The sequence below is a fragment of the Salvelinus fontinalis genome, chromosome 2 (assembly GCF_029448725.1).
Source record: "Salvelinus fontinalis isolate EN_2023a chromosome 2, ASM2944872v1, whole genome shotgun sequence".
NCBI lineage: Eukaryota > Metazoa > Chordata > Actinopteri > Salmoniformes > Salmonidae > Salvelinus > Salvelinus fontinalis.
The window spans coordinates 75,092,231-75,206,736 of NC_074666.1; the positions used below are offsets into that span (position 1 = coordinate 75,092,231).

The 114,506-nt window shown below is 44.5% G+C and overlaps 1 protein-coding gene and 1 long non-coding RNA gene across 2 annotated transcripts; one reads left to right on the plus strand and one right to left on the minus strand.

The window, feature by feature from the left end:
* Positions 1–720: 720 nt before the first annotated feature.
* Positions 721–108,492, minus strand: LOC129825938 (ubiquitin carboxyl-terminal hydrolase 43-like). The gene is made up of 15 exons (XM_055886080.1): positions 107,517–108,492; positions 92,567–92,716; positions 64,679–64,782; positions 55,108–55,200; positions 48,200–48,335; positions 47,920–48,064; positions 40,025–40,187; positions 24,950–25,061; positions 18,813–18,916; positions 12,970–13,047; positions 12,635–12,764; positions 9,118–9,484; positions 6,037–6,195; positions 5,183–5,341; positions 721–4,944 (listed from the first exon to the last, which is right to left on the minus strand). The coding sequence occupies exons 1-15, from the start codon at positions 108,129–108,131 to the stop codon at positions 3,803–3,805; spliced, it is 3,657 nt and encodes a 1,218-aa protein (XP_055742055.1). The 5' UTR covers positions 108,132–108,492; the 3' UTR covers positions 721–3,802.
* On the plus strand, positions 104,076–106,362 carry LOC129825943 (uncharacterized). The gene is made up of 2 exons (XR_008754963.1): positions 104,076–104,362; positions 105,654–106,362. It is a non-coding gene; the product is annotated as an uncharacterized LOC129825943 (long non-coding RNA).
* Positions 108,493–114,506: the final 6,014 nt, after the last annotated feature.

A 114,506-nucleotide genomic window follows, 5' to 3' on the forward strand; every position in this document is an offset into this window, starting at 1 on the left:
AAAAATCTGAAATATTGTTTGGATTCACCAGATGTTGGGCTTTCAATGTCTGTACGCTGTGTATTTTTTCTGAAATGTTTTAAGACAAGTAATTAGTTATATAACGTTGGTCTCTGTAATTGTTCTAGCTGCATCAGCACTATATCAGATTGCAGCTGCAATGTAGAACTGTGATTTATACCTGAAAAATGCACATTTACAAAAAAAAAAACTATGCTATACCATAAATATGTTATCAGACTGTCATCTTATGAATTTGTTTGTTGGTTAGTGGCTATCAATATCTTAGTTTAGCCGAATTGGTGATAGCACCTGATGGAGTAAGAAACTGTTGGAGTAAGAAAATGGTGTCTTTTGCTAACGTGTTTAGCTAATAGATTTACATATTGTGTCTTCCCTGTAAAACATTTAAAAAATCTGAAATGGTGGTTTTATTCACAAGATCTGTGTCTTTCATTGGGTGTCTTGGACTTGTGATTTAATGATATTTAGATGCTACTATTTAATTGTGACGCTATGCTAGCGATGCTAATCAGTGTGGGGGAGGTGGGGGGTGCTCCCGGATCCGGGTTAGGTACTCTGTAGAGGTTTTTAAGCTGGTATGATGTGGTATGGAAATGAGCAGAACCTGAGGCAGTTCAAAGTCCAAGTTAGACAGATACAATGACACATGCAATTGAATATCTCCTCGTTTGTATTATGATATGATAAAGAGAGTAGTTGTGAGAAAAGCTGTGTTTAATTTGCAATTCAAATAAATTCCAGTATGGTAATAAGCAGATATTAGAGGCAGATACAATATATATGTTAAGTTCACAATTAAAGTCCACTTGTGCTTTATCCTGACGTTGCTCTCTGATCAGAAGCATACATGATCTGATTTGATCATCTGCAGCCTTCATTTACATAATTACAAATCAGGTATAAAATGTAGACTTTTACAAAAGTTGCATATAAAATATACTCAACCCATGCCCTCCCAAGGAAAGCATCCTTCATTTAGGGTCCCTTCCAAAACAAGTGCTCGTTATGGTAAACAAAGTGATACAGAAATTTTTTTGATGAGAACAAGTGAAAAAAAAAAAAAAGGCATAACATTTGAGCTAGTGTCATCAGCCAATGTTGATGGTGTAGTGTCATCAACCAATTTGTCATGATGGTTGATGGTGTAGTGTCATCAACCAATTTGTCATGATGGTTGATGGTGTAGTGTCATCAACCAATTTGTCATGATGGTTGATGGTGTAGTGTCATCAACCAATTTGTCATGATGGTTGATGGTGTAGTGTCATCAACCAATTTGTCATGATGGTTGATGGTGTAGTGTCATCAACCAATTTGTCATGATGGTTGATGGTGTAGTGTCATCAACCAATTTGTCATGATGGTTGATGGTGTAGTGTCATCAACCAATTTGTCATGATGGTTGATGGTGTAGTGTCATCAACCAATTTGTCATGATGGTTGATGGTGTAGTGTCATCAATCAATTTGTCATGATGGTTGATGGTGTAGTGTCATCAATCAATTTGTCATGATGGTTGATGGTGTAGTGTCATCAATCAATTTGTCATGATGGTTGATGGTGTAGTGTCATCAACCAATTTGTCATGATGGTTGATGGTGTAGTGTCATCAACCAATTTGTCATGATGGTTGATGGTGTAGTGTCATCAACCAATTTGTCATGATGGTTGATGGTGTAGTGTCATCAACCAATTTGTCATGATGGTTGATGGTGTAGTGTCATCAACCAATTTGTCATGATGGTTGATGGTGTAGTGTCATCAACCAATCCCCATTAGAAGAAGTTATGATGATGCATATGGGGCATCCCATATGGTCCATTATATTGCATAGCTACTACTGTATGTCTGCTAACACAATCATACAGTATATATCCTACATATTAACATTATATTTTAGGAGAATAGTAAATGATTCTAGATTCTAGATCATTTCAGATACATGAAGTCAACTCAGTTGATGGCCTATGCTTCTCATGGGGCGATGGGCCTAAGTAATTAAGTAACTCAGAAATCTAATAGATCAATACATTTAATCTACTAGTGTTTTTCCCTTTACAGAAGCACTGTATGCTATTATGTTGGTAATATCTGTATTACTACTTCATATGTTCATATACAGTTGATGTAAGCTCAAACACATTTGCTCTACACCCTCCTAACATAAAACACACATCATACGTTTCCAACCATTGTTTCTGGGAAATCTGCACTGACTAGAACATATACAGAACGTGCATATATCTGAATTGGCATGTACCCTATGGCTAACGAATAAATTGCATTACAGCACTCTATAGGAAAAATTACAAAATTATCTTCATGTAATGTAATAGATCGTCATGTATTGTATATTGGAACCTAAGGCAAGAGATGTTTTAGGTTGAAAATGAATGAAAACCAAGAAATCCCTGCCCCTCTGCAGAGTACAACAGACAGCAGCACCTTCACAGTTGGTATCTTTAAGGGAGTTTGCCATGGCAACAGGGGAGCAGGTTTAATGCCCCCTGGTGAGTTATTGTGAAACACAGGCAGTAACTTTCTCTGTAGCTCAGCAGTGGGGAGATACAGGGAGTGACATTAAAAGCCTTGAAATGGGCTGTCAGTCTGTCCCTGCTGCTCTATAAGGGGCCTAAACCACCTAAACCACCGGTGTGAGGAGGTTCCACAACAGTTCACCATCACATAATAGCACCCATCTAAGTTCACACAAGTCAATGTACAAAACTCTCAAGTGACTCTTTCTGATTATTTTACGAGATTATTTACTAGATTATCTAGACCTTTATCAGGGTCCTGATGAATGTTCTGATTGGCACAAACTTTGGTTCAAGATCCATTAAATCTATTGTGGATTATACAAGACCATCACTGTGCTGGAGTACATGGTGTGCCAACTACCCTCTTTTCAACCCAGTATTTCAATCATGTTAGTTCCGAAAAATAAATCGGCATTTCATTCCTCTACCCTTACTTCTCCTCCAATCACACACCGTCGTTACAGTACGGTAGTCAGTAACAGGTGTGTAACAACCAGGTTATTACAGTACTTGTTTCGTTCAGTTGCCACTGACAGTGGATGATACATGATGAATATTAGCAATAACATAAGTGTGTGAGGTCCCAGCAAACAGTTTGCAGTGGAAGCACAGACAGACAATCATTTAATTGAATCCTTTCGTGCAGGATATTCCTCCACGGCTACATCAATAGAAAATCAAGGACAGCATACAACCAAGAAAGATGCTTGACATGTCTGTGGAATAAATATGATCACAATACAGCAGTTGTACCTCTCCATTGTACACAGTCTGCATAGATTCATTTACACACAAAGACAATACGTCAATAAACATCAGTGTTAACAGAGGGTACATGATGCCCTTCAGAAACAACAGCTCTGCTGGCTATACTACAGAGACCTGGTGACCGTCTGGATGTGATGTGTGTCAATCAATAGCGTGGTTCCAGTGTTCAACAAACAATCATTCTGAACTGTCACAGAGGCACTTACATTAACAGAAGACTATGACAGACAGTTAACTGTTACGCACTGCATTACTGATTTCAGCTGTTGGCAAAGCCTCCCCTAAGAACCTGTCTTATAGTAACACCGTGACTATTCCGCTGCTCTAGCAGTGGTGGCCAGACTGCTCAGCTCACACTAACATGCTAACCCTGGCAGTAGGATTGGCACAAACTCTAAATAAAGAGACACACACTCCAGATAACTCTACTGCTGTGGCAGCAGCCAGTTAGCCTAGCTGTGCGGAGGGAGTCAGAAGCAGGACTCGGGGACGGGTCTCTGCTGCCTGCCCAGGGAAGTGGTGCTGTAGCGTGCCCGCTGCAGGGTGGCATAGCTGGGCTTGTCTGTGGCCAGGCTGCTGCGGGAGGCCGGCGGAGCTACCTGCCCGTTCCTCTGCAGAGAAGCACACCTGCGCAGGGTCAAGTCCAATTTGGTCTGGATGTTACTGGAGCTGTGGGCACGCTTGATGTCCGCAGCAGAGCTGTGACTACCTGCCCTCCCGTTGACAAGCTCCCCTTTGCTGTGACGGCAGTCACTTCTAGGGGTGCCGTTGGCCCTCTTTTCCTCCAGCGCTACACCGTTCAGAGTCCCATTGGAGAGGGAGAGTTTAGACGAACTACCGTTTGCCACCTTGCTGGCTCGTCCGTGGCCATTGGCCCGGACCACCTCCCCCTTGCTAGGTGTACTCTGAGTGTCTTTCTTCAGGAAGCCTGATTTGAAAAAGGACAAGAGGCTGTCGTGGCTCCTTACCTCCTGACCCCTCATCCCCTTCCTCTCCTCAGGCTGTAGACCAGCCTGCAGCACCCCTACTCTGGAGGTCAGCCCTGCTTGGGCCTTGGGCCTCTTCAGTGTAGAGTCCCTACTTGGGGGGGCACTGTGGCTGATGTGGACCCCATCAGTGGAGCCTCTATGGGTGTGAGGGTCCAGGGTCCTGCCCTGGTCCTGCCTGAACCTCTTGGAGGACCTCCGGCCCAGTGAGCTGTCATCCCTGGCTTTAGTGATAATATTGAGGCCCAGGCTGGAGCTCCTCTCTACGGCAGGCCTGCTCTGGCCCTCTGGTACTCTTGGGGAGTCGCAGGCCTCAGAGTTGGACCTGTCCATGCAGCTCAGGCTGCTCCCACTGGGGGAGCTGCCCAGCTCCCTGTGCCCGCCCTGGAGCGGGGTGGCCACTAGGGTGATGATGGGGTCCTTGGTGCACCGCGGCCTGCGCCCTGACTCCAGGTACTCCACCAGCTCCCCTCGCCTGGGGGCGGAGGGTTTGGGGCGGTCCTTGGAACCAAAGGACCAGCGCAGGGGCAGCACTTTGCTCAGGGTGTCCTTGGTCTTAGTGGGTGACCTCATGCTCACGCTCCTGCCCTGAATGCCTCGGACAAATGGCTTATTCTCAAACCTATCTGGACACAGAAGAAAAACAAACAGTTAGGATTTTTCCTCATATTCCTCCTCTTTTTTAATGGTTCATTGATTGACTTATCTACATAATCATCTGCTTTTTAATGATGTAATTATCTCAAAGAGATAATCCTCTTTGAGTAACAACCAGAACTTCAGACCAATCAGACACAGCGAACCATAGTGGTTTTATTTATTTAGAGACAGACTGGGGAAATGGTGTCCAAATGGGCTACTCACCTGTCTCTGTTTTGAGAGGCTCGTCCACGAACACAGGGAGCTCTGGGGATTCGGGGGTTGGTGTGGGGCCAGGAGGGCCAGAGGTGGACCCCCCAGAGAACAGACTGTCCCGCGTCAGACGGATCAGCCAGTGGTCTGACTTGGAGGAGCTGGTGGAGCCTGTAGAAGTAGAAGAACACTGTTATACAGAGCAAAGTTCCTTCTACTGGACTCTCAACACAGCTAATACATACAAACCTGTCTCTTTTTCCTAGAGGGGGACAGTAGGCGTCCGCATGCTTCCCAGCCGAAACATTTCGGAAAGAGTTTGTGCATATATTATGACAACATTTTGTTAGTTGTTGAGTTATCTTAGATTAATTCTGACTATTTTGAGGAAGTATATACTGGCTACAGCGTCTCAAGAGGGACAATTGCAGCTTTTTTCTCGTTTTTAAGTAAAAGTCTTTTAAGGAAGTATGCAATGCACAGACGTTCACTTTGCCTATCCGAGTTCTGCTAGGACCAAGCCAAACCTAGTATGCAGATGCCTTTACTGTACCTCAATCCTATGATGGACAAGGTTATTACACACTGCCAATCATATACTCTTTTGATTTCAACATTAATGCTTTAAATTAGAAAAATGTCTGGATACTGTCAGTGAAGTACCATTCATTATTGGGTGATGAAAGCCATCATTTCACCAATAATGGATTTCAGAAGCCTTATTTCCATTACATGGACTTACTTTCAACTGAGGACCTCTAAAGGTCAGGATTCTTCCAGAACCATCTGGTATATATCATCTATTGAAATGACACAATAGAACTGCAGACTGTGGCTTAATTAAAGGACTTGTCAACACGGCTCACCTCTGAGAGAGGAGCTGGCTGACCATGGAGGGATGGTGTTGCGTCTCTGGTAGAAGAGGATGTAGGCTCCCCGTGTGCACACCTCCCCCTCTGTGACTGGCTCTGCACTGCTGTCATCATACCCATACCACTGGGCGTCCAATGAGTTCCTGCAGAACGCTGCACAGAGACACAGACACCTGTTCAGACATGCACAACAGTGTGTACTTACATTCATACTGAATAAACCACCACCATATCTTTATTATCATCATCAAACACATTTTTGGACTGGATCTCACTTCAAGACACCTTGCTGATTTCAATGAGATTGATATTTCATAGACCATTTACAGGATGTGAATATGACAGTGTCATGACGTGGCCCTCTTTGGGGATAGCGAGTACCAGCCCTCTCTCTCTGCACCACCCCTCTCTCTCTCTCTCAACACCTCTCTCTTCCCCCTACACCCAGGCTCTGTTATCGCAGGTCATAAATTCCTAGAGGAGTCTCTCCTCATGGCCATGCAGTATATATAGAGAGGGTTTCATAGGAGAACAAAGGGACCTCTTCCACATCACAGAACTTGAGAACTGAACAATGTCCATGTTTTGGGGAATGTGTACACGGTCAGGGGAGAATCCAGCTACGACCGGTCCATTTCGTTTAATGTTTGTGAAACTCATGAGAGACAATACAGCCACATTACCATAACTCTGTTTATACAAGAGTCTCAGTTGTGAGGCTTGCATCTAATTGTTGTATAAAATGAATGAGTAAAGATGAAACTATTTCTGAAATTGTGTAATGTGATTTTAAACTGTTTAATGAAGGAAACTCCAATTCCCTTTGGTGTTTAACTAAGTCATAGGCCCGCCCCGTGAGCACAGACATTCATCTGGCGTCATAGGACAGCCCTTTTCTACTGTTCTGGATATAACCCCCACCTTGGGAATTTCCTAGCCAGACCAGCTTACCTCGATTAACGAGAGGACTAACACGGAACCCAAACCGGCTGCGCGCGTGCCCCATCGTGCGCTATCGTGCATAAATGTATTTTGTCCCTTACACCAAACGCAATCACGACACGCAGGTTAAAATATCAAAACATACTCTGAACCAATGACATTAATTTGGGGACAGGTCGAAAAGCATTAAACATGAATGGCAATTTAGCTAGATAGCTTGCACTTGCTAGCTAATTTGTACTATTGAGCTAGCTTGCTATTGCTAGCTAATTTGTCCTGGGATATAAACATTGAGTTGTTATTTTACCTGAAATGCACAAGGTCCTCTACTCCGACAATTAATGCAATAAAATGCAAATGAATTACTTAAAAATCATACAATGTGATTTTCTGGATATTTGTTTTAGATTCCGTTTCTCACAGTTGACGTGTACCTATGATAAAAATGACAGACCTCTACATGCTTTGTAAGTAGGAAAACCTGCAAAATCGGCAGTGTATCAAATACTTGTTCTCCCCACTGTATATATTTATTGCAATTATTCCCGAATGAGTGATCGTTCATGTGCAAAGGAGTAGTATTTCAATGGTTATAATTATCAACTGTGTAATGTCTTTTGTCTTTCTCGCCCTTCTTAGTCCCTTTGTCTACCAAGCCGCCATACCAGTTAAGCCCACTAGGGTACGTCCCCTATCATTTCCTAGTAACCATATCCACTTGGTGTGTTTGTTGATGCATTTCTGTGATTATTTAGTTAGTTAAAACTTCTCTAGGATAGGGGGCAGCATTTTCACGTTTGGATGAAAAGCATACCCAAATTCAACTGCCAGCTACTCATCCCCAGAAGATAAGATATGCATATTATTAGTATATTTGGATAGAAAACACTCTGAAGTTTCTACATGTCTGTGAGTACAACAGAACTTATTTAACAGGCGAAACCCCGAGGACAAACCATTCAGATTTTTCTTTTTTTGAGGTCACTCTCTTTTCAATGGATTTTCATTGGGAATCCAGATTTCTAATTGACCTTCTTACAGTTCCTACCGCTTCCACTGGATGTCAGTTGGTCGAGGGTTTACTTTGTGTAATGAAGAAGTACGGCCATCTTCAATGAGGGTCACTTGTTGTGTACTGTTTGTTAGAGGCGCGTGACCAGAAAGCTAGCTACAGTTTGTTTTAATCCTGTATTGAACACAGATCATCCCGTCTTCAATTTTATCGATTATTTACGTAAAAAAATACCTAAATACCTACAAAAGTAGTTTGAAATGTTTTGGCAAAGTTTACAGGTAACCTTTGAGATATTTTGTAGTCACGTTGCTCAAGTTGGAACCGGTGTTTTTCTGGATCAAACGCGCCAAATAAATGGACATTTTGGATATATATGACGGAATTAATCGAACAAAAGGACCATTTGTGATGTTTATGGGACATATTGGAGTGCCAACAACAGAAGCTCGTCAAAGGTAAGGCATGAATAATATTTTTATTTCTGCGTTTTGTGTCGTGCCTGCAGCGTTGAAATATGCTTCTCTCTCCTTTGTTTACTATGGTGCTAACTCAGATAATAGCATCGTTTGCTTTCGCCGAAACGCCTATTTGAATTCTGACATGTTGGCTGGATTCACAACCAGTGTAGCTTAATTTGGTATCTTTCATGTGTGATTTAATGAATGTTTGATTTTTATAGTAATTTATTTGAATTTGGCGCTCTGCATTTTTACTGGCTTTTGGCCAAGTGGGACGTTAGCGTCTCACATATCCCAGAGAAATTAATAAATAAATGATTGAGACAATTGATGTATGGATGATTCATAGTGAAGACTGGGTTCGTGCAGATAACCAACAATTTACGACGTTTGGGACGATACTAACGTGAGGTAAAGAATAATTCATTAATTAGACGACTAATTGATCAGATATTAAAATATCTGAAAAGTTGTATTAGGAAAATTATAACTTTGTAATCTGAATATTTTCCTTGGTGCCCGACTTCCTAGTTAATTACATTTACATGATTAGAATAATCACATAATAATAATTACAGAGAATTGATTTGATAAAATAACAGTCTTAATTTTAATGATGCCAAAGACACGACAACAGCCAGACAGTCCCTCCATACAAACCTGTGTAATGTCCCCCGTGCATGCCTCCGTGGTGGTTACACACGGCATAGAGGTCATATAGGAAGTCTGGAGGGGCCACGTCGGGTGGGCAGGGCTGTTTCCAGGCCGGGTGCAGGGGGCCGGGGAGCAGAGGACCGTGGGGGGGCAGCCGGGTGCTCTGACTCCTCTTCACCACATGGGGCGCCATGTCTAGGCCGTCCAGGGGGAAGCGCACCAGCGTGGCCAGCTTGTTGCGGCGCTCGCCCACCTGCCGGAAGCGCTTGAGGTGGAGGATGAGGATGTCAGGCAGCGTCCACAGGCTCATCTTCACCATGCCCTGCTGCATCTGCTTACAGTGGGGACATTTCCATGCATCGTCTGGGGCCAGCTGGCAGAGAGAGAGAGAGAGAGAAAGATAGAGATAAACAGAGAAACAGAGAGAGGGCGAGAAGGACAGAGTATTCATCCATGTAAAAAAAATATGAAATCTTGTCCCTCATTCAACCCACTGAAATCATTTCATAACACTCTCTAAAGGTGCTACATTGGATTGTTTTTAATTTTTGTATTGTAATTTCAGAAAATGTCCATAATATATCTGCCGCTAATTGTGGAATGATAATGTTTCACAGTATTACTTACTCGCCAGTCTTGTGATTGGCTGTGTGCTTTTCCTATTGATTTCTCCTGCCGGAGCGGCAGCTGTTCTGACTTTGTTGCTGTGTTATCTAGCGAAAATCGCTAAATTCCTGGTTGCAAAAATTCTACACTGTTCGCTCAATTTCAGTTTATGTGAGAAAGCAAGCACTAAATAGTGTAGGGAATCATACCATCTAAATCGCTGGGAAATGTATTTTCAATAACCAAAAATATTGTTTTTCCAGCAGTTTGAAGCTGGTGGACAATGTTTTAGACATGAAATATGGTCTGGTACAGGTCCCGGTGGTCTTCAGTGATAGCTCTGTGCATGAGACCGTGTCTGTTTCATCAGAACAGTAGGTGAAGCCTAATTTATCAGTCACTTTCACAACCTGTTGCTGGGGCGACCGCCTCTGGCACTCTAATCCCTCTGATTAGTGTGCATGAAGAAGAGTGGAGGAAGGAGATGGAGGCAGCTGCATCCAATAACCTTCATGTTCAGTCGAGGATACTAATCTGGTCACGAATGGAGCAAAAGAAAGCTTAGTGATTTTCCTCATGAATGGCAATGGGAATTTATTCACTCCTATCAGAAGCAGACATAGGCCTCAAACAATGCTCAGGAAGAAACTAAGAGAAGGCTCTTGAGGAGGACATGTTTTAGACATCTATCGCACATGTCAACTTCATAAGCGTATTACATAAACCAAATTATAGGCTTTGAAGTTCCCGTACACCTCTATTACCTAACTAACATGGTCCAAGCACACCAAGAGAGTCATGAAGAGGGCACGACAAAACCTATTCCCTCTCAGGAGACTGAAAAGATTTTGCATGAGTCCTCAGATCCTCAAAAGGTTCTACAGCTGCACCATCGAGAGCATCCTGACGGGTTGCATCACTATATCAACTGCACGGCCTCCGACCGCAAGTGGGTAGTGCGTACGGCCCAGTACATCACCGGGGCCAAGCTTCCTACCATCCAGGACCTCTATACCAGGCGGTGTCAGAGGAAGGCCCTAAAAAGACACCCTAGTCATAGACTGTTCTCTCTGCTACCGCACGGCAAGCAGTACCGGAGCTCCAAGTCTAGGTCCAAGAGGCTTCTAAACAGCTTCTACCCCCAAGCCATAAGACTCCTGAACATCTAATCAAATGGCTACCCAAACTATTTGCATTCCCCCCCCCCCCTCTCTTTTACGCTGCTGCTATTCTCTGTTATTATCTATGCATAGTCACTTTAATAACTGTACCTACATGTACAGTTGAAGTCGGAAGTTTACATACACTTAGGTTGGTGTCTTTAAAACTCGTTATTCAACCACTCCACAAATTTCTTATTAACAAACTATAGTTTTGGCAAGTCGTTTAGGACATCTACTTTGTGTACGACACAAGTCATTTTCCCAACAATTGTTTACAAAGAGATTATTTCACTTATAATTCACTGTATCACAATTCCAGTGGGTCAAAAGTTTACATACACTAAGTTGACTGTGCCTTTAAACAGCTTGGAAAATTGCAGAAAAGGATGTCATGGCTTTAGAAGCCTCTCTTTTTCTCGTCCTCCTGGTTTTTGACCCTTGCCTGTCCTGACCCTGTACCCGCCCACCTGACCATTCTGCCTGTCCCTGACCCTGAGCCTGCCTGCAGTCCAGTACCTTTTCTCCTACTCTGGATTATCGACCCCTGCCTGCCTTGACCTGTCGTTTGCCTGCCCCTTCACACAGTCTGCACTTGGGTCTTACCTTGATACCTGATAGTACCAGTACCCCCTGTATATAGCCTTGCTATTGTTATTTTACTGCTGCGCTTTAATTATTTGTTACTATTATTTCTTACTTTTTGAAGGTATTTTTCTTAACTGCATGGTTGGTTAAGGGCTTGTAAGTAAGCATTTTACTGTACACCTGTTGTATTCGGTGCATGTGACAAATAAAATTGGATTTGATTTTGGATATTCAGAACGTTCCCTGAAACAACCTCTTCATATAACGAGGTGTGGAGGGGCATGGAGATGGGCATAACTGTAAACAATATATTGTGGTACAGTATAACTGGGAGCAGGAAGATCAATCAAACATTTGAAGGGAAAGAAGTATTCTGATTCATAAGTCGTTTAGACACCGATCTGGGTGTAGGTACAGTTAAGCGAGAGCATACAGTTCCCAGCAGAAGCACAGTTCATTCACAGCTCTAATAGAATATCAACACTCCACGGATGGGAAAATAAGAGCACAATTGGCAAGATTAATTCCACCTCAGGTCATCTTGATTGATTTGACTGAAGGCAGATTTTGTTCTTGGCATCATACCACAGCATTCATATCCTTTGATGTTACTGTTGACATTGCATCTAATAACACATGGGTGGTATGTAAGAAGCATTATGGATTCCATAATGATGTCGTTAAAGGGATTGTTCACCCAAATAACAAATGTGCATCTTATTTTTAAGGTAGCATAAGAATCATGAATGAGTCATTTGGATGAATTTCCCTTAAAGGACTGTTTCAAATTAGAAGCAGTCTTCCCTATAAACAAAAATACAGTATATAATGAAAATTACAGGTAGGAAGGATTTCCTTGCTCTTCGTCAGTCATTCAGTCAGTGGGTTCGGTACATAAGGTTCTATGACACATGTCAAACTCATTCCACGGAGGGCCGAGTGTCTGGGGGTTTACGCTGCTCCCTTGGACTTGATTGATGAATTAAGGTCACTAATTAGTAAGGGACTCAACTCACTTGGTTGTCTAGGGCTTAATTGAAAGGAAAAAACATAAACCAGCAGACACAAGGCCCTCCGTGGAATGAGTTTGACACCCTTGTAATCTATAGTGAGACAACATAGTGTACTCAGCAGTGGTTGTTGCATGCCTGTAGGAGGAGATGATGTACCTGTTCCTCTTTAGTGTAGAGCTGAAAGCACTCGTCCAGGGTACAACTGTGCTGCTGGACGTGCTGCTGATGCTGGCCTCTCACACTCTCAGCATCCTTCACCACCTCCTCCTGGATGTTCCCAAACAGGCTGCAGGAGACCGACCACACACGCACACACGCACGCAAACAGACAGACAGACAGAGTAGGGAACATGCACACAGAGAGAGAAAGAGGCTGCCAGGCATTAATAAAATAAGGCATGTGCAGCAGCATACATACTGTTTTATGATTACAGTTGGTCTACAATAATTCAGGGCTAGAAAGTTATAGACTGTCACTGAGATTGACTGACCAGTCTTTGATTCTGTGTTCCCACTCGATGATGAGCTTCACATGGGGCGGTCCTCCTGAGCCACAGAGATTAAGAGCTCTGGGAACAAAGGGGTCAAAGGTCATCAGATTAGCGAGGTAAAACTTCAGCATAATCCCCTTTACATACTGTCCACCTATTATTCAGGTGGTATGTACATTTTGTTATGGTGTTTTTCCATTGAGTCCTACCCTCCTCACCAGTGGGCCACCAGTGTTTTATGTTAATGTAGGCCAGAGTTTCCCAAACTAGGGGTCGCAACCCCATGTGGGGTCCCCAGATTTGAAAATGGGGTCACAAGAGGAACTCTAGAAAAAAATCATGCTTGGTTCATAGAACTGGGGTTATGTCAGTAACCTCCGGTAGCCGCTAGATGTGGTTGTAATCAACAGTCAGGTTTCTGTTTTCTTCCTACAAATGTGCTCTATCCTTTGAACGGTTTAAGATACAAAACATTATGATCCCATCACTGAAAGATAAGACTCTCAGGAACACGTGTGTCTGTTTCCCTCTACAATGCCCACAAGCCTTATTAGAACAGAGTGGACAAGATCAGGCACTAAATCAGGGAAAAAGAGCATCATCAATGATTGTTATTTTCTGTACAGAAGATCATAGAAAATTATTACTGTCAAAAGTATTATCAGACTGATTTGTAATAGATTGTCGTAGCCCCAATTAAATAGTAAACATTGGCTGTTGATTTCATCACCTTTTTTTTTTACAATGGTGTTCAAAAAATATATCAAAATAGGGTTGCGGGCCAAACCAGTTTGGGAACCCCTGGTGTAGACTCTAGCGTTATTGTGTTTCCATTAGGAGTGTGGCACTAAAGACTTATGGCGAGCAGAATCATCAAGCTCTGCATCATTCAAGAATACTGTACTTTTGTGAGAAGGTGTTAAAGTTAAGAATTAGCCATCATGTAAATGCCAGCTGAAAAGTACCCAGGGCTTTGCCATGGCTCCAAGTCAGAGCAGAGCCATGGCCTCGTGAGACATAGGTGCCAGCCCACGAAGATGGAAACAGAAAAGTCTGAGCCTTTTGGGTAAAACACTGTGGTAAATCCTCATTGGAAATGCGGCATCGAGACCTTTTCAGAGAGGGCCTTTGTGCAGCAGCATGTCTTTATAGACTCTGTACAGCCACTAGGTGTCAGCATGACCTTACAATTAAAGATCCACTACATGCTGGGATTCAAAAAAAGTAGCAGATCATGGATTTCTAGATAGTGCTTTCAGAAGTGCGTTTTCAGAGGCTGAATAAACAGAATATCCACAAACTATTCACACAACAACATGTGTTTAAAGCACAATCGATGGTAAGAAAGTAGTTGAAGAAAAAAGGAATGCCCGCAACTCTGGTATGCTCCCATGGTGATTTAATCAGACGCACAATAAAGATGATCTTTTGATCCGAGTTGGATCTTCGTCAGGTCAACAAAGTAGTTAAACATTAGCTTTTCATTCAGAGTCTGTGTTAACGTTACTGTAGGCCCCTTGAAACCTGGACAGCATTGAATATCATCGTGTTTGTAACGGTAGTCGTCATATTCCTCCTCCTCGGACGAGGAGAGGCGAGAAGGATCGGACCAATACGCGGAGTGGTTAGTGTTCATGATGAATGATTTATTATAACGGAAAAACTGAACACTGAAAATACAAAACAAATAAACTAAGTGCAGAAAACAGATACAGTACCGTGTGGTGAAAAACACAAACACGGAAACAAACACCCACAAAACACACGTGAAACCCAGGCTGCCTAAGTATGATTCTCAATCAGGGACAACGATTGACAGCTGCCTCTGATTGAGAATCATACTAGGCCGAACACAAAAATCCCAACATAGAAAATCAACCAAAGACAAACCCACCCAACTCACGCCCTGACCAACTAAAATAAATACAAGACAAAGGAAAACAGGTCAGGAACGTGACAGAACCCCCCCCTTAAGGTGCGAACTCCGGGCGCACCACCATAAATTCTAGGGGAGGGTCTGGGTGGGCGTCTGTCCACGGTGGCGGCTCTGGCGCGGGACGTGGACCCCACCTTAACAATGTCTTTGTCCGCCTCCTTACTCGCCCCCGTGGCCTCCTCCTAACAACCACCCTCCATGTACGCAGCTCCGGACTGAGGGGCAGCTCCGGACTGAGGGGCAGCTCCGGACTGAGGGGCAGCTCCGGACTGAGGGGCAGCTCCGGACTGAGGGGCAGCTCCGGACTGAGGGGCGGATCCTGGCTGGCCGGCTCTGGCGGATCCTGGCTGGCCGGCTCTGGCGGATCCTGGCTGGACGGCTCTGGCTGGTCCTGGCTGGACGGCTCTGGCTGGTCCTGGCTGGACGGCTCTGGCTGGTCCTGGCTGGACGGCTCTGGCTGGTCCTGGCTGGACGGCTCTGGCTGGTCCTGGCTGGACGGCTCTGGCTGATCCTGGCTGGACGGCTCTGGCGGACCCTGGCTGGACGGCTCTGGCGGACCCTGGCTGGACGGCTCTGGCGGATCCTGGCTGGACGGCTCTGGCGGATCCTGGCTGGACGGCTCTGGCGGATCCTGGCTGGACGGCTCTGGCGGATCCTGGCTGGACGGCTCTGGCTGGTCCTGGCTGGCTGACGGCTCTGTCTGCTCATGGCTGGCGGAAGGCTCTGACTGCTCCTGTCTGGCGGAAGGCTCTGGCTGCTCCTGTCTGGCGGAAGGCTCTGGCTGCTCCTGTCTGGCGGAAGGCTCTGGCTGCTCCTGTCTGGCGGAAGGCTCTGGCTGCTCCTGTCTGGCGGAAGGCTCTGGCTGCTCCTGTCTGGCGGACGGCTCTGATGGCTCGGGACAGACGGGCAGCTCTGACGGCTCGGGACAGACGGACAGCTCTGATGGTGCTGTGCAGGCAGGCAGCTCAGACAGTGCTGGGCAGATGAGAGACTCTGGCTGCGCTGGAGAAAAGGAATGCTCTGACAGCGCTGGACAGGTGGGAGCAACTGGGGAGAGAACCCGGAGAGACAGCCTGGTGCGGGGGACTGCCACCGGAGGTCTGGTACGTGGAGGTGGCACCGGGTATACCGGACCGTGAAGGAGGACACGCGCTCTTGAGCACCGAGCCTGCCCAACCTTACCAGGTTGAATGATCCCCGTAGCCCTGCCAGTGCGGCGAGGTGGAATAGCCCGCACTGAGCTATGCTGGCGAACCGTGGACACCATTTGTAAGGCTGGTGCCATGTACGCCGGTCCGAGGAGACGCACTGGAGGCCAGATGCGTTGGGCCGGCTTCATGACACCCGGCTCGATGCCCAACCTAGCCCTACCAGTGCGGCGAGGTGGAATAGCCCGCACTGGACTAAGCCCGCGTACTGGGGACACCGTGCGCTTTACCGCATAACATGGTGTCTGACCAGTACGACGCCCTCTCACTCCACGGTAAACACGGGGAGTTGGCTCAGGTATCCTACCCGGCTTTGCCACACCCCGCGGTTGCCCCCCCCCCTGACTCTCGGGCTCCCAACCGCGTCGCCGCGCTGCCTCCTCATACCAGCGCCTCTCTGCCTTCGCTGCCTCCAACTCCGCCTTGGGACGGCGATATTCCCCTGGCTGAACCCAGGGTCCTTTGCCGTCCAGGATCTCTTCCCAGGTCCACGAGTCCTGTGTCTTCTGTTGCTGCTGTCGCTGCCCTTCTCCACTCCGCTTGGTCCTTTGTTGGTTGGTGTTTCTGTAACGGTAGTCGTTATATTCCTCCTCCTCGGACAAGGAGAGGCGAGAAGGATCGGACCAATACGCGGAGTGGTTAGTGTTCATGATGAATGATTTATTATAACAGAAAAACTGAACACTGAAAATACAAAACAAATAAACTAAGTGCAGAAAACAGATACAGTACCGTGTGGTGAGTACCGTGTGGTGAGTACCGTGTGGTGAGAAGTATGATTCTCAATCAGGGACAACGATTGACAGCTGCCTCTGATTGAGAATCATACCAGGCCGAACACAAAAATCCCAATATAGAAAATCAACCATAGACAAACCCACCCAACTCACGCCCTGACCAACTAAAATAAATACAAGACAAAGGAAAACAGGTCAGGAACGTGACAATGTTGGGGGTCCTTTCCCTTTCCTTTCCTAAAGCATGTTATGAATCAGATTGATTTCATGTAAAAGTAGAGTTTTATGTGCCTTAACAAACCCTAACAGCTGAAGCAATGAATGAGGCTATTCTTGGTGTGATAGAGCCCCACCAGAAACCCAGCTCCACTAATTGGGTCAGTTATAAATATGACTTAAATGGTAGGTGGGATGTATTTTTAATTATTAAATTTGACCCCCTTTTCTCCCCAATTTTCGTGGAATCCACTTGCTAGTAATTACTATCTGCTGCGACAGAGCCTGGGCGCAAACCCAGCTAGCGCTGCGATGCAGTGCCCTAGACCACTGCGCCACCCGGGAGGCCTCGGTAGGTGGGATTTTAAACAATTTGTGTCAGATTAATTGGGGATTTTCCTTAACGCTAGTTCTTCATGAGCAGTAGAAGAGGTGGAATGGGGACAATACAGAGAAACAATTTATTTTTCAGTTTCTACTACAATGAAGCGTGTTTTCTTGACTCAAGTCTTCTGTGACAGTTGTGCTTTTATAATGGCCTCGAGAGAATCATCCAATCTCAAAACGACTCAATTATACAGTATTTGAATTCAGAAATATCTCTCAGAGCATTTGGCAAGATTGTCTACAGTTTTCTTGGCAGAGAGTAGAATAGTAAGTTCACTATCACAATGTCTATGACTGTTTGTATAAATCTTGTGCTCTGGGGGTCCCTCAGGTAAACTACATTATATTCTGGGCTGAGAGTCAATCAAAGCCAGCTGAACACTTCAAGCGAACACTTCAAACAGAATTTCATTACACAGTGATCTTCATGGCTATGGGGTGCCTCTCAGTATGAGCCCCGGAGATTTCAGATCTGTAGAGACAGTACATGTATCTCTCCACAGGCTATAGCTGCTTTCATTTACCACCATCACAGCTACTATTATGATTCTACACAGCCCTGCCCGTGATGAAGGCTGGCTATGGACACCCACAAAATAGCAACAGAATAAATGCATCTATACTGGTCAAAGGAGCGCAGTGGGATAGCAGACAAACTATATGCTAGAAGAAGAATTTTCCTTCCTATCACTTTATTTTCCAAAGTAAGGGAAAGCTATTGATTGAAATGCTAAATGCTTTTACTGATTAAAAAGGTTAAAAAAGTTTTTAAAAAAATCACATAAACCTTTGAGGGGCACTCGTGCAGCAATTTAGTAGTATTACTGAAATATCAATACATTAATGGGTCTTGTAGCACCATCATCAAATATAAATTCTGAATACTGTGCACACATGCACTTCAAAAGTACCACGCCCCCCAGCAACCATTCAAATGGATGAATGGACATTTCTAAGCAACTGGAGGAATTCTGCCTTGATAAAGTGCCCTTTAAAATGGCAATTAGCTTCCACAGTTCGTAAACCATTAGACACCCTCTCCTAAAAAATAACCTTACAAAATGGCTGCATATTTCACTGCTGTAAGAAATGAGAATTACCTAATCCACTACACCGTATATGCTGCCTCTTAGTAAAGAACTACCAATACAAAATATAGCGGGAAGAAACTGTGGTTTTGACACATTACTCTTGAAATGCTTAGAAGACTTGCTTGAACACCTCTACTGCTTCACTTTAGCTTGATGACCCGCCTGTTCACGGCCTTACCTTCTTACCTTCTTACCTTCTACCTTCTTACATTACCTGCAGACGCTTAGCTAGCTACAGTATGTGGCCTGCAGAGGCTGTCTGTCTCACCTGTTCACTGCTGGGTGGTAAAGCGGCCGTCCATCCTGGGGGGAGAGGTAGCTGTAGGACGCTGATCCTCCCACCACACAGATCTTAAACAGCACTCTGGCATTCTGAAAGACGACCACAGGTGAAAAATTATGATTATTGAATGAATCAATATTAGCATGGGACTAGAGTAATGTACAACTATGAGTGTACAGTATAATCAGGGATCCCACTGGTCTTGGTGGACTTGCATATGGTGATGGATAGCACAGTTCTTTGAATCATAATTTGAATCCTGTCTGCACAGGACAGATCAAGGTTTGTAGTCAGTAAAAAGTGCCCTATCATCTGATGTGGAGGTTGAATAATGATTTGTAAAGGCAACATCCCCCAGCAATAACATCCTTTGAATTGGCACTGTTTGTTACGGTCATAACAGTAATAATAGCAGGTCTAGGTCCAAAAGGCTTCTTAACAGCTTCTACCCCAAGCCATAAGACTCCTGAACAGCTAATCAAATGGCTACCCAGACTATTTGCATTGTCCCTCCCCCTTTTACGTTGCTGCTACTCTCTGTTTATTTACTCTCTGTTTATATCTATGCATAGTTACTTTAAATCTACCTACATGTACATATTACCTCGACTAACCTGTGCCCCCACACTGACTCTGTACCGGTACCCCCTGTATATAGCCTTGCTACTGTTATTTTACTGCTGCTCTATTTTTTACGTAACATTTATTTTTCTTAAAACTGCATTGTTGGTTAAGGTCTTGTAAATAAGCATTACACCTGTTGTATTCGGCACATGTGACAAATAACATTTGATTTGATTTAATTGGCTTGAGAAAACACAAAAAGAGATTACTAAAACGTTGTATGACTTAGACAGAAAAATAGAGAAAATAACCAACTTCTAATGGGTCCGTTTGAAATACTGCCACCAGAGAGAAGATGAGCAGCCAAGCATTCAAATCAATACATTGGAGAGTTAATAGTTCCAAACCACATTTTTCCTGGCCAAAGCCTCTGAATCTTTTTGATAGGCTCGGGGCCCTGCACCAAACTTGGAGGATGCTAGGAAAGGGTGGGTCTTTCCAAATGAATAATCATTAAGATTTCTGTTGGTTTTCGCCTCATCTCTGCGAGATATACAGGAGAGACTGTTTACTGAGAACTGTTCTAGTTTGGGAGGTACTACCAGGAACACAATCAATAAAAATATATATATTTTGTCTAGTTCCAAAGTTTCACGGGTTAATTTCGATGTGAAACACCCAATAATCCCAAAGATAATCACCCTCCTTATGCCTGTTTTGATTGCATCTGAAAAATCGAGATGAGAAGAGAAGAAAAAATGTGTTTATATTACTCAGAGACCTGCTGGGATTGGATGTTCTGGAGTGCTTTGCAGAAAATGAAATTGATTTCCTCTCCTTCAAATGAATTCCTGTGAGTTGCTGGCCAGATTCCAGGATAAACAACAACACTGATTCTTGTGAAGAGGAGAGAACCAAAAATAGGTGGTGAAGGCATTATGTAAGTAGGAGAACACTGAACCGACTCGTTCTGAAAGGATTGAAACACTACAGTCCTGAAAATACTGTAAATATTGCAAAGATGTGCAAGGTATTTCCTATTTCTATGATGGATGTTGCTACGAGTGTGAAAATGTTGACTTTCCATGTCAGAAACAAACTAAAGTAAATTAATCAGTTAATAACATAATAGCATGGCTTTGAAATTCATTAGGCGTAAATCATATGAGATTGACTAAACGCTTCCATTATTATAGCAGGATAATAATGGGATGGTTCCTGTTTCTCCAGTCATCCTGATGGGGGCAGCTCCCATCTGTCTAACAGCCCTCTCAGGGTTTGTTGAACACTTAAAAGAAAAAAAATCACTCAAAAACAATATTTTGTTATTATTTTCATTAGTCCACTGTTAATACAGTCCCAGAATATTTTGCATTTCAGCAGTCAAGTTTTAAAGAAGCAAAGTGTGGCACATCACCACTTGGCACAATCACCATGATGATGTGGAACATGGTTATTCTGACTTTCAGGGGTGGTCAGAAGGTTTACAAACTCATGCCACCTGTTTAACTGTCCCACATTTTCAGATATTGTACTGTTGCTGGTGGTCTGAAGGGCCGTGTTCCCACCCAAACAGGACATTTACTTGAAACGGTGCCTGAGGAAGTCCAGCAGCATCGTCAAGGATCCGACACACCCCAGACATGAGCTGTTCACTCCCTTACCATCCGTCAGACGGTATCAAAGCATAAGGTCTGACCCGCCAAACCGCGCTTCTTAACACTCGCCCGCTTAACCTCACACACACACACACACACACACACACACACACACACACACACACACACACACACGCACATCCCAATTGCTGCTACCAGACTCTTATTTACTATTGCTATACTGCACAATTTCAACACTTCCCCCCTAATCCCCCCTTTCTCTGATACATGTGTAAATATTGGACTATAAATTGTGCTTTCCTATATTATACTTATGCTAAAATGTTTATTCTATTTTCCTGAGCCAATTACGTTTTGTTCTTATTGTTATCTTTTATTATTTATTATTGTTGTTGTATTGTCGAGAAGGAACCTTCAAGTAAGCATTTTATTGGTCGCTGTACACCATGTGTATCCTGTACATATGACTAATAAAACTTAAGGGAACGGGAAAATGGATGTCCTTAAATGGATGTCCTTAAATGGATGTCCTTAAATGAATTGTCAAAAGGGGGATCCACTACTCCTCTTGATGCATTTGGATTGTGTCACGTTCTGACCTTTATTTCCTTTGTTTTGTCTTTATTTAATATGGTCAGGGCGTGAGTTGGGGTGGGCAGTCTGTGTGTTTTTCTATGTTGGGATTTCTGTGTTTGGCCTGATATGGTTCTCAATCAGAGGCAGCTGTCAATCGTTGTCCCTGATTGGGAACCATATTTAGGTAGCCTGTTTTCTGTTGGGTTTTGTGGGTGTTTGTTTCCGTGTCAGTGTTTGTCGCCACACGGTACTGTTTCGTTTGATCATCGTTTACTGTTTTTGTTCCTGTGTTCAGTTTTGGATTTATATTAAAGACATGAACACTTACCACGCTGCGCTTTGGTCCGATCCTTCTACCACCACAGACGATCGTTACAGATTGACATTATATTATGAACAAAATTGAAACGATGAAAAAAGACAAATCTTTGCAAAGGTATACAGAATGACAATACTAATGAGGAATTATATGTAGAAAGATGCTATGGGACTGTACATTAGGGTGCCGTGTGGGCATACAGCTCGACACCGACCTGTCATGGGATAACCTAGAATAAAGATAGTAGATCTAAATTCTAGGATGTCGGGGGAATAACCAGACCTCATAAAGGAATCTGTGAGGCCTGCAGTTTGTCTAAATACCCTAGAGAGTCTTGAAGAGGGTTTTTCTATATTTGTGCTCAACCTGAGATAGCGAACACAGAACACATTAAGTGCTCTTATGACTGCTCCAACTGAAATGCCAGAATGGTTTAAAATGGAAGAAGAATGGATTTCCCATTGGGTCATACTGTCCTCTATAAATGCACGTGTAAAGCAGCATTGCCCTCTGGCAGCTTTCCATGCCGTCTCTGGGATGTTTTTTGTGAACGCCTTCACTGACAATACCTCAACCTTCCCAAAGTCTTCAAAGTGAATTACCTGTCAAAAGCTTGAAACGAAAGATGACAAAAGTGGACCTGAAATGAGTTTTCCTCTCATCTAGTACTTAGCCACTTTGTTTAAGCCCTGTTTTCTGCTTAGCATGATAGACTTGTGTCTACATGCAAAGACCACCCATGCCACACACAGATACAGTATATACCCGCGTGTGTGTGCATCCCACCCACTGCAGGCTGCAGTCTAAGAATGTGTAAAAAGCACTGGTGTGTGTGTGTGAAGCAGAAAGAAGCTCAGCTCAGGTGTGTGTGACAGGTGTGTGTGTGTATGTGTGTGTGTGACAGATGTGTGAGAAGGTATGAGTAAGTGAGAGGGAAAATAAACAAATAAGCACCTAGGTTTGGTCCGGCTCTGAGTAATGTCATACCCTGTCAGAATGACTGCTGGGTAGATAGGAAGAAAAACACAGCTAAAACTCAACACCACACAACACTACACCTCTGGGCTTCTACCTGTCTCAGACAGAACACTGCATGAGGCAAGAGGAGACCAAACAATACTGGATTAGACACGAGAGTTGTTATAGTAGCACATGCATTCCAAGAGAAAATCATTGCTTTCAGTTTCTTTCAGTCTTAAATCTACCTGGGTTAATTACTGCTTGTGTTAAGAGAACATTATGATTTGGTAGATAGCAACACTATTTACACGTGAGAATAATGTTCTAATGCTTTCCCATTACAATCTAAGCACTGGCGGATTTCTGCTTAATCCCTCACATATTACCATAACATCATCTGTCTGTGACTGTGTAACATGGTCTGTCTCTGTGTGACAAATATCCCTTCTCCATTCCACATTTACAAATCTCCTCATCTCCCGTATTGAATCTTCAATTAAATCTCATCAGTTCCCCATCCTCACAGAGTGTGTCACTGTGAGGACATCATGTAGTGTCATGAATTACAGCTGTGAGTCTGAGCCACAGCCTGCTCAAGGAGGGGTGCTGTTATTCTCTAATTATACACAGTCACCAGCACCATGTCATCTGAATGGTTAGCGTAGCATACGTAGCATGTCATCCTGTCTGCCCTAGTGAGCAGCTCCATGCTGACTGAGATGTCAGGCAACGGAGAGGCAACATCAGGATCCAATGAGGCAGACTGACTGGCTTACTGCCACTTTGCTGCTATTGGACTCCATTGCTGTGGTCTAAATTTAGACGGGGGTAGAAAATCCACTTTTGAAAGTAAGTGATTGCTGCCATAAAACGCAGGTTGACGCATATCTGTCCATTCAAGCTCTAGAGAATTGTATTTTTTTGGCAAGATATCCATTTGAAGTCTCTCTCTCTTGGCTGAGGTAGGCTCCTTACACTGATTTTGTAAGCTAGGCTTTAATTAAATAGCCAACTGGAGGTTTAAAAAAGGACAGGATAAATCCAATACAGAGAATTACTGAGAGTTTAACACGCTCACTCTTCCTTCATGGCATCTCTGTCTCCTTCTCTCTTCACAGAATGCTAACCTATCTTATTTTTTTCTCCCTAAAACATCAGGAGTCTTTAGCAAACAGACAGACAGACATACATGCAGTCTGGTGGCCATGCAGCCGTCTGACAGTCAGACACTAACTGGAAAGCTGTTTGGCGACATGATTAACATCATGTTATGCTGCGCTGAACCGCAATCAGAGGTCACACAGCTGGGCGCATCTAAGCAGACTGTTTTGTTTGCATTTGTATCATTACATGTTTGTCCAATGTTCTGCGGTTGCCCCAACAAAAGGTGGAGACAGTGCAAACAAGCCACTTGGTTTGGATCTTCCAGCAAGACAATAACCCCAAGCACACATCAAAATCCACAAAGAAATTAATTGGCCACAAAATCAATATTTTGTAATGAAACCCATTGAAAACTAGTGGTTTGAATTCATGAGGGAAGTCCATAAGCGCAGACAAAGGTTATTAAGGATCCAAATGAATTATGTATGGAGAAATGGTCTAATATCCCTCCTAATGTGTTCTCCAACTCATAAAAGGCTCAGTGCCGTTATCCTCGCATGGTGAGGAATTGAAAGGTATTGAAAACAGGGGTGTCAATAATTTTGACACCTAACTTTTTGATAAAAAAATAATTTACTTGTTAGACAAAATATATATTTTTTAAGAGCAATTGTATTAGTATAAAATAATGTAATAAAAAAAATGTAGCACAGTATTTGAATTATTTATTTTACACAGTATTTTTTAAAATCTTTATGAAGGGGGTCAATAATTTCGAACCTGACTGTATATGCACATACCGTAATGTAGTTTTGGTTAGGTGTTTTTTTTATACTCAAGAGGTAGCCCATACTGTACTAGAAGACAAGACATAGAGAGATATGACAGGCAGAAAACACACTAGCCCAGGTTTAAAGGTTAGCGTTGGAGAGTCGCTGAGCCATTAACTGTGTGTCAGCTATGGTCTTCCAGTGTTGTACCTGGGCCTGTGCTCCGTTGATCATCAGGTAGTAGAGCTTGCTGAGGATGCTCTGCTGCAGCTGGTCCCAGGAGATGGAGCGGTCCTCCCTCATCAGGAACGGAGGTCCAAACCTGAGGAGCAGATGGGAACACATGATGACCATTCAGTCAGAAGAGATAGGATCTTAGACAGTTATCAATGGGATACCTGAAGTGAACTGATCCAAAAACGTAATTTCATTGATGAGCATGTCTGTGGTCAACTAACATTTCATTGACCCAAATGACTGTTTAATCGATGTACAATGAGTGAAGGAGTAGAGTAGAGTACACATCCTGCATTCACTTCTCACACTGTCATATAGGCAGAACCACACTAGCCCTGCTTAGGTTGCTGGTTTCTTACTAGTCTTCAGGCCCCCTTCACCTATTGTCACGGATGACGCTCCACCTATATAATCACCATTATACCAGAGCTCTCATTACAGTGTATCTATATGAGACACACAGAGATAATTATACATTATAACAACAGCACAGGTATGGCCCTGCATCAGAGCTGGATCACATGATGCCTTCATTAAACGGCACCTCAGATTGAGGCCATGTCTCTGTCATAAACTCCTCTTCTTTAACTGGGAGAGGCTGAGGCTTACACACATAATTGAGAGATAACACCACGGTGAGGATTCGTCACAGGGTTAATCAAGTTTCATCTCAATGATCTATCAAATTAAGATGAAATGTTTTCCTCAGTGTACGTCGATCTGGCAGGTAACACGACCCAGAGCTGAATATTTTGTGAATATTTCGCAAATATTTCTCTGGCCTTCACTACAAAATTTTGCTTGATTAGGTCTATGTGAAAGTGCACGAACCCTATCAAAATGTATTTCTCATCTGAGTCTTAAAGTAAAATATTGATTCTGTTTTAATTCAATACTCATCATAGTTTCATGAAGGGTTGTCCCATTAACTCATGGAAACCATGTAGATACTCAAGGTACATTAAGTTATCGCAAACACTGTTCAACATTGTTACCATTAATGTCATTGTCCTCCATTCAACATACCGTACTTTCCACCGATTGTTGTGTAATTGCAGACCCACATTCCATGGTCACTATGAGCAACAGCTGAAACATCCAGGAAATAAAGAGAGACAGCACAAAAAAAGCCTTCATTTTCTGTGCTTTGAGGTGTTTGTTCCTTTATTTCCAGGACATGGTATGCTGTTCAGATCATCGGCACATAGGCTTGTCAAGCCATCTCTCTATGGCAGGCCCTGGTACACAGTACTACCCCTCTCTCTTCACCTGAGAATGATGCAAGATTGGAAGTATGTTAAATTGGCTTACAGACGTGTCCATGTTCATCCCACAATAATCCCCACACAGTCTGTGGTGCCTCCAAGGCACCGTTTTAGCAGTAGCCTTGTAAAGTCTTGAGCTACTACAGCAGTCTTGTGAGTTGTCTCTGAAGCACCATTGTGCTTTATTTTTCTTAGTGTACACAGAGAAGACAGCAAGGAACAGATTGTCCACTGGGCTGCTGGTGGGCATCACTCAGACTGATGGATTTAAGATGTGAGTGTTGATCGTCAGATGATCGCTCTGATAGTTTTGTGTGGGATCATCCATCTAGAACAAAGGCAGCTGTGAGGACTAGTGCATGGCCAAGCCTGCCAACGTCATAACCAAGGCAGCAGAATGGAGTGTAGCTGGGGTAGTGGTGCGATAACAATCCAAAGACATACTACAGAAATACACAGAATTAGCTCCATTGAGACAGACTTTTTCAGAGGACAATTTCACAAATATTTTCTGAAGAAATGAATCGTCATGATAACTAACCCCTGACTAACTAAGAGTATCCCAAACAGCTTTAAGAGGGTGCATAAATTATAAAGACTACACAGGTCAAAATGGAATGATTTGGGTTCATCTCAGGGCAAAAACCTAAAACAGACCCCAACCAGCTAGCACATAATGTTCTGAGAACGATATGTTTCATAAGAGCATGGTGAGAGCCAGGATGTTCTATGGTTATTTTGTATACAACCTTCTGTCACGCCCTGACCTTAGAGAGCATTTTTATTTCTCTATCTGGTTAGGTCGGGGTGTGATTAGGGTGGGCATTCTAGTGTTTCTATTTCTTTGTTGGCCGGGTATGGTTCCCAATCAGAGGCAGCTGTCTATCGTTGTCTCTGATTGGGGATCATACTTAGTCAGCCTTTTTCCACCTTTAGTTTGTGGGATCTTGTTTTTGTGTAGTGCTTGTGAGCATTCCAGTCGTTAGGTCTCGTTAGCTGTTTATTGTTTTTGTTGGTGAGTTTCATTTAAATAAACATGTAGAACTCTATGCACGCTGCGCCTTGGTCCGCTCATTTCAACGAACGTGACAGAAGATCCTACCACCAAAGGACCAAGCGGCGTGGCCAGGAGGAGCAGGGATCCTGAGCCCGGGAGAAAAGGGAGTGGAGGACATCATGGACATGGGAGGAGGTTATGGCAGGGGATAAGACCCTGCCATGGAAGCAGGCGGAGGCAGCGAAGGAGGATCAACGACGACTCCGGTGTTCGCAACCACGACGCAGGCACGAGAGGCAGCCCCCCCAATTTTTGTTTTGGGGGGGGGGGGGGGGGGGGGCACACAGGGTGGTTGGCGGAGCCAGGTTTCAGACCAAAGCCAACTCCCTGCACTCGCTTTAAGGAGCGTGTGACCGTTCAGGCACCATGTTATGCGGTGATACGCACTGTGTCTCCAGTGTGCATTCACAGCCTGGTGCGCTCGGTGCCAGCTCCCCGCACGTGCCGGCTCAGCGCGCCTGGTCTCCAGTACGCCTCCTCGGACCAGGATATCCTGCGCTGGCTCTACGCACTGTGTTTCCAGTGCGCCTTCACAGCCCAGTGCGTCCTGTGCCAGCGCCCCGCACTTGCCGGGCTAAAGTGAGCATCCAGCCAGGACGGGTTGTGCCAGCTCTACGCTCCAGACCTCCAGTGCGCCCCCACGGCCCAGTATATAATGTGCCAGCTCCACGCACCCGGCCTCCAGTGCGTCTCTCCAGCCTGGTACGCCCTGTGGCTGCTCCACGCACCCGGCTTCCAGTGCGTCTCTCCAGCCTGGTACGCTCTGTGCCTGCTCCACGCACCAGGCCTCCAGTGTGCCTCCATAGTCCGGGATCCCCCTGTGAGGGTTCCCAGTCCGGAGTCTCCGGCGACGATCCACGGCCCGGTTCCACGGAAGCGGAGGGATCAGCGAGCGGAGCGGGGTCTACGTCCCGAACCGGAGCCACCACCGAGGCTAGATGCCCACCCGGACCCTCCCCCATAGAGTCAGGTTTTGCGGCCGGAGTCCGCACCTTTGGGAGGGGGGTACTGTCATGCCCTGACCTTAGAGAGCCTTTTTTTTCTCTATTTGGTTATGTCGGGATGCGATTAGGGTGAGCATTCTAGTTTTTCTATTTCTTTGTTGGCCGGGTATGGTTCCCAATCAGACTATCGTTGTCTCTGATTGGGGATCATACTTAGGCAGCTTTTTTCCACCTTTAGTTTGTGGGATCTTGTTTGTGTGTAGTTGCGTTCTGCACTGCCTGTAGCTTCACGTTCGGTTGTAGTTTATTGTTTTTTTCGTGTTCATCAAATAAAATGATGTACGCTTACCACGCTGCACCTTAGTCTGATTCTTCCGTCAACGAACGTGACACCTTCCCACAACTTTCTGGGAACGGTACAGAATTGTTGCTTGGCTTTGGAACATTCTCAGCACATTTAAGGAACCTGACAAAACCTTATTTTCTTGGTATTTCTTGGTATTTCATTACTTAAACAGAAAGTTTCTTAAAACTTCAAACATGTTAACATTTCATTTCAATTTTGGTAATGTTCTACTGTAGGAACATTGTCCAACTGGTTTGACATTGGGAATATTCTCAAATAGTTCAGAGAACGTTAAAAAACAAAGTACTTCAGCATAATGTTTCACCATGGTTCTATCTAAAGTCATGTTCTCTAATTGTTCCAAGAATGTTAAGAAACAATGTTCTTCTGTGGGAATTGCAGTACTTTAGCATAACGTTTCCTACAGGTTTCATCATGGTTCTATTTAAAGTCATGTTCTCATTTTTCAGAGGGAGGGTTACGAAAACTTTCCATAAAAATCACAAGAAGACTTTAGTAACATTCAGAGAACTTTCTAAGTACGTTATTTAAAAACATATACATTCTGTTCTCAGTATTAACAAAACTCTACCCTCTATCTTGTTAAGTATGTTCAGGTCCATTGGCCGCGCCCACTAATTGGCCTGATCATAATGAGTGCTTGTTTCATATGAAATGGGGTATGTTTGAATAGACTAAAATTAAAAGCTTTATTTTGTATGCGTAAAAAAACATGGCATGTTAGCTCAATCCTGGTGGCGCAGTGGACTAATTCCATGGAGAGAGAAAAGAAGATTCTATACTGAACAAAAATATAAACACAACATGTAAAGTGTTGGTCCCATGTTTCATGAGCTGAAATAAAAATCATAGAATCTTTGCATACGGACAAAAAGCTTATTTCTCTCAAATTTTGTGAACACGTTTATTTACATCCCTGTTAGTGAACATTTCTCCTTTTCTAAAATAATCCATTCACCTGACAGGTGTGGCATATCAAGAACCTGATTAAACAGCATGATCATTACACAGCTGCACCTTGTGCTGGGGACAATTAAAAGCCACTCTAAAATGTGCAATTGTGTCACACAACACAATGCCACAGATATCTCAAGCTTTGAGGGAGTGTGAAATTGGCATGCTGACTGCAGGAATGTCCACCAGAGTTGTTGCCAGAGAATTGAATGTTAATTTCTCCACCATAAGCCACCTCCAACGTCATTTTAGAGAATTTGACAGTATGTCCAACCAGCCTCACAACCGCAGACCACGTGTAACCACGTGTAACCACGCCACCACCTGTGGTATTGTCTGAGAACAGAAACCCGGACAGCTGATGAAACTGAGGAGTATTTCTGAAAGTTTGAAAGGAAGTTATTCAAAAACCTCAAAATAACATATAATTTCTGTTCTCAGAGTGTTAATAAAACCTCTCAGGAAAACTTTCAAGGAACCAGAGTAAAACATTCTCAGAACCTCCCTGCAACCTAAAAATAAACGTTCCCAGAACAGGCGAAATGTTCCCTTCTTTTCTCAGAACGTTGAAAAAACATTCCTTTTTACCAGTCACAAAACGTATGGCTTTGTTCCCACAACCGTTGTGAAACCAAAAACATACGTTCACTAACCCACAACTTCCAAGGAACCACATTTTCTAGCTGTGCAGTCTTTGGAATAAATTGCAAAAATAATGCAGAGCTCATATCTCTTAATAATAATTTCACGCTTATGGCAGAGTCAGATTTATTTTCATCTGTCAGACCAAAACAAATGAGAAAGTTATTTGATCCAAAAAACATCTGACACTTGTGATAAGATTATCCAATGGAGACTATGAAATGTGTCAGAATTCCCACTGATCCGCATCGCATCTCTCTCCTCAACAGGCAGTTTGTCTGCATGGAAATAAGACTCAGCATCAATATGGGTCACATTATGATTTGTTTGTCCTGTTCCACACTGTGCATAATGATGGGATCACTAGGAAAGAAACATCTAAGCAAATGCAAAATAAATCAAATCAATATGGGTGAGGTGGCCTGCTACAAACAGGAATGGATTTCAGACTATAACTAGCAGTCTGGCTTTGAACGTTCTCAGCTAGGAACTCACTTCTAAAGCATGCCGTGTCCAGAGATGATACAGATTAGACAGCAAGCTCTTAGCTCTTTTACTAGGTTATATGGAATTGTTTTAAGAAGGTCATACCAAGGATAATTTAGCTATTTGATTTAGAATTTTATTTGGTCTTACTGCTATTAGCACATACAAACACTTTGAATAACAGATTCCCTACTTGGAACAACAGATAGTGCCCCAAAAGAGTCCAAAGGAAGTTTGTTCAGAAATGTCTGTCCTACATATTTGATAGGCATTTAACCCCTTATTTTGGTACTAAACAGTCTCCATATATACTGTAATTCCATATTTTTTTTCCAACTGGTACCGGGAGACCTTCAGACCACTCTTGTTGTGGGCAACTGACACGTACGTGAGAGTCTCAGCTCTTGAAAGGGGGGTCATATTAGTGTGTAGACCACCAAATTGCTCGGAAGCTACAGACAGAAGTTGGCAAATCGGCTGTACTGACTTCAGATGACTTCCAAGACACGTGTAGGGGTCGTAGAGCAAAGCGGACAACACCATCGTGTTCGTGAAAGTCTCATGCTTTGTTCGGACTCTACAGATGATTTTGTGAGAAGACCGATTTTCGCTCTAGAGCTGTTACCTTTCACTGCAGATGCAGAAGTGCGACACCAGCGGATGCAGTGGATTGAGACGTATCCAATGCAAAATGACTGATATCTCTAGTTTCAACTCATTTTTTATTATACTAATTAGATTCATCAAGAAGGTCTTGGAGTTGACGGTTAAACAAAGCAATGACACTGAAATGGAAATTTCACACTGTGCTGGTTAGAGGAATGTACCTGCAAAACCTATTTCCTGTAGGACAATAAGAGAAAGACAAAGAGTGCAATCCACATGTCATTTTCTCTGCACACAAATATCTTCATCCTTCACCTGATGAGACAGAGACACGTCTGAGCCCACTTGGGCACACACTAGTTGAATCAACATTGTTTCAAGGTAATTTTTCAACGTGTTGTGACGTGGAATAAACATGAAAATACATTGAATTTAAAAAAAGTAATCAACCAGTACTGTTTTCATCTCATTTCAACCAGCGTTAAACATTGAAATTAGGGTAAGAGAAATTAGGGTTTACATTTCATTATAGTACAACGGTTTAATTTGTCTAACCTTAGCAATTTCTTCTTAGCTAGCTACTTAGCCGTCTGTGTATAAAAGATAATTGCGTAATTATCGTATTCCGTCGTCTATCGTAGTCCACACTTATCTGCCCAGCAGCTAGCAAACGTCCACCGTCTACCGAATAGTAGTATAAACTTTTCATTACATTTCATTATAGTACAACGGTCTGATTTTCATTTTCACTACAGTACAACGGTTTGATTTGTTTGATCTTAGCTAGCTACATAGCCGTCTTTGCATCAAACATAATTGTGTAGTTATTGAGGTTCGCCAGCCAGCTATTTTCGCCCTAACGTAACGCAACGTAGCCAACACTGCTAGCTAGCCAGCTTGCCACCGAATAGCAGCATTGTAGAAACGAGTGCATTACAACGGAACGACTTGATCAGTGTAGTGTTGGCTGACTACACAGTTGTCTTTGCTATCTTTGATTTGTATTTGTTCGATCTTAGCTAGCTACTTAGCTGGCTCCATAGCCGTCTTTGTATCGGTGATAATTGTGTAGTTATCAAGGTTCGCTGAGGTTCGCTAGCCAGGTATTCTCGCCCTAACGTAACGTAACGTAGTCAACCCTGCTAACTAGCCAGCTAGCCACCGATTAGCAGCACGGTAGAAACGATTACATTACAACGGAACGACTTGACTTGTGTAGTGTTAGCTAGCTACATAGTTTTCTTTGCTATCTTTTTATCTAAGATAATTGTGTAGCTTTGAGTAATTATCGGTTAGCTAGCCAGCTATTTTTCGCCTGCCGCGCTGCCGTCCTCCTACCTAGCCAACACTGCTAGCTAGCCAACTTCTACCGAATAGCAGCACTGTAGAAACTTACATTACAACGGGACGACTTGATTAGCGTAGTGTTAGCTAGTTGTCTTTGCTGTCCTTGTATCCATGATAATTGTGTAGTTTAGAGAAATTTAGTGAAATTGTCGAGGTTACCTAGCCAGCTTCACTTTCAACAACGTAGCCACTGCTAGCCAGGCTACTTCACCAGCCAGCAGTACTATATCATTTTAGTCAATAAGATCTTGTATTTTATTTTTATTTTTTTGCAACGTAAGCTTAACTTTCTGAACATTCGAGACGTGTAGCCCACTTGTCATTCTAATCTCCATTGCATTAGCGTAGCCTCTTCTGTAGCCTGTCAACCATGTGTCTGTCTATCCCTGTTCTCTCCTCTCTGCACAGACCATACAAACGCTTCACACCGCGTGGCCGCGCCCACCCTAACCTGGTGGTCCCAGCCCGCACGACCCACGTGGAGTTCCAGGTCTCCGGTGGCCTCTGGAACTGCCGATCTGCGGCCAACAAGGCAGAGCTCATCTCAGCCTATGCGTCCCTCCAGTCCCTCGACTTCCTGGCACTGACGGAAACATGGCTCACCACAGATAACACTGCTACTCCTACTGCTCTCTCTTCGTCTGCCCACGTGTTCTCGCACACCCCGAGACCTTCTGGTCAGCGGGGTGGTGGCACCGGGATCCTCATCTCTCCCAAGTGGTCATTCTCTCTTTCTCCCCTTACCCATCTGTCTATCGCCTCCTTTGAATTCCATGCTGTCACAGTTACCAGCCCTTTCAAGCTTAACATCCTTATCATTTATCGCCCTCCAGGTTCCCTTGGAGAGTTCATCAATGAGCTTGATGCCTTGATAAGCTCCTTTCCTGAGGACGGCTCACCTCTCACAGTTCTGGGTGACTTTAACCTCCCCATGTCTACCTTTGACTCATTCCTCTCTGCCTCCTTCTTCCCACTCCTCTCCTCTTTTGACCTCACCCTCTCACCTTCCCCCCCTACTCACAAGGCTGGCAATACGCTTTACCTCATCTTTACTAGATGCTGTTCTTCCACTAACCTCATTGCAACTCCCCTCCAAGTCTCCGACCACTACCTTGTATCCTTTTCCCTCTCGCTCTCATCCAACACTTCCCACACTGCCCCTACTCGGATGGTATCGCGCCGTCCCAACCTCCGCTCTCTCTCCCCCGCTACTCTCTCCTCTTCCATCCTATCATCTCTTCCCTCTGCCCAAACCTTCTCCAACCTATCTCCTGATTCTGCCTCCTCAACCCTCCTCTCCTCCCTTTCTGCATCCTTTGACTCTCTATGTCCCCTATCCTCCAGGCCGGCTCGGTCCTCCCCTCCCGCTCCGTGGCTCGACGACTCATTGCGAGCTCACAGAACAGGGCTCCGGGCAGCCGAGCGGAAATGGAGGAAAACTCGCCTCCCTGCGGACCTGGCATCCTTTCACTCCCTCCTCTCTACATTTTCCTCTTCTGTCTCTGCTGCTAAAGCCACTTTCTACCACTCTAAATTCCAAGCATCTGCCTCTAACCCTAGGAAGCTCTTTGCCACCTTCTCCTCCCTCCTGAATCCTCCTCCCCCTCCCCCCCCTCCTCCCTCTCTGCAGACGACTTCGTCAACCATTTTGAAAAGAAGGTCGACGACATCCGATCCTCGTTTGCTAAGTCAAACGACACCGCTGGTTCTGCTCACACTGCCCAACCCTGTGCTTTGACCTCTTTCTCCCCTCTCTCTCCAGATGAAATCTCGCGTCTTGTGACGGCCGGCCGCCCAACAACCTGCCCGCTTGACCCTATCCCCTCCTCTCTCCTCCAGACCATTTCCGGAGACCTTCTACCTTACCTCACCTCGCTCATCAACTCATCCTTGACCGCTGGCTACGTCCCTTCCGTCTTCAAGAGAGCGAGAGTTGCACCCCTTCTGAAAAAACCTACACTCGATCCCTCCGATGTCAACAACTACAGACCAGTATCCCTTCTTTCTTTTCTCTCCAAAACTCTTGAACGTGCCGTCCTTGGCCAGCTCTCCTGCTATCTCTCTCAGAATGACCTTCTTGATCCAAATCAGTCAGGTTTCAAGACTAGTCACTCAACTGAGACTGCTCTTCTCTGTATCACGGAGGCGCTCCGCACTGCTAAAGCTAACTCTCTCTCCTCTGCTCTCATCCTTCTAGACCTATCGGCTGCCTTCGATACTGTGAACCATCAGATCCTCCTCTCCACCCTCTCCGAGTTGGGCATCTCCGGCGCGGCCCACGCTTGGATTGCGTCCTACCTGACAGGTCGCTCCTACCAGGTGGCGTGGCGAGAATCTGTCTCCTCACCACGCGCTCTCACCACTGGTGTCCCCCAGGGCTCTGTTCTAGGCCCTCTCCTATTCTCGCTATACACCAAGTCACTTGGCTCTGTCATAACCTCACATGGTCTCTCCTATCATTGCTATGCAGACGACACACAATTAATCTTCTCCTTTCCCCCTTCTGATGACCAGGTGGCGAATCGCATCTCTGCATGTCTGGCAGACATATCAGTGTGGATGACGGATCACCACCTCAAGCTGAACCTCGGCAAGACGGAGCTGCTCTTCCTCCCGGGGAAGGACTGTCCGTTCCATGATCTCGCCATCACGGTTGACAACTCCATTGTGTCCTCCTCCCAGAGCGCTAAGAACCTTGGCGTGATCCTGGACAACACCCTGTCGTTCTCCACCAACATCAAGGCGGTGGCCCGTTCCTGTAGGTTCATGCTCTACAACATCCGCAGAGTACGACCCTGCCTCACACAGGAAGCGGCGCAGGTCCTAATCCAGGCACTTGTCATCTCCCGTCTGGATTACTGCAACTCGCTGTTGGCTGGGCTCCCTGCCTGTGCCATTAAACCCCTACAACTCATCCAGAACGCCGCAGCCCGGCTGGTGTTCAACCTTCCCAAGTTCTCTCACGTCACCCCGCTCCTCCGCTCTCTCCACTGGCTTCCAGTTGAAGCTCGCATCCGCTACAAGACCATGGTGCTTGCCTACGGAGCTGTGAGGGGAACGGCACCTCAGTACCTTCAGGCTCTGATCAGGCCCTACACCCAAACAAGGGCACTGCGTTCATCCACCTCTGGCCTGCTCGCCTCCCTACCACTGAGGAAGTACAGTTCCCGCTCAGCCCAGTCAAAACTGTTCGCTGCTCTGGCACCCCAATGGTGGAACAAACTCCCTCACGATGCCAGGACAGCGGAGTCAATCACCACCTTCCGGAGACACCTGAAACCCCACCTCTTCAAGGAATACCTAGGATAAAGCAATCCTTCTGCCCCCCCCCCCCCCCCCCCTTAAAAGATCTAGATGCACTATTGTAAAGTGGCTGTTCCACTGGATGTCATAAGGTGAATGCACCAATTTGTAAGTCGCTCTGGATAAGAGCGTCTGCTAAATGACTTAAATGTAAATGTAAATGTAAGACTAACTTAAATACATTGACTTAACTTGACTAACAGGTGCTTACATCAATCTAAATTCAACATAATCAGCAGAACTATGTATACGTTAAAATTGCGTTGAAACTTCTAGTTTTTTTCTTCCTATATTGAAATTATGTTGAATTTTAGATTTTATTAGACATATTTTATTTTGTTTCAATATCAGTGAGATCAAGTCCACCATCCAGATGCCTACCTCTATGTACCCTGCTAAGCTTGGGAAACAGGCTGTGTTTGTTTCAGCTGAGCTATCATGTCAACACATTTAGACATTGATCAGCTTCCATACTCCTTTGTGTAGACTACCTAAATAACATTAGCCCTGTGAATAGGATTCCAAATTCATGATAACAATAAAACACTTTTACCTTTGGATATTGTTTTGTATATGAAGGATTTAAAAAATGTTTGTTATTAAAATGTTGGATTCACGTCTCCATCTCAATCAAAATTCTATGTTGAAGAATATGACTAAATCAGCCCACATATACAAGTAAGAGTCAATGTTCAGGCACGAATTGTTGAACTGTGGCTTCACATTTTATTTCAATATACCTCTTTATTTAGGTCGATAACATGAAGTTGAAACAATGACGTTGATTCAAACATACCATTTTACTATCAACATTGAAACAAGGTCAAATAAAATATGTCTAATCAAACATGAAAGTCAACATAATTTCAACCACCCAAGTGTACAAAACATTAGGAACACCTTCCCAATATTGAGTTGCACACCCTTTTGTCTCCAGAACAGGCTCAATTCGTCAGAGCATAGACTCTACAAGGTGTAGAAAGCGTTCCACGGGGATGCTGGCCCATGTTGACTTCAATGCTTCCCACAGTTGGATGGACCATTCTTGATACAAACGGGAAACTGTTTAGCGTGAAAAACCCAGCAGCATTGAAGTTCTTGAATCACTCAAACCAGTACACCTGGCACCTACTACCATACTCCGTTCAAAGACAATAAAATATTTTGTCTTGCCACATACACAATCCATGTCTCAATTGTCTCAAGGCTTAAAAATCCTTCTTTAACCTGTCTCCTCCCCTTCATTTACACTGATTGAATTTGATTTAACAGGTGACATCAATAAGGGATCATAGCTTTCACCTGGATTCACCTGGTCAGTCTATAGCCCTATTTGCACGGGACTAGTATTATTATAGAATGTCGGTTATGTAATAATTACCCCAGCATGTCCCTTTTTCTAGTGGACGATTCTGACCGGATTAGTTTTACCAAACTGCCCCTGTAATACTTTTTTCCCTCATTCACAATTGACCATTATGACAGAAGCCTGGAGGCTCTTCTAGGCATGAAGATATTTAAAATGTCTTGGGGTAGCCTAATATTGGCCTAATGAATGGCCTTCAGTTCAGAGAAAGTCAAAATAATAATGCATACGTATTTGGCAATTTATCAATTAATTTGCACAATATCGTCCATTCATCTTTTAAAAGAGAAGTATTGGCGCTAGGAAAGTTGATAAATGAAAAAACAGATCATTCATCTGTAGGTTACGTGTATAGCACATTGTTTTAAGCATCAATTTGTTCCCATGTTCTTACCCAAAATGGCTGCAACACCTGCTAAATGGGTGCAGCACATGCTAAACACGATTAGCACGGGATAAGTATTATCAGAGGACCTTATTATCCCTGCCCTAAAAACAGTAGGTTTTTAGGGCAGGGATAATAACCTTCCTGACAAGTAAAAATTACTGACATGGCAGATTCGGACGAGACTAAAATTACAGAAGTGGTGATTTGTGCTTGTGCACATAATTACATTACCTAAGCTCCTCCAGTAAAACGTATCCCGTCAAATAGGGCTTTAGTCATGGAAAGAGCAGGGGTTCCTAATGTTTTGTACACTCAGTCGTTATTGAATAAGGGATCATTTATTTTACGTTTCTATGTGGAATTAATGCAATTTAAAAGTATACATAGTTCTGATGATTATTTTGAAATTAGATCAATGTAACAACCTATTAGACAAGCTATTTAAAGGAAAAATCCACCCAAAACCATTCATTCTTTTAATTTACAGTGTTAATTAACACTATGTGAGAATAATATTTTTTTGTGAACGAATGTTTCATTTTGGCGTTATAATAAGGTTGGCAACAAAATGGAAAATCGTTGTGGAAATCTGTTGCAGCTCAAATCGACTACAAAATCCACATGCAATGCTCTCTTTATGGGCTGGCTGGCTAGCAAGCAAGCAAACATAGCTACACACAATAATACCAAAGACAATATCAGCATGTGAAGTAACTTTTAGGCTAAAATTGCCTAAGAAAACGGCGCTATCAATTTAGGAGTCTACAATCTCAGCATGATCAACCTGTAGATCGACGTGCCTCAGAGAGCGGAATCTGACATTCTCAACGGCAGATATACTTTTGAGGAGATGGGAAACGTTGCCCATGCTATGTCTACGGTACAGGCTGGTGCATTCTGGGCGATTCTGGGACAAGGACCGCTGTCCTTCAAGGAGTGAATGGGAGTCTATTGGGCGCTAGCTCAAAAACCAACACTAGCACGAATTTCGTCAACAAGAAGTACAACATTTCATATATTTTCCGAGATGTGAGATAATTAACTTGCTAACTGTAATAACGTATAGCATTGGAATCGTGACATTACGTACTTTAGATGGAAATAGGCACGTTTCTCGACATATACACTGACTCTGAGAAGGGATTGCGTGACGATTATCTTAGCAACCGTGTGACACAGCATGACAACGTGAGGCGTAATACGTTCCATTATTCATTGGATTCCTATCTCCTTTCTTTCATATCTCTGGCAACGGCACCATGTAATGCACCCTGGATAAAAGAGGCAGACAAATAGGAAAAAAGGATCCTCTGTTAAATAAAACATTTCTCGAGGTAGGAATATAACCAATGGCTCATTTAAGAGAAGACATCATCCCGTGTTATGACATCGGCCAGTATTGAAATCTAACATGTATGATAGACGTTTTCACGATCTAAAAGACCTATTCCAGTGTAGTGAGAGTGACTTTACCACAGTGCTACGTCATAGCGGACAGATTTCTGCCTGCTTGAAAGCCAATAACTCAGATAAACATGAAAACATGAAAGGACCCAGGGAATTGATAGAACATCCCTCAGGGATGCACAAAAACAATATAACATTCAAAATGGGGGAACCTTTCCTTTATATTGAAGTTTTAAACACGTTTTTATGTTTACAACTCTGGTTGAAATTAGATGAAAACAGTACTGGTTGATTACTTTTTTCAAATCCAATGTATTTTCCAAGTTGATTCCACATCACAATACGTTGACAAATTCCGTTGAAACAACGTTGATTGGTTGTGAAGTTTCACATCTGACACCAGTGTGTGCCCAGTGGGAGGGTTAATTAGCAATGTTGAAGCATGGGAGAATGCTGAGAGACACTAAGCCTTCTGGATGGGATTGGATTTCTCATGGCCGACTCTGTGAGGTCTCCTGAGCGAGTATTGATCCCTCCACTGCTGTCGGGCTGGATGTCTGATGGATTATGCCATCGTGTTAGATCGTGTCAAACTTCACAACCAGTTCAGTTGGAGACTCGCCTCAATTAGATTGACAAGAAACTCTCAGAAACTGTGACTCATTGACTGTGGCTCATTCAACTGTCACATGAGATAGTAGAGGCCTTTCTGTGCTGCATATTTCCCCATCGACATAAAGTCGTGAGGTCTTTTCCTGCTGGCCCAAAGTCGAATGAAAAGTCTATATGTAGAAATTACTCATGACCTTATGTTGTAACTGTAACTTTCTCTTTCACTTCTGAGTGACAGTATGAAGAGGTGAACAACACCAACCGCCCCTTAGATCCCAGAGTGTGTTTGAAACAGTCACCTAACCTGACAGCCTGCTGGGCATTCCAGGCGGCGTTGCACACCAGCAACAGGATCTTCACCGGCACACCATGGTTCAGGAACTCAGATGACAAAGTTCCGGATGGAGGTAACCTTTGACCTTCGGGCCCGGAGGAGTATGGCGAGGACGGCAGGCTGTGGTGGTACCCTGCAGGAGAGGAGGAAAGAGGGAGGAGACAAGAGGGGGGGGTGGGGAAGTGAAGGAAAGTTAAATATAAGACTTGGCGAGACATTCTATTTGGGGAGGAAGGGAGAACAGATGGGAGCGGGCGCTGCAGACTCTCCCAGCAGGAGGTCTTATCTGATGCAGCTTTTCACTCCTGGTGGGTGCCAGCACTTCTCACCAGCTAACTTTTCTTCCCTCACACTGTGGAGTGTGACTGAGCAAAAGCCTGCTGAAATTACAGCACTCACAGACGTGACATTAGCAGATGCTGTGTTACCAACCTACTAACCTCATCACCAGGCTATTGCGCACAGCGCATATAAGCCTGGGATATCAACCACTCACAGTTGGCTTTAGTGAGTGACCATAGAATTATATGCTAGTGATTCTATGGCAAAGTATTTGTCATCATTTCATTTTAGTGAATCACATGTGCTTGTGGTGTGGTGTGTTTGTGTTGCTCTGTGCTTATGGTGTACTAGCGTACGGGGGAAGATGTTGTGGGAGATGATTGGTTGGTAGATTAGGTAGATTAAGCCAATGCCTTGTGCCGGGAGTTTCTCCCAGCTCTATGTTTTGGCCAAGTTTGACGCACTGGTCCACCAGACTCTACTCACATTTGTGCGGGAATGTCTGGGAACGAGATTACCAACCTACAGATAATGCCAACCCATCCCAAAAATACTTGGTGATAAATCACATGGTAAATAGGTCTGTAGACAGAAACGAGCAGCTATTGATTGGCCCGGCGACAGTGTTCTCCCAAAACCACAGCTTTGTATTAAACACCGCTGTTTACACCCATCCAGTTCACAATTAATCATCGCCAACGATGAATGTCACGCTTGAAGGCCCCAAAGCCGCCAAGATCCTGAGTGTGCAAATATCCCACCATTCAACCCAGCCACACCACAGATCTAATACCAGGATATAGGAGAGTGAAGGAATGCATGGAAACAAAGACCTATTCAATATCAATCAGACACTTCATGTAAACAGCTCTGATATGATATGATAGAGCCCTGACCCGAGAGTGTACATAATGAGGAAAAGTATTACTGCCCTTCATTTATTCATGTTCAACTAATGAAGCAGCTGATCAAACTCTCTTCAATCATGCTCTGCAATTGTTGACCACTGATCGCTGTGAGGATGATTTATGTAAAGAATCCCTTCTTTAATGACTGGTGAAATGTTCTAGAATTCAGCAGTAAAATGCAGAGGTCACCTCATGGACTGTCCCCATGTGATTGATGCTGGGAGGAGGTCTCTCATTGGTCATTAAATCAAAGTGTATTTCTTTATGTTTGGGCATCACAAATGTATTGTTTCTAGACATCTCTCCCAAGGTCTTTTCACTGGTCTTTAAATTACAACCAGTTTCCTACCTTTAGGTTGATGTCAGCTTTTCAGAATGACAGATGGAGTGTCAAAATAGCCCACGGCAGATTCCTGTAGATACACAGAAACTTCAACTTGTACACACACGCACGCACACAAATGTAATTTAATATGCCTGTTGATTGTAGTCTCCTGTGATGAGTGATATGACTCACTATAAGATCATGGAATAGTTGTGTATTCACTCCTGTAGTCTAGGGTCTGAGAAACACTTTAATTTTCAATTCCCTGACAGATGTGAAGGACAGGATGAGCCAGCCTGAACACTGTGAAAGCCAGTAATTAAACACCTCTGCCCCCAAAGAGATCCAGTTCAATGACTGGATTAACAGGGTCAGGTATTGACTGGTTTCGAGAAAGCCGTGAAGCCCTATAGTGAAGACAGACACCAAACTGACCACATACCGAGACTGAGACGTCAGTGATTACTAGGGTGGTGGCGATCATGAAATTTTGTCAGCCGTTGATTGTCAAGCAAATAACTACCGGTCTCACGGAAATGGACCGTTAATTAACATAAACACATTCAGCATCTCCTGGCTTCCACACATAGCCTATAAGCCACTGATGCAGACATTTGGAACATCTATATTTTAAAAAGTCTAATAAATCCATAGCCTACACCATCACAATAAATCCATTATGTATTTTAGACAGGTCTAAAGAAACAGGATATGAAGAAAATGTAGTCTATTTCAGAAGAACAGAATAGCATACTCTTTGTCCTTCTGTTATGTCCTGATCTGGCTATGCCATATGGCTGTGGGCTACACTAGTTCATTTAGCAGACAAGATTCGCTTAGAATTTCGTGGCATTATTTTATAGTTTGAATAAAATCGAAAATATATTTTCTCTAAAGGATTTCTGAGGGAGTGCGCACATCCGGCTATTCTGTGTTGAGCGGTTAACAAAGAAACAGGTCCTCCTATATGCTTAATTTAGAGTTATTTATGCAACTTTAGTTGTGATCAAAACGTATAGAACAACGTTTGTATTTTTAATACAAGGCTGCATGATGCCACTAATGATGATTTGAAAAAAGTCACATGAAAGGCATGAGCTCTGCTTTGTCATTTGCGCAAGGCTGTACACATTTAATCAAATCAAATGTTATTAGTCACATGCGCCGAATACAACAGGTGTAGACCTTACAGTGAAATGTTTACTTACGAGCCCCTAACCAACGATGCAGTTAAAAAAAATACGGATAAGAATAAGAAACAAAAGTAACAAGTAATTAAAGAACAGCAGTAAAATAACAATACTGAGACTATATCCATCGGGGTACCGGTAGAGAGTCAATGTACATGTAGGTAGAGTTATTAAAGTGATGATAGATGAAAACAACAGAGAGTAGCAGTGGTGTAAAAGAGTGGTTGGGGGGGGGGGGGGGGGGGGGTGCAAATAGTCTGGGTAGCCATTCGATTAGATGTTCAGGAGTCTTATGGCTTGGGGGTAGAAGCTGTTTAGAAGCCTCTTGGACCTAGACTTGGAGCTCCGGTACCGCTTGCCGTGTGGTAGCAGAGAGAACAGTCTATGACTCGGGTGACTGGAGTCTTTGACAATTTTTAGGGCCTTCCTCTGACACCGCCTGGTATAGAGGTCCTGGATGGCAGGAAGCTTGGCCCGGTGATGTACTGGGCCATACGCACTACCCACTGTAGTGCCTTGCGGTCGGAGGCCGAGCAGTTGATATACCATGCAGTGATGCAACCCGTCAGGATGCTCTCGATGGTGCAGCTGTAGAACCTTTAGAGGATCTGAGGACCCATGCCAAATATTTTCAGTCTCCTGAGGCTGAATAGGTTTTGTCGTGCCCTCTTCACGACTGCCTTGGTGTGCTTGGACCATGTTAGTTTGTTGGTGATGTGGACACCAAGGACCTTGAAGCTCTCAACCTGTTCCACTGCAGCCCCGTCAATGAGAATGGGGGTGTGCTCGGTCCTCTTTTTCCTGTAGTTCACAATCATCTCCTTTGTCTTGATCACATTGAGGGAGAGGTTGTTGTCCTGGCACCACACAGCCAGGTCTCTGACAAGCACTTGATAATGCCTCGAATTTCTTGGCGGCATACCCTTTCTGTGGCCGTAATTCCCCTAAAAAAAACATGTCTTTTGAGGCCAATGGCCGTTGTGCCCTTGGGCCGAATATAATAATTAGAATTCCCTTCTCCTGGCTGCATGCTCCGAAACACCTCTCCCCCAAACTTGAAAATCACGCATTGCGTACAGTATGTATGCCAGTTAGGCTCTACACCCACTGTAAAGTGGATTAATGTGCTTCATTTTAAGAAGTTATTTGGCCACTTTAGTTGTGATACAAACCGAAATCAAAAAATATATGCCTATGGACTAAGCTACATAAGGTGAGAGACTATGACTTGAAAAAGTTTTTAAAAAAGGCACGAGCTGTTTCTTGCCTTACTGCACAGCTGGGCATCATTCACAAGTGATAATATATCATTCACAAGTGATAGGCTAATATTGTCACCCATCAGACTGTTCTTGATCTAATTTTGTCTTTACATATACTAAATAATATATGTGATTCTTTATTTATTTAGAATGGACCATTATCATGCACCGGTCTCGAAACAGGGGCAGGGGAAAAATGCACGTCATCTATGCACTTAAATAACGAATGGAGAACACTTTTCCTGTAGTTAATTTTCATGCCAGCCATGTAGGCTATACTCCTGGTGTAAAGAGAAGAAATGTGCTTAATATTAGGAAAGTTGAGAAATAAACATAGTAGGCCTAGCTTATAGAAAGCTGATGGGAACCTCCTCTTTTTAATAGAGGCCATCACTCTGTTTTAGCACGCAATTGCATAGCCTAAAGATATGTTGCACAACATGAGCTCATAGCCTCTCATGAAGTGTTTGATTAGATTTTCGATTACATTTGCATTGATGTCAGAGTGATTAGAGGGACAATATACTGCTGAGGACCAGGCAGCTTGTCACGTCTGCTCCCGCTCCCCCTCCCTGGCGCCAGGCTACCCGTCTTTATACGCACCTGTCACCATCATTACACGCAGCAGAGCTCATTGGACTCACCTGGACTTCTTCATGTGGTTGATTGCCCCTGTATATCTGTCTGTTCCTCGGTGGTGTTCCCTGTGTCCACATTAATTGTTGTTATGTGTTCCTGTCCAGATGCTGTTCCTGTTCTGTTTCATGTCCATCAGTTATTACACCTTCACTCCCTGTACCTGCTTCCTATCTCCTGCGTCAATCCTTTCACAGTTAGTATGTTTGGTAGGCTACTAATAACCATCAGCAGCATCAGAGCTTGGAGAAGCCTAATTACCATGACTAAACGGTCATGTGTAATTTGAGTGCCGTCATGACTCGTAACCGCCGGTGTGGCGGTAATACAGTCACCGTAACAGCCCTAGTGATGACTTCATGGCGTTTGTATCCTCCACTGAGTGACCTAGTTAGCCAGGCTTCTGAGTGTGTCCACACTGAGGAGCCTGAACTAATTATTGGGCTTTTCAAACAAGCGTTCCACATCAGTTCCACCTAAACTGGAAGCCCTGGCTGTTTGTTAGACAGTAAATTGAAGCACATGTGGAAAATCCCACTGATGCCCTGACAGGGGGAAATCTATGGCCTGGCAGCCAGACAGCATACTGTATTACAACCATACTATATTAGAGACACAATGGACAAACCATGTCATGGTGGGATGCAGGGTCGACTGAGTTTGGGTCATTGATTAGATGAAATCATGCAATCTGTTATTAATTTCCTTAATATGAGCCTGGTATGAACAACCAAGACACTGTCAACCCAATACAACCTGAAGAAGGGGAATACCTGATGGGGAAAGAACATGTTATCTGTGTGTATGATGCACTTCACTGAATGTGAAATAAGATAATTCTATGAGAATTGCCATGACAATGGAGCTCTGTGGGTACAGAATCAATGTTTACATAAACTGACATAGGAAGTGCTTACACCTCTCTTCCTATTTCACCATGCCATGAAAGGTCAGGCAGGAGGAAAAATACTCCCAGACACCATCATCTCTCATGAATCTTTTGTGCCACACTGGGATATTCCATACATTGTAGATAGTTCATGTAAACCTTGTTGACAGCGACTCAATTACTCATTCTCCTCGCTGACAACCACCAAACGAAAATGCTGCCAGGCACAGACACACGCACACTCCACCATTTTTCTACAGGCCGCTCATCAAGATGTGAAGTGACATTACTGATAGGCTGTGTTAAACAGAGGTGGACAGCCCCTGCTTCACATTTTTATGATTTTGAACATGATTCTAGGACATTTAGTGATAGCCATTAGTGACAGCCAGTCGCTGATGTGCTTAAAGTGAGTCACCCTCTGAATTCACCAACTAATGTACTGTAGCATGGTGCTAAGGCTCTTGTTTTTTTAGCCATACAGTAAGTGCTACAATTCATTTCAGTTGATGCCTCAGCTTGACAGCTTCTATTGGTCCCTGAGACACATATCCAGTTTGTCAAAGCACAAGCCTGCAACACTAGTGTTTAACATCTCTGTCTAGGAGTTATTATACAATTCAGGCGAGCTCAGGTTTCTGTAACGAGCAAAGCCGAACATGAACACTTTAGGAACTTTAACTTCCAGCTATAGAGGCATTATGGCAGTCCTCCTGACCCAGAAACTGTGGAGAAATTAGCTGCTGTCTGGTCAGTCTTTAGAGGCCACTTCACTCAAAGACACTGCCAGCCCTGTACCTGACCAACGCTGTCAATTGCTTATTGAAAGGATTTCTTCCAAGCAGAGAGGCTGAACAGAGCTCTGTAGAGTCCCACATGCTTTTCATACCGAGAGAAGTGAGTAAAGAATGCTGTATGTAAACTAGGGAGTAGTACAGAAGTGGTATAGTAGAGGAGTCTTTTAAATCAATGTAGACACTGTTCTGGGGAAGAACAGATACGACTCCATTCCCATCCCATTACCATTCATAGTTAATGTGTGTGAGGTGCATATTGGCATATTGATTTCAAGTACACAAAATGTACCTTCCATTAGCAGCAGTGACCATAAAAGTTTATGGTCACTGCTGATTTAAAGAGGCACATTACACAACCCAATGAGGTATAAGCTGAGGTGAAGCCTCCTCCGTCAGTACAGTACCACATTTCATGCCCGTCAGCTTTAGGCCAAATAGATAATGATTACAAAATGATTACTCAGTACTCATTGTGTAACAGTGTTTGAGTTCTGTTATCAGACTGGATGTGCATGAAATGAGAGGATGCTCTGTTCAGCAGGGAGGTGGTGAGAGAAACCTCTCCATATCAACCCCACTACGTATACAGTCTGATAAAACATCCCAGGAGGATTCAGTGTGTGTGTGTGTGTGTGTGTGTGTGTGTGTGTGTGTGTGTGTGTGTGTGTGTGTGTGTGTGTGTGTGTGTGTGTGTGTGTGTGTGTGTGTGTGTGTGTGTGTGTGTGTGTGTGTGTGTGTGTGCAGACCAATCAAACTGAGTAGTCGATTATGTGTGGTCTAACCAAAGATGATAAAGGAGAGACAGATTTCTCCAATCACTTTGCTCAGTGGTGATGCAAAGAAGTGTCATTTTCAGGGACAAACCCAGCTCTGCTAAACCCAGGGTGAAAAATGTGGTAAAACTATCAACACAATCTGGCTTCTGGGAACAATGTCTGTTTGCCCTTCACATCATCAGTACAATTACAGAGGAGAGATATTTCAAACATAAATCATTCGATGACAGCAAATCTTTGCGGAAAATGATGGTGATTTGAGTAGATCTGAGAATCTGAGTTTTATTGAAAATGTGTTTAAAATGTGTTTGTAAGCACACATGTTCCCCAAGGACTTCTTATTCTACATTGTGAGTTCCTCCTGGAATCTATCAGACCCAAAGTACACAAACAAATGTGTGTGTGTGTCTGTTTTCTCACAGCAAGGTCATTCATTATCTTGTTTAAAAAGAAACAATGCATTTCTCCTCAGTTGTTCATCCTGATGTTTGGAAGGCTTGTGCCAACAGTGCACAGTTAGGGTAAAAGCTACTGTACAAAGAGCATGTAATTATCACCACCAGAGGAAGGACAGACTTTCACATAATACCCTGATATTTCACAGAGGTTATACATCCCATCCTGTTAATAGAGTACCTCTGTATGTCCTTGACTGAGAAAGGCTTATTTCACGATGGGACTGAAATGACCCCTGCTTGCTCATAAAGTGGAAAAGGGACAGATTCTATTGGATGATCTTGGTTGATAGTGGTGATATTGATCTGAATGTCCCTGGAATATGTAGTTGTTGCTACGGTTACCTGAGAATAGTGCAGAGCCTCCTCTGATGTATAGGGGTGGGGCCTGGAAGGCATAGATGATGTCAGTCTCGGCTATGCACGTCAGATCCTCCTCATCAAAGAAGGAGCGCTGAAAGCCTGTGGTGTAGATCTCTGTCAGGATCACCTGAAGAAAGAGGGAGAGAGGAAGAGAGAGATAGCAAGAGTATCCATCTTATTTAATCAGAGACTTGGAAAATGGAGTGAGAGTGAATCTGAGGATAGTGTGCATCATCAAGAAGAGTGAGACAAGATCACCTACCTGGTCTGGGGAGATCTTCCCCTCATCCGCCAACATCCTTCTCAGAAAGGCCAGCGAGCCAAAGAGAGGCACAGCCAGCCCGATGCGCAGGTATCTCTGACCCTTCGTACTGAAGACCAGAGTTACACACAAAGGCCTGTCGAGTGAAAGAGAGAGAGAGAGAGAGAGAGAGAGAGAGAGAGAGAGAGAGAGAGAGAGAGAGAGAGAGAGAGAGAGAGAGAGAGAGAGAGAGAGAGAGAGAGAGAGAGAGAGAGAGAGAGAGAGAGAGAGAGAGAGAGAGAGAGAGAGAGAGAGAGAGAATAGCCGCTGCATTGAAATCACTACCATTTTTATTACAGTCCATGACCAGGAAGAGACATATAGTTTTCATAAATTAATCAATACATTTTAGCATTAATAATAGATCATTAGGACAGTTTTTTATGTGTAAGAAATAATGGAATCTGTATTGTGGGTCGATGCATTTCTAAAGCTGAGCACTTGGCTCTTACTTCTACTTCTGTGATTCACCTGTAAGAGTCTATGTGTGTCTATATGTGAGGACTGTAGTGAGCCGAATAGACACCCCACTCAGAATGTCAGTCTCCTCTTCTGATAAAGAGAGATATGGGAGCCAATGACAAAATGACATACGCGGGAGGTCTCGAGTGTACAGCACCTCTATTCTACAGACAAGACTCTTATTTTTTATTTAACTAGGCAAGTCAGTTAAGAACAAATTCTTATTTACAATGATGGCCTAGGAACAGTGGGTTAAAAGATTTTTACCTTGTCAGCTCTGGGATTTGATCTAGAAACCTTTCGGTTACTGGCCCAATGCTCTAACCACTAGGCTACCCGCCGCCCCTTATCACCTTACACTCATATTGAAGGGCTTGAGCTCAGGCTCAATAAAATAAAAAAAATGAGTCATGTTTTTCTTTTGAAGCAAGAAAGAGACTTGTTTCCACTACCTTTTTGCCTGTAATCGACTATGGTGAAACATTGTACATGTTTGCCCCTGTGGTTGAACACTGTGTCCCATGTGGTGTTGAGGTTTGTTACAAACTCCAATGCTTTCACCAATCATTGTACCCTCTATACCAGAGTGGGCTGGCCTTCATTAGCACTTCAGAGACTAAGTCATTGGTATGTTGTTATTTACAAGGCCATACTGAGACAGCTCCCATTTGACCTGTGTTTTACCTGTGTACATTGTCCAGCAGACTAATGACAATTATCAATTAAAGTGAGTTTTGTGATGTCTTGTTGATGACCTGCTCTATAATCCCCCATGGAGAAGATTTAACATGATAAAGATAGTGAGAGATGCCACTGCCAGCACACAGGCATTATCACACATGGGGACAGAGGACACACAGCAGTGGGGGATATACAGTATTATACAACGGCTGGGTCTAATCCTGGCGGCTGATTGGTTAAAACCTCATTCCAGCAGGTGTCTATTCCACAAGTTACCACCGGCTAAATCTATGACGTTAAAATGCCTATTTACTATGTTCCATCTGACTGCGCTAATCCACTGTCTCATCAGCCCAGCCAGGCAATTTATAAACTCCACTATGAAAAGCATCTAACATTTCGTCCTCAACAGCAGAGATTTGAATAAACCTTGCTGTCTGTCACTCCGACATTTGCAACATTGTTTCAATATTCAAATTTGATCTCCAGCTGTCCCATAGTAATGAACGTGTCGGGAGTCGGGATGAGACAGACAGGTAGGCAGCTTTTCTCAGCCAGTCTAAATCATGAATCAGCATAATTTCTCTGGATATATACAAATAACTATCAATAGAAAACAGGTCAAACTAAACGAAGAGCAGCTAGTTTGAAGTTTTTCCAGTTTCAGTTTGAAGTGATTGTGTTAGCTGTGTTGTTGTCTATCTCTTAAACAACAGTGTCCTGACGAGAGAGCACATTTTCTACGCCAGGTGAAATCGTGCATCATTAGCTCATTGTTATGGATGTATCCAAATAAATATCACTAGAAAACAGCTTAAAATGCAAATGCAGCTACTTTGTTGTTATTCTGGCTGCACTGTTAGACGTGACTGTAAGTTAACCGTAGTTGGCTAGCAAGCAAGTGATAAGAACGTTGCCAGCCAATATGGCAATGGAATATTTAGAATGAACGACTGGGTCACGTCCATAGATAAAGAACAAAAAGACTGAATGACTGGGTCGCGTCTCTGGCAACTGAACCGATAGAATGAACGACCAGTCGGCTTAGGTAGCAACCCTAGATTTGTGTCGGGACTATATCTTGTGGAAGGATGAAATAGTATGAATAAATTCATCCAAATAAAGTTTTTAATGAAAATATGTAAATCATTATTTGAATATGTTGGTAACCCATTGTATAAAAGTGACAATGCCCTCGAAGCCGGTGTTAAGAGGATATATTGGCACAGTTTGCTGGCCCTCAACTTCTTCTCGGGCCTAACAACACCCGTGCCAATATATCCTCCAAACACCGGCTTCGAGGGCATTACTTAAGTAAGTAAAGGTTGTTGAGCTGTGAGATCCCCTGCTGTCTGGACTCAGGGTAACCTCTACACTGGGTGTCAAGGATTCTCAGCATATGCTATAGGGAGGGGTATGAAGAGGTTATGCAGTCTGTGTACATCTATATGCACAGACGCAGCGCACCTGAGTCCATTCCTTTATCTGCCTTTGACTAGGCAGTAGGAACACCAAAACAGTGCCTCATATTATCACGGTTCTTTTTGTGTCTCAAGACACAAACAGTGAAGGCAGTAGTTAATCAATGGTGCTCTGAGCAGGCAAGCGTTACTAATTCATACTAATTACCTTGTTTGGAACCATTCTGGGAGCGGCAAAACATCCCTCACACTCAACAGCTCAGAACTAGAAAGGCAGGCATAGGGATAATTAACAATCTATAACGTTACATGATGCACCCAATACCTATTATGGGAATTCAATTCCCAGCGACTGAATACTCAACTAAAGCTCTCAATTGAATGGTAATCTGAGTCTATGATTATACTAAGCTACTGCAAATAGTGGCTACATCCCGAGAACACCTTTCAGAGGTTTAGCTCCCTGTCTCGGAGTACAAAGCTGAATCAATCATGATAATGAATCGCAAACCTTTTCCTCAGGAGGACAGGAACATTATACAAAAAGATCTCTGAAGGATCTTTACAGTAATAACATGCTGATCTGTAATGAGTGGCTCATTTAGTGAAGTTAATGTGTTTAAATGGAGATGCCTGCCATACCACTCAATCCATTAGGGTACAACATCAATATGGGTCCATGTCGGGCTGACTCTGCCACATTGGTTAACACACTAGATCATAACTAACCACATACTGTATATATGACATGTCTGTCAGAAAATAGGTACTGTAGCAGTCCAATAAATAAATGTATTTGTGTGAGGTTGGGGTTGGTGTAAATGACTGTTGGTGTTGAAAGTCTGCACTTTAGTTTGTGTTAGGGTTTATGGAGATAGTTTTGTATATGACACCTTTTTTCTTACATGGGCAACCATGTACAAAATCTTAAAAGGCAAACCATCTGTTTCTTCCTTTCATAACTGTCTACAGTATTCAATGTCATTAGCCAAAAGCAGAACGAATGAGGCGATTATGTAAAGTTTGCCTGGCAAGCTGTTTGTTAGAACTAGATTTTTAAAAACGATTCTCCAATTAGCATAAAAGCTTGCTTAAGGCCAGGCACCACAGGCTGAAAGGACATTTTTGCATCTACAGTGCGTTCAGAAAGTATTCATACCCCTTGACTTTTTCCACATTTTGTTACATTACAGCCTTATTCTAAAATGTATTTATTTGTTTTTTTCCCTCATCAATCTACACACAATACCCCATGATGACAAAGCAAAAACTGATTTTTAGAAATGTTACTTTACTTAGTACTTTGTTGAAACACCTACGGCAGTGATTACAGCCTTGAGTCTTCTTGGGTATGACGCTACAAGCTTGGCACACCTGTATTTGGGGACTTTCTCCCATTCTTTTTTGCAGATCCTCTCAAGCTCTGTCAGGTTGGATGGGGAGGGTCGCTGCACAGCTATTTTCAGGTCTCTCCAGAGATATTCGATCGGGTTCAATTCAGGGCTCTGGCTGAGCCACTCAAGGACATTCAAAGACTTGTCCCGAAGCCACCTTTGCGTTGTCTTGGCTGTGTGCTTAGAGTTGTTGCCCTGTTGAAAGGTGAACATTGGCCCAGTCTGAGGTCCTGAGTGCTCTGGAGCAAGTTTTCATCAAGGATCTCTCTGTACTTTGCTCCGTTCATCTTTTCCTCGACCTTGAATAGTCTCCCAGTCCCTGCTGCTGAAAAACATCCCCACAGCATGATACTGCCACCACCATGCTTCACCGTAGGGATGGTGCCAGGTTTCCTCCAGACGTGACGCTTGGCATTCAGGCCAAAGAGTTCAATCTTGGTTTCATCACACCAGAGAATCATCAACAGTCATTTAGGAGCCTTTTGGCAAACTCCAAGTGGGCTGTCATGTGCCTTTTACTGAGGAGTGGCTTCCGTCTGGCCACATAAAGGCCTGATTGGTGGAGTGCTGCAGAGATGCATTTCCTTCTGGAAGGTTTTCCCATCTCCACAGAGGAACTCTGGAGCTCTGTCAGAGTGACCATCGGGTTCTTGGTCACCTCCCAGACCAAGGCCCTTCTCCCCAGATTGCTAAGTTTAGTCGGGCGGCCAGCTCTAGGAAGAGACTTGGTGGTTCCAAACCTGGTCATTAAGAATGATGGAGAATGATGGAGGCCACTGTGTTCTTGGGGACCTTCAATGCTGCAGAAATATTTTGGTACTCTTCCCCAGATCTGTGCCTCGACACAATCCTGCCTCAGAGCTCTATGGACAATTCCTTCGACCTCATGGCTGGGTTTTTGCTCTGACATGCACTGTCAACTGTGGGACCTTATATAGACAGGTGTGTGCCTTTCCAAATCATGTCCAATCAATTGAATTTACCACAGGTGGACTCTGAGGATGATCAATGGAAACAGGATGCACCTCAGCTCAATTTCGAGTGTCAAAGCAAAGGGTCTGAAACTTATGTACTTATTTTTCTTTTCTTTAGTTTATCATTCTACCGTCATCAACATTTTAATGCATTTTAACCACTTTAATCATTTTAAAGCTCCCAACATTAAATTACACATCATTTAGAAGCCCATTTCATAGACAGTGTTACAAACTGGACTATATTTAGTAACTTACTTTGAAGAGATGATGACTGGGTCTAAATAGGTGTTTGGTAGTCTAAATTCAGTGTACTTGTCTTTAGCCGCCATTTCCCAAAAGTCAGACTCTTCCCACACAATCCAAAAACATACTCAGCTTCAGAAGCATCTGCATTCACTAAATGGTGTGTGGTTATCCTTAGATATATTCGCCAGACTTGCTCAGAGGGAATTGTTGATATGTTGTTAATATTCTAAAGTAAAATAAATATTTGAAAAAATGCGTCAAATGCATTTTACAGACATGTCTTTAGTATTTTACAGATAGAAAGATTTAAAAAGTATTTATCCACAATCTGCTCCGGACAAGTCTGGTCCTGGAGTGTCTTAATAAAATTTAAAAAAACAATTAGGCTGACTTCATCCAGTGTCCAGAAAAATATACTTGCGTGATATGCAAATATGTGCATATTAATGAGAATTTGCATATTTTTCTAAAATAATTCAGAAATATTTGTATACAAAAAAGTATTATATTGTGTCTACATTCAACTGGTAAAAGATGATTGTGATATGATTGAAGGGAAAAAAATGTCCCTATGAGGGTGTTGTGCCTGGCCTTCATTGTTATTGACACTCCAGTTGCTCCCATGAGACTGAGCACTATTTCAATGACTGTATGTGTCACAAACAGAGAGCTCTAAATAATACCTGTTAAAGCTAGAATCCTTAATTGAAACAATAACAAAGCGTGCTCCCTGCCACTTTATTGCTAAAAAGCTAAGGGATGGGGCTGGAAATCTGTAACCACTCTCAAATTCATGTAGCAACAAGGATTCTAGCTTTATGTTGGATGCTCAGTATGAATGTTGATCTACAGTATGAGATCAACGTTGTAGTGTCCATTTGTGGTGTAGGATTGGATAGATGAGTGTGTGTGTTAGGCTTTGAATTTGCTAGGTACACCCTGGTACCTCAAAAGGAGGACACAGCTGCATGCACTTCTATGACACCCCAGCCAGGAATCTGAGATAGGTGTTAAACTCATCGCTTGACTCTTAATCATCTTTTCCAATTAGGACAACTACTCCATCTGCACTGGAGAATAAAGGTGAGAACCATACTGATTTGACTTAGGGTTGGTCAGGCGGTGTCTGAGAGGAAACATTATCTCCTGCTTTTAACAAAAAACAAAGTTGTCAAAAGTCTTCACAAAGAGCACAATTAATGAGAGGATGTAGGTGCTTGAAGAGTAAGGGCTTGGGGGGGGGGGGGACTAACTCCTTAAAAAATGATTTCATGAACAGGCTAACAGCGACCAAGCAGGGATGGAGTGATCTTTGTGACCTGGGCATGAATGTGACATTGTTCCTGGTTTCTGAGGTGGTGCTCCTCAGAGCTTTCATCTGGGCTTCAAGTACACTCCATCTCAGCCAGGTCTATTGTTTCTCTGTGCTACTCCAGATCTTTATCCATTCCTCTAACATTATGAGCCTCTAGAGGACTGAAAGGGACGTTAAAAAGACACCAGTGCTTGAGTCTTGTCTACAGTGTATTTCTACGTCTGTACCTAAGGCAAGTCTTTCTGTCTACTACGGCTTTGACTCTCACTGACAGATGTCTCCCAATAGCTGCACGTAGTACCATGGTGTGGTGTGATGTGTTGAATGGTTGTGTATTCAGTATGGTTTGTGCACTAACAGTGATAGTACTCACCTGGTGTGGCGCAGAGGGATGGGAAGTGAAATGCAGAGGAAAGGGTCAAAGGTGTTACTCTGTTTATGACAATGAGGGCAGGTCAGCGATGACCTGTGGAAAGAAAAACAAGATTGTGTGATGTTTGACGCCTGTTTTAGACACCTGAACATGCACTTCTGTGTCAGGCCAGCAGGAAAGTGCATCTTGCTATTAAAATGGACACACTGTATGTACAGTACGTCTTGATGTTGCTGTAGAGATTTTCTATGGGAAAGATAAGTGATGTAAGGGGGGTGGGTAGTGGGAAAAAGCATCATGGTGCGACTGGGCCTTTAAAAGGGAACCAGCACGCAGCGATTCCCTAATGATCACTAATACCATCATGGGGAGAATAGAGAACAGTCCTAAGAGATGGCTTGTTTCCTCCCTATATGAATGTTTAGGCCATAAGACTCAAAGGACAGGAAAAGAGAGCAAATCTTCCATTCTACCAATATTTCATTCCACACCTGGTTCACACACTGGCTCCAACAGACCCCTTTATGTTTAGGAGAGGAAGTTGCTTATTCTGGCAAATCACTAATTGTTTGAACAAAGAGTCAGAGGGTATTTCCATGGAAGTCCTCAGACTGCAGTGCTATTGGACTTGACTTGAATTGAACTTGACTTGAAGTACTTCTAAATCCTGTAATAGTTCTATGGCAAGAACTCCATGACTGGTTCTTCTAGTCAGGAAGTGAAAAGCATTTCACAAGGCTGCCTGAAACTGTAAGAGCCTTTAGGACTGGAGTGGAATTGAGTTCAACAATGACTTTGCTGCATACAATCAAAACAAGTTGACAAAGCTATGGTTTCTTCGCAAATCTGAATTTCAAGCATAAATGTCCCTCTTCCTCTTTTACCCAGCAAGGCGATGTTTTAAGACAGTATTTCCCTATTCCTGTGTTTAGTATTTTTCATATGATCAGTGCACAGAGCCTTCACTTCTCCAGCCTGCATGTCAGGAACCTTTACAAGGGGTAGCCTACCATGGGAATCTTAGCCAGAGCATAGCTGTTTAAATGGGTTTCCCTTCTAGGAAGGCACCTGACAGACCCACAGGGGCGAGTGGGGGAGAGTGAATAAAGCCCTATTCAACTCAACCCAGCTGACACTGGCTCTGAGTGGAGCTCTCTCTTGGCAGAGTGGATCGCTCCCCTACGGATGTCTTATTCTCAACAGGAAACAGAGGAGCTGCCGATGTTCCTTGCATACAAATAACCCTCCAGCAGCTCCAATAAAACATAGATGTACTGTGCATTGTTAAGGAACACTTAGGCCTAAAGGAAAATGAGGTGATATTCCCGTGATGCCTAATGGATGAAGTGTGAGCAGCACTTGAGAGGGAATCCCTGTCTTTGAAGCAGTGATGCTGAAGGGTGAGAGTTTGAGTCAGCTTAAACACTAGCCCAGGGGTCGGCAACTAGATTCAGCCACAGAACAATTTTTGACGGAGCGGATAGTGGGGGACCGAAACATAATTATAATAATTTGTACACTGCAAATTGACCCCAACTAAGCCCAAAAAGAGATTATATTTGAAAATAACAATAATTTCATACCTTATTTATATTAAGACACGATGACATACACTGAGTGTACAAAACAGCCCTTTGCCCTCAGAACAACCTCAATTCGTAGGGCAGGGACTCTGCAAGGAGTTGAAAGCATTCCACAGGGATGCTGACCCATGTTGACTCCAATGCTTCCCACAGTTGTGTCAAGTTGGATGGATGTCCTTTGGGTGGTAGACAATGCCTGATACACACGGGAAACTGTTGAACGTAAAAAATCCAGCACCGGGTTAGGCCGGGGGTGCTTTACATGGTACATCGTGCTCTAGCAACTCCTTGTGGTAGGCCGGGTGCCTGCAGACTGACTTCGGTCATCAGTTGAACGATATTTCCTCTGACACATTGGTTCAGCTGGATTCTGGGTTAAGCGGGCAGGAGTTCACTTCTTTGATATAGGGGGCAGCATTTTCACTTTTGGATGAATTGCGTGCCCATAGTGAACTGCCTCCTACTCTGTCCCAGATGCTAATATATGCATATTATTATTACTATTGGATAGAAAACACTCAGAAGTTTCTAAAACTGTTTGAATGATGTCTGTGAGTATAACAGAACTCATATGGCAGGCAAAAACCTGAGACAAAAACCCAAACAGGAAGTGAGAATTCTGAGAAGGGTCGATGTTAAAGTCATCGCCTATTCAATTCCCTGTAATATATGGATCGGTTTGCACTTCCTACGCCTTCCACTAGATGTCATCAGTCTGTAGAACGCTGAATGAAGCCTCCAGTGTGATGTGGTGCCGGATGGGAGGTGTTTCAGTCACTGGTCTGGCAGATTGCCAGTTCTTGCTCACGCGCTTTCCTCATGATATCGCCTTGCGTTCCATTACTTATACAGACATGAAGAAATGCTCCGGTTGGAACGTTATTGGATATATATGATAACAACATCCTGAAGATTGATTCTCTACTAAGTTTGACAAGTTTATTCGACTTGTAATATAACTTTTTGAAGTTTTCGTCCGACGTTTGCCTGCATCTGTGCGAGCGTTTGGACACGCAAAAGTAGCTAAGTAGCAAAAGTATCTAATTGGACATAAGTAATGGACATTATCGAACAAAACAACGATTTATTGTGGAACTAGAATTCCTGGTAGTGCATTCTGATGAACATAATCAAAGGTAAGGGAATATTTATGATGTAATTTCGTATTTCTGTTGACTCCAACATGGCGGAGAAATGTTGTTAAATCTGAGCGCTGTCTCAGATTATTGCATGGTGTGCTTTTTACGTAAAGTGTTTTTTAAATCTGACACAGCGGTTGCATTAAGAACAAGTGTATCTTTAATTCTGTGTAAAACATGTATCTTTCATCAAAGTTTATGATCAGTATTTCTGTTATTTGACGTGGCTCTCTGCAATTACTCCGGATATTTTAGAGGCATTTCTGAACATGGCGCCAATGTAAACCGAGATTTTTGGATATAAATATGCACATTATCGAACAAAACATAAATGTATTGTGTAACATGATGTCCTATGAGTGTCATCTGATGAAGATCATCAAAGGTTAGTGATTAATTTTATCTATATTTCTGTTTTTTGATACGACTATCTTTTGCTGGGAAAATGGCTGTGTTTTTCTGTGGCTATGTACTGAGCTAACATAATTGTTTGGTGTACTTTACCCGTAAATCCTTTTTGAAACCAGGCATGTTGGCTGGATTCACAACATGTGTAGCTTTAATTTGGTGTGTTTCATGTGTGATTTCATGAGAGATTGATTTTTACAGTCATATATTTGAAGCGCTACATTTTTTCTGGATTTTGGCCAAGTGTGACGCTACCGTCCCACCTATCCCAGAGAAGTTAAGAAGCACAGTTTGGTGGGTCATGTTTCAGAGGATGCCTCACTCAACCTTCGCCTATACCGAGCCTGTTGGGGAGCTGCAGCAATTAGACAAGATAGTAATTGGATCACAATTGGATATTTTTTTAATCTTTATTTAACTAGGCAAGTCAGTTAAGAACAAATTCTTATTTACAATGACAGCCTACCGGGGAACAGTGGGTTAACTGCCTTGTTCAGGTGCAGAACGACAGAGTTTTACCTCGTCAGCTCAGGGATTCGATCCAGCAACCTTTCGGTTACCGGCCCAACACTCTAACCACCAGGCTGGCTACCTGCCGCCCCTAACTTGAGAAATTGAGGAAAAATACAATATATATATAGAGCGAGAGAGAGAGAGAGACAGAGAGAGAGAGAGAGAGAGAGAGAGAGAAAGATAGACAATACTTATTTAACCTGTCTCCTCCCCTTCATCTACACTGACAAGTGGATTTAACCAGTGACATCAATAAGGGATCATAGCTTTTCAACTGGATTCACCTGGTCAGTCTATGACATGGAAAGAGCATGTTTTGTGCACTTATTGTATGTCTCCTATTTTATTTGTGGGAATACTTGGGAACAGATTTCCTAAATTAAACTATTTTCCTGTTGATTTTAGTATTTTTTTTTAACCAAAAACTAAAATCCCCGCCCCCCCAAAGAACTTTGGGCGGCCCCCAAAAAAACACTTGCGGGCTGCACTAGCCTGGGTAAAACTCTAAAAGCCATTTTTCCAAGTATCGGGAGGTTCAGTGTCACATTTCCTGAAAAATTATTTAATTATATTTGTTATAACAGCTATTATTAGAACAATCTACTAAAGGTTAAGGGTCTAAAGCAGGGTTCCCCCAATTTGGCTTGCAGGAGGTTTTATTTGGCCCCCCAAGTTTTCAGAGAAAAATAAATAAATAATAACATATATACTGTATATAGTACCAGTCAGAAGTTTGGACACACCTACTCATTTGAGGGTTTTTCTTTATTTGTACTATTTTCTACATTGTAGAATAATAGTGAAGACATCAAAACTATGAAATAACAGATATGGAATCATGTAGTAACCAAAAAAGTGTTAAACAAATCAGCCACCCTTTGCCTTGATCACAGCTTTGCACACGCTTGGCATTCTCTCAACCAGCTTCATGAGGTAGTCACCTGAAATGCATTTAAATTAACAGGTGTGGCTTGTTAAAAGTTCATTTGTGGAATTTCTTTCCTTCTTAATGCGTTTGAGCCAATCAGTTCTGTTGTGACAAGGTAGGGTTGGTTGGTATACAGAAGATAGCCCTATTTGGTAAAAGACCAAGTCCATATTATGTCAAGAACTACTTAAATAAGCAAAGAGAAACGACAGTCCATCATTATTTTAAGACATGAAGGTCAGTCAAAACCCATCAAGGGCTATGATGAAACTGGCTCTCATGAGGACCACCACAGGAAAGGAAGACCCAGAGTTACCTCTGCTGCAGAGGATACGTTCATTAGAGTTACCAGCCTCAGAAATTGCAGCCCAAATAAATGCTTCACAGAGTTCAAGTAACAGACACATCTCAACATCAACTGTTCAGATGAGACTGCGTGAATCCAGCCTTCATGGTCGAATTGCTGCAAAGCAAGCACAACTAAAGGACACCAATAATAAGAAGAGACTTGCTAGGGCCAAGAAACATGAGCAATGGACATTAGACCGGTGGAAATCTGTCCTTTGGTCTGATGAGTCCAAATTTGACAAGTTTGGTTCCAACCGCTGTGTCTTTGTAAGACGCAGAGTAGGTGAACGGATGATCTCCGCATGTGCGGTTCCTACCGTGAAGCATGGAGGAGGAGGTGGGATTGTGTGGGGGTGCTCTGCTGGTGACACCTTCAGTGATTTATTTAGAATTCATGGCACACTTAACCAGCATAGGTACCACAGCCTTCTGCAAAGATACCCCATCCCATCTGGTTTGCGCTTTGTTGGACTATCATTTGTTTTTCAACAGGACAATGACCAAAAACACACCTCCAGGCTGTGTAAGGGCTATTTGACCAAGAAAGAGAGTGATGGAGTGCTGCATCAGATGACCTGGCCTCCACAAACACCAGACCTCAACCCAATTGAGATGGTTTGGGATGAGTTGGACTGCAGAGTGACGGAAAAGCAGCCAACAAGTGCTCAGCATATGTGTGAACTCCTTCAAGACTGTTGGAAAAGCATTCCAAGTGAAGCTGGTTGAGAGAATGCCAAGAGTGTGCAAAGCTGTCATCAAGGCAAAGGTGGCTACTTTGAAGAATCTCAAATATAAAATCGATTTTGATTTGTTTAACACTTTTTTGGTTACTTCATGATTCCATATGTGTTATTTCATAGTTTTGATGTCTTCACTATTATTCTAGAAAATAGTAAAAAATAAAGAAAAACCCTTGAATGAATAGGTGTTTCCAAACTTTTGACTGGTACTGCATTTTCTTTTTTACATTTTCATTGTTGGACTGTAAAAACACTATGATATGAGCTCCAAGTGATTTTAATTTTGGAAATCAGTTCCCAAGCAGTCCCACGCATAACAGAGACACGTAATCATATAGTCAAATATATCTGTTTGGGCTTCTTGTGGTCAATTTGCAGTCTATAAATGATTTGTAATTATGGTCCGGCCCCCCGACCATCCTCTCACGAAAAACATTCTCCTGCGGCTGAATCTAATTGATGATCCCTGGCCTAAAGATGGGCTGTTAATTCTTCTCAGTGAGCCTGCAGCCTCACTGCATCTCTGGGTTCAAAAGGTCGTGGCCCCTTTAGAGATTGTTGATATGTAAGGCATGGTTCAGCAGGTGATCCTGAGGATCCAGACAAAACAAAGGAATTACCTTGAGTCACAGTAATAATCTAAAAAATGCTTCAAAGCCCTTTTTATTCAACCCTCCTGCAGAAATATAAATAAAGTGGCGAGACAAAACAAAGGTCACCCAGTCAAAACGATTCAGACAAAGAGAGGCGAGAAGCTCTGAGAGAGTGGTGGGTTTTCGTGCCGCTGTAAAAAGGCTGGGCTTCCAGTGAAACTACAGTACACCACGTCCGTAATCTGACATGCTCTGCTGCCTGCCGTTTGGTTTAACTCGAATGAGCAGCGCTTGACAGATAACACAAAGATTTTCACTGCATATTACCCATGCTAGGCAGTGAGCCATGCTGTGGGATGAGAACAAAACTAGCTATATCAAAGCTTTACCTTCAAGAACTGGGCAATGCATGATTTGATCAGAGTCTACAGAGTTGTAGAGAAATAATAGGTTCAAAATCAATACTTCCAGAGTTAGAGTAGGCACTTCACTTTTGCAGAGACATCCCATTCAGACAGAGAGAATTGTAATAACGGTACCGTACAGTCAATTGAACGACACCAACATGTGATGAACGTCAAATCAAATCAGAATCAAAAACTTAACAGATAAAAGGCCTGTCGGTATATATGAAGTTTGTTTGTAAACTGACTAAGTCTTGTCAAGTATAATGGGCCTGGTGATTGTATAGTGACAAACAGACCCATTACAGTGATAATTATATTACATAATGTAGTGTACACCCAGGACTCAAATGCTGGAGGGCAATGAGAGAGGGATAGAGGAACAGTTAACAAATCAAATATAGGGACTCCAAAGGCTGTTCCTAAAACAAATAGCACAACAAACATCATAAGTATATGTCACTAATAGTATTATATTAGTTATTAGTATGACAAATATTTAATCATATAAAATACATAGTCTTTTGCAATTTCAAACATCACAGACAGAATGAGGATATTTATATTCGAAACAGGACATTTCACTGACCACGGGGACTCTGAATCCCACTTTCACACATTATTCTAAAAAAGCTTTGACAGTAGCTTTTCAGTCTTACACTTTCACGCCCAGGCCTCAATCCTCATCTCATACAATGATGCTGTTGCCTGAGTAAGTGATTTGGACTGGCCTAAGGGAAAAAATCAGATGGTTATGGAAAGATATGGCTATGGAATATTCCCTGAGAGACATTTCTATATAGTCCAGAGCTTTTTCCACTGAACTAAAGCCATGCTGTAGCTCTGAAATGCAAAGTTATGCTGTTTTTGAAGTTATACTATAAGTGATCATCAGTCAAGTGTTAGATTCCAGTCTGAATCATCCTGGCTGAGTCTGGCACAGTGTTTGAGTGGGTGAGCTAGCTATGGCTGCCGAGCTAGCTATGGCTGCTTCCTGTCTAGACACGCCCATTTCCCGGGTGTCAAAGCAGAAACATTCATCAGTGGGTAGCAATTAAGGGATGCGCTCTGACAGATGTATTAACGGCATAACACCAAGCTGCTGATTTTCCAAGGAATTAGCAGATGGAGGAAACAAAAACAAGCAGGAAATTACAAAGCAAATGGAAACTTCCAGAGTGGCAAGTGTTCTAATTACTTCACGACAAAGTTAAAAGGTCCAAATATACATCTGTTCTATTGTGCAGTTGTTTGCCTAATTCCTTGTCAATATAGTACGACATTAGTCAAGGTTACCCAGAGAAGAGTACAGCCAACGTAAAATTGGGGGCTTGACAGAGATTTACACTTGGCAGTTTGATGCAGAACTCTCATTGGCGCCTCTGTGAGAGTAGTGGACAGCCAAATCATGATGAAGGTACTGCAACAGCTCCATTACCTTCAGCAGCTCTAGTGATCTCCCGACCACAGCTGTGAGATGCATCTGTTTCATAGAAACACCTAGGAGGCTTTATCTCCAAGATTAAATGAACACTTGTGAAGCTTCAGAGGCTCTGGGTTCAAAACTGCTGTAGCAGGCGCTGAGGGGCTCTGAACACGGATTGAAAGGAATGTTATAAGGACTAAAACTGTGAAAACTCAATCAGGTTCATCAATCACAGCTTATCAGGAAAGCTACTAGAGCAAAGATTGTATATGTTTATTCAATATGTAGGTCATCTATGCCTATTCGATTTGTACAGTTGTCGTTTTTCACTTGACCTCAAACAAAAACCAACCACCCCACTCATTTTACTCAGGACCATAAAAACACTTGAAGGGGTCCCTAGTTACCTAGGAGACATAAAGGTTAGGTGGAGGGGCAGTCTTTCTTACTGCACTCTGTGCATGGGCCTTGTCAGTATTGATGCTCCAGCTAGGCTCAGTAATTACTGGAATGTCTGCAGTGATTTAATGAGGTTACTCTTTCTCCTGCTAATACATATACAACCTCTACCCACTTAGAGTTATAATGACATCTCCATTACACATGATCTGATAATTACAATTTAATTCAATCAATGAGAACTGGATCGATGAGGCATCGGTAATTGAATGTGATGTGGGAAAAATATTCCATACCTAACTCTGCATTGGTTGTACAATAATTGTAAAGAACTCATAGGAGAGGTGTAAAACCCAATAGACCAAATTACAGGCAGTGTGACCGATGGACTAACAGCTTATACCAAGACAAGCATGAAACTGATTTCCACACCAATGACCATAATTGCATTGAACTGTATAACATATAGTTCATAATTAAAGGAAATGTATTAAAATTAGAATGGGCAACAAAGTTTACCCAATACTTTTTTGTTTAGCCAACTTACAAAGTTTTTCTAAATCTCAATCAATCTCTCAACAACAGACTCCCTCGCAAGCTCATCCAGGTGCACTGACAGGAATAGAACAGGTTATACAAAAACACAACTGGCTCCTAATGGAAATAAAATAACAAAAGCTGTCACATTTTGACACTTTTTAATTATTTATTATTTTCTAGCATTATCATCTAAGGAGCAGGTTGAGCCATGAAAAATATTTCACAATGAACAAAGGAAAGAAAAGTAACTCTTCTGTTTTACATTCAAGACACTGAATCGGAGGGAAATTGTTGACTGACACAAATATGAGAGACAATTCTCTGTATAGTAATTCATTTATTTTCCACCTGTCCTTCAAGATGCAAGGCAGCAGTTTTTACATTAGCACAAGTCCATGACTTTCCACATTAAGTTCCAGGGGTTGAGTCAACTGTATTCTACTCAGCTCAGCTCAGATGCCATCAATGCTTGCAGGACTACGGTGCAGATAGTAATAGGGCTATTCTCTAGCAGTATGCTATGGGCAGACCTGGCAAACTGGAAACTCACTTGTATTGTGCCTGGAAGTGTTCCTGTACAAAGCTGTGGCATGCCCCGGGCTGCTGCGAGTGGGGAAGCTCAGTGACCATCGCCTCCTCTGATATACCAGGGCCCTGGAATAGAGAGTGGACAAAGAGAAACACATCATTGTAACATCTACAATCGCTAACAGTAAAAAAACATCTGGTTAAACTAAATCCACTGCTATTCGGATGACACCCAGATTTACATCCACACCAAACCCACCTCTCACCTGTTTCCCCCATCTCTGATCAACTGTCTCCAGGACATCAAAAAACGGATGACACCCAATCTACTCAAACTCAAGAGCAATAAAACTGAGGTCATGCTGGTGGCTTCCAAAGTTCCCCTCAAGAAAGTGGGTGACCTCATGATGTCCATTGATGGCTGCACCATCTGCCCATTATCCGAGGTCTGAAATCTGGGGGTCATCCTGGACCCCACTCTCTCCTTCGAGTCCCACATCAAGTCCGCCACCAAATCTGCCTAGTTTCACCTCCGTAACATTTATTTTTATTTAACCATCCCCAAAACAAGACTGTGCACCATCGTGGACTGGGCTTTCAGCGCTGCTGCCCCCCCAAACTCTGGAACTCTCTTCACCCAGCCACCCAAAACTCTGGGGGCATTGCTACTAGCTACTAGAGTTAGCGCAATGACATGCTAGCTGTTCCCATAGATTTCCAGTCATTGAGCTAACAACTATCCATTTAAAAGAGCCACCGCTGCTAAATGAATATAGGAGTTAACACTAGACTGATGGGAGGAACAGATCGGCATAAAATACACTGCTCAAAAAAATAAAGGGAACACTTAAACAACACAATGTAACTCCAAGTCAATCACACTTCTGTGAAATCAAACTGTCCACTTAGGAAGCACCACTGATTGGCAATACATTTCACATGCTGTTGTGCAAATGGAATAGACAAAAGGTGGAAATTATAGGCAATTAGCAAGACACCCCCAAAAAATGAGTGATTCTGCAGGTGGTGACCACAGACCACTTCTCAGTTCCTATGCTTCCTGGCTGATGTTTTGGTCACTTTTGAATGCTGGCGGTGCTCTCACTCTAGTGGTAGCATGAGACGGAGTCTACAACCCACACAAGTGGCTCAGGTAGTGCAGTTCATCCAGGATGGCACATCAATGCGAGCTGTGGCAAAAAGGTTTGCTGTGTCTGTCAGCGTAGTGTCCAGAGCATGGAGGCGCTACCAGGAGACAGGCCAGTACATCAGGAGACGTGGAGGAGGCCGTAGGAGGGCAACAACCCAGCAGCAGGACCGCTACCTCCGCCTTTGTGCAAGGAGGTGCACTGCCAGTGCCCTGCAAAATGACCTCCAGCAGGCCACAAATGTGCATGTGTCTGCTCAAACGGTCAGAAACAGACTCCATGAGGGTGGTATGAGGGCCCGACGTCCACAGGTGGGGGTTGTGCTTACAGCCCAACACCGTGCAGGACGTTTGGCATTTGCCAGAAACACCAAGATTGGCAAATTTGCCACTGGCGCCCTGTGCTCTTCACAGATGAAAGCAGGTTCACACTGAGCACATGAGCACATGTGACAGACGTGACAGAGTCTGGAGACGCCGTGGAGAACGTTCTGCTGCCTGCAACATCCTCCAGCATGACCGGTTTGGCGATGGGTCAGTCATGGTGTGGGATGGCATTTCTTTGTGGGGCCGCACAGCCCTCCATGTGCTCGCCAGAGGTAGCCTGACTGCCAATAGGTACCAAGATGAGATCCTCAGACCCCTTGTGAGACCATATGCTGACACATGCACATTTGTGGACTGCTGGAGGTCATTTTGCAGGGCTCTGGCAGTGCACCTCCTTGCACAAAGGCGGAGGTAGCGGTCCTGCTGCTGGGTTGTTGCCCTCCTACGGCCTCCTCCACGTCTCCTGATGTACTGGCCTGTCTCCTGGTAGCGCCTCCATGCTCTGGACACTACGCTGACAGACACAGCAAACCTTTTTGCCATAGCTCGCATTGATGTGCCATCCTGGATGAACTGCACTACCTGAGCCACCTGTGTGGGTTGTAGACTCCGTCTCTTGCTACCACTAGAGTGAGAGCACCGCCAGCATTCAAAAGTGACCAAAACATCAGCCAGGAAGCATAGGAACTGAGAAGTGGTCTGTGGTCACCACCTGCAGAACCACTCCTTTTTTGGGGGTGTCTTGCTAATTGCCTATAATTTCCACCTTTTGTCTATTCCATTTGCACAACAGCATGTGAAATGTATTGTCAATCAGTGTTGCTTCCTAAGTGAACAGTTTGATTTCACAGAAGTGTGATTGACTTGGAGTTACATTGTGTTGTTTAAGTGTTCCCTTTATTTTTTTGAGCAGTGTATATTAAATGAATATCTGTCTAGTTAGAACATTGTGAAATGTTGTTCAGCAGTCTTTTTTTTCTATTAAAAGGGGATTTTCAAAGGCAGTGGAAAGTATTGACGTGAATGAAACCCGGGTACTTCTCTCTTTATTCTTTAATCCACTCACCTACAGCAGAGCTGAACTGGCCTTGAAAAAGATAAAAGAGGAGGAAAAAGCGATAAAACTAACAGAGACTGATCACTGAAACCATGCAAGGTCAAAAAAACAAGCTGATCGGGGACGGCACACAACGAGGGCATAGCCCAGCTATGTGATAATGAATGAAATTAATTGAAAACTGTCCACGTCAGTGCAGATTTTACTGAACTAATCCCCCTAGCCCTAGCTTCACCATCAACAACAATAACAGCAACAACAGCAGCCATGGTCTTTGCTCCTCCTTCATCGTCACTTCTGAGGGTGTCTCTAGCACTTTCCAATGGCGATTTGTTGCCAGTGTGACTCTGTGGAATAATAATTACTGCAGATTATGTAATGGCACACCATGGATGCAGTGTAGTCATTTGAAACCAATGTAATGTAAAATCTGAATAATTCTCTCACTATGGTATTAGGGTCATAGTTGCACCATTTCATAAAACCACGTTGTCTTGTGACAGGAGAGCCAGGAGGAGATGTGTGGTTGTGATGGATATTTTGGTACAGCAATGGTAAAAGCGAAACAAAAGGTACCAATACCACTGAGACACTGGCACTGAGAAAGGATGGATGACTGAGAAAAAGAGAGGTAATACTGTATAATGTCGTTAGGGGCATTCATTAGGCTTAATTACCCCTCTCATTTCCTGGGATAATTTTTTTATATATTGTCACATACATCAGATAGGTACTGTGAAATGTGTTGTTTTGTGTTGTTTTACAGGGTCAGTCATAGTAGTACTGTCACCTGTGCTCTCTCTCCGGCCTCTAGGTCACCAGGCTGCTCGTTTGAGGCGCACACCTGTCACCAGTGTTACGCACATTTGTGCATAATGACACTCACCTGGACTCCATCACCTCCTTGATTACCTGCCCTTTATATGTCACTACTTTGGTTCCTTCCTCAGTCGTCATTGTTTATGTTTCATGTGGGTGCGCTGTTTGTGTTTCTTATTTTGTTTATTTATTAAACGTATTCACTCCCTGAACTTGCTCCCTGACTCTCAGCGTACATCGTTACAAGTACGGTGCCCCTGGAGCAAATTAGGCCTAAGTGCCTTGCTCAAGGGCACAACTGAACTTGCTCCCTGACTCTCAGCGTACATCGTTACAAGTACGGTGCCCCTGGAGCAAATTAGGCCTAAGTGCCTTGCTCAAGGGCACATCAACATATCTTTCACCTTGTCGGTTTGGGTATTCGAACCAGCAACCTTTCGGTTACTGGTTCAACACTCAAACCGCCATCCCTTCATGAATGTCTTTGTAAATCAATTTAACAGCAAATAACAAAACGATTTTGCTGGCTTGATTACCGATTATTACTGTAACTGAGCTCTCACAATCTCTCTTCGAAGATGTGTGAAACTTCAACATGCCTCTGCAATATAGTCAATATCAATTGCACAATATGCACTCACTGACAACGTCGGTTATGAAAGTGACAAAGTAGAACATTTTCCTTACTGTCTATTTCCTGATTTATACAGTTACGGTTACAGTTACTGTAGCTGATTATGCATCAAAGTATAGGTAAGAGGACACAGTTAAGCCTTTATTCCTACAAAACAAGCGCATTGTTGGATAACAATGGTTATAAATAAAAAATAAAGGGAGCATTATACACCAAAGATACAAACATCAGATTTTCAAGTGCAAACGGAATTTTAGCTGCCATTTGCCTTCAGGCATTCAGGATTTAGTGAAGTAACATGATGCACTTCAGATGCCTAGTGGAGATATTTAATGGTACAAAATTGTACATTATGGAGTAAATATATGACTACAACACAGCTTTTGTGTGTGTGTGTGTGTGTGTGTGTGTGTGTGTGTGTGTGTGCATTTGTGTAGCTCCCAAACTGTAACTGTCATGTTCCTGACCTGTTTTCCCTTGTTTTGTATTTATTTAGTATGGTCAGGGCGTGAGTTGGGTGGGTTGTCTATGTGTTGTTTTCTATGTTGGGGTTTTGTGTGTTCGGCCTGGTATGATTCTCAATCAGAGGCAGCTGTCAATCGTTGTCCCTGATTGAGAATCATACTTAGGAAGCCGGGGTTTCATGTGTGTTTTGTGGGTGTTTGTTCCTTGTTAGTGTTTCGCCACACGGGACTGTCACGGTAGTTTCAATTTTGTTATTTTGTATCGCATATTTGTTTTCGTGTTATTAAATTACCATGGAAACCAACCACTCTGCATATTGGTCCGATCCTTCTCGCCTCTCCTCGTCCGATGAGGAGGACGATATAGACTATCGTTACAGAAACAGCTTTGACCTTGAAGGTGACATTTGTCACAAAGAACATTTGATGTGTCTGGATTCTTTTAAATTGCAAATAAACATTTATACTTTCAACATTCAGCACCTGAACAAAGCCACTGGATGTGCACGTTTAACTATGATAACAAATCTCTGACTCACCTTTTTTTATCAAGAGTGGTTGACTTGGAAAAGGCCAAAAAAAACACATCCGTGTTAGCACATTATTATTTTATTTTATTTTTTTATTTTTTATTTTTTATCCCATTTTCTCCCCAATTTTTCGTGGTATCCAATCGCTAGTAAATACTACCTTGTCTCATCGCTACAACTCCCGTACGGGCTCGGGAGAGACGAAGGTCGAAAGCCATGCGTCCTCCGAAGCACAACCCAACCAGCCGTACTGCTTCTTAACAGAGCGCGCCTCCAACCCGGAAGCCAGCCGCACCAATGTGTCGGAGGAAACACCGTGTACCTGGCCCCCTTGGTTGGCGCGCACTGCGCCCGGCCCGCCACAGGAGTCGCTGGAGCGCGATGAGACAAGGATATCCCTACCGGCCAAACCCTCCCTACCCCGGACGACGCTATGCCAATTGTGCGTCGCCCCACGGACCTCCCGGTCGCGGCCGACGCCAGGCACTTCAAAATGCATTAAGTCATCATATCATTTTAGCCCTCATTTGACAGGCTCATGGAGGCTGTCAGAGCATTATTGCTCGCCAAGTCTCTCTGTTGACTCTTTCTCCACCACACCACGTCTCCTGTCCTGATCCCATACTGACTGCCACTGTTCCCAGGCAGGCAACTCAACCATGACCCCATCTCACAAATAGAGCTGAAAGGAGGTTTTGAATTTAGGTTGTGGAAAAAAGTGTAGTGTACTGTGGTGTGGGAGTGCTCAGGAGGAGAGTTCCTCTAACTAACCAACGCCACTGAGTCTTTTCTTCCAAGTCCATTTCAGCTTAGTACAGACCGGAATGTGACCGAAGCATGACCTTCCCCTCTTGCACGGGGCTTCAATAGGCACATACAATCACAAATGTTCCCTCTTCTCTCATTTCCCTCCACTCTCACTTTAGTGAGTTCCTCTATGGTTTTAGCTCTCTCCATCACACTCTACCCCACTTAGTCACTCCCTCATCCTTCTCTTATAACATTCTCTCTTTTCCCCTCCCTGTGTGGTACGGTAATGCTCTGCTGAGCCTCCTCTTATTCAAGGGGTAACAGGCCTTTAGAGCAGGCAAGGGGTAACAGGCCTTAAGAGCAGGCATTGAGAGCAGAGAGAGAGAGCAGAGAGAGAGAGAGAGAGAGAGAGAGAGGAGAGAGAGAGAGAGGGAAGAGAGAGAGAGAGAGAGAGAGAGAGAGAGAGAGAAGAGAGAGAGGAGAGAGAGAGAGAGAGAGAGAGAGAGAGAGAGAGAAGGAGAGAGAGAGGAGAGAGAGAGAGAGAGAGAGAGAGAGAGAGAGAGAGAGAGAGAGAGAGAGAGAGAGAGAGAGAGAGAGAGAGAGAGAGAGAGAGAGAGAGAGAGAGAGAGAGAGAGAGAGAGAGAGAGAGAGAGAGGTTATGAGGTCTGCTCTCCTGAGGCCTATGCTCCTACAGAACATATAGCTAGCTGAATTGATGCCTTAGTACCACTCTCTGGCCTCCTCAGCGGCAGAGTTGACTGGAGCTGGAGAGATAATACATTCCAGAGTTATCTTTATGCAGAGATAACAACACAGCGTTCCGAGACCAATGAGCCCAGCCCACGGTCTTATCACCTCACTAAATTCCCTGGTGAGCCTGGCCAAGTCAACAGACTGCGAGGCGGCAGCAGCATGTTAGCAGCAACCGCTAGTATGGCTAGGACGATACCAGTATCGCAATCTGTTTTCAAATGGCAAAAATTATAACACAAAGCAGACTAACTCTTTGGTCCTTTAAAAACCTGCTGTATGTAAAATAATGTGTGCTATAGTTTGGAAAGTAAATAAATGTGACTCTGGATGACAACATAATGTTTGTTTTCAACATCAGGGCTGGTTTCCTAAAGAAGTTAAATCCGCTTCGTGTTTCGTTTCCTTGTCACTAATGAATATCGCGATACTACAGGTAATCAAATGGCTACAGGTAATCAAATGGCTAACCGGGCTATCTGCATTGTGTCCCGCCAACCCCTCTTTTACGCTACTGCTACTCTCTGTTCATCATATATGCATAGTCACTTTAACCATTTCTACATGTACATACTACCTCAAATCAGCCTGACTAACCGGTGTCTGTATGTAGCCTCTCTACTTTTATAGCCTCGCTACTGTTATTTTCCACTGTCTTTTTACTGTTGTTTTATTTCTTTACTTACCTATTGTTCACCTAATACCTTTTTTGCACTATTGGTTAGAGCCTGTAACTAAGCATTTCGCTGTAAGGTCTACTACACCTGTTGTATTCGGCGCACGTGACAAATTCATTTTGATTTGATTTGATACTAGTATCCAGAGGTGTGGACTCGAGTCCACGCCCGGACATACACACAAACACTCAAAAAGGCAACAGACTGATGTCCAAGAAGGAACATAATGTACTGTAATGTGTGTCCTTTATCAAATGACTCCTCTTGTCACGGACACAAAGAGAAACAGCAAGTTGTCAAAAAGCCTGTGTTTATGTCTGCTGCTTCTTCTAGGCCATCAACTCTGTGACACAAAAAAGTAGTATGCCTGTGAAGGATGGCGCTTTAGTGCTCTGCTATAAGTGAAAATGGAGATGAACACATTTTCAAAAGGGAGATTCAGATTGAATTAAAATGACTTGAGCTCTTTCCAACAGTTCTAAGATGAGGTGGCTGTGGTTGAGTGGTCTCACTGACAGAGCAGAGCCCTGTAATGGAGAGGAAAGGCCAACTGATGAGGGAACATTTCATTAGAAGCAGAGTGGACAAATAATGATTTATTACTAAACCTGTATAAATAGCTTCATCAGCAAAGGCTACGATTGCTTGCTTGCCGCAGGCAACTTAGTCATGTTTATTTGACTTTGCCCTGGTGTTTTTATTAACAGCAATACTGTGTAAACAAACTAACAGATATTTCATTTGTTCAACTTAGTGCTTGATAGGGTGGTGAGAGGCATGACAACAACTTCAAGCCCTTTAGCGTCTAAATTTAGTCAAATAAGCTGAATTTAATTTTGTCAGCAAATATTGCCATTAAAAGCAACTACCCACTGGGCACAGATGTCAATTCAACGTATATTCCGCGTTAGTTCAACGTAATTTCATTGAAATGATTGTAAACAACATTGACTCAACCAGTGTATGCTCAGTAGGTATCCTGAAAGACTATATCAAGTAAAATAAAATACATTGAGATTATGATCAGCAATTATCCACTTGAAAATAATTTCAGTCACAGATACAGTACAATATCGCAAACATACAGCAGACCCACATGAAGAAAAGCATGGTCAGTGGTTACAAGTTTGTGTTTAGGATGGACATACAGTAGATCAACGTATACAGGGATCACAGTAAATGTCAGATCAGATGATCATTTGATTGGCTGATTAAAATGGCTTATCAAGTTGTCCTTTCAAACAGTTCTAGTGAAAGTCCCTTCTAAAAAAAGTACTCTGCTATATATATTTACAGTATAAGACCACATTTTACAAAGTTAATGATTATTGTGAAGGGGCACTTGACTGGGCACAGAGGAGATGAGGACATTGACGAAGTCTGAAAAGAGAACACGGAGGAATTCCAGCCACTGTCAGTTTAATGCACAAAACAGAACTCATCATGTAGTAGTAACGTGCGACCTCTAATACCCGAGATATGTTAAGGTGTGAAATTGTCAACCTTGCTTAATCCAAAAGACTCAATGCCAGGAGAGGCGTGTGCCGATAGTAAGAAGAACATTAAAACTCCAATCCCTCACCCTGGCAGCTACAGTGGTGTAATTGATTCCTAGGATTTAGATAAATGACAAAGATACAGTTGTGAACAACTGAGTGGAAGGACTAGAGCCTAGTTGCTAGCGCAGCACTGTCAACGAGGGGAACAGAGTTAATCTATTGTGATTCCTGAGCTGACTGACCAGAGAAAAATACTGCAGCATTGTTATCGGCTAGCAAAAGTGGACAGTGACTCAAAGGGGTCATTTTCTGTAACCGCCAGAGCATACCAGACAGTTTTGACAGCGATTTAAGTCCATGTCCAGACATTGGTAAGTGTAAAATTGAAGGATAAAATCAAGATAATAAGCACCACAGTGCAAACAAACAACGCTTACGACACTCCACCCCGCTTGAGGCCATTCACTTCACACAGCAAACACAATTGTCCAGTTGAGATGCCATTAAAAACGGATTTGGCACTGGTAGCACTGAGAACCACAGTGATTCGCTTCTGAAAGATTTACCCATCGTCAACTCTCCATAGGGTGTAATGACAAGACTAAGACTGATAACGGGACTTTATTTCATTGTGGTGCTGACTGAGAGCCTGAAATCACACACATTAACAGAATGGTCTGTCCTCTAGTGAGGTCTTAAATAATTAACCCAAATGTCACCTATAGTGATTCATACCAGTGTTCAGGAACCTGGGCACTTTCACTCCACCGCAGAGGAATTCCGGCAAATATCCTGCGTGGATCACTTGTCTCGTCCTGATGGGTTTTCAGGGATGGAGCGTAAATAGGTACGAGGTTTCCCAGTAATGGGCCTGCCGTGAATAATTTAAGCATCCATGGAAACACAGAGATGGACATGTGCCTGTGGAAGGAGCAGAGCACTAGGGGAGAGTGATTGAGAACAGGGGCTGCAGCAGCAGAACTCTAACCTCTCCAGTAGAGCTGATCACACAGACAGTGAAAGAGAGAGAGAGTGCACTACACAGCGCTGACATGCACAGCGTTAATGAATAATGGACGTCTCCCTCTGAGAAACCTCCTACCACGTCCCTCTCTAAAAATAGCCCCTTCTTTAGTCAAGGTGGACAGGGGTAGCAGCACTACTGTCAGAGCCCCACCTCATAGGGAATCACTCTTTGTGGGAGCATCGTTATGGACATGCTAAGTGGGAATGCTCTGCTGAACAGGGTGAGGCTGACCTCAGTGTGTAGTAGGTAGGAGTGACCTGCTAGATGATGTGTGTGTCTGGTCAGGTCTGGTTAGTGGGAATATGTTAGAAAGCAGACCTGTCCAGAGGCAGAATTCTGGCCTTGGTATTCTTCTGTGAGTTCACAAAGGGTATCAGCTACAATGACCCCTGGGATCTCATGACTGGTTATACACTACATGACCAAAAGTATGTGGACACCTGCTCATCGAACATCTTGTTCCAAAATCATGGGCATTAATATGGAGTTGGTTCTTCCTTTGCTGATACAACAACCTCCACTCTTCTGGGAAGGTTTTCCACTAGATGTTGGAACATTGCTGGGGGGACTTGCTTCCATTCAGCCACAAGAGCATTAGTGAGGTCGGGCACTGATGTTGGGCATTAGGCCTGGCTCGCAGTCTGCATTCCAATTCATCACAAAGGTGTTCGATGGAGTTGAGGTCAGGGCTCTGTGCAGGCCAGGCAAGTTCTTCCATACCGATCTTGACAAACCATTTCTGTATGTACCTCGCTTTGTGCATGAGGTCATTGTCATGCTGAAACAGGAAAGGGCCTTCCCCAAACTGTTGCCACAAAGTTGGAAGCACAGAATCGTCTCGAATGTCATTGTATGCTGTAGCGTTAAGATTTCCCTTCACTGGAACTAAGGGGCCTAGCCCGAACCATGAAAAACAGCCCCAGACTATTCCTCCTCCACTAAACTTTACAGTTGGCACTATGCATTCGGGCAGGTAGCGTTCTCCTCACATCCGCCAAACCCAGATTAGTCCGTCAGGACTGCCAGATGGTGAAGCGTGATTCATCACTCCAGGGAATGCGTTTCCACTGCTCCAGAGTCCAATGGTGGCGAGCTTAACACCACTCCAGCCGATGCTTGACATTGCACATGGTGATCTTACATGCTGACTACACCGCTCACATCGAGTGCCCGAGCGTTTGCACCCACACTGCTCACACTACAAAGAGTGTCTGCGTTGCCAAGGGCTAAAATAGAAGTCAGTTCTATTTCTGACGCAGATCGTGCTGAAAGTCCTGCCTCTCCCATCACCTCATTGGTTTATAGAAGCAGATACCAGATACTGTGTCGTGATCGCGTATGGTGTGGGGGACAAAATCCATTTGTGCACGATGGCGCACACGCGCGGCCGGTTAGGGTACGGTGTTAGGCTTGTGTGCGGCTGCTCAGCCATGGAAACCAACTAACAGTTGGTGTGCTGACGTTGCTTCCGGAGGGAGTTTGGAACTCGATAGACGATTTTACGCTCATCAGCACTCAGCGGTCCAGTTCTGTGAGCTTGTGTGGCCTACCACTTTGCGGCTGAGCCATTGTTGCTCCTAGACGCTTCCACTTCACAATAACAGCACTTTCAGTTGACCGGGGCAACTCTAGCAGGGCAGGACTTTTACGAACTGACTTGTTGGAAAGGTGGCATCCTATTAAGGTGCCATGTTGTGGGTCACTGATCTCTTCAGTAAGGCCATTCTACTGCCAATGTTTGTCAATGGAGATTGCCTGCATGGCTGTGTGGTCGATTTTATACACCTGTTGCTGACAGGTGTGGCTGAAATAGCCAAATCCACTAATTTGAAGGGGTGTCCACATACTTTTGTATATATAGTGTACCATGATCTCTGGTTTGATTCTGACGACAGCTGCCCACATGAAGAAATTGCTATAGTATACTATGGTAGAAATACTATATTATAAACTGGGTGGTTCGAGCCCTGAATGCTGATTGGCTGACAGCCGTGGTATATCAGACCGTATACCACGGGTATGACAAAACATGTATTTTTACTGTAATGTAAATACTGTAATAAAATATCATGTAAATACTGTAATAAAATATAATATAGTAATTAATGTAGTGTTTTTGAAGATTGTATTATACTGTAGTATTTACTGTAGTGTTTTTGTGAAATGTAATATACTGTAGTATGTACTATAGTGTCACGTTCCTGACCTGTTTTCCTTTGTTTTGTATTCATTTTAGTTGGTCAGGGCGTGAGTTGGGTGGGTTTGTCTATGTTTGTATTTCTATGTGGGGTTTTGTGTTCGGCCTGGTATGATTCTCAATTAGAGACAGGTGTGTATTGTTTGTCTCTAATTGAGAGTCATACAAAGGCAGCCAGGGTTTCACTGGTGTTTTGTGGGTGTTTGTTCCTGTGTCCTCACAGGACAGTTGAAGGTTAGTCTCATTTGTTGTTTTGTAGTTTTGTAGTGTATTGTTTTGCTGTTTTTTCATTAAAAGATGGCTTATTTCCCTCAATCCGCATCTTGGTCCTATCCATGCTCCTCCTCGTTTGAGGAGGAGAACAACATTGACTGCCTTTACAGAAACACCCACCACAACAGGACCAAGCGGATTGAGGAAGGAGGTCAAGAACTAAAGCAATGGAGAGAAGAGGTATGGAGTTGGGAGCAAATTTTCAATGGAGAAGGACCCTGGGCTAAGGTTGGAGAGAATCGCCGCTCTCGGGAGGAGAGGAAGGCAGCCACAGCCCAGGAGCGCTGGTATGAGGAGGCAGCACATAGGAGAGGCCGGAAGCCCGAGAGGCTCACCCAAAAATTTCTTGGGGGGGGGGCTAAAGGGGAGTGTGGCGAAGCCGGGTTGGATACCTGAGCCAACTCCCCGGGCTTGCCGTGGAGTAAGAGGGCGTCGTACTGGTCAGACACCGTGTTATGCGGTGAAGCGCACGGTGTCCCCAGTACGCGTGCTTAGCCCAGTGCGGGCTATTCCACCTTGCCGCACTGGGAGGGCTAGGTTGGGCATCGAGCCGGATGCCATGAAGCCGGCCCAACGTATCTGGCCTTCAGTACGTCTCCTCGGGCCGGCGTACATGGCACCAGCCTTACAGGTGGTGTCCCCGGTTCGCCTGCATAGCCCAGTGCGGGCTATTCCACCTCGCCGCACTGGCAGGGCTACGGGGTCCATTCAACCTGGTAAGGTTGGGGAGGCTCGGTGCTCAAGAGCACGTGTCCTCCTTCACGGTCCGGTATATCCGGCGCCACCTTCCGACCCCAGCTCAGTACCACCAGTGCCTACACCACGCACCAGGCTTCCAGTGCATCTCCAGAGCCCTGTTCCTCTTCCACGTACTCTCCCTATGGTGCGTGTCTCCAGCCCGGTGCCTCCAGTTCCGGCACCACGCACCAAGCCTCCTGTGCGTCTCCAGAGCCCTGGACGCAGTGTTCCTTCTCCCCGCACTCGCCCTGAGGTGCGTGCCCTCAGCCCGGTACCTCCAGTTCCGGTACCACGCACCAGGCCTAGAGTGCGCCACGAGAGTCCAGTGTGCCCTGTTCCTGTTCCCCGCACTCGCCCTGAGGTGCGTGCCCTCAGCCCGGTACCTCCAGTTCCGGTACCACGCACCAGGCCTATAGTGCGTCTCAGCCGGCCAGAGTCTGCCGTCTGCCCAGCGGTGCCTGAACGGCCCGTCTGCCCAGCTCCGTCTGAGCCATCTGTCTGCCCAGCGCCGTCTGAGCCATCTGTCTGCCCAGCGCCGTCTGAGCCATCTGTCTGCCCAGCGCCGTCTGAGCCATCTGTCTGCCCAGCGCCGTCTGAGCCATCTGTCTGCCCAGCGCCGTCTGAGCCATCTGTCTGCCCAGCGCCGTCTGAGCCATCTGTCTGCCCAGCGCCGTCTGAGCCATCTGTCTGCCCAGCGCCGTCTGAGCCATCTGTCTGCCCAGCGCCGTCTGAGCCATCTGTCTGCCACGAGCCATTAGAGCCGCCCGTCTGTCCCGAGCCAGTAGAGCCGTCCGTCAGTCAGGAGCCGCCAGAGACGCCCGCCAGTCAGGAGCCGCCAGAGACGCCCGCCAGTCAGGAGCCGCCAGAGACGCCCGCCAGTCAGGAGCCGCCAGAGACGCCCGCCAGTCAGGAGCCGCCAGAGACGCCCGCCAGTCAGGAGCCGCCAGAGACGCCCGCCAGTCAGGAGCCGCCAGAGACGCCCGCCAGTCAGGAGCTGCCAGAGACGCCCGCCAGTCAGGAGCTGCCAGAGACGCCCGCCAGTCAGGAGCTGCCAGAGACGCCCGCCAGTCAGGAGCTGCCAGAGACGCCCGCCAGTCAGGAGCTGCCAGAGACGCCCGCCAGTCAGGAGCTGCCAGAGACGCCCGCCAGTCAGGAGCTGCCAGAGACGCCCGCCAGTCAGGAGCTGCCAGAGACGCCCGACAGTCCGGAGCTGCCCTACAGTCCGGAGCTGCCCTACAGTCCGGAGCTGCCCTACAGTCCGGAGCTGCCGTACAGTCCGGAGCTGCCGTACAGTCCGGAGCTGCCCCTCAGCCCGGACCTGCCGGAGTCCCTCAGCCCGGACCTGCCGGAGTCCCTCAGCCAGGACCTGCCGGAGTCCCTCAGCCAGGACCTGCCGCCCCTTATCCCGGTGCTGCCCCTTGTCCCGGTGCTGCCCCTTGTCCCGGTGCTGCCCCTTGTCCCGGTGCTGCCCCTTGTCCCGGTGCTGCCCCTTGTCCCGGTGCTGCCCCTTGTCCCGGTGCTGCCCCTTGTCCCGGTGCTGCCCCTTGTCCCGGTGCTGCCCCTTCATTTAGGTGGGGTTAGTGGGAGGGTGGTCATTGGGAGGGGGATAAAGAAGCGGGGATTGATTATGGTGGGGTGGGGACCTCGTCCACCGCCAGAGCCGCCACCGTGGACAGACGCCCACCCAGACCCTCCCCTAGACTTTGTGCTGGTGCGCCCGGAGTTCGCACCTTAAGGGGGGGGTTCTGTCACGTTCCTGACCTGTTTTCCTTTGTTTTGTATTCATTTTAGTTGGTCAGGGCGTGAGTTGGGTGGGTTTGTCTATGTTTGTATTTCTATGTGGGGTTTTGTGTTCGGCCTGGTATGATTCTCAATTAGAGACAGGTGTGTATTGTTTGTCTCTAATTGAGAGTCATACAAAGGCAGCCAGGGTTTCACTGGTGTTTTGTGGGTGTTTGTTCCTGTGTCCTCACAGGACAGTTGAAGGTTAGTCTCATTTGTTGTTTTGTAGTGTATTGTTTTGCTGTTTTTTCATTAAAAGATGGCTTATTTCCCTCAATCCGCATCTTGGTCCTATCCATGCTCCTCCTCGTTTGAGGAGGAGAACAACATTGACTGCCTTTACATATAGTGTTTTTGTTTTATTATATTTGATACATAGAAATGGAGGCTTTCTCCTTGAGGAAACATATTGGAGATATACTAAAAGAGAACATTTTCCATAACCTGTAGGTAGTAAGGACTAGGGTCTGAATAGATAGTTCAGAGCTTCGGCTCCTTCTTATAACCTGTAAAGAACACAATATATGATCTATACTTGCATGCAGGTTTCTCACTTATGGGTGGCACAAATTGGGATATGGAGAGGGGAATGGGTAGGGTATATGCAAATTAAATACTGTAGTATTTACTATAGTTAAAAAAAGTGTACACCACAATCCAGATTGAATTATTACAGTACCCTGAAAGCACATGCTAGTGACAGTTAAGTTAAATTGTTTGCCTTGAGTCTTTTGATCTGTAATTCTCAGAAGTGTGGATCCTGGGCCTCCCGAGTGGCGCAGCAGTCTAAGGCACTGCATCGCAGTGCTGAGGCACCACTACAGCCTCGGGTTCGATCCCAGGCTATGTCACAGCTGGCTGTGACTGGGAGACCCATGGGGCGGCGCACAATTGGCCCAGCATCGTCAGGGTTAAGGGAGAGTTTGTCCGGACGGAATTTCCCTGTCTCATCGTGCTCTAGCAACTCCTTGTGGCAGGCTGTGCACCTACAAGCTGACTTCAGACGTCAGTTGAACAGTGTTTCCTCTGACACATTGGTGCGGCTGGCTTCCGGGTTAAGCGAGCAGTGTGTCAAGAATCAGTGCGTTCTTGCAGGGTCGTGTTTCGAAGGATGCATGGCTCTCGACCTTCACCTCTCCCGAGACCGTAGGGGAGTTGCAGCGATGAGAGAAGATCGTAACTACCAGTTGGATAACACGAAATTGGTGGGTAAAACATTTATTTAATAAAGAAGTGCGGAACCTGGCTACATACAATGTACTAATCTTCTATGGAGTCATACATTTAGCTTTTTTAAGTTGAACAAAAGCCTCAACTTGTATTACTAAATACAAGCAATATCAATGGAAAAGCATATCAACTCAATGTTCAGCAAAGACTGACATATAATAATGTAAAATGGAGATCTCACATTCAAACACTTCCATGAAGCTATAACCAAGGATGTAGACATCCTTGATATAAGTGAATCAGAATTAAGGGGCTATGGCTCTTCATACAGGCAAGCTGTTGGCACAACAGATCATAATCTGCTCTAGCTGTATGCTCCAGACACACCATTCGATTGTCCGTTTCACTAAGCCAGTCAGATGGGTGGGCTAGTAATTAAATCCCAAAGTCTGGAGGTCAGAAATCCACAGAAGGGGATTGAGAATGAGACAGCCTCATAACTGAGAAGAAAAGACAGCAGAGGATTCTGTGAAAGGGAATTTTGTTATTTTACATAAAAATGAAGGAAATAATAAAATGATTAGAGGTTTGAGAGACAGGGGGACATAGTCCTGGAGGGGGTAATGATATAATTGCTCTCACAGGAGAGGAGTGTAGAAGCCCTCAATGCACGGACACTTCTCTGTATAGTTCTTCAGTTGGAGAATACAGCTAGTGACAGGAGGGTAGCTAAAGTGGTAGAGAGACCTCTGACAATGATTCTACAATAGTATATGAGATATCAGCAGAGTGGGTTCAGGCACAGTGGTTTGAGGTCAATGACGATATAACACATGATTAGTTGTAATGCATCAACTCAACCGACCCTAGCCAACCAACGCCTTCCCAGAATCCTTGCTAGCATGCCAACTTTCCTCATTTGAGAGGGATTTCCAGACACCTACCAGCAGGTCTGCACTGAGGTCCACTTCCTTTCCTTTTAGTGGAAATAATAACCAGGTAGTAGCTAGAGGTCAGCAGGGGATGATGATATGACTCAGTCCTGGTCTCTCTGACCTCATGTCAGTCATGGCTAGTGGGCTACTCTCTGAGAGCATTTTACAGATTTTCAACCATGGTAAAACCCACTGGTGGAGCACAATTATTGGCATCCTGTAACATTCTCTTATATAGTGTATGAGGTCATCTCCACAATGCTGCAGTCATTGGTAACCTACATTAGATATCATTCTATAGAGCAGACTCGCTGAACCTCCACAGTAAAAAGTATAATGACAGTAAAACATTACAGCCCAGTGGAGAGAATCATCCTACACCAATGCTGAGTGGATCTGCCCTGCCGCCCCGCTGCTTGTTCTTTATGGAAATACCATCAAGTCTCAAACAAAAAGAGGGAGGAAACACAGCACTTTTTGGAAGTGCCTTTGCGAGCCAAGAAATACTTAGAGCTACTTTTCAAGAAAAATGCTCCTAACACTTTTTTGGGTGGATGAATATAACTTTGTGAAATTAATCATTAGTGTCTCATAAGCCGATTGGCTTTTAGGAGACGTCAGAGGAGGCAGAGGAGGAAATGAATTGATATAAAGGCAGGGAGGTGGGTCTCCTGAGCTGATGGGGTTTATTACTGTGCTGCTGACACACTGTGGTGACAGGCAGGAGACAACACTCACAGGTGGGGATGTAATGACAGGAGCAAAAGTCAAGAAAGACTAGTAACTATTTATATAGACCACCTCTCTGTAATGCCTTTGTACTATACTTACAGAAACATGTACAGTATGTCTAGCAAGAGCCATGAACTGTAAAGAATGTTTACAGCGAGTGTATAAGGTGTTATAAATGGTTTACAAAACATGTTACCCCATTCAAAATAACTTATCAAAGACATCCAAATAAAGTGAAATTAAGTCAAATGGTCAAGAAAATCTGCTGCCAACTAGCCTATATAATTATGAGCCCTTTTCCAGGTAGATTTGGAGAAGGCATTCCACACAGATGTGGTGACTCAGCGACAGTGCAGTGCTGTATATAGAAACGTCCTTAACCGCTCCTTAAACCTTGAGTGATACATTGGGGTGTCTGAGGCAGCTTAATTGTGTCTGTGCCAGTGAAAGCAACCCCGGCAGACTGCAGATAAATTAAAAAAGGTCCTTTTTCAAGAACAGTGCTCCTGGCAAAGGGAGCGACGCTCTCAAATTAAACCTCCATGAGAAGTCAACAATAATTCATGCACACAATCTCACACAGACACTGATACACACACACACACACACACACACACACACACACACACACACACACACACACACACACACACACACACACACACACACACAAAACACAAAATCAGACAAAATCAAAGTTGGGGAGAGGAAACACTCACAGGCACAATAGGCCTGCACCTTGCACTCCCTGACTGGAAAACAGCAACCACACATGGCACGTTGTGACGGTCGGTGCTACTGTAAGTGATGTTGTTCTGGTTAGGTATTGGTGGTTGGCTTAGTTAGTGCAATCTCTGTAAATCACAGCAGATCTTTATGAGGAGACAGGGAAGAGAAGAGAGGATGACGCCTTAAATGGTTCTGAGGATAGTGTTACTGACCTTGGTGACCTTGATACTGATCGTTGTGATGATTGTGCTCAGCATGGCTGAGGAACCAGTGCAGGACATGAGTCATTTGACCCTGCATGAGAATGTCCTGCGTAGTGACCTTCTGTTGTTAAGTGTCTCTGGTAGCTCACCTTCAGCGCTATCTCTTTTCCTGGCTTGCATCATGAGTACCACTGATAATCCTCTTTGACCCAAGATTGTACCCTGAACACTGTTCCTCTTTTCTCTACTCACACACCTCCCCTGTGCTTCTCTATGGGCACCGATACAGTAGTTTCTCAAGACCCTCTGTTGAATATCCCATTCCCTAAAGTGAATAGCTCGGACCAGCTCAAATCTCTCAAAAGCTTTTTTTACTGCCTGTGTGTTTGCTGTGACAGCACTGACTGCATTACATCCACAGTCCCTTATTCATGTTCCAACTCTGTAGGAGGGCTGAGGATTCACTGAGAGCAAAAGTCCTTACTGTACCCAAACTGCTCCTTGTTCTATTTATGCTGCAGTAGTTTCTGTGTCGGGGGGCTAGGGTCAGTTTGTTATATCTGGAGTACTTCTCCTGTCTTATCCGGTGTCCTGTGTGAATTTAAGTATGCTCTCTCTCCTTCTCTCTTTCTCTCTTTCTTTCTCTCTCTCGGAGGAACTGAGCCCTAGGACCATGCCTCAGGACTACCTGGCATGATGACTCCTTGGTGTCCCCAGTCCACCTGGCCGTGCTGCTACTCCAGTTTCAACTGTTCTGCCTGCGGCTATGGAACCCTGACCTGTTCACCGGACATGCTACCTGTCCCAGACCTGCTGTTTTCAACTCTCTAGAGACAGCAGGAGCGGTAGAGATACTCTTAATGATCGGCTATGAAAAGCCAACTGACATTTACTCCTGAGGTGCTGACTTGCTGCACCCTCGACAACCACTGTGATTATTATTATTTGACCATGCTGGTCATTTATGAACATTTGAACATCTTGGCCATGTTCTGTTATAATCTCCACCCGGCACAGCCAGAAGAGGACTGGCCACCCCTCATAGCCTGGTTCCTCTCTAGGTTTCTGTCACGGTTATGAATCCACTGCCTCATTCTCTCTTTTCTTTCTCTCTCTCTCTCTCTCTCTCTCTCTCTCCTGTGTTTGTGTGGGCGTGGTTCCCAATCTTGGCCTGATTGTCTGCGCCAGCTGGAATTAATTATCTTCCCCTTTATATGTTCTGTAACCTGTGTTTCTTGTTGTCAGATCGTTGTTTCTTCCCTGAGGTTGTGTCGTGTGTCAGTGCTCATTCTCTCGCAGCCCTTGTGGGGATTATCTGCTGTGCTCCTTCCTACCCAGCCGGACTCACTCCCTTGGATTTCTCAGCACGCTATCATCAGAGGATGTGCCCTAGGCCTTGGGTTGGATTCTGTCTGAGTATATTCTGTCTGTCCTGTTGAAGCTGTAAACTATTTCATTAAACCATCGTTGCTTGCATCTTGCATCCGCCTCTGTATTGTGACAGTTTCTTCCTAGGTTTTGGCCTTTCTAGGGAGTTTTTCCTAGCCACCGTGCTTCTACACCTGCATTGCTTGCTGTTTGGGTTTTTAGGCTGGGTTTCTGTACAGCACTTTGAGTTATCAGCTGATGTAAGAAGGGCTATATAAATACATCTGATTTGATTTGATTCTGGATAAGTAAACACATTTGTAAATCAGATACAAATAATTGAAATATCATCAAACATGACAACAGTTGCTGTACTGTACTGACTCTGCAACATTGCTGTCCTTGAATGGAGGTTTGCTTATCTGTCAGTCTGTCACTACCCGTTAAGGCTTCCCCACCCACAGCCACTGTTGTACAGAGCCCAACACAACCCTGTCTCACCCCTCGCTCTCTTCACTAGCAGTGCTCAACAAGCGTCTCTTTCTTCCACCGGCTTACAAAGGGCCACATTCATGATACAGAGAGATAGCTTCACACCAGCACTGTTTCCTAAGTGATAAACGGTCAACAAACTGAATGCCAGTTCCATGGTGTGACTACAGTACGTGTGTGTGTGTGTGTGTGTGTGTGTGTGTGTGTGTGTGTGTGTGTGTGTGTGTGTGTGTGTGTGTGTGTGTGTGTGTGTGTGTGCGTGAGTATTCTTTGTAAGGAACTCAGTCAAGCTTACAACTTACTCTTGATAACAGTAACAGTAGAATGCATAAGGTGCAATTTCGAAATTGTGTGTAGTGCATAGTGTATTAGCAGTTTTCATCTTGTCATGTCAGTCATTGCAGACCTTAGAGAGCTATTTATAACTTGTCAGAAATGTCCAGATCAACCAGCGCATGTCAGCTAATGTTTTTTTAGCTAGGTTTTTTAGCCTGTTAATCTTGTTGTAATGTTTGAGTCACTCAGATATAACATGCACACACATAAGACATGGCAAAATGTGTAGAATTGCAGGAAATTAGCTTTAAAACAGCAAAATGTTCTAACAAGGCGGGGGTAAAAATGTTGTGTCGTGGACAGTACTTGTGCACATAGAGGGAAGGCGAGACATGTTCCCCAATGATGGAAGGGGGGCCAGAATGAAAGTTTGGGATCCACTGACTTGAGCTTGGAAGCTTAGGGGTGGGGGAACTCTCACTGTTCATCTGGGTCTCCTGTGCTGCTTATGGTAACTGAACGCGTGCTGAAAAACTATTAATTCAGCCCCTGGGTTAGCAGAGCTCCCTCCCTGGGCTCTGTGGTGACATGAGAGGACTTACAAACCAGTTGCCTCACTCCCTCCATCCTCCCTGTGACCCGGGCTTACTCCACTGGCACGGCAATAGCTCCGGTAGGGTGGCAGAGCTGCAGCCTGCCACAGCACAACAACAAACACAACACAACAAACCCTTAAACTCCTCTGAACTCCCTCTTTCAAGACCCTTCTCCCAGACGACAACAAGGGTTAGACTTTTTGTGATGTGAGAAGGATAAACACAGTTAGATGTGATAGATGTCTAAGCAGTGCTAAAATAAGAAGACCTCTCTTCATGGAGTCTGCCACCTGAGAGAGCCATTAAAAGCCTTCTCCCCTGAGGAGAGCTCCTTTGTGGGTGGCTAGCTGATACTACTGTAAATTCTTAGAGGGCTCTAAAAAGACCAATAAAGGGAAGAGTGAGTATGGTAAGTAGCAGACTTTGAGCCAGGGGAGAAGGGAGGGGGGGCACAGTGAGAATAGCAGGATAAATCCCTTTAGTAGGTAGTGTACTGTATGAGCCCTGGGATTATTTCCTTGGCTCTAGTCTATCAGGCCACATGTTTCCATACTGATAAAAAAATGAAATCCATGACAACGCCAGTGCTCAGTCCACTCATAGGCGGCTGAGTGAGGTTCTGGCCAAACTTAAGAGATGACTGTCATAAGAGATGTTCTGCTCCGGACAGAAACCACACAGTGCTAGTCTGTGTGTGTGTGTGTGTGTGTGTGTGTGTGTGTGTGTGTGTGTGTGTGTGTGCGTGTGCGTGCGTGCGTGCGTGCGTGCGTGCGTGCGTGCGTGCGTGTCATTTATTGATATAGAGTTTATTCTGTTAGACAGTATTCTTTTGAAAAAATAATTACAAGATTGTAGGAAGGGTTTTTCTACCTCAAAACAAGTTTTCAAGAAGAATACTTAATTCAGTCAGGAGAGAGGAGAACCTCACTACAAGCACAACACTGACACCGGCTGAACTCCCACTATATGTTAGTCGACAGTCGTATACCTTTGTTGGCATACCCCATATCATTAGAGAACATGTAGCATTAGCTTAGTACAAATTGAGATGCAGCTGCATGAGAGGTGATGTCTGTCCATCGATTAGTCAGTCATGTATTTCAGGCTAAATGACTCAGTAGACTGTCATTATTAATAGCTTTGGCATGAATGAGGACATGCTAATGTGATTTCCAGGGCAGGTTAATAATGACTTCCACAGATCTAATTGAGGTCAATATGAAGCCTGATTCCTAGTCCTGTCAGTATAAAGCCAACATGGAGACAAGCAATGAGCCTCTGGAAGGGGTTGTCTTTACTCAACAGCCAGAGCAGAATGCATACTGAAGCCATGACAAGACCCATGTATTTACAATGAAAGATGTAATATGTTATTATTCAAATGAAAACAAAACTACTGAATTAGTCGTTAATGTCTTCATTCTCTCTGGTAACGAAAAACATATTTGAAATATGTCTCCAAATGCAACATCTTTTTTTACTTGAAATCCAATACTTTATAAAATCTCTAGAATTAGTCAATAACAAAGAAAACACTGTATTATTACAACTCGATCATAGGTTTGTACAACTGTAAACCCTGGCATTTATTTTATTTTAGGTACTTTAACTTTTGAAAGTCAATTCGTGATTTTATTTTTTTACTTTTAATGTTATTTTATGTTTCTTCAGAGAAAATATATGTGTAGTGATGTCCTATGTTTCTTTGTTATTGTATTGTAATTTGAAATTGAATAATAATAAAAAAATATATATACAGATGTGCTCAAATTTGTTGGTACCCCTCCACAACAATTTTCTCTGAAATAACTTGAAACTGACAAAAGTACTGACAAAAGTATCCACCATTGTTCATTCCATATTTAATAGAAATCAGATTAGCGTTTGATTTTTTATTCAACATAATATTGTAAATAATAAAACAAATTAAAATGTCATGGACAAAAATGATGGGACCCGTAATCTGATATTTTGTTGCACAACCTTTAGAGGCAATCACTGCAATCAAACGTTTTCTGTAGCTCTCAATGAGACTTCTGCACCTGTTAACAGGTAGTTTGGCCCACACTTCCTGAGCAAACTGCTCCAGCTGTCTCAGGTTTGATGCGTGCCTTCTCCAGACTACAAGTTTCAGCTCTTTCCATAGATGTTCGATAGGATTCAGGTCAGGACTCATAGAAGGCCACTTCAGAACAGTCCAATGTTTTGTTCTTATCCATTCTTGGGTGCTTTTTGCTGCGTGCTTTGGGTCATTATCCTGTTGGAGAACCCATGACCTGCGACTGAGACAGAGCTTTCTGACACTGGGCAGTACGTTTCACTCCAGAATGCCTTGGTAGTCTATAGATTTCATTGTGCCCTGGACAGATTCAAGGCACCCTGTGCCAGGCGCAGCAAAGCAACCCCAAAACATAACCCAGCCTCCTCCATGTTTCACTGTAGGTAAGGTGTTCTTTTCTTTGAAAGCTTCATTTTTTGATCTGTGAACTTCTGATGTGACTTGCCAAAAAGCTCCAGTTTTGACTCATCTGTCCAAAGGACATTCTCCCAGAAGGATTGTGATTTGTCAATATGCATTTTAGCAAATTCCAGTGTTATGCGGTGACAGCCCAGTGCGCTCTGTGCTAGCTCCCCGCATTTGCCGTGCTAGAGTGGGCATTCAGCCAGGACGGATTGTGCCGGCTCAGCGCTCCTGGTCTCCGGTGCGTCTCTTCGGCACAGGATATCCTGCGCTGGCTCTGTGCACTGTGTCTCCAGTGCGCCTTCACAGCCCAGTGCGTCCTGTGCCTGCGCCCCGCATTTGTCGGGCAAAAGTAAGCATCCAGCCAGGACGGGTTGTGCCAGCTCTACGCTCGAGTCCTTCAGTGCGCCTCCACGGCCCAGTGTATCCGGTGCCTGCTCCACGCACCAGGCTTCCAGTGCATCTCCCCAGTCTGGTGAGACCTGTTCCGGTTCCACGTACCAGGCCTCCAGTGTGTCTCCCCAGCCTGGTAAGCCCTGTGGCAGCTCCACGCACCAGGCTGCCAGTACGTCTCCTCAGTCCGGTAAGACCTGTTCCGGCTCCACGTACGAAGCCTCCAGTGATGATCCATGGTCCGAAGCCTCCAGTGATGATCCATGGCACGAAGCCTCCAGTGATGATCCATGGCCCGGAGCCTGTAGTGATGATCCCTGGCACGTAGCCTCCAGTGATAATCCATGGCCCGGAGCCTCCAGTGATGATCCATGGCACGAAGCCTCCAGTGATGATCCCATGGCCCAGAGCCTGTAGTGATAATCCATGGCACGAAGCCTCCAGTGATGATCCATGGCCCGGAGCCTTCAGCGAGGGTCTCCAGTCCGGAACTTACAGGGGGGGGTTCCTAGCCTGGAGTCCCCGACGACGCTCTACGGTCTGGAGGTACCGGCGACGATCCCTGCACCAGAGGCGCCACCGAAATGGGGGGAGCCTCAAGCGGAGCGGGGTCTGTGTCCCGCACCGGAGCCTCCACCGAGAGTAGATGCCCACCCCGACCCTCCCCAATAGGTTCAGATTTGCGGCCGGAGTCCGCACCTTTGGGGGTGGGGGGAGTACTGTCACGCCCTGACCTTAGAGATCCTTGTTATTCTCTATGTTTGGTTAGGTCAGAGTGTGACTTGGGTGGGAAAGTCTATGTTTTCTATTTCTATTTCTTTGTTTTTGGCCGAGTGTGGTTCCCAATCAGAGTCTGTGCCTGACAGAACTGTTCACTTCCGTTTTTTTGGCTTTGTTATTTTGTTTTGGTGTCATCAATAAAAAGACGATGTAAGCCTACCACGCTGCGCCTTGGTCCACTCTTCCTTCTACAAACGAGAGCTGTTACAGCGGTGCACAAATGAGCAAGAGGACAAGTACATTAGAGTGTTTAGTTTGAGAAACAGACGCCTCACAAGTCCTCAACTGGCAGCTTCATTAAATAGTACCCACAAAACACCAGTCTCAACGTCAACAGTGAAGAGGTGACTCCGGGATGCTGGCCTTCTAGGCAGAGTTGCAAAGAAAAAGCCATATCTCAGACTGGCCGATAAAAAGATGGCAAAAGAACACAAACACTGGACAGAGAAACTCTGAGTCTGGCTGGCACTGGCAGGAGTATGGGGTAACGTTAGTTACAGCATGGTGAGGGTGAATTACATTATTCAACATCTTGCTAGATAGCTAGCTAGCTAGCAATATCAGCGAAGCCAGCTGCAGCCACATATTGACTACCTAGCAACATGACATCATTTCTCATTTCTGGAGGCAGTGGAAATGCAATTTGAGCTAGCCCACCAAGACCAGCCCAACCTGGGTTGACGTCAAAGTGCCAATGGCAGCTGGGCTTAATGGGCCATATAGCTGGGAGGAAGTCCCACAGACAGAGAACACAATAACAAGTTCAAAAGTTCAAATGGGTCTCCTTCACACAGAAAGGTGAACCATTGGAGGTGTGGTGTGGCAAGATAGCCTAACCAAATTGATATTACCAGTTTGTCTTGCCTAAACTAAAGTTAAAGTGTGTAAAAGCAATAATGAAGCGGAGCGGCATGCTGTCAAAAACAGCAGGTTTTTGTCCCTCACACCGTCAGACTCTTGGGTGTTAACAATGTGGCAACTTTTTCCTTGACGTGTCCCAGACTTATAATGACAGGCCTTATCAGCAGTCCTCCAGTCCCAGCCTCCTCTGACGTCCTCTGTGGCCTCATACAGAGAGACAGAGACATAGTCCAGATCACCTCCTGTGCCCTCTGGCCCTGCACTGAAGGGCAACTCATCTCAGACACAGATTAAAGCTTTGTTCAAGTATCGGATAGACACTGCATAGTACTGTATATGGCCAGATAAACAAAGAGGGGAGTGTCAACAGAAATATATAGAGAGAGAGAAAGAGAGAGGGGGGGTGGAGGATAGATGGAGAGAAAGGGGGAAAGTGCATCTGAGGGGACCGAATGCTCATTGCTCATAGCAAACAACCAAATTGAATGGCTCAATGAACTGAGGCCCATACAAACACTCACTGTCACACACACACAACTCACAGAGCATCACTTAGCCGACACACATGCATACACCCATAAACACAAGAACACACCCACCCATACGCAAACACACTAATCCGCTAACCTGTTGGAAGATAGATCAAGTAATGAGGAATCTTACATACAAGACCACAAAGCTGAGTTCACACTGGCAACTGAATCTCAAAACTTCTGTCTTAGCCGACACACAGTCTAGTTTCTAGTCTTAACCATAGCCTTTGGTTCAGTAGGTCCTTACATGGTTAGTGTCAGTGAGATTCACTTCAACAGACCACGGCTTGAGACCACCTCTTACTTTGATCTATTAATTCAAGTATGCAGTGTCAAATTCAATTGATGCAACAAAGACCAAACTGTGTTTTATCCAAAACAAGAGCCAGCAGGCCTAGGCAGTAGCCAAGCCAATGGCTTCATTCTGGCCAGTGTCATCATGTAGTAAGCTGTGCTGGTCTGGAACACAGCACCATTTACCCACCCTCAAACCATGCATCTCACTTATGTTACTTAACACTCAAAAAAGTGTAACAGATTGTTTTCCGTGTGTTCGCATACCAATTTGATAAAGACATGTTGAATCCCAAATACAGTGATGTATTGTTCTGTGAATCTGAGACTGAAATTCCCCTCCACCAGAATAGCGATGATACAACAGAATAAATCAGTGGCGTAAGGTCTGTGGGAGAAGGGACACTGATATCATTTAGATTTATTTGTGATGACTCACCAACAGTGAATTTAGCACTTGGTATGAATCATTCCATTGGTTATCACCCTGATAGCACTGCTAAAGAGGGGGTGTATTTCAAAAGCAGAAATATGTTTTTAATAATGCATGAAACTCCCTGTTAATGGGCACAGTGGAACCGATCAAAGGCCTATCCAGGGGGTGTCAGGCTCCACTGTGCCCACAGGCATACCTTCAGGAGGAGCCATGCACAGAGAAAGTATCAAACAGCAAATTACCCAGCTTTGATTCTACTCCTCAGGCTGCACAGAAGACATGATAGAACAAAGTTGCAGGTCTCCTGTGAAAGCAGCAGTTTCACTTGTGGCATCAGCTAGACGGCTGCAGCACATAGGGCATATTCACAGACAGACAGAACTATGGAAACCCATCACAACAGCTCGAAGCTGTTCCTCCCCACAAACACAGGAAATAAGTTTGTCAGAGAGCCAATTGTTTCCAAACAGGTATATGAACAAGTTCACTAAAGGGGGTAGGCAATACAAGGTATAGAGGGAGCTTTATCCCTCACACAGGATTATCAGAATGAGTTATCTGTTGAATTATATGCCATGTAGAGCACAGGAGAGAAGGAAATATGTCACTTCTATGCAATGCCCCTCTTCCTCTCACATCTGTTCAGAATTTTTCAGAATCACAGAGTACATCAATTAAAGTCGATTAATGCTATGTTAGCACATTTAGTATAGATCCAAGGGTAGATAAGTACATCAATAATTGAGAGCTGAATTTAAATTGTACAAACTTAGAGCTGCAAAGAACATAAAGATGCTGTTGCAAATGCCTGGAGATGGAAAGATCATTTTCTGTATAGCAATAGATATTTCAGACAGTAGTTTTTGCTCTTGTGAGTGGGAAGTGCAAGGCACTGTTGAGACTTGTGAGTCCAGCCTATATTTTGAGTTGAGTACAGTTCAATGTGACTGTGTGACAGTGGATGGAGAAGGCACTCTTACCTTCCCTGGGGCTTTGGTCTTGTTATTGTTGTTGCTGCAGGAGGACAAGTTGACATCCTCGTGAACTCGGTCCAGAAGCCAAAGTAGGAACTCCAGGGCGTCATGTTGTGAGTTTCCTCGGAATTGGGATCCATACTTGGATACTATACTCTAGAAAGGGAAAGGAGAGTCACATGGTCAATGAAGGAGTCAATGTAAAACTGTATTGTAAACATTGGTGAATTAATGCATCTTCAATGTAAAGGGAAAACAGATTAGCTGACTGTTGTTTTAAAATCATTACATTGATGTAATTCAAGATGAATGTACTAGAACCACACAGTGTGCTTTTGAAGTAAAGACTTGCCTAAATGCATGAATAACCTTCTGCTGTCCGGATCATCCAAACATTTTGCATAAGAGTGAAAAACTAAAACAGCAGTGGGATAATTCAGATCCAAATCTGACAGCTTGTTAGGATTTGAGATGTGACAGGAATAACCAAATTTCATTACAAAAACCTATTGGTTTGTTTACTGCCATTCCCGCTTACATAGAAACATGAAACAAACAGTGCGATATTCACTGGCCAACTGAGGTGTGTAGGACCCTATATAATACATTCAATTTTTTGCCAAATTCTATTTGTTTTTTTCTGAAATTCCGTTTTCTCAGTTTGGTTTTTCCAGGTGTCTGTTTCCCCCCAGTTTTTTCACGTTTTCACTCTTAAAATATATATTTTTGATAGAAAAACAACAACATTTTATGTTTTAGGTCCACACCAATGCTTAAACCACATCAGGAGACCACTTTTGAGGTCTGGGAAAAATATATTACATTTACATTTTTGGGTGTAGATACCCTTTTATTTATTGCACACCAACATTGTTTGGTTAGCTGTGTTTCTGGAGCACACATGTGATTGCAGAGTTTGCTAAACAAATCGCCACTGGATTGATGCAAATAATCATGATATCATTATGCCAGGTAGGTATAGGCATATAGGTAGGTATCTACCAGGAGATGGATCATTATTAGCATCATTGCTAATGCCTACACAAAAAGTGGTAGACAAACGCACACACACAGACAGGGGCATTCATATGTTGCCTCTTCCGAAATGTTTAAGGAAAATACGAATCACTGATGCATTTTGTTCATGTCTTCACACCATAGTGCCCTCAAAGCTCATCACTAAGCTAAGGACCCTGAGACTAAACACCTCCCTCTGCAACTGGATCCTGGAATTCCTGACGGGCCGCCCCCAGGTGGTAAAGGTAGGCAACAACATATCTGCCACGCTGATCTTCAACACGGGGGCCCCTCGATGGTGTGTGCTTAGTCCCCCCTGTACTCCCTGTTCACCCACGACTGTGCATTCAAGCACGACTCCAACGCCATCATTAAGCTTACAAACGTCACAACGGTGGTAGGCCTGATCACCGACAACGATGAGACAGCCTGTAGGGAGCAGGTTAGACACCTGGCCGTGTGGTGCCAAGACAACAACCTCTCCCTCAACGTGATCAAGACTAAGGAGATGATCGTGGACTACAGGAAAAGGAGGGTCGAGCACTCCCCCATTAACATCGACAGGGCTGTAGTGGAGCAAGTCGAGAGCTTCATGTTTCTTGATGTCCACATTACCAACAAACTATCATGGTCCAAACACACCAAGACAGTCGTGAAGAGGGCACAACAATGCCTATTCCCCTTCAGGAGACTGAAAATATTTGGCATGGGTTCTCAATTCCTCAAAAAGTTCTACAGCTGCACCATTGAGCACATCCTGGCTGGTTGCATCATCGTCCGGTATGGCAACTGCTCGGCCTTCGACCGCAAGGCGCTATGGAGGGTAGTGCGTACGGCCCAGTACATCACTGGGGCTAAGCTTCCTGCCATCCAGGACCTCTATACCAGGGTTGTGTCAGAGGAAGGCCCTAAAATGTTTTAAAGACTCCAGACACCCTAGTCATAGACTGTTCTCTCTGCTACTGCATGGCAAGTGGTACCGGAGCGCCAATTCTAGATCCAAAAGGCTCCTGAACAGCTTCTACCCCAAAGCCATAAGACTGCCGAACAGTTAATTGAATGGCTACCTGGACTATTTGCATTGACCCCCCCCCCCCTTTTACTTTTTATTTACGCTGCTGCTACTTGCCGTTTATTATTTATGCATAGTCATTTCACCATTACCTACATGTACATATTACCTCAAGTACCTCGACTAACCTGTACCCCCACACATTGACTCTGTACCGGTACCCCCTGTTTATAGCCTCGTTATTGTCATTGTATAGTGTTTCTTTTTTTCTTTAAAAAAAAAGTTTATTTAGTTTATTATTATTATTTTTTAACTCCTATTTTTCTAAAAACTGCATTGTTGGTTAAGGGCTTGTAAGTAAGTATTTCACAGTAAGGTCTACACGTGTTGTATTCGGCGCAGGTAACAAATACAATTTTATTTGATTTATGATATGTCTGATGTGTCTGTTGGTCCACCTGTGGCTGCACACAGGATCCCTTCTTCAGGATGCTCAGCTGTAGGCCTAATTCCTGTAGCACAGTGCACACAGTGGACCCACAGCGGGTCAATCATTGCATCCAGCCCTATGTCCGTCTCCACAGAATGCAGAACAGAGGGATTCTTGAATTGCAAATTTTCCAGAATGCTCTTCACGCTTCCCTCGTCGCCCACTGTCTGAGACAAAGCTATTTAAGGTACCGGGCAGAAAATCCTCAAATGCTGCTGAGCCCAATCAGAGCTGACCTTGGATGGCTCCCACTGAACCCCATAATGAGTTCGCTGACTCATATTCAGTTATTCAGAAACATTTGTCTCAACACCACACACACACACACACAAAACTATAGTACAAGTGTTACCCAAATTTAACTGACAGATATAAAGACCGTTCTTTTTACATTAAGAAAGAAACATCAAATGAAATACGTCCGTAGATATCTCTGTGCCACAAAAAAAGTAGGTTGAGGAATACTTAAGCCCACATGGAACACAATGTAAGTTGAAATATCTGGTTTAAGACTGAGTGGCACACGACTCAATTACGCTGGAATTAACCGGCTGAACCGCAGCTGGCAGCCTGAAGGAGCCTCAGCAGTGAAGAGAGATTATGGAGAGAACAGCAGCCTGTGATCACTGCCTAATGATCCCTGGTATCTAACAGACATACTGTATGACTCTATCATACAGTACAGTAGATCTCGCTATCATTGGTACAACCTGTATAATAACACACTGTGTGTGGGAGGTACTGCTTACTGTAACCATCTTCAAAGTAGCTGAACATTGTACAAAGTGAACACACGCTCATAAACAGAGAGCAAAGTGATTATTGGGATGTGTCAAAGCAAAAGTAGGAGTAGAAGAGAGTAGTCTCCTAATTAGAGGTCAACCGATTAATCGGAATGGCCGATTAATTAGGGCCGATTTCAAGTTTTCATAACAATCGGAAATCGGTATTTTTGGACAGCGATTTGAACACCATTTTTTTTTTATACACCTTTATTTAACTAGGCAAGTCAGTTAAGCACACATTCTTATTTTCAATGACAGCCTAGGAACGGTGGGTTAACTGCCTTGATCAGGGGCAGAACGACAGATTTTTACCTTGTCAGCTCGGGGATTCAATCTTGTAACCTTACGGTTAACTAGTCCAACGCTCTAACCACCTGATTACATTGCACTCCACGAGGAGCCTGCCTGTTACGCAGTAAGAATCCAAGGTAAGTTGCTAGCTAGCATTAAACTTATCTTATAAAAAACAATCAATCAATCAATCATAATCACTAGTTAACTACACATGGTTGATGATATTACTAGTTTATCTAGCGTGTCCTCCGTTGCATATAATCGATGTGGTGCGCATTTGCAAAAAAGGACTGTCGTTGCTCCAACGTGTACCTAACCATAAACATCAATGCCTTTCTTGAAATCAATACACAAGTATATATTTTTAAACCTGCATATTTAGTTAATATTGCCTGCTAACATGAATTTCTTTGTGTCACTTCTCTTGCAACAGAGTCAGGGTATACGCAGCAGTTTGGGCCGCCTGGCTCGTTGCGAACAGTGTGAAGACTATTTCTTCCTAACAAAGACAGCCAACTTCGCCAAACGGGGGATGATTTAACAAAAGCGCATTTGCGAAAAAAGTACAATCGTTGCACGACTGTACCTAACCATAAACATCAATGCCTTTCTTAAAATCAATACACAGAAGTATATATTTTTAAACCTGTATATTTAGCGAAAAGAAATCCAGGTTAGCAGGCAATATTAACCAGGAGAAATTGTGTCATTTCTCTTGCGTTCATTGCACGCAGTTTAGGCCGCCTGGCTCGTTGCAAATTAATTTGCCAGAATTTTATGTAATTATGACATAACATTGAAGGTTGTGCAATGTAACAGGAATATTTAGACTTATGGATGCCACCTGTTAGATAAAATACGTAACGGTTCCGTATTTCACTGAAAGAATAAATGTTTTGTTTTCGAGATGATAGTTTCCAGATTCGACCATATTAATGATCTAAGGCTCCTATTTCTGTGTGTTATTATGTTATAATTAAGTCTATGATTTGATAGAGCAGTCTGACTGAGCGATGGTAGGCACCAGCAGGCTCGTAAGCATTCATTCAAACAGCAATTTTGTGTGTTTTGCTCAAGAGGTAACCTATGTTTAGATATGTAGAAAAATAAACAGTTTTGACATAGAATTAAGCATAATTACTATGGTTCTAGATTGCAGCAAAAAGCTGTTTCAGGTGTTTGAAAAATGCTAAATTCTCCAACTTCAGGACAAGGACATGTCCCCAATATGGATCACCCCCCAGCCATCTTCATGTACTTTGTGCCCCCTCAGATTTTTGGGGTGCATGACGCCCCTGACCAAAGATCCCGGCGGGACCTGGCCCAATTAAACCCCTGTGTACGCCTGAAGAGAAGATTTATAGAACAAGAACAAGTGTCATCTCCCTGCGACTTCACTGAGCCATTTAACTTCATATTTAATGTCCTGAAATCAAAAGCTCTGCCAGATCAAATAGCCTAATCATTAAAAGGCCTACATGGAGACCCCAAATATTGACACATGCTTGGAAGCCAGAGTCACTGTCACTGTGATGAGTCATCACACTGTCACGTTCCTGACCTATTTATGTTAGTTTTTGTGTGTTAGTTGGTCAGGACGTGAGGTTGGGTGGGCATTCTATGTTATCTGTTTCTATGTTGGTTTTGGTTTGCCTGGTATGGCTCTTGATTAGAGGCAGGTGGTTTGCGTTCGCCTCTAATTAAGAGTCATATTTAGGTAGGGCATTCTCACTGTTTGTTTGTGGGTGATTGTCTCCTGTGTCCGTATGTCTGTTCGTACCACATGGGACTGTAGCGTTTGTTTGTTTCGTTTTCGTTTCGATGTCGTCTGTTTCCTGTACGTAAGTTTATGTTTAGTTATGTAAGTTTATGTTCAGGTCTCGTCAACGTCGTTTTGTTATTTTGTAGTTTTGAAAGTGTTTGTTTCGTTTCGTGTTTGCCATCATCGTTATTAAATAAAAGATGGCTTATTTCCCAAAGCCTGCGTTTTGGTCTTCAGATCCCTCTCTCCTCACCTCGTCCGAGGATGAGGAGAGCGTCACCCGTTACAGAATCACCCACCAACACGCTAAGACCAAGCGGCAAGGGAAAACGAAACGGAGTAAGGGACAGGAGAGAAAGGAGCAATGGACATGGGACGAGGTTTTGGATGGAAAGGGTTGCTACACTTGGGAGGAGATCCTAGCTGGTAGAGATCGCCTCCCATGGGAACAGCTGGAGGCACTGAGGAGAGCGGAGGCTACCGGAGAGAGGAACCGGAGCTATGAGGGAACGCGTCTGGCACGGAAGCCGAAAAAGCCCGTAAGTAATTCCCAAAAATTTCTTGGGGGGGGGCTAGGAGGTGGTGGGCCAAGGGCAGGTAGGAGACCTGCGCCCACTTCCCAGGCTTACCGTGGAGAGCGGGAGTACTGGCAGGCGCCGTGTTACGCAGTAGAGCGCACGGTGTCTCCTGTACGAGTGCATAGCCCAGTGCGGGTTATTCCACCTCCCCGCACTGGTAGGGCTAGATTGAGTATTGAGCCAGGTGTCATGAGGCCGGCTCAACGCGTCTGGTCTCCAGTGCGTCTCCTCGGGCCGGCATACATGGCACCTGCCTTACGCATGGTTTCCCCGGTTCGCCTACATAGCCCGGTGCGGGTTATTCCACCTCCCCGCACTGGTCGGGCAACCGGGAGTATTCAACCAGGTAAGGTTGGGCAAGCTCAATGCTCAAGAGTGCCAGTACGCCTCCACGGTCCGGTATTTCCGGCACCACCTCCCCGCCCCAGCCTAGTACCTACAGTGTATACACTACGCACTAGGCTACCAGTGCGTATCCTGAGCCCTGTTCCTCCTCCACGCACTCTCCCTGTAGTGCGTGTATCTAGCCCGGTGCCTCCAGTTCCGGCCCCACGCACTAAGCTACCAGTGCGTCTCCAGAGCCCTGTACACACTGTATATTCTCCCCCTACTAATCCTGATGTGCTTGTCCTCAGCCCGGCGTCACCAGTGCCGGTACCACGCATCAGGGATAGAGTAGGCTTTGAGAATACAGTGTGCCCTGTCCCTGCTCCCCGCACTAGTAGGAAGGTGCTTGTCATTAGCACGGTGCCTCCAGTTCTGGCACCACGCACCAGGTCTACAGTGCGCCATATCCGGCCAGAGCCATCCGTCTCCCCAGCGCCATCTGAGCCATCCGTCTCCCCAGCGCCATCTGAGCCATCCGTCTCCCCAGCGCCATCTGAGCCATCCGTCTCCCCAGCGCCATCTGAGCCATCCGTCTCCCCAGCGCCGTCTGAGCCATCCGTCTGCCAGGAGCCTGCAAAGCCGCCCGTCTGCCATGAGCCTGCAAAGCCGCCCGTCTGCCATGTGCCTACAGAGCCGTCAGCCAGACAGGAGCCGCTAGAGCCATCAGCCAGACAGGAGCCGCTAGAGCCGTCAGCCAGACAGGATCTGCCAGAGCCGCCAACCAGACAGGATCTGCCAGAGCCGCCAACCAGACAGGATCTGCCAGAGCCGCCAACCAGACAGGATCTGCCAGAGCCGCCAACCAGACAGGATCTGCCAGAGCCGCCAACCAGACAGGATCTGCCAGAGCCGCCAACGAGCCATGAGCAGCCAGAGCCGTCAGAGCGCCATGAGCAGCCAGAGCCGTCAGAGCGCCATGAGCAGTCAGAGCCGTCAGAGCGCCATGAGCAGCCAGAGCCGTCAGAGAGCCATGAGCAGCCAGAGCCGTCAGAGCGCCATGAGCGTCGAGAGCCGTCAGCCTGCCATGAGCGTCGAGAGCCGTCAGCCTGCCATGAGCGTCGAGAGCCGTCAGCCTGCCATGAGCGTCGAGAGCCGTCAGCCTGCCATGAGCGTCGAGAGCCGTCAGCCTGCCATGAGCGTCGAGAGCCGTCAGCCAGCCATGAGCGTCGAGAGCCGTCAGCCAGCCATGAGCATCGAGATTCGTCAGTCAGCCATGAGCTGTCCTTCAGCCTGAAAAGGCTGGATACCCAGAACTGCCCATCAGTCCAGAGCTGTCTCTCTGTCCGGAGCTGCCTTTCAGTCCGGAGTTGCCCCTCTATCCTAATCTCCCTCTCTATCTTCATCTATCTCTATATTCTTATCTATCCCTCTTTCTTGATTTATCTCTCTGTCCTGGTGTTGTCCCTATTAGATATGTTGTTAAGGGAATTTTGTGGGGGTCAAAAGAGGGTGGACATTCTTGGAGGGAGGAAGTTAGGATGGATTATGGTGGGGTGGGAACCGCGCCCCGAGCCTGAACCACCACCGTGGTTAGATGCCCACCCAGACCCTCCCCTAGACTTTGTGCTGGTGCGTCCGGAGTTCGCACCTTGTGGGGGGGGTACTGTCACGTTCCTGACCTATTTATGTTAGTTTTTGTGTGTTAGTTGGTCAGGACGTGAGGTTGGGTGGGCATTCTATGTTATCTGTTTCTATGTTGGTTTTGGTTTGCCTGGTATGGCTCTTGATTAGAGGCAGGTGGTTTGCGTTCGCCTCTAATTAAGAGTCATATTTAGGTAGGGCATTCTCACTGTTTGTTTGTGGGTGATTGTCTCCTGTGTCCGTATGTCTGTTCGTACCACATGGGACTGTAGCGTTTGTTTGTTTCGTTTTCGTTTCGATGTCGTCTGTTTCCTGTACGTAAGTTTATGTTTAGTTATGTAAGTTTATGTTCAGGTCTCGTCAACGTCGTTTTGTTATTTTGTAGTTTTGAAAGTGTTTGTTTCGTTTCGTGTTTGCCATCATCGTTATTAAATAAAAGATGGCTTATTTCCCAAAGCCTGCGTTTTGGTCTTCAGATCCCTCTCTCCTCACCTCGTCCGAGGATGAGGAGAGCGTCACCCGTTACAGAATCACCCACCAACACGCTAAGACCAAGCGGCAAGGGAAAACGAAACGGAGTAAGGGACAGGAGAGAAAGGAGCAATGGACATGGGACGAGGTTTTGGATGGAAAGGGTTGCTACACTTGGGAGGAGATCCTAGCTGGTAGAGATCGCCTCCCATGGGAACAGCTGGAGGCACTGAGGAGAGCGGAGGCTACCGGAGAGAGGAACCGGAGCTATGAGGGAACGCGTCTGGCACGGAAGCCGAAAAAGCCCGTAAGTAATTCCCAAAAATTTCTTGGGGGGGGGCTAGGAGGTGGTGGGCCAAGGGCAGGTAGGAGACCTGCGCCCACTTCCCAGGCTTACCGTGGAGAGCGGGAGTACTGGCAGGCGCCGTGTTACGCAGTAGAGCGCACGGTGTCTCCTGTACGAGTGCATAGCCCAGTGCGGGTTATTCCACCTCCCCGCACTGGTAGGGCTAGATTGAGTATTGAGCCAGGTGTCATGAGGCCGGCTCAACGCGTCTGGTCTCCAGTGCGTCTCCTCGGGCCGGCATACATGGCACCTGCCTTACGCATGGTTTCCCCGGTTCGCCTACATAGCCCGGTGCGGGTTATTCCACCTCCCCGCACTGGTCGGGCAACCGGGAGTATTCAACCAGGTAAGGTTGGGCAAGCTCAATGCTCAAGAGTGCCAGTACGCCTCCACGGTCCGGTATTTCCGGCACCACCTCCCCGCCCCAGCCTAGTACCTACAGTGTATACACTACGCACTAGGCTACCAGTGCGTATCCTGAGCCCTGTTCCTCCTCCACGCACTCTCCCTGTAGTGCGTGTATCTAGCCCGGTGCCTCCAGTTCCGGCCCCACGCACTAAGCTACCAGTGCGTCTCCAGAGCCCTGTACACACTGTATATTCTCCCCCTACTAATCCTGATGTGCTTGTCCTCAGCCCGGCGTCACCAGTGCCGGTACCACGCATCAGGGATAGAGTAGGCTTTGAGAATACAGTGTGCCCTGTCCCTGCTCCCCGCACTAGTAGGAAGGTGCTTGTCATTAGCACGGTGCCTCCAGTTCTGGCACCACGCACCAGGTCTACAGTGCGCCATATCCGGCCAGAGCCATCCGTCTCCCCAGCGCCATCTGAGCCATCCGTCTCCCCAGCGCCATCTGAGCCATCCGTCTCCCCAGCGCCATCTGAGCCATCCGTCTCCCCAGCGCCATCTGAGCCATCCGTCTCCCCAGCGCCGTCTGAGCCATCCGTCTGCCAGGAGCCTGCAAAGCCGCCCGTCTGCCATGAGCCTGCAAAGCCGCCCGTCTGCCATGTGCCTACAGAGCCGTCAGCCAGACAGGAGCCGCTAGAGCCATCAGCCAGACAGGAGCCGCTAGAGCCGTCAGCCAGACAGGATCTGCCAGAGCCGCCAACCAGACAGGATCTGCCAGAGCCGCCAACCAGACAGGATCTGCCAGAGCCGCCAACCAGACAGGATCTGCCAGAGCCGCCAACCAGACAGGATCTGCCAGAGCCGCCAACCAGACAGGATCTGCCAGAGCCGCCAACGAGCCATGAGCAGCCAGAGCCGTCAGAGCGCCATGAGCAGCCAGAGCCGTCAGAGCGCCATGAGCAGTCAGAGCCGTCAGAGCGCCATGAGCAGCCAGAGCCGTCAGAGAGCCATGAGCAGCCAGAGCCGTCAGAGCGCCATGAGCGTCGAGAGCCGTCAGCCTGCCATGAGCGTCGAGAGCCGTCAGCCTGCCATGAGCGTCGAGAGCCGTCAGCCTGCCATGAGCGTCGAGAGCCGTCAGCCTGCCATGAGCGTCGAGAGCCGTCAGCCTGCCATGAGCGTCGAGAGCCGTCAGCCAGCCATGAGCGTCGAGAGCCGTCAGCCAGCCATGAGCATCGAGATTCGTCAGTCAGCCATGAGCTGTCCTTCAGCCTGAAAAGGCTGGATACCCAGAACTGCCCATCAGTCCAGAGCTGTCTCTCTGTCCGGAGCTGCCTTTCAGTCCGGAGTTGCCCCTCTATCCTAATCTCCCTCTCTATCTTCATCTATCTCTATATTCTTATCTATCCCTCTTTCTTGATTTATCTCTCTGTCCTGGTGTTGTCCCTATTAGATATGTTGTTAAGGGAATTTTGTGGGGGTCAAAAGAGGGTGGACATTCTTGGAGGGAGGAAGTTAGGATGGATTATGGTGGGGTGGGAACCGCGCCCCGAGCCTGAACCACCACCGTGGTTAGATGCCCACCCAGACCCTCCCCTAGACTTTGTGCTGGTGCGTCCGGAGTTCGCACCTTGTGGGGGGGGTACTGTCACGTTCCTGACCTATTTATGTTAGTTTTTGTGTGTTAGTTGGTCAGGACGTGAGGTTGGGTGGGCATTCTATGTTATCTGTTTCTATGTTGGTTTTGGTTTGCCTGGTATGGCTCTTGATTAGAGGCAGGTGGTTTGCGTTCGCCTCTAATTAAGAGTCATATTTAGGTAGGGCATTCTCACTGTTTGTTTGTGGGTGATTGTCTCCTGTGTCCGTATGTCTGTTCGTACCACATGGGACTGTAGCGTTTGTTTGTTTCGTTTTCGTTTCGATGTCGTCTGTTTCCTGTACGTAAGTTTATGTTTAGTTATGTAAGTTTATGTTCAGGTCTCGTCAACGTCGTTTTGTTATTTTGTAGTTTTGAAAGTGTTTGTTTCGTTTCGTGTTTGCCATCATCGTTATTAAATAAAAGATGGCTTATTTCCCAAAGCCTGCGTTTTGGTCTTCAGATCCCTCTCTCCTCACCTCGTCCGAGGATGAGGAGAGCGTCACCCGTTACACACACAAACATGTCAAAACTCTAAACTGATTTAGCCTTCAATCACGACCAGATAGTCCACCTGCTCCGTAGAGAGGGAGGGAGGACTGAATTCCAGCTCAAGAAGCCTCCCTCCCTCCCTCCCTCCCTGACCCCTGTCCTAGGCTTCTCCCATGTTATTGAAACCTATATACTAGCTGTTGAGTAACTGTTTGAGTTTCTGTTTTCAAACCTTCTCTGGCCCCTCTATGCAAACATTGAAATCCACCAGGAGGGCTTCAGAGAATGCACTAGAACAAACAGATCAGATACTCTTTAAAACACACATCTGATTCTGATCCCAGAGCAGGGAAAATGAAGCCCTCAGATCAGAGGACAGATAGGACATGATGAAGGGGAAGAATATATATAAAGTCACGGGCATAGTACTTAACCTTCGATACAACGTTTAAGTAACCCTCCCCCTACAGCGTCAGTCCTGCAAGGTGCTACTGGAATGTAGCTCAGTGCCAGTCATCCTGTGGTAGCTACCTTTCTATTAGATTTTTCTCCAGTCTGCAGCACCAACCTGCCTGAGAGGACTCTGGGACAGATCACAATTTAATGGTAACTTTTTGCTTCTAATTAACCAAGGACCTCTCTTCTGAATTCACTCAAAATACATTTTGCCTGCTTATAATGAGGATTGAAAAGTAATCTCTTTCTGTCAAGCTGTCAGTCATTCTCACATTAGAGTTGACTTGGTGCATATTAGTGAATATTAGCCTGTAACTGAACAGCACACATGTGTGCAACCACCAAATTGCTTTTGCTAATACATTGTGTTACATCAGAAAGTTTACTTACATTCACTTTCATTTTCTCCTCCAAAATTGTGTTTGTTTATTTTTTTATGGGATGTGACGCAAACACTTATCCACCTTCTTTGTTATTCCTTGTCTATGCTATTCACTCTCCTCTTACTCTGTCAGAAGCATGTGGAGTGACTGATAATACTGTTTGAGAACTCTGCTCTGAGATAATTATGAAGTGGGCCATTCAAATTACGGGGTAAGGTTTTTGATTGTTTATAGATGGCTGGTTGTTTAGTCTGATGCTCCCATGGCCTAAGGGCTCAGACAGGGGCCTGACAGCTATCTGATTATCTCATGGTGCCTGCAGACAGCTGTGGAATTACATAAAAGACCGTTTTAGACGGCCAGACATAAACTCATGACCCTTCTGGTCACAGAGCCACAGCCAAGATGCACGCCTGTGTGTGCTGAAACACCGGAAAGATCTCATCACATGCATTGAGTGTTTTTCATTACAGCTATCTTGAGATCTCAACTATCTTGACTACATGAAGCCAGCTCAGATTTTTGTCCTCTCAAAATCTAATAGGAGAGTCCCACAAGATAAGAAGGAAGTGGCTATAGATGGAGAGGAGTTGGCAGGGTGTCCAGAGAAGAGTGGGATTGTGAGAAAGAGTTAATTTTTGGAGGAGAGGAACGGTCACACAGAACATTGGGTCAGACAGAGACCAAATAAACTAGTTAGGATTGATTCTCCTCTGAGACCTCTCTGGCAGGAGGTATAGCACTGACTGCACAATAAAGGTAATGCAATCTCTGGATGGTATTTTAGTCTGGTATTGTGGTTGGGCACTCTCAATCTGCCCCTCATTGACCACCACCCAGACAAAACTTCTCTAACTCCTGACCCTTCCTGTCTCAGCCTCCAGTATTTATGCTGCAGTAGTTTACGTGTCGGGGGGCTAGGGTCATTCTGTTATATCTGGAGTATTTCCCCTGTCTTATCTGGTGTCCTGTGTGAATTTAAGTATGCTCTCTCTAATTCTCTCTCTCCTTCTCTCTTTCTCTCTTTCTTTCTCTCTCTCGGAGGACCTGAACCCTAGGACCATGCCTCAGGACTACCTGGCCTGATGACTCCTTGCTGTCCTCAGTCCACCTGGCCGTGCTGCTGCTCCAGTTTCAACTGTTCTTTCCTGCGGCTATGGAACCCTGACCTGTTCACCGGACGTGCTACCTGTCCCAGACCTGCTGTTTTCAACTCTCTAGAGACAGCAGGAGCGGTAGAGATACTCTGAGTGATCGGCTATGAAAAGCCAACTGACATTTACTCCTGAGGTGCTGACCTGTTGCACCCTCGACAACCACTGTGATTATTATTATTTGACCCTGCTGGTCATCTATGAACATTTGAACATCTTGGCCATGTTCTGTTATAATCTCCACCCGGCACAGCCAGAAGAGGACTGGCCACCCCTCATAGCCTGGTTCCTCTCTAGGTTTCTTCCTAGGTTCTGGCCTTTCTAGGAAGTTTTTCCTAGCCACCGTGCTTCTACACCTGCATTGCTTGCTGTTTGGGGCTTTAGGCTGAGTTTCTGTACAGCACTTTGAGATATCAGCTGATGTAAGAAGGGCTTTATAAATACATTTGATTTGAACTCCTATACTTCGAGTGCATTACACTGAGCTAGAGGCAAAGTGATTGAGCCCCTGGCTTTGCACAATGCAGGGTGAAGGTGTGCCTCTAGTTACGCTTACACCTCTTCTCCTCACAGAGCAATGAGCATTTCCAAGAATAAATGCATTGTGAATGTACCCCTTATCATCTTCTCTTTATCTGGCCTTGAACTATATAGGAGCTTAGCACTGCAGGCAGTGTGATAATTGTTTTTTCCTCCTCTTTAGAGTGGGCAGGGTGGGAACGCCTGAGGGGAAACTGATACTGTCACCGCCTCCTGATCCACAAGAAGATCCACTCTCACATCCACACTCAGATCCTTTAATGAAGAGTGTTCCTCTCAATAAACAGTCTTCTCTATGGCAATGTTGCCTAACTAACATAATGAAGTGTGTCCTATTCAGAAACACTGTAAATGGTAGTGAGTCAGCCAGGTGCTATGCTCAACATCTCAGCGACTGTCATTTTAAAGCCCAGCGTTCAAAGCCACCATACCTGGAAAACACTCAATATAACACACCAGCTTTCAAAAGTCTGTTTAGAGTATAGTAAGTCCTTTGTTTATGTTCAAGGCTCTTCTGTGCTGTGAGTGTCTGATGGAACAAAGTGCTAGCTCAGCACTACAGACAGACACCTGGTAATCCCATGCCCTTAGACTCCAGTGACACACTGTGCCAGCCAGCCACTTCATTAGTAAGTGGTGAACTAAAAGCCATCTGGGTAAACCCACAGAGTATAAAAGCACTGTAGAGATGAACTCGAGTTCAGCATAGTAGCTATTGAACTGCAGTTCAGCGTAGTAGCTATCAAAGCTCGCTGTTGCACCGACTTATAAAGTAATCAATCCTGGAGAAAAAAATAACCAGGTTACCTATAGGCTAATAAATCTTATGAGCTCTAATGTCATGGATAGTGCTTCAGGCAACATTTTTTGGAATATAGAATCAAATCAAATGTTATTTGTCACATGTTTCGTAAACAACAGGTGTAGACTAACAGTGAAATGCTTATTGACCAATATGATAACATTTTATGTAAATCCCCTCAATATTTTAGGCAAATGTCACACAAATTGTTTTTTTTATCATGTTAGGAATGACACATAGTTGTTTTATGTTGCGGTTTCAATCAAGGTATACAGGAGCAGGAGCAAATGGAAATACACCCGTTATCTTCACCCCTGGCTCTCTGGTACTACAATAGCTTGTCCTGAGTTTATTACATAGTAAGTATATTGTTAGTACACAGGTATAAGAGCAACTAGATTTAATAATAGCCAACTATAGCCTACCTTGAATTCCACTGACAGTTGCGGGATGTATTCTAGAGTCCAGAGTGCCCTAACAAGTGATGCCAACTGCTCAGTGACTTCACCTCTGGCATGCTGCGTGTCTTCACTTCTAACTACCCCATTAATTCTCCTTCGACTCAAATCCAATTTGTACCGCTCCAACCCGAGATACTCTGCGAGCAGGTCAGTGTTGCTCAAGCACTGGACCACGGCGTTCATGAAACAGGTGTTCCCATGATTTTTCAAGCCTAGAACACCTGGAATTTTGCCACCATAGCACCATAAAACTCTTTCTTTCACCGAGCAACGGGAAGAAGCTATCGCATTATTTTTAACAGAATCATCCCCGGCGTCATCCTCTTTGATATTTCCTGAGTTGGCACTGAGTGTGCAAGGTGTCCCGTCACGAAACCCTCCATCGTCATCCTCTGCGCCCTGAACTGCAACGTCTCCAAAGTGGGTGAAAGTGCCCAAAGTTTTGATTATTTTATTTACAAAACTCCCCACCGACTTCAATGATTTCTTTCGAAAAAGCCGTCCATGTTTCTGTTTGTTTTCCTTGCGCTTTGCTGCCTTTGACGTGGCTTCATCCTTCACTATGCAGTGTTTATCCATATCTTTATAATACTTTTCCGATGTTGGAGAATTCTGGAATTAATTTCGAGGCCAGTGTGCCACTTTTCTGCAGAGATTTCCCATCCGGATACCGTGAGGAGGACAGAACACCAGCGCACAGAGGTGAAACCATCGCGGAGCCATGGCACATCAACACATATCGACTCCGTGCAGCCGGTAAACGTCAAACATTTCAACACTTACTGAAACCCTTAATGCTTGTTGACCAAATTACATGAGCTCCATCGATGTTCAACATTACCCTCGCCTTTCCTTGCCTCCTACTTGCAGCCTTTACGGGCATGTACACACGCATTTACCCATCGCTTCGAACTTCGTCTCGAAAGAGGCGTGTATTCATATGCGTAGTGTGTGACTATTCCCTCCCACTTTGATTCTAGTCCCTGTATCATCAAAGGAGTTTACGCTGGCATAGTAGGCTATATAAACGCTGACTCACAAATTGATATTTCCAGGTTGAACTTTTATTCTCATGAAAACAAGCAGTTTTTCATGGTTGAATGTTGAAACAGTCATATTTTCTTTTTGGCAGGTTTTCTCTGTTAATATAAAATATATGGATTAGTCATGGACACGTTTTTGTATTTAGAACACACACATATTAGCCAATCATAAATGGATTAATGATGTGTAGACATTATTCAAGTAGGTTATGTGGGTTTCCCAATGTTTGGGAACCCCTGCTGTTTCAACCCACTGGCATAAAGGGCAGTGGTGAGGTGCTCACCTGAAGAGAGCAGTAACCAACCATACACAACAGATAGAAGGATATGATGGAAAATAAGCAGACATATTTCAGTCAGGTTCATCTCAAACATGAACTTTATGGAGTTTGTTGGTGGGGGAAAAAAACGGTCCACTATCTTTGCAAAAGCATAAGTGCATTCCTTTTACATTCACAACAATATCATTCAATACCTTGGAGAATGCCCTGGCAGAAATGGAGACCTTGTGAAATAATGTCTTGTTAATCTATACTCAGGCAATGAAATGTATACTCAGGCAATGAAATGGGAACACTAATAGGAGTGGGATCTTTAAAGGTCCAATGCAGCCGATTTTATCTCGATATCAAATCATTTCTAGGTAACATTAAGTACCTTACTGTGATTGTTTTCAATTAAAATTGTAAAAAAACAAAAAAAGCTTCTTAGCAACGAGCAATTTCTCAAGCAAGAATTTTGCTAGGACTGTCTGGGAGTGGTTTGAGTGGGGAGGGGGAAACTGAAATGTATCTGTTATTGGCAGATAGGTTTGGAACTCTCATTCTAATTGGTCTATTAAGTAATTTACCACATGGTGATGTCACCATGGAAGGCCAAAACTCCCTCCCACCAAAACCGGCAGAAATTTCAGGCAGTCTTTTCAAACAGCTCTTACACGAAAAGGGTATTATCATAATTTTCACAATTTCGCAGTATTTTTCCAACCTCATAATGTGGAAATATATATGAATCACGTTTTTGACTCCACTGAATCTTGAAATAAGTGTTTCTTATTTTGGCTCATTAACCATAATTATTGACTAATAAAAAATTACTCCCATATCCAGACCAACTCTCCTCACCAGTGCTAGACTGAGAGGAAATCCGTTTTTTTCGTCCAGGGTATTAGGGCAGGTGAGGGTACCTCTATGGCAGTATGGACCCATCTACACTGATGCTGATCACATACATGTTGGAGCAGATCTTGACGCTGTTGATGTTGCCACTGTGCCCAGTGCCGATGTCTGTCACCTCCCCCTCAGAGTACCCCCCACACCTTCACCAGCTTGTCATCACCATTCGCCACCTATGTGGAGACACAAAGCATACATTATTATGGGACATCAGTGTTTCATTTAGTCTGTTGTCAGTGCAGTACAATGGGTACAGTACAGACTGTCTCATCTTACAAAGGCTTGATGAATGATGTCTCTGAGAGACAATGAAATGTTGTGGCCTGAGATTAAATTGAACTGTATAAACCATACATATGCTGTTTCTTAATCTGTGCCAGTTTCTCACAGCAGGAAAATAATCCTGCAGCAACAGGAAATATGAATTATTATGTGGATTATAAATATTGGATATTTTTTGTAGGGGTTTCATTAGAGTAAATCAAATCTGAAACTTTAAAGTGGAAATTACAAACTTAACAAGATTTAAGGTAACGCATCTGTATCTGTCACAAAATGGTCTCCATCGAGGGTGATGTGCATTCCATTAATGGATCCTGAGAGGGACCCTTCTAGTTCTCGTAAGGCAAACCCGTCATGCACCTCCCAATCGCCAATCCGTCTCAGAAAAGATACAGTAAGTCAAATATTACAGGCCTTGTGCCACGTTCTGACCATAGTTCTTTTGTATTTTCTTTGTTTTAGTGTGGTCAGGGCGTGAGTTGGGTGGGTAATCTATGTTTTCTATTTCTGTGTTGGTTTTCTGTGTTTGGCCTGATATGGTTCTCAATCAGAGGCAGCTGTTTATCGTTGTCACTGATTGGGAACCATATTTAGGTAGCCCGTTTTCTGTTGGGTTTTGTGGGTGGTTGTTTTCAGTCTTTGTGTGTCTGCACCAGATAGAACTGTTTCGGTTTTCACGTTTGTTGTTTTGTATTTGAAGTCTTCAGTTTTTTGGTTTATTAAATTAAGATGAACACTAACCACGCTGTGCTTTGGTCCTCTCCTTCTTCCACCGACGACAGCCGTTACACCTTGATGTGCAGTAAACGAGGATTGTAGAATAGTTGTGTGAAGAACTCTCATTAAACTGCAAAATGCATACAATAACCATGTATAAAATCCACCCAACAGTTTCCAAAAGCACATGCTCATTATTTTTCAACCAGTATTATAACATGCAGAGTCTTTCACAATGACCAGTATTCATTATTCAAACTTTTTAATCAATGCAAGTCTGTGTCAAAATCTCTCCTCCTGTTTTAAAAAAGTATAAGCAGATGTATTGTGCATGCCAGAATTTATTGGCTGGTAAATAATTTTGGGAGATTTAGAACTAAAGCCTTGACTTTCTCCTAATGAGTCCTTCACAGTATGCAAATAGAAACTGCTACCGTCTATCAAATAGTAAAATGCAGTGGTTAAAACATGGTTGTGTGGGAATGAGCCATAATCATCTCTAGGTTGGCAGCTGTCTCCTTAGCCTCTCGGCCTCCCGTTGCAACTGTTATTTGAAGTTATTTTTAGACCACAAATACCACATTTCCCTTTTAAAACACAGGTGCCTTTCTATTTTTCCCTTGTTGAAAAGTGAATTAACCTACAAAGAAGGAGCTCAGGAAAAGTGTAGATTTTACATCCTATGTGATTGTGCTCACCACTTTTCATGAAAAAACATGTGCTCCAGTAGTGTAGAGTTTAGACATACCTAGTCTATTGATGTAAAGAAATTATGCTAGCAAAATGTATATTCTATTTATACACAAAACACTCCCCCTCAGTTAAAAATAAAGAGAAAAGTGTGTTTCTTTGAAAGTGCCTCAGTTTGATCCAGAGTCCTGAACCTAAAAAATCAGGTCCAAACTTCCATTATGAAGACATATGGATTGTACTCATGAAATACTCAATAATAATACTATGAAAACCAAGCCTCAAGAGAAATGATCTCTGTGGAATACTTCAAAATAACAATATTTTATGTGATGTTAGTGTGCTACTCAATGGATTGCTCTGGTACACCAGTGAAATAGATATATTTTAAGTTAAACAAGGAGAGGTCCTTTTCCAATGAGGTTTTCTCTGTGAAGAAGTAAACATCATCCGAGATGAAGTGGGTGACAGAGACCATCTGGTTGCCTGAGTCATAGCTATGCCGTCTGCTATGGGAACAAACAATCCTTAGCAGAGAATACAATGCACTGTCATTGTCACTGCATTACGCTACTATGACATCTGGCGCTAAAATATGACCAGTGGCAAGGAGATGGCGCTCACACACGACTCACTGTGCGATCAATCATCCATTGTGTTTCAAATTCCATGGTAAAAACTGTAAATAAATACTATGGTAGTCATTTACCCAATCAGAGTTTAATTCTCCCTCAATACTTTAGTCTGTTGTACAAATGAGTCTGACCTCAGTAAATGCTCTTCTATATATCCTACTGTGGTGGATGTACCTTTCTGTCTGTCACTAGTGATGATCTGGTACTCCTCAGGGTGGTAGCAGACACTGGTTAGAAGAGTATATCTGCTGCTTCTACTTGTTTCACAGTTTCACTGTTTCACTGTTAGTATTTGATTCTATTTGTTAAACTATTAGTCTTTTCTTCATATCAATAGCATTTTAAGCAGATTCTGTTATGAATAAACATGAGCCAAGGCTTGTGGTTTTTGAAAACGTTGTTTATCTGGTAGCCCTAACACAGTGCAGTGGTTTCATGCCCACTAACTATAGGTATCTATAATAATATAATTTGGTGGGTGCTTATATTTGTCCTATTTCATGCATGTACAAGCGTGTATTAATATGCATGTGTGAATTGGAAAGGTGTATTTTTGCATATCCCAACTCTCCTTGAGACACCCTAGGAAAGTGGTGTCACGGCCAGGGTCTGCCATTATCAACGGCGACCCTATTTGTACTTTGTAATGCTCATGGTTCTTTATCTCCATCATTGTTGTTTATCTTTATCTCCATGGTTCTTTATCTCCATCATTGTTGTTTATCTTTATCTCTATGGTGCTTTATCTCCATCATTGTTGTTTATCTTTATCTCCATGGTGCTTTATCTTCTTGATCTTTACCTGTCCCTCCCCTCTTGCAGCCTCTGGTGGTGGCAATGGCTGTCACTCACACCCATGCTGTGGGCGTTGTGCACAGTCATCATCAGCCTGCTAGTCTCAGGAGTGAAGCCACGGATCTTCCCATCATTCCAGGCTGAAAGAAAACAGCACAAAAGTCAATGACTGGGAGAAATACAAACATGAATGCGTGACAAAGTATTGTTTTTCTTTCATCCGAGTAAAAAAGGGCACAACTGTTGTTGCCCAACTAAATCACCACCAGAGGAATGCATTTGCATTTCCAGACAGCAGACACGGCTTATAATAGAAAGTCCCTGAGTTTCTGCTGCTGAGAAATGGAATGGGAAATCCGCCACTGATGATGCTCCCTGCCGTCAATCATGAATTCCACAACGTTGCAGCCAGGTCATGTTGGGCACAGTGATATGTAGCACTTCTTTAGAGGTCTCCGTATGCCACCTCCAGATGTCATTCTCAGAATGTGGCAAAGAGCTCAGATGTGCCCCTGTGAGATATACATCAAGATATATATGTTAAATTGAAGCACTTATTAACAGCCCATAATGAATCAATCTAGCTATTGACAATGACTAATATAAATATCATGCTTAACAATATCTACTTTGGAGGACAAAGGACATAACTTACATTAAATGATAGTATAGCCCCCTCTACTGGTGTCATTTAAAAAGGCAAATGGGCTTCAAAATGAACAGCCAGTCAAGCAGAATCAGTTCCCTATTTGTATTCAGTAGGGGACTGAGCCTGGACACAAATGGAATGTGATGGCGTATATTATGTGACCTTTTAGCCTGTTGTGTCACTCACATCATTCACGGCGCTGTTATGGCTGGTGGTGATCAGGTGATGAGCTCCTTTTTGAAGTCAGTATTGTTGAACCAGTAGATCTGTGTTGCCTCTGTGCTCACAAACAACTGGTGACCATCACCACGGGGCGCTATGGATGTCACACCTTCTCCAGCTGAACCTTCCTGCCAAAGAGTAGAAACCAAAGACTACATGTACAGGTAGTATTCATGGAGTAGTACAGTGGTGTATTAGATGCTTTTAGAAGATGCACACAGGATTACTGAAGTGAGAGAATAACTATAAAAGTGAATAAAAACCTCCATTCCAGACACTTGACTCACTTGATGTGTTTGAAGTTGGATGAGGATCCTGAACAGAGTGAACGTGCCATCTCCTGAGCCGACAATATGTTGCCTGTTTTCATCACAGATTGTGTTCACCCCATGTAGACAACAAGAAGAAATGCATGCTGAGTTCTTTACTGCAGTCTAACTAAGCCAGATATTTAACTCCTCTTACCGTGTAACTTTTTTGAAGCCACCTTGCTGAACTTCTGTTTCACAGGGCCACGGCCCATTAAGAAGCTTGGTCTTGAGATTGACTTTCAGGATATCCCCACTGGTGCCACAGTAGAAATAGTATAGCTGATCCCAGCCTTCCTCGGGGATCTGTACCATGAAGCAATAGCAAGTTATTCAGGTTGCAAACTGCAGTATGCTGAGGAAATAGCACTCTCACAAATATATCAGGGCTCTACAGCCTACATTTTTCAACATAGGTGCACACATGCTCCTTGTATG

Coding starts and splice junctions, on each gene's coding strand:
- LOC129825938 (XM_055886080.1), bottom strand. CDS start 108,131: ATGGATAAACACTGCATAGTGAAGGATGAAGCCACGTCAAAGGCAGCA. Junction 18,917..24,949: donor TCAACGGAGCACAGGCCCAG/GTACAACACTGG, acceptor GTCGTCTTTCAG/AATGCCAGAGTGCTGTTTAA. Junction 13,048..18,812: donor TACCACCCAGCAGTGAACAG/GTGAGACAGACA, acceptor CTTTGTTCCCAG/AGCTCTTAATCTCTGTGGCT.